This window comes from Puntigrus tetrazona, chromosome 18, assembly GCF_018831695.1.
Source record: "Puntigrus tetrazona isolate hp1 chromosome 18, ASM1883169v1, whole genome shotgun sequence".
Lineage (NCBI taxonomy): Eukaryota > Metazoa > Chordata > Actinopteri > Cypriniformes > Cyprinidae > Puntigrus > Puntigrus tetrazona.
The window spans coordinates 9,237,737-9,381,915 of NC_056716.1; the positions used below are offsets into that span (position 1 = coordinate 9,237,737).

The following is a 144,179-nucleotide window of genomic DNA, read 5'->3' on the forward strand; positions in this document are numbered from 1 at the left end:
AAAGGTGAAATATTCAAAAAGTATGAATCATGTCAGAGGAGCAACAAGGAAGAGAGACAACTACAAAACATCTACGCAAGACTTTGGTAAGAATAATTTCTCATAAAAAAGGGCATTATCAGAAGGGTTGGTAAAATAAAGCAAATCAAATCCAACAGATCAACACAGTTCAGTTAAACGCTGTCTATTTGTCGTACAGTGGGCAACGAAATCATAACAGATCGGTGGATCTTAAGACAGCGTTCATTTCATACATGAGACATAGAAAATCCTGGAATGGCTGATTATATGTGCTTTTAGTTTAAAATTACACACCAAAAAATCATCACAGGAGACAACAGTTCCATTACTTATTTTAACTGGCATATGGCCATTATCTTTACTCAATAATAGTATATTTTTCCAACAGCTATTTTACAGTAATCTTGCAAAAGTAAACAAACCTGGTTTGCAAACACGGCAATATTTCTGGGCAAAGAACGTGTGAGAATGAAATATATTACCAGTTCTAGGGCCTGATTTAAAAAGGCCAAATACAGAGGCAAAGTGTACAAGTATAAGTGACTAGGTCTTGATTTTTTTGCCCAATGACTTGACTTAACTTTACCTGTATATCATATAGACCTTAAGTAAATCAACGTAGAATTTTGAATAGCCTTCCTTCTATGAAATATGAACTATATCTACAACTCATGTTAATATTTTTCCCTCTTTATTTGAGAAAGTAATATTTAGTGTTGTGATGTTCCCCAAAACACCAAGACAAAGAAAACATACTTAAAATGTATGATTGTTATTGCACACGCACACACACACACACACACACACACACACACACACACACACACATAAACTGCTAGGGTTTCACTTATTAAACATTTTTAAAAGTTTGCTCTGCTACTTGTGTGTACTTGTCGTGAACATTTGTTTTTAGATGTCATTTGGTTTGAAACTCTCTTGAAGTGCAATAAAAAATCATACATTTCCAGCATGATTTCAAGTATCAAAACGCTTTTTGGGCAACTAATGAAGAGCTAAGTGAAATAAAACGTAATATTTATTGAGGATGTCAAAGCAAAATAACCCTATTTAGATGCAAGCAAACAATTCTGCAAGACATTGTACAGTATATCAACATGATCTAATGAACATTTTTACTTTACATAAAATGTGCATCAGCACACACAATAAAACGTACAATACTGATGTATTAATAGCATCTAAATCAAATTATTTACAAGCATGTCTATGGATTCTTAATTATGAATACTGAATTTATGTAACTGATTTTGATCAGATTTTGTTTTCAATGTCATTAAACAAAGTTGACTCAAAAAAAGACTACATTTTAAAAGCTTAAAATGATTTAATGCATTTGAACAAAATTTGTGCACCTTTACTGAATAATAATTTAACAATATACTTTCAGAGAAACACATTGACATGTGGACTGCTTTGGTGCTGATTTGTTTTTATGTTATATATAAATAAATATACAGTATTATGGCGCTTACACTTATCAGTCAGTACAGTTATACTTATGTTTAGGTTTAAGAATGGCCAAGGAATCTAAACATATAAAAAATAAAAATAAAAAAAAAATTACAATAATATGTCACATGTCTGTAGGCATAAATATGTAAATTTGTTTACAGTTTAGATGTTGTCAATATGCCCATATTGTACGTTTTAATATCTATTAAAAATTTTAACTTTTTTAAATTAAAAAGATTTTGGCCAGTTCATTGTATATTTTGTTACCTAAAAATTTTACATACTAATACTTACATTTAAACAAAACCTGGATTAATACATCAAAAGTTCAGAAAGCTTGTGAAGTGCTGTCTCAAATGTTCTTCTAAAATTAGCGTTTTTCTTAGCCTGCTATGTGTATGTATGTTCAGTTATTTCACTTCAATAGCAAAACCTATTTATTGCCAGTAATGTGAAATGACTAAATCTACACATAGGGGCCAGATACAAATCCTCCTTTTAGAAGAAACAATTGATATATGGGGTATCTATGGCTATAACATTTCAGATATCCTGAAAGAATGGTTTGCATGCATCTAAATGTAGCTGTTCTGATCATTTTGATTGTAGGGTAAATGTGAACATGGGTCAGTGTTTCCTCTGACCTGTTCATATGATAGCAAGAGAGAAAAAAAATGTCACATCAAATGATGTCTTTGAATCTCTGCTACTTATGTTGGAAGGATGCTATTTTCTGTATGTATGAGTGTTTGGATCACAGAGTATAAAAGGAGAAATTTGTTTTGCATTTCATGTCAGAACACATTAATCTTTAATACGCCATGGTCCTGCTTGTGAAAAATCAATCTTCAAAAGAACTCCCCTCTTCAAAGCTTCATAGAGGGCTGTTGCTCTCAAATACTAATGCATATTAATACATCTGAATTTGTACAGTACATTGCAATTCTGAATACCTCTCCTCTCGGTTTCCCATTCCTTTACAGGCTAGACAATGCCTGGGTCACTATAAATTCTAGAAAATATAAAAGTAAAAATAACAGACTACCTGTTGCAGCTTTTCAATCCCAAACAGAGTGCATTAAATATACTGCAAAACAGTGTGTCACAGTCTGTTCATAATCTAGATTGGGTCCCATCACACAAGCCCATTCAAGTACAGCCCTAGCAGGGATGGACATTGCAGGCCCGTATCTCCTTCTCGGTCTTTACAGCTAGTTAGTTGTGGATTCTTATATCTCTTCTTGGCAGTCATTAAACGCTCCTGGATTCCTCCACCACACAGCTTGGTGCAGTCAGTCCATGCAGACCATGGCTTCATTTTGCATCCTGTAGAAAAAAACAAACAAATCAGATACAACTGTTGAGGGTCAATGAACCATCTTTTATTAAAATACAAGAGGCCTCATTTATAAAGCTTGTGTAAGCACACAGATCTCGATCCCTAGAGTGTTTGTCACGCTTAAGTATAATCAATCATAGTAAAAGTAAGCATGAAAATCTCATTTCACAAGTTCACGCTGTTAAGTATAATCAATCATAAAAAAAGTAAGCCATGTTTGATGTGCTGATCAGAAGACGGAGGCTCAGGAGAGGGTTCAGAGCTTGGTGGACTCCCTGAGCCAAGGGTTTTTCCAATCTCTAGGAGTGGTCCGTGGTGGTGGGTGCAATTCTCCTGCTTAAGTTGACCACTGCGGAGGCAGATTTTGTATGTAATCATCTACAGCGGGAGCTGCCCATGCCGGTGGGTGCAATGTTCCTGCTTGAGTTGACCACCACGTTGACAGTTTTTGTATGATCATTTACGGTGGGGACTGACCGCAGTAAGGGAGTGGTGCCCTGCCTTGGGTGGTTTCCCTGCGAGTGGTAGGTTTTGAGATCTGATAGGACTGTTAAGTCTGGAGGACTTTTTGATAAGGGATTGGTCTGAACGAATATAGCTTTTGTATGCGTTGGAAGACCAGTGGCCAAGGGTTTGAGGAGAGACCTTTCTTTCTTTGCTGCAGTGGTGGCTGCAACTATTTTGAAGAAATGTGTAGAGAAATTTTCTGATGAGGTTGCGGAGAAGAGCAGGACTGATTTGAGTGTGGGCAGTATGGATAGAACAGTATCCTCTGTGGAGGGTGGATATGCATTTTGTTAGAATTTCTAGGTGATGGGCTGCCTTGTGTTGGAGCAGGAAGGGTGCATTCTTTGGACGCCCTTGATTAAAAGTGAAGTCTAAACGTTAGTCATTTGGGTGAGGCAATGCCATAAATGAGTTTATGGAAAAACTGAATACCGCTTAAATAGCCCTTAATGGAACCGACTTGTAGGTTTTTTTTGAGGTGTTAAGGAAGGAGATAAAGTAGTAGACACCAGGAAAAAAATAAAAAAATCAGGGAATTGTATACCCAGCATGGAAAGATTTAAAGCACTTCCAAGCAGTCGGGTAAGATTGCAGGGTTCTGGAAGAAACTGCTTGGGGGGATTGAATCGAGGACGCTTGAGGAGGAACCTTAAAGGATGGTTCACTAGAATATTAGATGTGAATAGGAGGGGTTGGATAGGGTTCTGCTTCTGGAGCCAGCGTCCTGAATTTTTGATAGGATCTGGGCTCTGGTGGATGGGAGTGGGATCCAGTAGGATAGGAGGGGTTAGCAGTGGATAGGGTGAAGGGGGCAGGTAAGGGGAAGAGGTGGGGGCAAGGTAAATCATGGGAGCTACTAGTGAGGGTGGATTGAGTTCACGCGGCTCCAGCAGAGGGATCTGGGGAAGAGAGGGGAAATATAGGGGAGGAAAAAAGGTGTGTGAAGATGGTGGGGGAGGTCTTGAACCTGGATTCAGACTGGTAGCAGGAAATAGGCGAAGGGAGGAGGGATATGCTGGCTCCTATGGCTGGCTGGGCTGTGGAGAGCGAAATGGACAAGTTAGGTCTTGGAGCAATGAGAGGAGCTTGAGGCTGATTTATAACAGATGGTGGATTAGGAGGGGCTGGTGGCCAGGCATAGGGAGAGAGACTTGGGCAGAGTACATCTGGTGTGGGTTCATCTGGTCTAACAAACTAAGCGGGTCTGGGCTAGGCTGGTGGTGGTGCTGGAGCAGTGGTGCCTGTATTTTGTGTGCTGGAGCAGTGCCTTCTGCCTGTACGGCCTGGTTTTGATTGATTCAGGTGTAGAGGCTGTCTTTTTCAGGAGAATTATCGATTCTTTTTGTTTTTCCTTACTTTTGGAGAAAAGTTTGCCTGCTTGGTAAGTTGGAAGTACAGCAAGAGGAGCTCAGCCTTATTAGCGCTGTGGGAGAATGGAATGCCAGTGTTTGCAAGTGACGCAATTGTCAGTTTTTGTGGTTGGAGAAGATGAAAAGGCTGAATTATTAGGAAGAATCTGAAGAAACTTGTGGACGCCTGAAAGGTAGAGGTAATCTTAAATGCCTTGGACAATGAATGATCGCTCGCGATTGCTTTCAGCCTCTGGAAGAAGCCGTGAGCTTGGAATTCTGGGTGGGGTGTTCGCTGGCTTACTGTGCAAAATCGTGGGAGGATTGGCGTCTTCAAGCTCATAGTCTTCAGGAAACTGGTCGCGTTCAGACATGGTGATATAAAAAAGGATCTTATGCTATGAACAAGACATCGAGGTAAGAAGCTTGTATGAATTTATAGGAGACTTCTCTTGCTCTGATTGGATAATGGCATAATCAGGAAATAAGAAGCCAGCCGTATTAATTACCAGTGCACGCTCCTCCCAAAATTTGTTTATAACTAAACATCGTATTAATAAAAAAAGTATTTGATGTGGAAACGTGCTTAGCATCACGGCATGGTCTGAGAAGGCATACACACTTTTAATTGTCGGCGTATTGCAGGTTTTTAAAAATGTAAGTTGTTCTTGCTTATGATAATTGGTGATATTTTAGATGTTAATGACATTAATTTCGATTCATAGATTTCTGATAGAGAGACATTCATGTGTTTTCTATTCGTACATTCGCACATACGCATATCTAAGAAATGATTGTAAGATTAAATTTAGAATAATTTCTGCACAATAATAAATTTTATAAATGAGGCCCACTTTCTGTGTGTTTAGGATGTTATGAATTAGTATAGTGGAGACATGTATAGTATAGTATCGTATAATATGGTATAGAAGGACCTGCTGGTTTGTCTTTTGATGACAAAAATTAAAAGTTTGGACATTAAAATTGTTGATACTCATGAATACTTCTAGTTAATTATTTGCAATAATTTGAGATCCCAATCAAAAATGTAGCATGAACAGTTTATTGTTTATATTTTTTATTACTGTATGTAATAGTTATTTGAGAAGTATGGGATGTATGTTAGTATTCTGGCATCCTAAACATAACATCAAAGCTGAGTATGTCTGTTTTCTTTGAAAAACAAAGTGTTTTTTTTGGTTTTTTTTTAATAATCACAAAATATCTCAAATACATTTTAATTGTTTCACAGCATGCTGATATATTTAAGTGATTATAATTTTTTTTCTCATGCACATGCATAATTAGACATTGATATATCAACTGTAATTTTATATTTTACCAATGTGTTTGTTTGCATGATTTTAACACAATTTTGAAGAAGTTGCATTATAGACAGACATGCATTTTGTAAAAACCAATGTTTATGTTCCACAGAAGGAAGAAATCTATGCACATCTGGGATGGCAGGAGTAAGTAAATGATGGGTGGATTTCCTTTAACAGTGAGATTTGCATGTTCACCTGCAAGCTCATCGGCACTCTCCTCCCTCCCTTGTTTGTTTCTCCTCTTCTTACGGTCTTCCTTGCGCCTCTTCCTCTCGTCACTGTTCATACCTCCTTGATTACACTTCTTGATCTTGCACGTTTTTCTGTGTGGTCTCAGGCACGGATCCCCACCAAACTGAGGCTCCAGAGTGATCATGCGCGGCATGGATCAAGTGACCCTTTCCACAGGATTTACTGCACTCTGACCACTCCGACCACTCTGTCATCACACAATCCATTGCTAGAGAAAAAAAGACATCAAAAGAGGCTATATTTAAACAATATTGCTGCTGGCAAATTTATTTTAAAGAATGTCTCTGCTTTTAAGACAATTATGGAAATGCAAGGAGAAAAAATAAATAAACCAAAAAACATTTCAGATTCGAGTTATAATGTGAGTGTCTAAAATACATAATAATTTGACAAAGTAATTTATGAAACCAAGGCTTCATTATCTGATGTGAAATGTACAGTACTAAATAGTTATTTTAATCACTATGTTTGAATAATAATATAATGTAATATGTGCTTACGTATGTTATTCACTGCATTTATTCAAAGGATCAATAATCAAGAAGCTGGTTGTGTAAATCTTCAGTCTTTTCTTGGGAGACACACACGTCCCTACTCGCATATTATATGCACTAAATAGTATCAGAGATTGGAATTAGAGTGTCCCGAATCATAGCAAGTTGAAATGAGCACCCTACAGTTACCCAGATGGTCTGATATTTCAAATGATGGGGCTGGCCAACTTGTTATCACAATTAAATACTTTTTTTTTTTTTTTACATGATGGATGGATGGCCAGACAGGTCAGACTTTCTCTACTTCTCCTGGACCCACTTTCGCAATTATGACTGACTAACACACACGCGCACACACAGACACATGTGTATCTGTTATGCACGAAAACTGTTAACTGTCACACAGACACACACGCACATACACACACACAAAAACATAACAGAGAAAGAGCATGTGTAACTCACGACACTCTGGCAGCATGCATTTCTCCATCTGTTCCAACTCCTCGTTGCATTCTCCCAACTCTGCAGGTGATTTGAGCATACGCTGACGAGTCCGTGTGCCTTTACCACACGTCACACTGCAATCGCTCCAGTCCGACCACAGGGACAGTAAACATGGGATTGTATCTATACACACAAAAAAATCATAATCATAACACTGAAACTGCAGGCATATGGGTTCTGTATGAATATGGTAATGTGGCATAGTTCGTGAGAATATGTTTTGATGGCATGCATATGAATTTGTGTGTGAACAATAAAAATGTAAGTGTATGTGAGTGTATTTTATACTAATACATATGAATGTGCATATATATATATATATATATATATATATATATATATATATATATATATATATATATATATATATATATATATATATATATGCACATTATATATGTAGGAATCTGTTAATGTGCATGTGTGTGAATATAACATATGAATGTGCATATATTAGTGTGTCATACATGCGAGTGTTTGCACTTACGGCATTCTGGCATCATACACTTCTCCACTTCCACCACCTCAGCCCCACAAATGGAGCCGTCAGACGGGGGCATTTTCACCATCCGTTCCGTCTTTTCATGCCAAGCCCACAGGTGGCACTGCATGCATCCCATTCACCCCATTCAGTAACCAAGCAACTGCTCGGAGCTACACCAGCGGAAACAAATACACATTATTGGAGCACAGAATTCTGTCAAAGATCATCTGTCGTCAAAAAAAACAGCTCAAGTTTTTTATTCAAAAATCATGAATTATTTGACTGGCTAGTTGTTTTTATTATTTTATTTTGATTTATTTCCTTCAAGTAATATAAACAATGGATATAAATTGTCATAAACCATTTGCATGAATGAAGATGTTAGCAGAAAACCCAGTGCCGTACATTATGTACAAATACAGGAAAATTCTACCTACTCAACATAATAAAAATGTGCCAGGGTCACATATTGAGCTTGTGTTTTAGCGCGATTCAGTGGACATTTCTCTTTGAAACTGGCGGAACGCGCAGTAAGGTACATAAAACAGAGTTGGAAAAATTAGACTGACATTATATATCCCTTACAGCGCAACTGGCAATTAAAAAAATATATTTATTATTAACTTAGTTATTAACTTTTGATAAATTGATAATATTATGGCTGTAAACATCTGCTATGAACTCGTTAAAGTCAACAGGTAGATAATACTCACAGCAGTCCTCGTTGACAGTGCATGGCTCTGTCTCTTCAGTGGGATGAGTGCAGGCAAATCCATCATCAGGAAACTGCTTTACATAGCGTTCCCTAGAACGCACGCCTGCACCGCATGACATACTGCACGGTGACCATGTGATCCATTCTGACATCATGCACGTGGAAGCATCTGCAAAAGTCAAAGTCACTTTGTCATTCAAGTTCTTGTTCAAAAGTCTTTCAACGTTCAACCACCAGCTCTGCTGGAAAATATAGAAAGGTACAGATAAAATCTGTATTCATAGATGTTTTGGAACAGCGGTTCCCAATTATGTTACTGAGGGGGCTCCAGGAACATAGACATATATAGACAGCCCACTGGACAGCTCCAGGCACGTAGATGCGGCCGCCATCTTGGAACGGTGAACTTGATGTCATTCATCATACTGTAGGTTCACACAGAGCCACAGAGTATTCAGTGATTACTAAGATAAATGACATCAAGTCAAGGCCGCTACAATATGACGGACGGCTTGTGCGTCATGTTCCATAGAAACAGTCGCTAATGAGGCATCTATATATGGTTGGGAATCACTGTTTTGTACCAATTGGTACGTATTTTACAAGGTGGCTAATTTGTACAATTCGTATGACCTTACTCATATGATTTTGTACTATTTTTCTAAACCTCAGTGATGATTAGGTTTAGGTTTACAAATTTCTATTAATTATCAACAAAATAAAATACCTATGATATAGCAAAAATCTTATGATTTGTATAAGCGATGCTGCATTTGTATCAATTTGGATATTTTTTAATATGAATTGCTATAAGATCAGGCTGGGTAGCTGGGTTACCAGGGCCTGGCAAAGATAAATTGGCCAAATGGCTCTACTAGAACAATTACATCATAAAAGTGGGCAAAACATTTTATTGAACATGGTAGCTGATTATTAGCTGGTCCAAGCTGGTTTAGGCCCCTCTGGAGCGTGGCATAGTTGGCTAAATGTTTTAGTCGAGAGTCCTACTACAACAATCACATCATAATATCACTGAACATGGTAGCTGGTTTATTAAGGGCTAATCGCTGTTTTGAAATACAGACACCACCTTGAAAATTTACCAGCAGTATAGTTTTCTAAACTACTTTAAATATCCTACTATGCATTCATGAAAGAAAATGCTTACTCTGCTGTAAAGCTTAATTAGGAACATTAACCTGCTCTGCATGCAATAATATACAATGCTGCTATAAATTTCTAATATTATTTAATCAGTTATAGTCGGATGGGCAAGAGGAAACTGTTATGGTGCAAAGCCTGGACTTCCCTCTTCTCTCAAATTACTGGCATTTGTTCTGCTTGATAAAATGTGGCTTATTAAATCGTTAATAAAACCTTGAGTAAATACGACATCCTGGAGGCCATCTCTACATCATCTCCATTACGTGATAATCAATTTATAAATGTAAACAACACCTCATTAAACACTAAGGAAAAAACACCTGTCCATTCACTAATGTGTGGTTTTATTCGTATCTAACTTTATTTGAATTATTAAAGATGCTAAAGCATTATTTTTATTTGCTATGTTACCCCCCACACATGCTGTACATGCTTGCTCATCCTATGCATCAACATTTTGTTCTATTAGCAATAATACGCATGCACTATGAATTTTTATCGATTTACAAACTCTATGCAGAAGATGCTTTGACCTTTTAACATCTCTCCGAGTGGAAATCAATAGAACTGCCTGTAGAGAAGTAAGATGCAACCTTACGCAAGAATGATGTAAAGATTCTGTCACCTGATAAAAAGTCTAGTTAACATTAGTTTAGGCATTTTTAAAAAGTTCCTTGGTCGAGGCAGGGTGCCCCAAGATGTCTGATCAATAAAGCTCCCGGTGTGCTAAAAAATGGTGAGTAAAGGTTAGCTCACAATAAAATTCTGTGCCCTTGCAGGATGTTAGGTTAAATTCTTAGACCTATTATAAACAAGCTGATCAAAAAAAAGAAAAGAAGGAAAGAAAGAAAGAAATGTATTAATCAGCATGCTACTGGAAAAATTAGTAAAATAAAATTAAATATAATTTAGAGTCTTGGCAATGACAAATTGTATTGCTGTAACAAACACAATATATATATATATATATATATATATACTTCAGATATATGTATCTACTATAACTGTTCTCATATATATATATATATATATATATATATATATATATATATATATATATATATATATATATATATATATATATATACACACATTTTTTTAAGCTTATAGTATGTTATTTATTTATTTATTTGCTTATATATTGCCCATAGACTCTAACCAGACCTGTGAACATAGTTTAATCATTTAAAAGCTTATAAACCTTTTTATAAACGTCATTATCTTTTCTGACCATAAGGTGGCACCGGCCCCATGTTTTAAATAAATACTTTAAATAAATAAACAAACAAACAAACAAGACAGGATGTAGAAAAGACATCTATTTGATGTGCAGAGATCAACACAAAAAAAACAGTGCAAGAACAAATTTAGTTTTTAAAATCCGAAAACAAGTCATTTTGAAGACTGAAAAAAAAAGCATAGACCCCTGCATATTTGTCAGTGCATCCTATCCTGCTGTTTTAACACTTGCTGTGTAGACTGCCTCTTAGTAGGCAGCTGTTTCGCAACATTTTAAACATAGATAATATGAATATGATTAACAAAACCTCCATGTTCCAAATAGCATCTAAAATCCTGATTTTGTGCGTGTTTGATTCTGACCCTCATCACTGCAGCCGGGTCCCATGCAGGGCTCAAAGTCTTGAGTATGTGGACAGGGCACGCTGAGATCCAGCTGTGCCTTCAGCATCCTCTGCCTCATCCTCTTCCCCTTCTCACACGTCGAGGAGCTGCACGCAGACCACGGAGACCAGTTGGAGTAGATACATGTCTCTGGAGTATCATCTGACAAAACACAAAAAAGAAGTTTGAGGATGAAAGGCCTCATAATAAGAACATTTTTGTCTGCAAGCATTATGGAAACTCATAAAGGGAGTGCCCACAAGACAGAAAAATCACTACTGGGATCTTTTTTGTTATTGTTATTGTTTCAAATAAACATCAGTAAAATTAAATAAAGGGTAAAGAGCAACTTTTGGTTTAAAAAGTGCTTAAAGATATGAACCCTTTTACATTAAAATCTAATTCAAGACCAGATCATCTGCAAAATGTAATGAGCTCTGCTTTAATATATGCAAAAAAAATGTTTTTGTTACTGTTACAACTTCCTTGAGGAATCTGAAGAGTGATGGGTGCTAATAGAATATCAGGATTCAAACAGAATATCAGAATTCCAATTCAGTACAAAATGTTCAATACAATACAATCTAAATCAGAAAATAAACAAACATATTGCAGTTATTTTGTATTCTTGTATGAAACATTTCTGGTATCTCTAAAAGAATTTTGTAAGAAACATCAGAGACCAAGATTACAGTAAAAGAGCATTTCATTAAGTCTCATGAGCTACGAAACGTTCTGTTTTTCTATCTTAAATGTTCTATCATACAAATGGGATTCTTCATCTAACAACATTTGGAAGAACATGAAGAACAAAAACTAGTGATTAAATTAAATGCACATTAAATTTAAATCCATCGTTTGAAATGGAATGGTGGACTTTCAAATTTTAGATTGAACACCAGAGACAAATCTGTTCTCGTGTTTTAGTCTCCTGAGTCTATCGTGAACCTCTCTAGAATACAATTTACTCTTGGTTGGACTGGAGGAGTTTAGGATATTGAATAGTTAAAAGTCTCATTCTCTCTCTCTCTTTCTCTGTCTCTCTCAAGGTTGACTTTGATGAAAAGATAAAGAGATGCAAACCTTCTTCTTTTTCCTCCTGGGCAATGTCAGCCACAATGTCGTCCACATTATCAGGCACAATGTTGCACTGCTCACCCTGCAGACATCAGAAAACAACTCAAACTTCCAAACAGACTTTAAATGACGTCCCTCATTTATATTTTCTCCTTCCACACAGTGATGGGATTTGATTCACTATTACCATTTGATTGAAAACGGCAAAAACCTGATACGGGTTGTACTTTTTCTCCTGTTCCTACTAATTCTTATACAGTAATCTAAGTCTCTCTCAGCCGAGGATGCATGACTCTCGATACTTTCAGGGCACTGTTGTGACATGCTGGGTTCATAAATATGTATAATCTGTTGTTGTCAAGTTATTTTAGTTTTCAGTTTGTAGACTTTTATGACATGAATAATGCAAAGCTGTTTTACACAATAATAAAAGCTGAGAACATTTTCTTTTGAAATAGATTTTTTAAAAAGACAAGCAAAGAAACAGACCTTGCGAGCAATTCTCTCTACGACAACTCTGGCCACGGGAGTGATCGCGCCACCCTCTGGGTCATAGAAAGGGCTCTGTGGATGGTCTAAACTCGTGAGGGGACGAATTTTCTCCTGAGGTGCTGTAGGCTTGTTGGGAGACTACGGCACAGCAAAATCAACCAGTTGACCAAAAGTCATTAACTGTTTCTTACACAAAACACGCGATGTTCAAGCCGCTCATGAAATGAAAGTAAAAGGAGACACGAAAAACATTCATTTTTCCGTAAGCTTTTTCACTGTAGGTGAAACAAATATGTTTAAATAGCCACGGGGCATTCGCTTATTTTATATTTGAACTAATAAATGCTACAGAAGTGCGGTTAGTCCATGTTTTTACAGCTTGAAATCACCTCACACAAAGAGATCACCTTAGCAAGCTTTAGGTTTCCGAAAAGAGAGTGTAGTTCCACAGAAGCAAGGTCGCTGAAAGAGGTTGAATGTAACTTGCACAGCCAGGGGAGCAATACAAATTATATACACAGACCCTCTCCTCAATGAAATGGAAAAATTAAAGTTAGAAATCAAAGGCTGTCTTAGGACCAGACACTGTTACAGGCAGGCACCGGGTTTATTTGCATCTTGAGCTGATCCATCAACAGCATGCGAGAACAGTCGGGATGAATGAAAAAAAGAATGAATACATATACATACATACATACATACATACACAGATACATTTTCTTAACCCAGGATATTCCTGTAACCACCCAGCCACAAGTAAAAATATTCACCTCTCAGTATGTAAATGAAAAACAAACAAACAAGCTAAATAATTAATGAAGTGAAACAAATGTTGAGACACGCCAGTAGGTGGCAGAATCAAGCTATGGTCATGACTGTATGGTCAAATTAAATCATACTTCTTTTTGTATCTCTCTCTCTTTCTTCGTGTTTTTATTTTGTTCTGTTATTAACACAGAGAATTCATTTAGCGGATTTTGCTTTGAGCAAATGCGTGACAGTCACAACCCTATATTATCCAAAGACCTCAAGTACTTCACATCACATCTTCTCAAGTTCATTCCAGCTTTCATGCAAGAAAAAATGGGACGTGGTTGAACTGCTCACTTAAACTCACCCACCAATCTTGTCATTAGAGATGACAAATTCTATATAAAAACTGCTAAAAAAAGGTGACGTTTGAGTCATGAGTGCTCACCTCATAAGTGACCCCGCTGTCTGTCCCCGCATCCCATGGAATGAGGTCCTGAACCACCTTCTGGACCCAGCCACACTCTCTGGTGCAGAGGTCCTCTGATGACAGACCCACGTTCCAGTCAGGACTGGGACCCAGCATGGTCAGAAAGGACATCAGGTGCCGCGTGCGGTCCACTGAGAACTCCGCTGAAGGAGCAGCTCGACTGCAGGTAAGAAAAAGAAATCGGGTGCATTCGTAATATAGCATGTGTCACATTCTTACAAAAAAAGCTACAAGAAAAGAAAAAATGAAACAAAAACAAAATATGTTTGTTTGAATAAGATTTATTACCTGTATGTTTTAGTATATTATTTTAAAAACAATAAAATAAAATTCATAATAAATTACATAATATTAATCAATAACTATCGATAATCATTAATTTATAACTAATAACTAATATAATAGCTAATAATTAAAACAAATATAAAGTTGGTATATATATATATATATATATATATATATATATATATATATATATATATATATATATTTTTTTTTTTTTTTTTTTTTAATAATTATAAAAAGCTTTAAATAGGATTTTTATTCCATATCAAACTGAAAATTTGAAAATACACTGAAATTTCATAATTATTGTTACCAATTTCAATATTGCAAAAGATAAGATATTTGAAGTTATTTTAAGAGTAAAATAAGCTTGCTGAAGACAAGTAAACAGTCACAATTAGGCTACAATGGAACAAAGATAATAAGAAATCGACCTACTTGAAAGCACTGAAAAATATTAGGCTATATTTTATAAAGAAAATTTAAGACACAAATAATTATATTTATGAGGATACTCACAATAAGGAGCTAAAAGTTTATTCAGTTAATGTGCATGGTCCACTCATTGTTCCAACAACTTCCACTCCATCCTCAGCTTTAGTAAAATAACTTAAAACCTGGGGATTTGACTAGCATGTTTTTTTTTCCGGTTCATTGTATTTGGCATTTTTATTTTTTGAGCCCTCTCTCTCAGAATTACTTTTTATTTATCGATTACTGTTCTTTGTGAGACCATTTCCAGATTACTCCAGAGTGAAGCTTAGAGAGGGGGTGAATGCAGGGCAGTGAAGGGCAGTGAAGACCAAGGAGAATCCAGAGGAACTGTAGAACAGAAGAAAGAAGAACCAGAGTAGAGACCAGAGCAGAGCTGATGTGGAGCCAATGAGACTGAGAACCAAGGTGAAGCCAGGGGAATGGAAAACCCAGGTGGAACTGGAGGACTGGAGACTCAAGACAAAGCTCGAAAGACTGGAGTCAAGAGACTGACATATTAAGTTGAGCAAAGGGAAAGAGGGACCCTGATGAAACCAGGGGATCAGAGAACCTTGGCTGAGGTAACAATCTCAGAGAAGTGGTTTTGGCAGACCAGAAAGCTATAATTGAGTTGGTAAAGCCAGATCCTGGATGAGAAGGCTTTCATGCTGGATAGAACCAGTGGATGGGGAAGATTAGGATTCTGGATAAAACCAGAGAGTAGAAATGTCAGATCAAAACAGAAATGGTTTGAGGGGGTTGTATTATGACGAATATTCGTTTTAGGGAGAACATATCGTGACTGATTCTTCTATGATGAACTGAACAATGTGTGCTGTGTCAGACAATGCTTCCTTCAAGGGCCATTGGTCCTTGAAGGAACGGCTGTCCAGGATGTCAAGCTGAATTGGTTTGCTGTTAGATTCATATTTTGGTCGTTTTTGTACATAGTGAGTCAAAAAGACTAAATCCAAAACAAAAGGAAGACTATGATGCACGGAAAAGCAAATACACACTTTTTTAAAATGTAATTGAATTCAAGAACTTACAAATAATAAAAAATAAATAAAAACTAAGAAAACATCAACAGTATGTGACAGTATTAATGTACTTGGAGTTGAGTCACACTGATCACTTTTTCTTCAGGAAGAACTTATAAGAACTTATATCCCTGATATAATGTTAAGTATTACATGGCTACTAGTAAATAAGCAAGTTAGTACTGTAAGTAAATGAGTAAATTAATAAATAAACAAACTAGCATGAGCTAGCTCTATTTTAATCTTTTAAAAACATTCTTTATATATACAAACAATAACAAGAAGACTACAATGATCACGCCAGTAACATGTCTGTCTGCAGGTCTCTGTAACCCCTATTTCTCTCCATTTCAGACATGCATCTTTCCTTTGTATTTGCTCAATATGGCTGTCAGAGATAAAGTCAACCCCTCTGAGAGTTTTCTGTTAAAAGAGAGATGCATAGCAAGCTCACGCAGTGGGGTGGACCACCAGGTAGGTGTTCTCAGTCGGCAGGATTATGTCGAACATTCGTTGCACATGCTGTAGAGGTTAGTGGGATTTTATTATGTATTCTGGGGATGATCTGGTCACTAGCTCCCATTTAACTGTTGCAGATGCAATGAACGTATTTATGCATCTGTGAATGTATCTTTCAAGCAATAAAAGCTTGAAATCAAATATGTTGATATGCTGACAAATTAATTATTGGGGCAAGCGAGTAGATGAGAAACGACCTTACAAAAATTTATTTTATCACTACATTATATAATCATTAATTTGCTAATTTTGTAATGTGTTTAAAATATTTTTTGCAACATTTTTTTAAAATCTGTTTATTAAGGTCTTGATGATAGCGTATGTGTTTATATGATCTGCATGTTTTCTGAATATACATATTCCTCATTCTTTTCCATGAATTAAATAATAAGTAAGATTAAGCTTGATGTGCTTTGAAATCGCAAACGGTGATCTTAAGATAGCGCTGCACATCTGAAATACATAATTTTAACTGACAAGCACACACGTATGTATGATAACAACTGCAAAAGTCAGCATGAATTTGTATCATTATTACAAAACAAGACAGCAAAATCTGTCATGAAGCAATATATCCCTTAAGGAAAATGAAATCATCCAACTCTACCCTTAAAAAGAGACAGACACACGCAAACACGTACTTTAACAAATCATTCAGCTAATTAAAGACTCTGCTTTCATTGACAACCTATTATTTTACTGTCTGCCTGTCAGCGCACTGCTAATCAACTCAAGTCGAGCTTTTCAAGGTTTCTGGAAAGTTCCAACAGCAGAGTACGCATTAGCTGCTATTCTAAATATATAGCTACCGAGCAACAGACCTGCAGAGAAGATGAGAAGACAACAAAAAGAGAGAGAGAGAGAGAGAGAGAGAGAGAGAGAAATAAGGAAAGAACATGCAACCCATTTAGGCTTTTTGGACATGAACTGCTGTTATAAAGCCAAATGATAACATCTGTTTTATTATGCAGTGTGAGGAAAGACATTTATAGCTCTGGTCTCAAGCACTTCAAGCACTTCTTGCCTCATACTGAGCATTTCATGACACTCTGAGTCAATTCAAAAGCAATTTCCTGTCTACTCTCAAGTCCTAATTCACCCAAATATACCCGATGAGGTGAATAAAGCATTATAAATTTGAAATTATTTGTGCTTGAGTGATTCTCTGGGCATTGATCAATTTGGATCACTTAAATGTTAAATAAAGAGAAAGCAGAGCACTCTAAGCACATAACTGTTTTTACATCAAACACAGTTGTTGCTGTCTTGGGAGAAAGAGGCAATACTCAGTGTTGTAAAGAGCTTAAGTACTCTCTATAGGAGGAAAAAAAAAAATCTTGTTTTTTGTTGAGATATTATTCAACAGAGAAAATTATATAAAACCTGCACACAAACTACATGACAGTTACTTACACATTGAGGGGCTGCCAGGCCGGCCATTGGGCCTTCATCTTTATGACGGTCAAGACCTCATCACCCTGTGTGATAAAACACAGAAAAGTAAATAAATTTATATATATATATATATATATATATATATATATATATATATATATATATATATATATATATACACACAGTGCATCTCAATAAATTTGAATGTTATGGAAAAGTTCATTTGTTTCAGTAACTCCAATTGTGAAACTTGTATTAAATAAATTCAATGCACACAGACTGAAGTAGCTGAAGTCTTTGATTTTTTGATTGTGATGTTTTAGGTTCACATTTAACAAAAACACAAAGAATGCTTCATAAGACCTACAGAAAATAGGTAATAAAGTAAATTGTTGGCCTTCGGTAAAAGTATGTTTATTTACTGTACGTGTATTCATTACTTGGGAGGGGCTCATTTTGCTTTAATTACTGCCTCAATTTAGTGTGGATTTTAGGTGATCAGTTTGTGGCACTGATGAGGTGGTATGAAAGTCCTGGTTTCAGGTCGTCAGATTCTGTATGGGCTTTAGGTCTGGTGAGTTTGCTGGACAGTCAAGCACATCAACACCATGGTCATTTAACCAATTTTGGTGCTTTTGGCAGTGTGGGCAGGTGCCAAATCCTGCTGTAAAATGAAATCAGCATCTTTAAAAATGTACCAACACCAGCAATGCACCCCAAAATCATCACAGACTGTGGAAACTTAACACTGGACTTCATGCAAACTGGGCTATGAGCCTCTTCACCCTTCCTCCAGACACTAGGACCTTGGTTTCCAAATGAAATACAAAACTTGACCTCATCTGAAAAGAGGACTTTAGACCACTGGGCAGCAGTCCAGTTCTTCTTCTTAGCCCAGGTAAGACGCTTCTGATGTTGTCTGTGGTTTAGGGGCTTAACAAGAGGAATATGACAATCGTAGCCAAATTCCTGGTGGCTCTTGATGCCTTTATTGAGGCAAAAGTCGCATTTGATAGTCAATAGAATTTGACCGTAAAATAAAGTGTTTTCTTCCAAAAAATGACCAAATTAACAAATTTTACATTGTAACTTTAACCAAGAAACATTCTCTGAAAACAAGTCAGCTGATCAGTTTTGCTCTTTATCTTTTTTTTTTAACAACAATATTTTTCCAGCATTTCTCTCTTTCTCTTAACGCATCCCTCCATTTGTCTTTGATAGGAAGTGATAAATGAAGCTTCCTTTCTTCCTGCTGATGGAGTGATCGCATCAGAGTCTCATAAAAGCTGTATAAATATTTCATCAATGGCTTGCGGTGCACAGGCCAGCAGTGTGTGTGTGTGTGTGTGTGTGTGTGTGTGCAAAAACTCTGTCCCACTCGAGCCATATCAGGAGTTCATGGGAAGGGCATCACTAAAGACTGTCAAGGGAATCAGGTATACTGCTAGGGTTAAAGGGCATATCATTCTTTATAATGCAGCAGCATGACACTTCGTTTCACACTTCGATCCTAACATGCAGTATTATTCCAGCTGTCTTACACACCAGTCTTATTCCCAGTTTCACAGAGAAGGCTTAAGCCTAGTCCTAGACTCAAATGTAAATCTGAGATGTTTCAACTGTAAGAAACTTGATCTGACTGATCTTAAAACATTGTTTTGTCTTAACATGCACACCGGTAATGCTGTTTTTTAAAAATTACTTAAATGTCCTAATTGAGCTATGGCCTATTCCTGAATTAGGCTAAGCCTCTAAAATTTTATCTTAACTTTAAAACGTAATCATACTGAATTTAGTTAACTTCAAAATGTAAAAATAGGCCGTAATAAGGTACTTTGAGGACTTTGGTCCTCTGTCACCATTCACACATTTTCTTATAATTCCAATCCCGCATTTCTTCTTCTCAGAACGCACAGTATGAAGATTACAAGAATATATAATAATGCAAGTTATTCTTTACATGCATCTAAGGCAGAGAGTTACCACGGGCTGCTAGCACACTGAGAAACACACTGACTCTTTTTTCACAATTTTAAACTTGGAACCTTGAGGCTTTGACTTCAATAATGTCAAAAATACTCAAATATCGTTTGACTGATTTTACAGGATGAACTATAATTTTAATAGTGCATAATGACAAAACCAAATCCTAAGGGCAAGCGTAAAGACGACTCACTGAACACTCATTTATCTCTACATTAGATGCGGTATAGAAGGCATTTATGACAAAATTAGTTAGTGGCATAGATGTAACCGATAAGTTGCGCAATGTTGTTTTTAACTACTCTTGAGATAACGCACAAAATGAAATTCTATTTATTGGCTTCATTTTATACGCACTTAAATAGACAGAATAGTGCGGAACAACTGTAGCATTAGGTAAATGCACGGGATGGTACACCACGTTACATTATGCACATTGTCAAATTAATGAGGTTGAAACCAGAAAGCAATGCATTTTTAATTAGTCTCTTCACAAGGTTTATTTGCTGTTTAGTCAAAGAGAAAATCTGATTATTAATTATGCAACAGAAAAGCAGAAGGACAGATAGGGGGAAAATAAAATAATTCTAAAATGTATATATGCATATTTGCATAAGTATGTGCATGTGCGTGTCTGTCTGTGTCTATCTGACTGTGTGTGTGTGTGTGTGTGTGTGTAATGTTATTGAAACTGCTATTGAGTTGTTAATGCTCATAAAGGCTGTACTTGATCGCAAATGCAGTAACAACAAAAGTACTGTAATTTATTGTTAACTTTTACTGTCTAATAATGTTTTTTTGCAACCCAAATCTTGGAAATGCTTAGATGTGTTTTTTTGCAGTTGTTTTTTTTTGTATAAAATGAAAACCAAAAGACTTTCAAATCACATGAGCCAATATTTTATCCGCAACAGAACACAGAGAACATAACAAATGTTTAAAATGAGAAAGGAACACGGGGACAACAAAGCGCTGAAAAAGCAAGACATTTTGAAAAGATTTAACTGGGAGAACATCTAGCAGCTATCTGTGAAAGAGAGCATGAAAGATTGTGGAATACTTAATAACTCTCTCCCTTCCTGCCAGCGTTTTAGATGATTTTTACTTAAATCTGACAGGCTTCAAATAATATCCTGCTATGCGTATATGAACATATTATATATACCTGAGCCTCTGCTTTCAAACAAACAAACAACCAAACAATCACAAAAAATATTTCATTCTATCTTTAGTTTTTAATTTTTACCTCCACTGTATCAAATTACTGCATTTTCAGGCAAAGTACATCCATATATCATATTCGTTCACCTGTAAATAACTATATGAATAATTAAAATTGGCTTAACAAACAGGCACAGTGTCACGTCTTTGGATTCTGTGTTGTTTTTATTTTCAAGTTCCATGTGTTCGGTGTGACCTATCTTTTTTTAATTCCTGTTTGTTTCAATTCAGTTTGTCCGATCACGTTGTTAATAGGATGGTCATGTTCTGTCTGTCCGCCTGCAGCAATATTGTTTATTTTGTGTGTAGAAGAATAAAAACAGTTTGTTATATTCTCATCTAGCGTTTCTCTCTACAACCGCACCGTGACACACACACGTTTACGCACACATGCACACATATACACCTTTCTTAGTGTAATACACCTAGAAGAGTGACTACCGTAAAAAATAGTCTTTTGGTCGGGGAAGCGTTGTCTCTTAATTGACGAGTTATCTTGTCAATGGTGGGAAATGAGTGAAAAGCAATGTGCAAAAAGTCAAATTGCAAAGGCTTTGCCAATCTCATCGTCTACGGTGAATAACATCATCAGAGAAACTATGCAAAATTCGATGTGTAAGGGAAAAGGCTGAAGACGAAACTGTATCAATCATCTGCATCGTTCTGTTTTTGACATTACTAAATGGATCAAGGAATGCCGTTCAAAATCCAGCATCTCTGATCGCATGAGTGCATACGTTATGGACAGCTTGCATGATTCGGAGTCTACTATGAATGCTGAACGGTATATGAAGGTTTTAGAGCAACATATGCTCCTCCATATATCTACATATTTCAGTGAAGTCCTTGAGTATGTCAGCAGGACAATGCAAAACCACATACTGCAGCAGAACTGGTCTGACTGCAGCTGGAAGCCTACATCGGGCAAGAATGGGACCAAATTCCAGCACCAAAACTCTGGAAAATTATAATCTTAGTGCCCAGAAAACTAAATGAATAGATGCTGCACCATGATAAACATACCCCTGCCCCAACTATTTTAAGAACTGTAGCAGAAAAATTTCAAATGAGCTAATTTTCTGCATAAAATTTAACAATTTCTTTGTGCTCGTCTGCCTCTGTGTGCTAAATGAAACTGAGCACCAAACTCTTGCATGTTACGATACGCCATCTGTAGGCAATCATCACACAACAGGCACTGGACATCTCCATGCTAATCACTTGCTCCAATAGAAAACGAAGAAAAGAGAAAACAAGGCTCCAATTCATAATTTCTCCAAAATTGTGTAGCTTGTATATTCTCAGAGTTCTTGACAGCCCCTCACAAGCTCCTAAACCATACTTTGCCTCTTCTGTGTTTATCGTTATCAACATATAATATTCAAGGTCTATTAGAGATTATTCTGATTATCTTTTTTAAACGTTAAAGCTATTATCCATAGCTTCTGTGCCCTATTAGCTGTCTTGCATCAGTCTGTTCTTTATATGCACATTCTAAGAAAAAAAAGAAAAAGTTGAATTGAGGGCACACCGTAGATGAGTTTTGCATGGCCTAAAAATATCACATGGGGAAGATCACTCATGATAGTAATGCAGGAACTCCTGTACAAATAAAATCTACATTACCGAATTTAACTCACACACTGTCTACTTGCAAACATACTAAATAACCAATTTGCCAATGCTCCGGAATAACTTATTTCATGAAGCTTATCTTTTAATGTTACTGAATTGCAAGTGAATTATTTGGCAATACCAAGTGGGTCATCCTCAAAACCATATCAAACACAATAAACACCCAGTTTTCAAACCGCGCATTATATACCAGCTACATCTGCTCTATTATTCAGAGAAACATGAAAACATGCAGATTTTACACACAAATTAAGCGAATGAACTAACATTAAGCATCATTGTAGTTAATCATTCGTAGAAGAAAACACAAAAAGCCATCGACTACATTTAAAGTGGAATCAAGCTCAGAAATAACTATGCTTGCTGTGGCCAGAGGTTCTTTTTTTCTCTCTAATTCTCCTTCCTTTTTTTTCCTGCCAGGACACCAAGTAGAAACTGAGAGCAGTCTTGCCTTCACCACAACTGAACACTACAATGTACTCTGAACTGCTAACCTTTTTTTTGAGAGCATCTGCAGCCCCAGCCTAAGTCATTTAAAAATCCATTTGATTTAATTTAGGGAACACATGATTCATCTCTGCACAGCAGAGAAAGAGAGTCTCATTATTATGTTCACTCATGCTGGGTTGAAAAAAAAAAAAAAAAAAATGGATTAGAAATCCTCTTTTAGGGGTTGTCAGTGGACACAACCACAAAGGGATTCCAGAATGATTGCATATAATGTGGAGCGTGAGGGGTACTGAAAATGGAAATAATATTACTTTTTCAGATCAAAATGCTAATACTAAGTATCCTGAGATATCACATGGCACGAATGGGCTACTAAATGATGGTATATAAAAAGTACAGGCATTTTGGGGGGGGCAAATAATAGAAAATAAATACAGCGTACATACGCAGCACTAGGAAAAAAAAATAGGTACATAGTTTTTTTGGCATTTTCTTCAAAAAGCAAAGAAACAAAGAAACGAACAAATGTTTTAAGACACTTTTTATTGTTTACTTTACTGTGCCAATAGAAAACTTAAATTTAATTTTTGCACAAACAAGGAGTCCAATACAACAGATGGTATGCTCCACACAGTGATATCACTATCACTTTGTCAATCTGGAATTGAAGAGACAGAAGCAATTGAAATTCCCAAATCCATAGAAGAACTGTGACAATAGAGATTCACAATTGATCATTAAAAGATCATAAACTACTCAACATTATTAATGTCCTACAGTCATTCATATTATAACAGAAAAACCGGGATGAAAATATATAGTTCGGATATAAAAATCAAAAGTCATCTTTTGAAAGTAACTGTCACTTCAAATAACATTTGTGTCGATTGCATTGTTTGCCAGCTTCTTTCAATAGAAATTATATCTAAAGCCAAATGTCACTAGATTAGCTAATTAGCTAAGAAGAGAAAGAAGAAGAAGAATAGTTTCTATTTTTTTTTCCAGAATCGTGCAGCTCTATATTACAACTTAAAAATGATTGTAACAACCTGCTGTCCAAAAAATCAAAATAAATAAATCTTTAAAAATAAATCTCCACACAATCAGAGCTTCAATCGCACAGCACAAGCAAGCATTTGTAAAATGATTATTTTGTGCGTTTCCACAATAAATTGTTGGCAGGATGGTTTACAAGGATGAATTAATTCTGCTCATGTTTCATGAATGAGACCCATTACTCCTTGCAGGATCATGGGCATGAATCCATTAAATCATGAATCATCAGTCCTCTCTTTGCCTCCACTCTTTTGAGAAACTGGAATTGTGCTGCAGGGATTTGCTTTTTATTTAGCCTCAGGAGCGTTACTGGGGGTGGCTACTGATTTTTGGCGATGTGACCAAGTAAGATTAAAATCAGTTACTCTGGAATATGGAGCTGTGGTCAGCTATTAGCAAAGGATCGAGTAAACCAAGCAGAGGGGCATTTATTTTATGCATATGAAGCCCTAGTTTCCTGGACACATCATGCATAACTCAAAGTACTTTGTCACGGTCTTCCTTTAAAAAGTGATGACATGGTATGTCCTTTCGCCCATTACAACTAAAGTAAAATCTTAACACCGCAGACACTGCGCTTTAAATTTTGAGGCATATCCTTGTATTATTATAACTATGTGGGTTCCTTGCAGGATCGGGTTGTTCAGGTAAGGACTATTCCCAATGCAACTTGAAAAAAAATGGTTTGGAAGCACTACATAGAAAACTGCAGGTTTATCACAGTGAAAACATTTGCGAAAACTGATATAATATAAAATAAGAATCGTTCAAACTGATAAAAACTGTGAAGTCAAATAAATATTCAGATGATTATATATCATTAAAGTGTGCAGACAAGCCGAAACCTCACAAATATCCTCCAAAAATCTACATTTATATAATATCTGAAAAGATGCAGAGTGAACTTTTACCTTAAGAAGCCGAGATAACCCACAGTCAACAGTCAAGCCCACATCAGCTGACCCCCATCTACCTATAGGAATATGACACCTAAGCATCCATAAATAACAGAGCTTCCCAAAGTCCAGAACCTCCGGAGAGAACTCAATCCAGAGCCGCCTAAATTTCGTACTCGTAACGCATGTTAAACCTGTAAATCATTTGTTTAAATTTGGAGATGGTCTGAAATGCAAGTAAAAGCAAGATATGTGTGTTAATTTAGAAAACGTTTTTTTTTTTTTTTTTTTTATAATGACCAAGTGGCCAGCGGCTTGACAGTGAGCTGATAATAAATTATGATTGATCAATTTAGAAAAATAAAATCTTTCGATAAAGAGAGACGTTAATAATGAATGTGCGATATAATGGTATATCTAAGTTTGTGCAGAGAATTTAAAGCACAATCTGCTCCACCGCTACCACTTGCATTTTTTTCATTATAAATATTTTCATTATGATCTTAATCCGTAAAGATGACTTCTTTCTAAAGGTACGTCTATGAGGAGATGGTGAGTCAAGAAATGTATCTTTGCTACACATACAAAATTTTGCTAACACTAATGTATTACTAAATAATTAAAATATCTACCTATTATTTCCCCAGACCCATTCATATAGTAATTAGTACTTTTCGTGGGGCTTTGCGTCAAGCCTATTGTGTGCATCTGCACACAGAACTCTTCAGCTGCTGATGGCAGCTCTCTGCGGCTGCTGAAGGACAATAAACGCAGTTGATCTGCTCTCAGTCGCGGTAGCACTGTTTCGTGTTTTTACAGAGAAACCGCTATATCCCCTTCTCCAACAGTTCCCTTTGCTGGCAGAGAATGAATTTACATCTACTAGTCTTTGGTAAACACTGGAGTGTCAACAAAAATCAACAAAACCGTGTTGAGAAGGTGCTTAGGTTTTGAGCCATGTATCATTACTACGAATTAAGCTACTACTACTAATATTACCATCTTGTGCCCTGCAATTTACTCAAACTCTCTTTTTTGAGATAAAGGCCTTGATTTCTAAAGATAGTGGCATCGGCCAGAGAAAACCCTGACATTAAAATTAATTGTTTAGCCATTTAAATGCTAAGGGCACTTCATTCATTCAAAATTCTGTTTATTTGTTATGCATGTTATTTAATATATGCTTTGTAATAACTTTGTCCACACCTTTGACAGTTATGAAAATTCAGAATTGGACCTTTGAATGTAGACTTTGAGAACCCGATGTATTAGGTCTGTCAGTACTATAAGTAGTCCTCGAGTTGCTCTATAGCCAATTACCCTTACTTCTGGTCCTCCTTGAATCAGACTAATTCATATGTGTACAACAATGTGGAATTTTAACAATATCTGCAATACAATCGTCGGTTTCCTGGGTTTTTTTTGCTGCTCTCCCTGCTCTCATCCATGCCAAGCTGCAAGGATACACAGGGAGTTCTTGCCAAGAATAGAACCATATGGCCAACACAAAATGTATGCTAATTGTCAATATTGACAATACATCTACATCAAAACATCTTTGACAATATTGATCCTGATAGAAATACATATATAACTTTCTGTCTCCTTATTGGACGCTCATAAGTCTTGCAGTTTCTGCTAATGAGCTGAAAAGTTGATCGGGTGTGTTAGATGAGGAAAATATCTAAAATGTTCTAGAATGGTGTAATTTTTAATTTGAGTGAAATATTGCTTTAATGACAGTTTCTGTATCATACCGCGTTAGCTGTACTTTTCTGTATGCATATGATGTATTCGCCACGTCCCTGTTCTCAAGTGTGAATGAATATACTATGTATCATTTGAATTGTATGAGGTGGTGAACATGTATCTCTTAGGAAACAGCTTTAACAGTCAGCTCATTTTAATCCTTAATGAAACCTTTGATGAGTAGCTCAAACTAAACCCTGCCTCTAATTGGAAGCTTCTTACGGGATGTTTTAGAATGACTGCACATACACATTTACTCACTCAATAGCACCATAAATTAAGACTTAAATTCCAGAAGATGCAGGTTACTGTGGATTTTAGGATCGATTAAAAGAATGCACATTTTTCATCAGTACTCCGTGCTATCAATATCATTACAATGTCGGGCAATGTATTTTTTGTAATAGAGGTAAAGGGTGAAACTTTCCCGACGTCAAGTGTGATCATCCAGGTTTATTGGCGAGCATTACTGAAAACATCTTAAATCATTTACAAGCCACAAGACAAGTGCATTAAATTCCCCCATCCCTTGGCAGGAGGCACTTGGAAAAGTGCCATATCAGGCCCATGCAATATGGTATTGAAAAATCAATAACAAAGTGGCATGAAGACAATCAATGTTACAGAGAGGATAAAAAGGAAAGGGCAGGGTAAGGGAAGATAACTTCTAAGTCTCCTGAATGAGAGTTAAAAAGGAAAACAACAACTACTACTACTACTACTACTATTAATACTACTAATACTACTACTAGCAGTAGTAGTATTAATACAATTGCAGCTATACAGTTGTAAAAGTTTACTGAATTTAATGTCTGTCACTGCATCAACCTAACAGATGTCTTTTTTTCAAACAATTCACTCCAGCATTCTTTGTTATTCCATAAAAGCCAATATTGAAAAGTTTGTGTTGATAAACAAATAATGTATCTCGTGCATATGTTTTGTTTTCAATATCAGGGAAAATAACATATTCAGATTGTCATGTCTTAATGGAAGCAAATGCCGTGTGTTTTATACCAGCTTGAGGATGAGCATCTGAGACGATGAGTAGGTAAGCTGAGAAAACAACCAGAAAAAAGTAACATGTAGAAAGATGTTTAAATATTAGTTAGCGGTTTATGAGTGGCAGTATGGTGTGAGAACAAGTTTTGCTTCTGTCAAAAACTCTTGCGATGGACAAACTGAATGGTGACATTTAGGTCCCAGACAAGGGACTTTGAAGGTACTTATCAACAACAATAAAGCCAGTATCCACACACCTCCTCTCTGGGGAGGACGGACCATTTAACTCAGGAAGCTGAGTGCATTCTGACAGCCAACAAAACGTTTATTGGCAAAAAAAAACAAAGAAAACAGAAGGGCATCTCAGATAGTTCCTGTCAAAGGAGGGATTCTGAAAGGGTGATGACAGTTGTTAAGCAATCACACAAAGATAATGTTAACCAAATAATGACCTTTAAAATTTTGAAAAATGTACAATAAAGCTTGTGAAAATTCATGTAAATATATTTGCAACATAACTATAACAGCCACTTAAAAGCTGATTGCAATGCGTTATTCTCCACATATAGCTCAATCTGAACCCGAAAAGACGTTTTGTCATAAAAGTCAATAACGTTTTACTGCAAAAGCTGATAAGTGGCCTTGTTTTTTTTGCACAGAAGCCGACAAGTCCATTTTAGCGAATCAGCGCACTGTATTCAGGTCAGGTGTCAAGGCTACTTTTGCTTTGAAAAGGCCCGCTAGATAAGAGGAGTTCAATCAAAACTGACTGAAAGTGACAGAGGATGGATACGTTCAACAAACTTGATGAACCTGTGATATCTTCTTCAAGGTGTAAAATGAAAATAAAAGGTGTTATCTGTTTTTGCTATTGACAAATAATTATTATGTAAAAAAAACAAACAAATGCGTAAATTTTAGCGACATCTAGTTGTTGAGATTGTGAATCGTAATCACCCCTTCCTTAGAGAAGCTACGGTGACAGTTTATGTCGTAGTCTGAGACATAAAGGTAAGATTTCTTTGCAAAGGTAAAAATGTAATTATTAAATAAATCAATATATTATTGCAGATATTAATTTTACTTCATCATTGTGTGTCAGTGTTATTTAAGTGGCTAGAACAGCATGGTGACTAAACGCGATCAGTTTGTCCTTAAAGGGATACTGTACGGACATGATGGCGACTTCTATGTAAGGTGACCCCTGGTTTATATATTTTTTTATTAACTTAGAATGAGCTATTTATATTCACATAACAGTTCATTGTGTAACGTCTTTGTACACCTCTGAAAACATTTGAAAACAACTATTATACCGATTTCTCACTCGAAATAAAATCTAATTTTAGTCATTTATAAAAAAATACATCTACAACCAAACTGACTGCCTCATATGACATTTTTTTTTTGCTCAGCTGTCATGGAATTGAATGCACAGAATAATGAGATGTCATATAGGCAGCGAAGAATACTGTACATTTATGCTGCCTTCAAAAATCAGTCAGATAAAGACATCTCAGTAGATAGGATGACGCATCCAAAATGTGCAGTGGTAGGTCTCCAGGACAGGTATAAAAAGCACTGCTCATTCCTAGGGTTTGTTAAAAAAAATAGCTTCTGCATGTTTTTATAAAAATGCCTTTGTGATCTGGAAATGTGATCAGTCACACACACACACACATACACACACACATATGTATATGTAAAATGCTGGTAATCTGTATAGTATAGAAAATGTGGTAAAAGATAATATAAAATCACATTGGATTAATTCAAATTGATGATTGAAGTTAACTGATGTACACCCATATGCTATTAATACTTGTATCGCATCCATGCACATTTTAAACAACGTTTTGCTTCTGCACATTTCTATTCTCACAAGTCATGCACGTACCAACCGTCTGTAGCAATGTGAAAGCTGATTATTGACAACATGGCTACAAACTTGAAGCAAAGACTACTTTGTTGTTTGTTGATTTTACTTTCAGAATCAATAGTTTATAGCCAGGAAAACGGGGATTCTTCAAACATATTGCAAAACAGACCAAAACTCATTTACATTCTGCCGTCATCTAAATCATACAAGCAGCCTATAAAACACTGTAATTTTGCAGAGTCCATCGAAAGTAATAGGATGTTCCGGTATGATTTGCAACATCGGGGGAAAGAAAAAGCACAGCATCCTGTTTATATCAGTGGAAGCTAGAAGCGCAGAGTTCTTGCAATACATCACAGTTTTAATATGGATGTCATGACAGAACTGTCACAGCGCCTCTGGTTTCCTGCATGCTGATCTCCGAACATGACACTGAGAATATGCTAATTCAGTTCATGTTAACACAATGTGACTCCATTGTTACTCAAGATGCGGGGTAGTCCTGACAGCCCCCGGTGCTGATTTGTGAGTGTGGTTTGCTTTTTCCTGTTTAAGCTTCCATTTTATTGTCAGAGACAAAAAAAAAAAAAAAAAAAAAATGAGGAAAGATTGTATCTCTTATTTTCAGATACAGTGTTTAGGTCCGGCATTGAGTTTATTTCTAATTTGTTATGAATTTGTAAGCAAGCAGGCTTAATATAGACAATATATTAATTTATTTATAAATCTGATGCATGAATTTGAGTTTGTTGCTGCCAGGATTACATTTAGCTTGTTTTTAGTTTATCCTTTAGAGTGTCCTAGTTAGTTTCCTTAGTTATGCACTCTCACCTATATATCGCGTTATTGCATCATTATCTCTTGTGTAATTATACACCGGTTCTGTTAGGTTCATAGATATCTACAAAGGTCACCAGCAGGTGGTGCAAAGATCTAATAATTTATACAATTTCACATCAGGTGGTCTGTCCTATCTGGTGTGATAACCTTGCTCAAAACAATAATTTTATGTTTATATTTTTTTATGTGTGTGTGTGTGTTTGAATTTTTTTATGTATAAAAGTGATCATTCAATTAATCACTGGATAATTTAATTTTGCCTGAAAAGATTGATTATGCAGAAATAAATGCAAAAGTGTGAGTTGCACCCAATGCAATTTTATTGTGTTTAATATTGGATTGGAAAAATAAGATATTGTATACTTTAAATATTCCTATATGTGCAATTTAGGCACACATTTATTTACATGACTGTTTCAACATATTCTAAAAATAAGAGTTAATTATCTGAGATGAGCAATTGATTACAATACCCAGCTATACGTTTTATACACTTAATGGGTTTTTGAAAGATTATCTGAATTTATATTTCACATAGACGATAATGCAATATTGATTACACCATGGTCACACCATGGACGCATACCGAAATTAATTGAAAAGAAACCGAGTCAACCAAAACCTAAAGCTGCATCCTGCTGCTAACCCTGTTATAAATATTATAATATTACTTCACTGAAAGGCTATCCGCAATTTTAATGTCCCATGTATGTTCTCCCTGCCAGTGAAAGTAGGATCTTTTCCCCTCTCTAGATTCAATCAGCAACCCATTTCATCACAAGAAAGCCCCCAGACAATATCTGTGCGTCAGAGCGAACCTCACCGACAGTCAGTTTCATTTAGAGTTCCTTCTATTTGGACCACTAGTATAGCCCCTGAGGGTTTCTCTCTTTGTTAGCTTTCTTCCTTTAATTGAGGTCTTAAAGATGGAAATGAAGAACTCTTCATCAAATAAGCAATGACCCCAATCAGTCCCACTGCATCAAGACATTCAGATGTTATTAGATTTAAAAGTTTTTTTTCGTTGTGGTTTTTTTTTTTTTGAAAAAGCATGCAAAATGACAAAACTTCAATAGGTTTCTTAAACATTTTATTTCTAAACATCGTCAGGGGTTTGATGAACAGATCCAAATCCTTCACAAAACTCACACTATAAAGTCACGCGTGGCTGAATCAGCCTGGGACGTGTTTTCTGACAGCATTGTCAGCCAAACGTTTTCGCGAGTTCAACGAGTTAGTGTTTCCATCGAACATTCACAAACAGAATTGCAAGGTTTGTGTTCGGGAACTACAGCTCTTGACCTGTGGTTGCAAGCGTAGTTTCTTTTTAGCACGACATAGAATTATATATATCTTGCTTTTGGGCGAGACATTTTAGTGTAATTTTTCGAAGTGCACTTCTTTTATTCTTTTCAGTCGTTTGTAAAGGGGTCAAGTTCAAGTTTCCCTCTGCAAAGACCGAAGTCTCAAAACCAAAGAGATATTTATTGTAAAAGTTATGACTTGTCAACAACCCGCTTAATAAATAAAAAAGTTGGAGCTATTATTCTCATTTTAGCGTTGCTGCCAGTGCCATGTTCTGGAGACCATTTCGTTTGTGTGTTTCCAAAAGTCAACTAAAACAACAGTAGTTAAGTTTTATTTCCAACACTGTTTCAGAAAATTCCTATAATATATCAGAAATATTAAAGTTCGGCACATTTAAGGAGGACTGCTTCCTAAACATCTACAGAGCAGCCAATGCTGGTTGTGCACAGAGGATATAAATTGAAGTCATTTCAACTCTGGCTCTTCTGACTCACAACCTCCAAGTAAGTTGCATTTTCTTATTAAAAGAATCTGCTACTTACTATTCAAACACGAGCTTTGAGCAGTGAAGTATAGTGTTTTTATGTCGTTTTCGTCTGTGTTTTCCACATCACGGATGTAGGGCATGTCTCATATTTTACAACAGGCTACTCTGAGCAGTTTGGGAAAGTAATAAATAACGTGTGTAAATGTTCAAAAGTAATCCCTTTGGGAATCGTTAACATTTTTCATAAGCAACTGCAACTTAATTACAGTTACATATATTATGTAACTGAATTAATTAACCCAACACTGATGGTAAGTGGCGTAACATTTCCATCAGACGTTTGTGGTATTCAGCCAATCACAATGCACTGGATAGCTGGCACACGTCGCTTTTTTAGAATGATGAGCTTTATACAAATCAACCAGTTTTAGGAAGGTGGGGCTTAGAGGAGAAACTATTTTGTACCGTATGTGGAGATGTGTTTTTTTGTAATGTGTTTTTTGAAACTTAAATTTCATAAACACATTGCATTACACAAAATACACAAAATAATGTTATTTTTTTTAGCAACATTTTGTGACCCCTTTAATTAAATGCGTGTGTGTGAATTATTAAAATATAATGAATTATCACTCAAATGAAAAACTAAAGCTTTTCATTAACAAAAAATGCTTGCAGAAAATTATTTTGTGAGTTTATTGTCTTAATACTTTTCCTTTCGTTATACTAAGATGATATCGGGATGTATGCTAACATTTTGGGATGTGGCGTCCCACTTAGAAAATCTGCCACCAGCCGCCACAGATCTGTTGAAACAATTATTCCCCATAACTTTGCTATTACAGCTAATGAAAAGCATCAGCAGGATTTATTGGCTTAATGGTACAATATACCACAGCTCATTAATCAGCTTATCATGCCATAAACAGATATTGCTGACATTATGCATTTAAAGCTTTTCGTTTCATAACCTAATGAAAACATTTTAGCAATGATGCTTCAAAAAACTTATATTGATTGTTGAATTTGCAGAACAACATTAAGATTACTGTAAGGGCAACATAATGTGCCGTGCGGTACTTATCACAAATATCATGAAGTGGCAGTATAGTGTACCAAAATCTTAACAAAATATAGTTTTGGACACAGTTTAATCCAGAAAAGTTTTGTCAGCCCGGTCTGAACTTTAGCACATTCTGATCAATTAAGAAGCTGTTTGCATGCTTTCATTGCACACACACACTTTAGGGTGTGTGTAAACATAATTTTTGTGTTCATAAAAAAAATTTGAGGGCGAAGCCAATTAATCTTTCTCCAAAGAATCTGGCTAATATTACAAAGTCTACAGTCAAAACCCATTTCCTTTAAGTAAAAGGTTACCTGGGGTATTCTATCTGTTTGCATTCATTTGTATTTGATGATAAATTTCAGGATATTATAAACCAGTTCTGTAATGTAGAACGTCTATCAGTATTTAGGAGTGATAAAGTGGATGCATCTATACAAGTATACAAGATCTGGCAGTGCTGCAATGATTGCCTTTTAATTAGCGAGGAGAAAAAAAAAAGAAGATAAAAAGAAAATAACCCTTAAAATTCAGTCTACCCAATCAGTGGAGAGGCTTTAAGAGTCTCTCAGTGGATTCAGTAAACATCACATGACAATAATGATCTGTGCATGCGGGAAGCATGATTGTTTTTCTGTCAGTGCACACATTAGTGATTACAAACTTAAAAGTGGGAGGTTAGGGAATAATGAGCTTACTAATCAGTGTGTGTGTGTGTGTGTGTGTGTGTGTGTCTATACATCTTGTCTATCTGCATCTTTTTACAGTATTTAAAGCAACAAACATTTTGTAGAAATCAGGTTCAACAGAATTTGGGAATTCCAGTCATCTTGAATATTTAAACGAAAGGTTATTTATGTATTTCTAAACCAGGGTGTATCATGTAGCTCAGATTTATTTTTAAAATGGGATTTTGTGTTAGTGCTTGATAAGCCATTCTGTATTCAACAATGTTTTAGCTCTTTCTGGTGACCAATTAAGTGCCATCTGGACAAAACTTGTGTCAGCATTTGGCCTCCAATCTGTCCCAGTGATGGTAGAGTCAGAGGACGGATGGTAGTTGGCCAACACAGAAACGGATCACAGCCAGCTTGCTCTTTGGGACTGCGCTAAGGATTTTTTAAATAAGATACTTATATCAAAACCTACAACACCGGGTTGGGTGATTCGAGTGATATGTTCACACAGCCTGGTGTCATTGTTTATACACAGGTAGTAATATGTAACATTTACAAGCATAAAACATAAATCTATGCACTTTTTTATTGACGCTACAACGTATCACATAGATATATTTCAACAGCTGTGAAATATTTATGTATCCTTTATATAATTAATTGAAAACAAGATCATATGACAACTAAAAACAACAACAGTAATAAAATCAATGCCGCAATTTCAATATTCAAGAGGATTATTTTCTAGGTGTCTCCAATATGTCAATTTTGTACGTTTAGATGCAAAAAACATGTCAGTATTGCTTTACGTGCACACACACACACACACACAAATGCTTGTTATATGTGGACCATACATTAGTGTCTGCATTTCCATGGTTGTGTAAAGTTTATTTTTGGATGTGGATGCAAGCGTTTGTTCTTCTTGTCTTTCTAAGGATAAATCTACAAATTAGCTGTTGAGAAAGAGTGGCATTTCCTCTTGCTGACTAATATAAAAAAATAGTATGTGTCTCAGTCTCAGTGCAAATAGCCATTAGTTTATAATCACTGAGCCCTTTTTTCTCTCTCTCTCTCTCTCTCTCTCTCTGTGCACCACCCACTGAATAAATGCATATTAATGCACTTTGCCTCTCTCAAGTTCTTTTTTAAGCTTATTTATTTACTCCTAAGTACACGCTAAGAGTCCTTGCCAAGGATAAAGTATTAGAATTCTAGCTGGAAAACAATACTCAAGGCTTTAATTACACCTAGGAAAGATATGTTTAACCCTGATTTATCTTGGCCTAATGCCGTATGGATTTCACTTTTCAACTCCACAAAGCAGTCTTAAGAAACTTGGTTCGACTCCACAGAAAGGAAACATATGATTTTTACAATGGCTTCCCCGATCCTCATTAATCAATGTCATCAGAAGCAAAATAATTGAACTGGATCGTCGGGAGCTTCATCAGTCTGGCTTTTAAATATGCTTTTCTGTAACACAACAGCTGCCACTCTTAATTATCTGCATTGTGCACCGCATAAAATGAATATACGTTAATTAATGGGAAATGTGTCATTTTCCTCATTGTGCACTTACGTTCGAATGCCTGTACGTCAATGCCTAAAACAGCAAATTACAATCAAAGCATATTAAAATTAATAAAAGAAAAGACATGACTCTAAATAAGGTCATACGATTTAATGAGACATAAAGAAAGCATGGAATATGCGAAATGTACTGTACATTTATGTATTTTTAGAAATAACTTAAATAAATAATGCTTTCCAGAAGGTTTCTCAAATGATCTGGCCATCTTCCATTGGTTTGATAAGATAAGACCCCTTTAAACATTGAAATGTTATCTATATCACTGCAGTATTCACAGGCTGGCTTTACCAGATGGCCGGAAAAGATTTCTAAAATGACTTCATCCATGTGAATGAATGTCGGGATACTGTCAGTACCAATAGTCTTCTTCAACGCAGCAGCAGCCACTCCATTTCCTATTGGACTTGGATTTGATACCAAACCTGAGTCATGATCCCTCTTTTTAAAATATAATGCTTCCCTGCCCTTCCCAGCATATCCATGTATGAGTCAGTGTCTGTGACTTTGCGTAAGGTCACTGAAGTGAAGAAGCATGCATTTACCTACAGAATCAATTCCAAGGACGCTTATGAATATTAAAACCTATATTAAGTTTTAATTAGTGGTTGCATGGAGCGCTTACTGCACATTTTAATTTGCTCTTGACCCGTTAAATGGGGACAACACTAGCTGAAACCCCAAGTCTCTCTCTGTGGGCACTCAGAGCACGGTTCTCTTGTCTAGGAAGAATTGGCCTGTTGTATTGGAAAGCTGAGCAGATCAGCCATGAAATTAGTTCAAGGCAGAGTAAAACTAAAAATGAACTGTGGTTTACTCGTCGCATGATCTTAGGTTTTGGTCTGAGAGCAATAACCAGTGTACTGTTTTTATTTATATAATTTTTTTGGTTGTTTTGTGTGTGTGTGTGTGTGTGTGTTCGCACATGGTCATACTGGTCAACATTTTTCACAGCGTATTTGCAAATTATCAGTAATTATTGATGATTCAATGTGTTCAACTAGACCTTTGATTTTCCAGTGTGCTAAATGACAAGTAAGAAATATTAGACATATTTTTTAATACCCCTCATGTGATTGGTCTAAGAGATACGCATTGGCTGGTTAGTATAGACAGTTTGCCCCTGTTAACACAGCATATGGGTAAATAAACGATACTGCTGGCAAAAAGGGACTTTCTCCACTGGCTGCAGTTCAAAATCAGCTGTGACCCTGGACCGCAAAACCAGTCTTAATTTGCATGTGTATTTGTAGCAATAGCCAAAAATACATTGTTGAATCTATTTTTCTTTTATGCCAAACATAATTAGTATATAAAGTAAAGTCTAGTTCCATAAAGATATTTTGTAAAATCCCTACCGTAAATGTAGTAACACGCATTGCTAAGAACTTAATTTAGAAGTTGTCTAAATGAAGTCTTTAATAATGCATGTACTCATCGGAATTTAATCAAAGTGATCTTCCAGACTCAAATAGTGGTATCTCAGCCAAATTTGATCCTATCCTAACAAACCATATATCAATGAAATAAAGCTTATTTATACAGCTTTCATGTGATATATAAATCTCAGTTTCACAAAACTGCCCCTTATGACTGATTTTGTGGTCCAAGGTCGCATATGCCTAAGCAATATATAAACTGAAATTGTTTTATTCAAAATTATTAATCATTTTGTACACGCATACAGTACATTGAACAACAATGTACAATAAAACTCGACTTTGCTGCCTTTGACATCACGGCTCAGGACTATAGTATTTGTTGTAGTACACACGAATTTAAGATCAACCGATTTGAAAAGACGTCAGTAAGCATGCTGCATACTTCCAAGGGACCTGCATGCCAAGCGACAACTGCCACTGAGATTGCTAATGGAGAGATTTCCATTATTTCTTAATTAGACATGCACATAATAAGCGTGTTTAATTAAGAAATGTGCATAAAGTACTACCCATGGTGTAAATGTAGCATATTACTGTTTGAGCTATTTACCGATGCATATCGCACAGGATATCATATCCTATTAAAAAAAAAGGGACAGTGTACTGCGCAGAGTATGTAATATGCTATTACTACAATCTGAACAAAATCTTTTTTGGTGGCATATTGAATCGATTCATTTGAATATGCAACTAGCATGACAGATGCAGAGGATATCACCACAGACACAGTCGTGTGTCTGGAAATGCTTTGGGCAGACAGCGTGCACGCGTGTAAGGGTTGGTGGGCGGAAGTGGATGCGTGAGAGGAGAGAGGACACGTAGTGAGAAAATGAGAAGAGGACAGCGTGTTTCGCTGATGTGTTTTGCAAAAAGAAGCGAAGAGACAGAGAGATGCAGAGAAACAAGTAAAAGTGTGCATACGTTGATGCACCATGCATACTCAACAGAGAATCTAATTACACTTATCTTCCATGACGTCATTAGAGACAGGCAGACAACTGTGTGTGTGTGTGTGTGTGTGTGTCTGCTGTAGATTGCTTTGGTTAATTAGGGGAAGACATCAGAGCTGTGAGTGATGACACATTGTACGACTGCATGCCACCCCGAAGCAGCCCAAACTCACGGCAAGAAAGTTCCTCTAACATCAGTGGTGACTCTGATGACAGTTTTTTTTTTTCTCTCTCTAGTTTTTGCCCAGTTTTTGCCGTCAGAATGGTCATATTTCCACCCACAGCTTCAAGGTATGGGATATTACATATTCTGATATAAAACAGAATAACAAGGCGGCACAGTGAGCTTCCTGCATAGGCACACACTCAACACAATGGCTGTAGCGAAAATTGTGCAACATAATGATGCTAGAACACCTTGTTTGGATGTCTAAAGTAGCTCTGCAGGGGGACAAAATGCTGGAATGCGTTGCAAATGAGCTCAGTAAAAAAATAAATGCAATATGGGGGAACTGAAAAATGAATATACTGGGGTTTTTTTCAGTATCAAAACATAGTGATCAAAACAGCCTCTTTCAAAAGGACTATTTAAAGTGTGTCTGTGTACCAGGTATTCCCTACATTATCGGTCACCATTAGGAAAACAGCTTAGAAAATGATATTTTTAGGCGCAGAATAAGACGCACTACATGCTAAAATAGCGTGCTACATGTTTACTGAAGCATACTGCATACTTACTGTACATATCGGCTTAAAAAATGACATTTGTAAAAATGACAGTATGAGAATATGCTAGTAATACGTTGAGAACACAGTTGATGATGCCTACGTGTAAAGAGTAGACAGCAAAGGCGGTTTCTCTATCAAAGCCATATTCGTAATTAAAAATAAATAATCTCGGTCTGGGACTGGATTTTAATTGTGTGTGGCGCTGAATGAGGAAATAGATAAAACACCTCCTGATCAGACTGTGCATTCAATTTAAAGCATCACAGTAGCTTTGACCTTCATTCAAGTCTCCGTCGTTAAAAAAGTGGCTCACATTTGATGTGCTGAATTAGTCCTTATTAACTATAATTTTACAGTGACTTTCTGAAAAGAGGCACTGACGGGGCTTAGGATCAAAGAGGGAAGATTACATGCAACGTCAGTTAACAAATGATCTTTTTAATTAAGCAGATTGTCAGTAACTTTAAATTATAAGAAAGTACAGTTAGGCAAAAATGTAGGTGTTAGGATCATTACAATCATTACCTGCCTCTATACAATTCCCCAGAGTAATTTATACTCCTCATATAGAAATAATTTTTATACAAGGCCATTTTAATAATTAAGGTAAGACGACCTTTCATGTAATAACATTACTCATACATAACCATAAAAAAGTTGCTTCCTGTAGATAACAGTAATAATAAATGTCACTACGTACATTTTCTCCTTTTTGGATTTTTTTATAGAGAAGATACAAAAATGATAAAACAGATAAATATAAAAATGACTCTGCTAGCTGCAGTGATTGAGATACTTTTTGAAGTCATTTTTTATTCAGCCCCTTTTGTTTAAATATTCGTTCAATTATTCAGGTGTTGTTATACAAGGACAATACAACATCGACAGCTCGTTTCATTAGTATTTGTTATAGAATATTAATTTTTTTTGCTGAGACATCAAGCGTATTAAAAACAGCGTCAGTCAGTGAGTTTATCGATGAATAACCCCCTTAGTGCGTTCTTTTTGTAGCTTGTTTGCACGAAAAAAGGCCCAATCTTAACTTCGTTACTGTTTTCTGTAGTGTCTACAAAAACATCACATACAATATTTAATTTCTTGTTCTACATGAAAAATCAGAGCCTTATCTTATTAAAGCACAGCTCCTCTGCACAACAACACGAAGAAGGGGGGAAAACTGTATTAATTAACATTTCTCCATAGTTTTAAAAGTCTTATTGGGAAGTAGCCCAATTAAGGTTCAAACCTTACCCCGAAAATCTTTTAATCTTCTTGTTGTGAATCCCAAAAAAAAAAAAAGTGAATCCGAGCAGCAGCAACCAGCCAGGCAGCATTGCTAATTCATACCTTTATCTTATTATTCATGAAATCCAACAGGGATCTCGGGTAATTTGTCGTAGGTCCAGTTTTCTCTCATGTCACCACATGGCAATCAAAACAACAGGTGTGGCATTTTCTCCCACAGGCCCTCACTGCGTCCTTCTTCATGCTTGAAGCTTTTGAGAATGATGCCAATTAAAATAAATATTGAACACCTGTCAGTATTTATATTAATCATTGTGCTTGCTCTGTAATACATATTTATTAAAGCTCACTCAAAATGTTGTCATTGTTTCTACTCACTTTCATATTCTTCCTAAGACTTTCCAAATATGACAAAGCAAAATAAAGGATCGTAAATGTTGTCTATATGACTTTTTTTTACTTATTTATTTGGGAGCATTTTATTGATAACACATCCAAAATATTTTGGGCAACAATGGTATAGAATCACAGAGAGAATTCTCTATTCACGTAAGACAATGTCCGAGAGCATTACAAAATTACAAATCTGTCCAAAAATGCAAAGAAATCATCAAGAACACTTGAAACACATTGATATATCGCACTTGATACAGATGTAGGTTTGTATCTTGGTACAAGGCTGGTTCTGTCAGGCCACTGTCCTGCAGAGTTTAGTTCCAACTCTAATTAAAAACACCTGCCTGTAGCTTTCTAGTGATCTTAAAACACATTAGTTAAGCTACTTCTGATGTGTTTGTTTGGGGTTGCAGCTAACTCTGCGGGACTGTGGCCCTCCAGGACCAAAGTTTCTCAGCTCTGATGTAGTGTGTCACGTTACATCGTGTACTTCATGGAATGATATATTACTCTGTGCGAAACAGAGGTGCATCTTAGACTTTTTGCACATCACCGTGGGTGTTCCTGCACACCGAGGAACCTTGCATCTTCCCTTTCTTCACACCCGCATGTACTGTCAATGGGAAATCCTGGTTAGGTATAGGAACCGTTCCTTACCCCTTACTGTGCAATGTTGCTCTGAATATCTAAACGTGCAAAATAAAAAAATAAAACCATAAAAGTCTTCTCTACACCTTCACACACACACACACACACACACACACATATATATGTTTTATATGGAGTTTATGTCATTTTAAATAACATTACTAAAGCAAATAATCTTTCCGTCTCATAACATGTGGTCCTGTGACCACGTGTCAGAACAGGACGTCTCGCCTTCAAATGGTGCTTAACAGTAACTCCCACACCTTATCGGACTGTTCTTTGATACTTTTCAAACATTTGGATTGGTTGCAAGCATTTAAAAAAAATGTACTGAACATCTTTTCATTGCCTGAGAGCGACAAATTTCTTTTTTTTGTCTAAAAGCAGTTCCACAAGATAATGTGTTTTATTTCCATTCCTCTCTGCTGGGATAAATATTTCTGTGCAAGGTACAATGCAGAAATGTGTTATTAATCACTGAAAATCTTATCCGGATTCACTCAATTAAGTTCTGTCTATTTCTGCCTGTCAATCCACACTCATCCCTCTTTTTTTGCATGTATTGGTATATTACGTGTGTCTTCCAAATTCCGTGCATGTCTGTAAAACATAGCTTCAGAGGTACTTTGCTGAAATTTTATAGGAACCATTTTGTCACACCCACTTCTAAAATGATCAGATGTACATTTTCACTTCTTTTGGTGCGTTTGCAAAGTTTATTGAGTCTTTGAGCATATTTAGGCACTCAAAATTTTCCTTTTGGAGAAGAAGAAAAATAAATATTGAGTAGAATGTCTAAAGTGAACTTTCAAAATAATGTGTAACCAGAAAAAGAAACTGGCCTAATAAATTTACACTGGTCAAATCATATACTGTAGCTTTGCTTGAGGGATTTATATACGGGCTATGGTAATTTTTTATACAGGCTAGAGTGCTTTTTGTAATTTTTCTTTACACTATGTCATATGTAAGTACAAAAGAAGTGTGAACATTCTTCAAAAAATATGCAGAATAAAGAAAGCCTTATGGGTTTGGAAAAACGCAACAGCGAAACAGAAGCGATGACAAAATTTCCATTTCCCCTTAAAACCAATCCTTTTAACTCAAACGTATTAAGAAATAAAAATCCTCCTTTAAGAATAGTGGAGGCAGTGGTGTCTTTTATATCTGTCAGCTTTTGTGATGAATGCAGCATAGCTTTCTGTGAAAGTGTCCAAAATTTCAGTCCTTAATGGTGAGCTGATTGATGTCTAGAGCATCAGAAGGGCAGCTGGGAGAATCTATTGACAGTGAATTTGATGAGACAGCAGCTGCTTTACGTTCCTCTGGCTGTCCTCCATCATTATAGAGAGAATTGAATATTTCACTGTTTCTCTGGAGACACCTTTCTCATCCTGTCATAAGCCAGAGAAAGCTTACAGTGGCCAGAGGGAAAAGGGAGCAAAAGTTCATGAAAATAGTACAGATGCACAGAGCCTTTCGTTGCGGTTGCTGATCGGGTCAGTGTGCCCGTGAACATCATGTCTGGAGCTTAGCGATGCTCAGGGACTCCACGCTGGCTTTACATTAGCACGAACAGGCTGTCCAAAATCTGAAGGGAAGTGTGAAACAGCTGGACGGAGCTTACGGCTGCCTCACAGGACATGATGTCTAGTGAATGGGTGCATTAAAGTGGAGGACAGAGGGATGAGTGTGGTTTGACAGGCAGATGGGCAGATGGTTATTTCTTCTGACAGAACATGAGGAGGACTAGCCATGTGCAGAATATAAACGAAAATCATGAAAGCAGTAATAATCACATTTTCTTAAAAAAATGTCTAATTAATTCAACATAGGCTCACAGGAAAATGTGGTTCTACTTAGAAAACCTACCTATACGTACCTATACATACTATTCATTGCAGTTCCCAACTAAAATTAACACTAGTGGCAGAACACCAGAGCCTGGTCTCATGAAAATATGTATAAATAGTGCGCCAAAAAAAAGACAAGATCTGGTTTAACTTTATTTTGATGATCCTTTATGAACATTCTGTTGACAATAAGTAACTTATTAGTAACGCACCTACATTTTAACTAACTGTCATTAGAGTATAAGTAGACTGGTAGGGTTAGGGTTAGAATAAGTTGACATGTTCTTGAAAACCTACCTATATTCAGTAGAATGTCTGTTGGTAGATCACCACAATAAAGGGTTAGCATATAATAATCAGACAGTCTACTTATACTCTAATGAAAGTTAGTTGACATGTAGGTGCAAAATTCCTTATTGTCAACTGAATGTTCATATGGGACCATCAAAATACCTTGTTACCCAATATCTATAAGAGTAATTCGTACAACTTGATCTGGGGGTGGAGATTGCTAGGTTTAGGGGTGGAAATGGGATAAGGGATAGGGATATGTAAAGTGGGATAAGTTGGGTCTTGAGTTGCTGCACCACCGTAATACCATGCAATACTTACATGGTAACTTCCCAGGAACTGTCCACTTAATATAAATATAACACTTTATTACCAAAAATTGCTGTTAGCCCTGTTACACATTTGTACTCTCATTACCAAAAAGTGTTGTCACCAATTTACATATTTGTACCTACACATATCACTCAGTAAGTTACAACTGTAGCTGTGAACTCCCACTAAAGTAAAAAAAAAAATAAAAATAAATAAATGGCTGGTGTTTCATTCATTAATTCATTAATTCATTTATACTCTGTAACCTACTTGTTCTCCAGTGTTATATGCTAATGCACAATCTCCTAGTGTTATATGCTAATGTTTATAAGGTTATTAATGCTTCTGACATATAATATGTGTGTATGTGTGTGTGTGTGTGTGTGTGTGTATACTGCGACTTCCTACTTGATTAACTTTATTAATCAACGTGTTAAATTAAGTAGAAATGTCAAGTCCAAAGACACTTATAATAGCTGGATCTGGCAACTTGTAGGCTGCGTCCAAACATTCACTCATTCACTTCTTTTTGCATCTCACAGCTCTCAGTTTCATACCATGGGCATTAATACTCTTGCAAACTGTCAAAACTTAATTATACATATATGAATAGTTTTAAACAGCCATTTAGGCATTTTAGCAATTTTTTGCAAAATTTACAGACAATAGACCTTGGTGATCTCATAAATGTAGCGACATGCATACACTGTGTGATTTTCATTCTATTTTGAGCAGAATTCTGACTCATGTGACTTTTTATCCATTTATTTATTTATTTATTTATTTTTCAGTTAGGCTGAATTTCATCTTTGTTATGCATCTTTTGAAAGGCAGCTCCACTGACAAACTTTTGCTTGAAATTTCCTCTCACACACACTAAAGCTTTTGGTAGATATAAGTTTGGTGATGTAGGTTTTAATAAATAATAAGTTACATATTAAGTTTTAATAAAATAGTAGAATCTCTTAAAACAGTAGAATGCTTATAAACATCTCACACTTTTGTCACACTTGATGATTCGAATCATATGATGGATTTAATTCAATCTTTAAAGATCTATGCATAACTGCATATTGTATATAAATTGCACTTGAACCTCGTGAACTGATATGAAGCCAGAATGTGTCCATGAGTGCTATTTAGAGCAGCAGATGGTTTTGGGTGTGGGCAAAGCATCCATCCTACTGGCACTCTCCAGTGAATTTGGTGCAAACAAAACATCTGTTTCTACTTTTAGATCAGTGTGTAGGAACAAGCAAGACTTGTCGATACTTCCTACAGTGATTAAGCTGTCTGTTACAAAGTGGGCTTGATCCTTTTATAACAATGGTTCTCAATTCCAGTCCTGATGTACTACTGCTCTCCACATTTTTTCTTCCTTATTTAATTCACCTAATTCAGATCACCAGCCCATTAGGAGATCCATGAACACAACCAAGGGTGTCAGATAAGAAAGAATGTGGAAAGGAGTGTTACCCAAAAACAATTGTCCTATAAGTAAAACTATACTACAATCCCAGGCCTGGAGGACCAGTGTTCTATGAAATTTAGTTCCAACCATAAACCAACACCAAGCCAGCTAAACTTCCCAGAACCCTGCTTTAATGGTGTTCTCAAGAACTTGAATATCAAATGAATTGCACACAAGTAAATGTGATAAATTTGATTTTAGAAACTTGACGGAATAAAAGCAGGGTGTGTTGATTGGGTCTGCGGGAGTTTGATACCATGGCTCCAGACAAATCTCTACTGGGTGGACTCTGGCTCCAAATAATATAGATTTACAGTAGTGACAACAAATTATATTTCATTATATGATATGATTCTTATCATGTTTTTAACAATTATGGTTTCTTCTTAAAAATTGTGAATATCCCTTAGATGGACAACCAATATAACAATGAATCTCACCACGTCACGTCAACAAATGGAAAAGTCAGCCTTCTATTAATTATCTTCTTAATTCTTGTGCCCCAACAGCACGGGTTCTTTTTACTCTATATACCATACCGTTACATATTCTTTTTATTATTTAAGAATTGTTGCTTTGATTAACTTAAAACTAAAAATCATTGAAAAGACTTTAAGATATATTCAGTAATTTCAGCGATTCTCATTTGCTATTTAAATGTACAACATTTAAAACTGCTGGATCAGCCACATTTAAACATGCATCTTGAAAAACAAAGCCATATCAGTGTACCAAAAACATACTTGGTCACGAGTTTTAGTGCCACTTATTAGATGTTTTGCTTTTAAACTGCCACAAAATGTGCAGTAAGGTACATAATGACAGTGTTGCAGACTTTTATTTAGAGGCAAGTATTTCCACTGAGTCTGGGTTGATAATAGGTCTGACAGCAAGCCCATGAACTAGAAGCAAGCATTGCTATTTCAGAATCATGAAAAAGTAAATTTAGAAGTTATAAGGTGGTGAATAAAATGCTACAACAGCAATGACTTGGCTACTACAAGTGTTTATAAATGTTCTTATAGCGCAGCAACAACATATTTCAAGAAAAACAAAAGTTAAACATTTTAGAGCAATGGACATTGCAAATCACTGCTAGGCTTTTTTTGTAGCATAAGCTTGCAAGCACGGTTTGTGCACTGAACCATTATTTAAAATGCTTAATTCAGCAGAACTAATTCCATGTTAAGGATGAAAGATAGTTTAACCCAAACATGATTATTTCTGTGAATAGCAGACGGGAAAAATAAAATAAATAAAAGTACAATGGTAATCTATTAAAATGTAACTGCAGATATATCTGAGGAGCTGAAGAGAGAATATGTTTCCCGCTTATTCTGCTAATCAGAGAGCCTGGCCAATGCCTCATTTGCTTTGCCATCTCTTACACCATTTCAAATCCAAAACAATTACTCCATCCCCTAATAACTGTCATAACATGGCAAGCCTGAGTGGGCTAACAAGCTTTTTCTGGCAGATTGCATGATCGTCTCTGAGTTGCTGAGGCACAAATAATAGCCCAAGTTATGTTTGACAAGTCAGTCATTTTGTAAGGATAAGACATAGCGGATGGTTTAATTGTCTTTTGTGTTACATAAGAATAAAACATCACCTCATTTATTAGATCAATTTTGTAGTGAAACACTTCTTAATTGCAATTATCACACTACCCCTAGCTAACCGGGTATGGAAAAGAGCTTGTAAGAGTATGACCAAAAATCTGGCTTGTAAGAACACATGGCGTCCAGCACCTCCGGACAGCCACAGGCATGCCCAGTAGGAGAGCATGAATGGTTAAGTGTGCCCAATTATTGTGGCTTGCCTTGAGGAAACAGCGCCATGCTCCCATTGACTTCGGCTGCAAGCCTGTGGCATTACCCGTGAGAGTGGTCCAAATACACTTTGGCAGGCCCTGACATGACGTTTAATAGAACTGGGTAAAACAAGGACTGGAAAAGTGTCCTTTTGATACTTTTGTGGCTTTTTGTGCTAGTGCTGAAACACCAGCTGGGTATGACTGCGTAGACATTTGCATATGAAAATGTCTCAAATTTTGCAATCATCAGGCTATGATAATGCAGTATTTATTCATTTCTCTTGTTACTCATTCCAGACAAAGTCATGATTAATAAGTTGAAAAATAGCCTTTTGTCAGTTGTCTTACCATTTATACACTTGCTAATTATTACCTTAAACATTGCACCTATAGACTTCAATATTTTAAGTAACAAATTAATTAATTTTAAAGTTTGTAGTTTTTTTTTTTTTTTAAATAAAAGATCAAAATGATTAACAATGCAGATTCATTTTCACAGCCTTCTTTGATCATATTTACCAAGGCTGCCGATTTCAGTGAGTGGCACTGTGTATATAAATAGCAAGCACTCTTGCATTTACTAAAGTGAGTAACCCCATATGCCAGTTTGCACATTTACAATATGCAATGGCTGCTAGTTTTGTAAATATATCACCAATTTGGCAAAGATAAGGCAAATGCGCCCAAGTACTCCTATGATTAATGCAATTGCGGTTCATGGTAAATGCATAGAAACATTCGAGAACATTCCATGCTGGTATCAGCAGCTGGCTCTGTAGTCTCCCCATGGCACACAATCCCAGATGAACACCCTGGAGTTAATCATTGTGCTAAAAAAGATCATTAGTGCTAATTAGCATGCAAATACCTCCCTTTATTTATTCACCCCATTAATATTAGGAAGCATGTTTTTTTCAGACCGTATGTATGCAAAGTTGATTACATTGCTTCATTTTCTGAAGTGATGCAAATTATTCTTGTAATGTAAGATTCCAGACTACAAAATGGCTATTCATTTCTTGATACCATAAATGTGCAAAAAGTTAAGGCATGGCCAAGAAAAGATAGTTGCCATATATCACCAACAGTGAGAACTAGACAGCTTGGAAAGTCCAGATAATGCTAAATAATTGTCTTGGATTTCTCTCCTTGCCTTAGGCACTAGCAGAAGATCCACTTTGCAACACTGTTGGAAATCATCTCAACACATTGGTTTTCTGATGTCATAACCATTTCCTTTATCATGTCAGACTCAGCACACAAAGGTATCATTTGTACAAAGAATACTACCACAACTTCTACTAGGATGCTGGTAACAGTGATGTTGCTTTCATGCCCAGGAAGTAATTGTCTCTTTGACATTCCTAATGTATGTCCTCCCGAATGGATAGAGTAGCATTACCGATACAGTAGGGATAATACAGTTCATAAATCTTTGGTGAAAGTTTCTATTTGGATCTTATAGGCCAGTTTGGTGATGGTCAAATCGAATGCTTCCCCACTTTAAGGTGATATGTTACAGAAGAACACCTCCATTCTCTCTGGAAGGATTTCAAATTGATTACCCAACTGTGGTCATCCACTGTGGCCGGAACAACTATGTGGAGGGCATGTGTGCTTGTAAAGCCTGATACAGTCATTTATCAGGGCGGACAAAGTGACAACAGAAAGACCAAGGAGAAGGAGTGGATGTTAAGCGACAAGAGCATTACAACAAACTCGCATTTAATCAGTTCAGATTTTCGATATGAGGAAACAGTGCTATTTATGCAAATATGTAGATTAGAGGTCAACATTATTTTTTTTTTATTTCACACAAATGGCATCCTTTCCTCAGACTGACCGTTATACAGTTATTGGTATGTATTAAGGTGCAGACAGCTCTTGCTCATTCATCTAATCGTTGTTCTGCCATATTCCAGAGAATGGCTCTGGTGAGTGCAGTTCACTGGTTTTTGGAAATGACTTCTTGCAGTGGCAGTGAAGCAGTAAAATTGTTGATGAATTGCTTCTGCTGGTTAATAAAGCTCAACCCTGATAGACACATCAGGCGAAATCTGTATATTACTTTCAGTAATACAGTTATCATGAAGAAGCTGGTTAAACGCTATGGTGCTGTAGACAAAGCTGCTCTCTGTAAGCTGAAGCAATTTAACAATGGATTTTATGGTTTAACCTATATTGCCATTTCCCCCATATCTATTTCTGTAGAAAATCAAACCGTTGAGAACTGCCTGTCTTAAAAATTACTGTAACAGGGGTCTCGAATCCAGCTCCAGGAGAGATACCGTCCTGCAGATCACCCCAATCAAACCTGATAATTACAGACAGGTGTGTTGGATGTTGTAGCAGATTTAAAGTCAGTAGCTCTCCAGGAGCAGGTTTAGAGATCCATAAACTAGAACATAACATACTACTGTTTGTGCCTTTCCGAGGTAACACAGTTAACAGTTTTTTTGTTTTGTTTTTTTTTATAAACCTGCATCAATTTCATCTTAACAAACAATTACTTTACAATAGGGAACACTCATAGGGAATGCTTCCTTCATATTAGTTATGAAATAAATTCCTAATTCGCTGCTTATTAATAGTAAGGAAGTTGTTAAAGTGTTACTCCAACATAAAAGTAAGCTTTTGTCAATAATCAATTTTGGAGAATATTCACAGCATGCAAAATGCATACGCTCGTCTGTTTCAGCCGTGACACAGGGATGCGCTGTTTGCCTTTAAATCAATGGATAATTGATGTAGAAAGCGTGTACTTGTGCTGCATTTCGTGTGCAGTGGATATTCTCCAAAATGGCTCTAGATGACATTACGGTGCCAAATTGTTGAATAAAGTTGTTATTTTTGTTTTCTTCCATACAAAAATAATTATTGTAGCTTTATTACGTTAAGGTTGTACCATTGATGGCAGATGTTTGTGACAAACTACTAAGTTTTTCATACATTTCTGGACCTTGAAAGTGTAATTTACTTGGCAGTCAAATGCTTCCTAACTACTTTAAATTGTAAGGACATTTTTTTTTAACAAAATGGGGGTAAGAGATTAATGACAAATTTGTAATTTTGTGGTGGACTAACCTTTTTAAGTTTGGGTATTGGGTAGGATTAGGGATGTTAAATATTGTCATGTAGAATAAGACATTAATATGTCATTTATTAATACTAATAAATAGCTAATATTATAGAAATATTCAATGCTAATAAGCAACTAGTTAAGACAGGTTGGTAAATTTCCAAGTTTTCTAACATTAGATTGGTGATGTTTATGTGATGTTTTGCAACAAATTGCATTACATTTGCAGAATAGCAATGAACATGACAAAAAAATTTTAAATCGCATGAACGGAGATTAATTTGTCAAAAGACAATTGTAGAGCCAATGTGTACCATTCGTTAACCAAAAATAATAATAAATAATAATACAGTTTTTATAAAATAATACTATATTATTTTAAAAAGACTAAAATAATTAAGCAACAGTGTTTGCCGCAGGCTGCTCTCGAATTCAGAAATATTGATTGGTAGCAGCTATTGCAAGAGGCACAACTAATTAAGTTTAAAGAACCTTTTTATACAGGGGGCTATGTGTGTTTTGACAACCTTAATTATTAAATGCATAAAGCCAACTAGCACAATGCGGAAAAGCATTTTTTTTTTCTTTGTGGCTTTATAGACATTACAGTTGTTTACTGTTAGAACGAGTGCAACTAATGCAAAGCTCTGAGTCCAAGCTGACTTTATGACACCTACTGTCCTCATAATCTCCTCAGGCAAATGCAATGCCAGTGGGTCACGGAAAGCCACAGCTTTCCTTTCCTCAGCAGCATGTTTCTTCTGATAAGCCCTCCATCCTCAGCTGTGCTGAGCAGTTGGTGTCAAGCAATCAGGTTTCTTTAACTAAGCAGAGTTAACACAGCTAAAATGTGCAAAATTCCTCTTCGCACATCCCGGAGTTTTGGGGTAAAACTGTCTTGAGTCTTTTTTAGGGTTTTAAACATTAAAAGCAGACAGACTTTTTTTTTTTTTTTTTAAAGTAGAATAGGTGGCAGATGTCTGGAAGTTTATTTTTTATTATTTATTTTTTTCAATAAATAAATAACACTCTATTGTTTGAGCTTAATTGACTGTCATGAATGTCTTCTCTGAGTATTCCTCTATGTTCCATTAAGCTTTCATCCTTCTCGCTGGAGCTGACTGAAGGCATTGCAATTACCATTTTTCCAAATACCTGGGGTTGAATAAACTATATAATTATTCAGCTGGTAGCAGGCATGGCAAATATTGATAAATGACATTACCGTACAAAAAAATGCATATTAAAATATGCTTGTTGCGTTTATCTATTTGAAAATATTTACAACAATAACTGATCAGTTAACCACCAACTGATAAAAGAGGACCTTAGTTTTATCTGAGAAAAATGACCCTAACACTTTCACAACTCAGAGGTCCTGTAAATGCCTTCCACCATATTAATCAGTAGACAAGTTAATATACATTTAAAGGAGATTAACTTGAAACAAATTTGTAATATTAAAATATTATTTGATATATTATATTTAAAATGGGGTGTGTATTTGACAACTTGGTGGTTGTGAACAACGACCAATTTATAACTTATCTGTATTATTTTTTGAGGCAGTGCTTATTGAAGGTTCAGCAGAATAACTAAGAATCTTAAGACGCTTTGAGAAAACTTGATTTAAGTCAACACACAAATGCAAAACTGATATAAAAAACATATTATCGATGCAATTTTACTGATATAAAAAGGCATTACAGATTGACTGTTGATGCCACTGTTCCATTTCAACTTCTTTTTTCTTTTAATGCACATGGTTATGATTGCATTCAGAATTGTTCGTAATGGCCATTCATGATCAACTACTTCAAACTACATCTTCAAATGAAAATTGTCACAAATCATAGATGTACGTGTTCGTTAATGTTCACCAAAGCTTTATAAACCACGGGTCAACTGTGCATTACTTTAAGACATCGGTTGTCAATCAGTGGATATTTTAAATTAAAGCAACAATTGAGCCTCTGCTTTGACTGGGGGCTAATTTGGCCCTTCAAAGGAAAGGCGAACTCAGCGACCATGCAAATCAGATTCATATTAGGCTGGATAAAACCTCTCAGAGTATAGAGGGCTTATTTACATACATAAAACATGCCAGGTATAGGCTATTACAGTAAACAGATTTATGAAGAGAGGCACATGAATTAAAGATGAGCCCCAACACATTATTTAAATTTATAGTGTTGACAGAGGGGTGTTAAAACAGCGATACATACATAAAGCGTGTCAGCTGAAGAAAAGATTCATGTTTGTGTGTTTGCACATGTGTATGTGTGCTTATTCCTCTAATCATAAATTTGGATGCGGTCTACTACCTCACCTTGGAACCGAATTTAAGTCATCCTTCACTAACAATCCTCGAGTAAGTGGTTAACTGCTGCAAAAGGGATTGAGTGAGTGCTTCAGATCAATCCTATTTAAATTCAATCTCAGCTATAAGGAATACTTCATCCAAAATTAAGGAAAAAAGTACCAACCCTCAGGCCAAACTGAGATACATGTAAATTTGTTTTTTCATCTAAACAGATTTGGAGAAATACAGCTGAATATCACTTGCTCACCAATGGATCATATGCAGTGAATTAGGGATGCCGGAATGCAATCCAATTGGCTGATATAAACATCACAGCGATACAGAACTTATCATCATTTTAAACCTTAAAAATGTTGTTTCTGGTCCATAATCCACAAAGCTTCCTCAAGTGAAAAAGTCCATCACATGTTGCTCTTTTACATGTATGTTAACATTTATGTACACATGTTTTTATTTATTTATTCTGACTGAAGAAAACAATATAATGGATAAAAACTCATGTTTAGACAAAAGTTATACAATAACAATTGTATCATAATGGCTTTTTAATGATGCATTTATTTAACTCTCACAGTTGTTGACTTCTCAAGATGTTAATTGAAGGAACGGGATCATGTGGAATGCTTGTTATTTTAGCCGACTGGACTCTGGACACTGGATTATTATGACGGAAACCATTCACTGTAAAGGATTCAATGATAAGCGAGTGATAATGCTGAGTTTCTCTGAATCTGTTCCAAAGGAAACACAAACTCATCTACATCTTGGGTGCCCTAAGGGGAATTACATTTAGGAAAACTATTGTTGTTGTTGCTATTATATTGTCTTTTAAAGGATTACTGTTCTTTGAATCATGAATCTTTACTTATACTAAAATATAGTAATAATAAAAAAGGTTTAACGCATGAGCAGTTCCATCAAAGGTTTGTTGGGCAATTATCTATGGCATTACTCTGAAAAACACTTTTGTAACCTATATGTATGACTGGGTATGTGTACGTGTAGCTGTGTCTCTATTTAGTTTGAAATAACCCCACCTATGTTACAACACTACGCCTGATTCTGAAACTGATGGAATGAGCAGCTCTGCGTGTGCGAACAGCCCGTGATCAAAAGTCATTTAACGCATGCAAATGCTGCCTCTCATTCAACATATCTGAATTGCATCTTTGGAAATGTGTGCATCCACAATTCTGTACAAGTGTGTGTGTGTGTGTGTGTGTGTGTTGATGGGTGGGCGTATCTGCGCCTCTGCTCAAGAGCCTTTGGGTGCTTGTCACTCTGTGCTATATCAGCCAGCTGTGATTATAAACACAACATCAAAGTGCTTTCCTCTGGTTAAGAAATTTGCTGGAAAGAACTCTTCGCTTATAGCAGGTGTGTCGCTAAATGCTTTCTCCATGCTTTGAAAGAAACATGCCTCAAAATGCTTGAAATCACAATGTCAAGTGTGGATATTTTGGGATTAATTGACACTCGTCAAATCCAAATCCAAATCTTGAACCTCGAACACACTGCAAGATTCGTGGCTGTCCCAGACAAAAGATTGGCATCATGACTCGATCGTGGCAATTTTTTGGTGTCGTCAAAATCGGTGTCACACAGTGAGATAGGTTCAAAGATGGCAATTAAAAATATTGCTGTCAGCAAACGAAGATAGCTTATGATAGCAAAAATGCTGGTATGATCTACGCTTACCTACCAACCAATAAAACTGTGACACGGAATCAACAAATCATGGCGCTCTTATGCCTTCCTCTTCACAGTACTAAAGTGTGATTTATAATGTTCTTTTTATTTACCAGGCATTTTTTTTGTGCATGCAGGTGATGTTTTGAAAATACACGACTGACTTTAGGAGCTGCATGTTTCTAGGACAATAGGTGGTTTGTGAGCATGCTAACTATTATGAGCCTTAAAAAGCTGATTAATACATTTAGTTAGTTATGGATGGTTTAAAACTGTAAGTGATATTTTTATATTCATTAGATATTTTTCACATTTATTTTTTTACCAACTTGAGCATGACTACGTACAAAATGATTACAAACAGTTCCAGGCCATGAATTTCCAGCATAGTAAGCTAAGCACTATGCTCGACTGTTCAACTGTATCGGTGAAACAAACGCCTGTAGTGACATTATTGCGGTTTTTGTACTATTTATCCAATGTCTGTCCAATAAATATTTCGGTGCTTGTCAGAACTAAAAATAAAGAAAAATAAAGATATGTATCAATCTAAAAATACATGAAAAAGGTCAGTGGTATGAGCTACAAAAGTGTGGCCAATTAAAAAAGCATTTTTTTTCTCTTCTCTCCTGGTCCAAAAAATTTGCTGAAGTTCAGTGGAATTTTACTAAATTATATTAAGTAAAGTAAGCAATTATATTAGATTGTTTTATTGGGTCATTCCAATGCGTAATGGTTTTCATGATGTACAAAGTGTTATAAATACATGTAAAATCCGTTTCACTAATATTCGATGCTGGAGGGTGCTCTTGCACAGAAACTTTGCATAAGCATCACAGAAGTAATAGAACTCATGACATTCCAGTCAATCCTTAATATGGATAAAGGTATCCGGCTATGGCTGTGACCAAATAAAAAGAAGATTTAAAGCTTTGAATAAAAAAGAATCAAAATTTGTGTGTTCTTCAAGCCTCTATAGTATGTCTTTTAGGAAAATATATGTTTTGCCTGACTCTGAGATAATTTAACTGATGTTGTGGAGTAAAAAGTTTTAGGAATTACAAGGGAAGTTTAGCTTTGGGCATTTTAATTCCAGCACAAAGCAATAGCTAAAAAAAAGTAATGTAGCCAGCTAATGGTAGGCTACCTGCTGCCGTCAGAGCAAGTTTAATTGCTGCACTGAGCATCTCAGATCGTCTCATTTCAAGCTGGAATGTGAAAACAGCATATATACTAAAGTCACTACAAAAATGTTGAATATGCAATATCACTACAAAGATCGCTCTCTCTCAAGGAGTCTATGGAGTAATTTGTCGTCTTCTCCAACGACTCCCGTTACCCGGACTCCGGCAACTACACCACAGCTGAGGGTGAACTGATTATACATCTCGGGCTGCTGGATCTGGAGATAGACCTGGCACCTCCCCTGTATCCTGAGTTCCCGTGTCCATCCAGCCCTCCAGAGTCTGCCCCTCCATTGCCCCAGCAGCCAGCACCTCCTCCAGTGACCGCGCAGCCAGTGCACCCTCCAGGGATCACGCACAAAGTTTTCCCACTTTCCCATCCACCGCAGATGTCTTCCAGCAGCCCCTGCGCTCCCCCTCAGCTCATCTGGTGCTGGGGCTCGCCATGGGTCTGCCTGTCACCATCGCAATCATGGGTGGAGGATCCCTCATCTCGTCGTCCGACCTCTGAGTCCTGTACTCCACCTCCACCCGTAGACCTTTCGGCTCCCCCTTAGCTCCTAGGTCCCTCCTCTCCACTGTGGCCCATCAGTCCACCAGCTCCTCAAGGCTCCATCGTCACTCTGGCTCTGCCTTGGTCTGTCGTCTACCATCTGTCGCCTTGGGATTCTACTCCTCCAGCTTCACCTCGTCCCTCCATCCCTCCGGCTCTGTCAGGCTCCTCCATCCCCCCAGCTCCACATCGGTCCTCTGTTGCTCCGCTTCGTCCTTCTCATCCCCCGTTTCCGCATCAGTTGCCGGTTCCAGTGGCATGGCCTAGGCCTTCCAAATCCTCTGTGTCACCCTGGCTCTCTGCCTCAGTCTCTGTCTCTTCCACCACTTGCTCCGCCACTGTCGGTCGGCCCCATGCAGTCGATGGTCATTCCTTCTTCATTGCTCCTTCCTCCACTGTGGCTCATCATTGCTGTCCTCTGGGTCCTACGGATCTCCTCCTGCTCCGGACTCTTCCTGTCTTTTCCCTGGCTGCTTCCTCCATCTGTACCTCCCTGGACTCAGTTTACCAACCCCCTCCTGAAGGCCAGTCCTTCAATGAAACCTCCTCCCAAGTTCCCGTTTTTTTTTTTTTTTTTTTTTTTAGGGGTGAGAGGACGCACCTTCCGGGAGGGGGCAATATGTAACATATTTGGATTCTTTTGTTGTTTCTCTTGTCCGATGTGCCCTACTTTCTGTTAATTGTCTTATTGTGTTCAGGTATGTCTAGTTTATTTAGTAATTTCCTGTGTGTGTGTGTGTGTATAAAATCCAGTTTGCTTCTGTTTAATCGTCCGTTCTCATCTTTACTACATGTGGTGATAATCTGCCTGCCTACTTGTAGCGTTCTTGTAAGATTAAAACTTGTAAAGTCGTTTTCTCATCGAGTGCTTCTTTCTTGAACCGCATTGTGACAGATATATTTATTGTGATATAAAAAAAAAAACTACACCCCAAAATTTTTCCATTAATTACTTAACCACATTAAAAAAAGCTCTGTTTGTTAAACCTCTCTTCAGAAAATGATTTAAGACATTTTGGATGAAAGCCGGGAGGCTTGTGACTGTCCCGTTAACTGCCAAGTAAATTACACTGTCAAGGTTCAGAAAAGTATGATGAATACTCCATCTACCATCAGTGGTTAATGGTAATGTTATGTACTGATGAGAATACTTAAATATATTTGCTCTGAAGACCTATCTTTTCAAATCATCATGAGACCACAATAATATCGAGAGAGAGAGTTTTACTATCACATCACAATAGTTATATCGTACAACACAATCTCAGGTTCAAGGCAAAAATGTATGTGCATTTATCTTTTACTTTTTGAAGAAAGCAGCTCATGCCCTATAGCTATGTTTAGCACATGTAAAATGCCTTTGGAGGCTTAGGGAAATGGATATAATATTTCACATCAGCATGACCAAACAGATGCCTGTGATGTGGCCATAGGTGTGGAGGCACAGTAGCTCAGTTTGTCAAGCAGCAGTGTTCAGTCATCAGAACCTTCCCACTTGGCCCAGGAGCACTGAACGCTGAGGTGTAATGGACTGCTAAATGAATGAAACATTAGCATATGTAGCTCAGCAGCAGGCCCTGCTTCCCAGCTCCCCTAGCCACCTGTGGATTTTGAAAACCTCTAAAGGGCTTTGATCATTTAATAGTCCACGCAGTTTTGTGAAACTGTGGTCTGGAGTTGCCTGGCCAAAAAGACAGAATCATGCTGATAAAAGTTAGTCAACTAGCTTCACAAGACAAACCATGCTACCTGAAAAACATGGACTAATCCCTGAATATTGTGATAATTTAGATAAATGAGTCCAAAATGAACATTAATCAGCAGAAACTTGGGCCAGCATGAAAATTCAGAAAAACAAGATCCAAGGTAAGGATCACATTGCATTGCTAGGTTTAGGACTAGTATTGGTGGTTTGACAACATTCTGATTTTAAATTTTGTTAACCTTTTCTTTCAAGGCCAACACAAGATATTGATCCAGGGACATGTGTTTTGCATCATATTTACCTTAGAACCTAGACTGTCGTGTTATGTAGATATTATATTCTGTAAATTAAATGTTGAATACAACAACCTCACCTTTATATGCAGCACTATTATAACCCTTTATTGTTTGCATTATACTACAGCATGTAACATTCAATCTCCTTCAGTAAACCTAGACTTGGTTGTTTTCCAAGGACAGACTTACTTTATTGTGTCTAAAAGTTTGTTTTGGAAAAGACAAATAGTCCAGCTCCAAGCTACAGCAGCCTGGCTTGAAATATTCAGCAGTGCCCTCCAAAAAATAAGCACATGACCTCAGCAGTTTTCACTCATATTAACCTTGTTATTAATACAAACAATCTATATTCTGCTTCACAAAATGCAGCAGCTCAAAGGGGTAGTTCACCTTAAAATGTAAATTATGCGTTCATTTATTTATGCAAAACTCAAATGCTGTTATTACAATGTAGGATCTTCTATATTTTTCCATATACCATAATAACTGAGGATAATTAATTCACTAGAAGAGAAGATTATTATGATTATTATTGTTGTTATTGTTGTTATTATTATGTTCAAACAAAAAAATATAAAGTTTAAAATATTATCATTAATGTAATTAGAAATTAAGTATTGTAAATAAAGGCTATTATAGGATTATCAATAAAATAAACTTACAAAAATTCACTTTCACAAAAATCTGAACACATTAATTCCTAAAGTGCATATGTATGTGCAGTATTAATTTATTTTTATTTGTTTTATTTGTTGTTGTTTATTTCATTAGAAAACGTATATATTTGTATGATGCAATTCATGTCGAAACATCCTTAACCCTAACCTTCAGTGCGGCATACAAAAAATGTATTAATAAGATGGTATGAATTCACACAAATAATCCACCAATTTGCCCAAATGTAATGGTATGTGTTGGACAGGCTGATGTCGCATTTATTTCTGTTGTGTGTTCGTCGTTATCGACATAAATTTTATCTCAGTCCCATTTCGAGACCATTTTATTGCCCGGTCATAATTTGAGGCTTTCAATATGCCAGACTGATAAACCGCAATCATCACTATAAAAAACCTTTTCACAGATTTCACATACACACATTCATTCAATCATAATTTCATACTGCGTTTTAAGACCTTCTTGCCTGTGCTTAGTATTTCAGGATGCTGAATCATAATAACAGTTTTGCCTGCCAAAAACAGATCATTTTTAGCTGTTCTATTTGAAAACGCTCTTTGTTTTCCTAAAAGGCGACAGCTCTGCCCAGCGCTATAGTTGACTTGACAAGCACCCAAAAATCTGCCAGTTGACAGAAATTAAACAATCATCAACAGCATTATGCAGGACAGCGTTTTTCAAACAATCCAACAGCCTGAGGCGACACAAGACCCTGAGTGAGGCACCAGCACTGGGATGTAATGCGTGAACGATGAGAGAGAAAGTGAAAATAAGAAAGAACCAAGTGGCGGTCATCCAAAAGTCTGATGGTTTGAGACTGTCTGTGAAAAGGCATCAGGAAACGTTTCTTGTCACCGCATTATCCTCCAGCCACCTCTTAGACTTTGGCACAGTGGCCATGGAAGAGGTTACAGATGAATGCTATTAGCAGGGGCAAATCATATTTCATTAATAATATGCCGCGTAATACTTCCACAGCTCTGTGTCTTCTGACTTCTTTGTGGTAGGATTTGAATCTGTGTCACAGTTTTTATCCCGCCTGAGCGATTGTACACTAGGGGTCACATTTATCAGAGGATGTTCAAAGACGGCGATCTCTCCACTCTGATGCTTTCAGGGTTGAAGCACGGCATTGTAGAGAGGCCACTCACACGGACACAATTGATAGATGGGACGTGGAGCGGACGTGCCCATCTAGATATCCATCTTGTTACTAACCACTTCTTGCCGAGAGAGATCCTTTCAGAATATCGAAGTCTATATTGGCAAAGCTTTGTTCTATGATGAAGAATAGTCTTTATGCTAGGCAGGACATATACCGTATGTATTCACTAAAAAGGAATTGCGTTCACAGATGGTGTTGTTTTATGTTTACACACTGCCTGAATTGTTTCAGTACCCAGTAAAGTAATACAAATAACTAACTTTGAAAATATTCCACATATTGAAGGTTGGCTTTGAGTAATAGGATGGAGCAGTCCTTTCTATATCGGTACACTATCAACAAAGAATTTCATGAATGCAACAAACAAACAAAAAAACAAAAAAAAATCAGGGTCCACATGTGATTGATGAGCTCCTGTGTTTACTATATATATATATATATATATATATATATATATATATATATATATATATATATATGCATAAAAGTGTGTATGTGTGGGTGCCAATCAATATTTATATGTGAATAAATTGAAATTTAAAACGAAATTAAATCCTTTATCATATATAATAATAATAATAACAGTAATAGTAATAATAATTTTTCATTTGAAAAAAAAAATATTGTTCATTCAGTTTGGTTCAATAACTATGTAAAAATCCATAAATTATGGAATTTTTAGAATTCATCGATAAACCAGACCTGGAGTAAACATTGATGTCATCATTCAGCTCAGTTCTCATGTAATAGTGTCACTGCAGTCAGTATTGTTGAAGATTTTTTTGCCCTTAACAAAACAAGTTCATCTGTCACAAAAATAAAAAAGTAGCTTGTCTTACCCCAAAACATAAGGGTAAGCTTTGAGATGTCAGGGCAAATTTTGTGTGAAAATCTAGCCGGCCGCTCATTTTTAGCTGGTTATACCACTAGACTGTAAATAAAGACCTGTTCTTGTGGATATATGTGCACTTTCAGGTGAACTAAGCTCTATCTTTCAAAGAGTCAATGCCATAAAACTCACAAATGCTGGCAATTTATGTTATTATAGCAGCCAGCCAATAGTATTGTAACTGTCGATTTGAGTCAGTGTCTGCCATTTATGTAATATGCATCAGAGAGTCAGTGAACTGTGGATGAGGTTCAGACTAGCACGCAAGTATGTGTTTATTCTGAGAGAGCTGTCATATGCCATAAAGTCTGGTGCAATGATGAGTGAAGGAAAGATGTGTGTTTTGAGAGGAGGAGGTAGTTCATAAAGATCTCTGTGATGGCTTGATCTAAAGAATAGAGGGGAGGGACAGAACGACTGGTCACTGTCAGCGTGTCATCCATTATAAGAGATCCGGGCAGTCGATTCTCTGGCAGACTCATCATGGGGGCTCTTTCACAAGAGTGACAAAGACATTACAAGATGAAGAGAAAAAAAAAACAAAAAAAACTCACAGCTTGTCTGCCCACCCAGGCATGGATGCTGTTTAATGGGTCCTATTTATACTCAGAATAGCTTTCTGTAATTTATTATACACAGGCAACTGCAGGAAATACAAACAAGGAGCATTCTGATGGAGTGTGCAACAGGCAGATCAATATATACAACAGATACCAGATATTTCATTTATGGACACAATACAATGGGTACACTTTTTAAAATTGGTGGAATTTATCACTATATCACAAACAAACAATAAATAAATACATATATATACTGTATATATATATATATATATATGTGTGTGTGTGTGTGTGTGTGTGTGTTTGTGTATTTATCTATCATAATTTCCAGTCCTGTCAGTTTTTATCAAAAACAAGATTAAAAATGAATCAATAAATACATACATACATACATACATACATACATACATGTATGTATGTATGTATGTATGTATGTATAATATTTTCAAATATAACCTTACATTTTGTTATTTTAACCTTGCACACAACACCTTAAGTAAAAGACATAGACTTGGTGCTGCAGTTTCGCATATGCAGCTGGAATGTCTGTGTGGGTTTCATATTTGAAAGTTCCTGTATAGTGTGAATTCTCTACCTACCTCATTTTTCATTTCAGAAGACACAAACAATCCATCTCTCAAACCGTTTTATGTTTTTGCATTTAACATAAAACGAAGATCAATATCGCTGTCATCTTAATGAATACTTTGACAGAAAAACTCTTCACAGCCTGCATAAATTAGAAGTTTAGGCTATTGTTCAAAACAGACTGTGTCAAAGCTTTAGAGTACTATTATTTGGCTATCATACCCATAAGTTGTGAGGGCAGTGGGAGGAACACAGATGGAATGTAAATCTTCTTCATCAAAACCAGGAGAAAATACCTCCAGCAAAGTGCTGACTGAATGGCATTTCAAATCATTTTTGTCACCATGTCAAACATCAAGTCAATGCTTTATGTCTGTTCGTCAAGGCTCTTTTGCCATAGAACCTTCTTTTTTTTTTTTTTTTTTCGAAGTGTTGAAACATCACAATGAACACAAACAAACATTATTTCCAGTGAAAGTGAAAATCTAAATTCTCAGACAAAGTTTTATTGTCATTTCCAAATATAGATCAGTCTAAAAGGATTGTTTACACACACTGAAAATTGGGTAAAGCTCTCCTAACGACTTTGACTAAATATTTGTTAATTAACAATATTGCCAACTCAAAAGTAAATATACATATAATGTAGTTACTAAGTAGTTGTAATGTGACAAATATGCATTTTGGCTGATAATAGCCTATGTTATATACTGCTTACTGCTCTGATGTTGCATGGCATGAAAGGATGTTTTTTACAGCATACAATAACTTCAGAGTAGTCTGGACCTAACTAAAATAAAGTCAGATGAAGATGCCAATGCTTGATGACTCAAGTCTGGATCTGGACAATCTCATAAAGGTGATCTCATAAAAGTGACATTTATATCAAGAAAAGGACCATTTACATCCAAATCTAATTCAATGTACACAGAACAAAACTGATTTCACAACCTGCTTAATTGGCCATTTTATTTCATTTTCAGATTTACTATGTTCTATGTTTGGTGTCTGCTTTTGTGCATATAACTTAAATCATGTCTAATGGTAATTCACTTCTGGATTCTAATTCTACTTTGTGATTCTATTGACAAACATGTTTGTACTGCATTCTATATGACGAGTTTATTATTATTTGCAGCAAAATAGCATTCTTTACAAGTAACTTGTGTGCAATGTATCTCTTTGCCATGGAAACCTCAAGTGCTTACTGCTGCTCTATATAATCATAAAACCACTTAAATGGTACATGAAGTGTGAATTTGTAAGTTTACTACAGAAATGCTAAAATGTATTTTCAAAGTTTGACTGACAAAACTGACAGGCTTGCTTTGAAACCCCAAGCTGTTTCTTCATAAAATCCAGCATACTGAATTCAGGATATGTAAAGCCTCTTTCTCTATCGATATCCATTAAAAGAGGCTTTGTCTCCTAGGATTTTTTGAAGACTGCAGAAAATACATTTTTAAAACTACTTCAAAATGTGTAATTTATGCTATTACCCAATAAATGTTTCTCTCTTTAAATCTGAGGTAATACATTTACAAACAAAAACCATAAAAGCACTCATCAGAGGTTGAGGAGAAAAAAGAGTGAAATAAAGAGTGTGAAAGACAGAATGTCCAGTGTTTCATCTAGACCGACTGCTGACTTGCATTGCTATCATCTTTATCTAAGGTGGCACCTTATTTCTGTCCATGTGGGGAGAGAAAAACAGTTGTTCAGTCAGGAAATGGAGAGATTCACAATTCATCTGAGATCCTCTGGTGGCCTGTGCCAGCAAAACCTGAGTCAGAGACAAGGCAGCCATTAAAAGCACCACAACAGCAGTCTTCTCATTAGCACCACACTGAGCTGAGGTAGCAGCCAGCTGCATACACAAATTATCAACTGGGTGAGAAGTGGGAAAAAAATAAATAAATATAAAAAAAGGTGTGGCAATGCAATGACATCAGCAGCTGAAGCCATATTTTTATTCAGACCTGTAGTATGGACCTCAGATGCACCAGGAAAAGGTGATATTTTAGTGACCTCAGAAATCGGTCTAGTTATTGTCCCTCTAGTCACAGGTTCAGTTGACATCCATATAGACCTGTCACAGATTGTCTAATGCATACAGAGAAAAAAAAAGGAGGGAGTGTTTTCCAAAAGCATTGTTTGTCACAAGTTAGTCACAGGTTCCATTGATAAAAATATTGTTTAGTGATTTCAACTGGCATTCACGAGCAGCATCTTTTTCACTTCTGTGATTATAACTAAAGATCTAGATTCCTGTTAGTATGACAATGGACTATTTATCATCCTTAGTGTAACTATACATGCTTCAGTAGGGAGTACAACACAGAATGTCAAGAAAGGAGTGTTTAATAAAAACTGAATAGAATGTTTAAAAAGCTTGTTCTGTTTAGTTCAGTTTGTCCGTCCTTAAAAGTATAAAATAACAAAAACAGAACATGAACTTGACATTATTTTCCCCTACTGGAAGACAGAAAGAGAAGACAGGAGATGCAGGAGAGTTGGACGGGACCAAGAGAGATGCAACAGAGTTAGAAGGTGAAGGGTAGCATCTTGGAGCAGAGGGAGAGGGGAAAGGACTGGAGTCAAGAACTCCGGGGCTAGCACCATATCCAGGACTTCTACCAAAGTAGATTCGGTGACTAGAGGAAACGCAGAAGGAGTGATCTCTGGAAGAGCGGCAACTGGAGGGTGCTTCCAAGGAGCAGGCACGGGAGTGAGTTCTGGTGAGTCAGCTACTGGTGGGCGTCCATCAGGCAGGCTTGTCATAGGAGCATCTGGTGTCTCTGATTGTGCCGTGGACGGCAGCAACATTGACTGGCTGAGAAGGATGGTGGAATTCTGGAGGATACTGGGACGTTTGGCGTTGGGAAGGTGATAGGAACTGTTGGAGTGGTATTTGGAGGTCCTTGGCGTGGAGTGAGCTGGGGAGACGCAGTGTGTTCCAGCAGGAGCTAGATGACAAGGCATGGAACTAATTCAACGTTAAAGTTGGGGAGGCCTACTACCCTCCATACACAGGACATTTTTTAAGAAGACTCACCTAGAGCCTACCACTCAAAACTGCAGTCTTGAGAGAGCAGAGATCTCAACTCTGTGTAGCCAGAGGAGACTCAACAGCACTTGCCTATGGTCGAGCTCTTGGAGAGGATGCCTCAGCATTACAACTCTCTAGATCGAAAGCAGGCTTACTACACTCCACACAATAGACATCTTATAAGGAAAAATTAACCTAGAGCCTATCGCTCACATACTATTCCAGAGGAGTTCTAGTTAGTGAAGGCCTCTGTAACGAAAGGAGGCCTGACAACACTCATCAAAACAGCCAAGCTCTTAGAGTGGAGGCCATAGCATGATGACTCTCTGGATTGAGAGGGGGTCTACTACAGTTCATACACTTGACTTCTTGCGGGGAGGTTCGCCTTCGACTTCAGTTGAGTTCTGGTGACACTCTGTGAATTATCAAGCACTAGGAGAGGAGGCCTCAGCATGATGACTGAGAGTAGGCCTACTAGACTCCACATGCTGAGATCTTGTAAGGAGGCTCACCTGGGGCCTACCAAGCTGAGGCCATAAAAAATTCTCAGCAGTAGGGGAGGTCTACAACACTTGCAGTGACCATTTCATGGGGAAGAACCCTTTATTGTTATGCTTTGCCCAAAAGCAAACCTCAAGAATCCCCTGAAATAGGGAGCGAACCTGAGTTCAATTATCAAAATCTGCTCGAGGCCCACAGTGTAGGAAAGACCCTGTTCAAAGAAGCGATGGACCCAGTGCCCAAACTGGACCCAGTGCGACCTATGGAGACACATCTGGCAGTAGTTTTCATACTACTAAGGGAATCAATCTCTAGAGAATGTCCTTGCTAAAACCTCAACCACAGTGCCTCGGCAGTGCACGCTGATTTCATACACAAACATTTTTTTCCCTTGAGGAAAAAAAAAAAAAAAAAACATTTCATAGTCGCAGCAGTGATCTCTTACTCAAAAGGGGAAGAGAAGGGCTTCTGAACCTTGAGCAATAAAGCAATACATATAGGAAGTGCAGGTGAAGAAATGGTGAGCTCGTCTCCAACCCGTCCACCAGATTCATATGCATTCTCAATCGCCGCCATCCCTCAGCAGCAGTAGGACCAAAACCACAAGCTCACAGGCACAGAAACACTACGCAAAGTGTGCATGGGGGGGTGGAGCATTTGCAGTGAGGGGGGCATGATGAGGCCCCTCGAGAGAACCACCCATAAACGCTGCGCATAATGAATTCATTCATAATATGCGTGACGACAAAATGCTTGTGCAAACAATATGATTGTGCAACTACTTTTCCAAAGCTCTTTCCAACGTCCTTCACGTCTACCACCTCAGAGGAAAACAGGTGGAGCGTTAAACCCTCTCTTCAAGGAAAAGAGACTGAGGGGTGGGCTTTGAAACTAGAGAGCGTGTGCTAGATCTGGTGGGAAAGAAGGGAGATAAGGGAGCACATTCTCCATTCCCTTCACCAAATCCATCTGTGATTCCCTCAAGTGCAGCCTCTGCCCAGCCTAGACAAAGGGCAGGGCTGGTTCTGTGGGGAACACTGGTGAAGGCTACCTCTTCAAATCAAGACCTTTGAGAGCAAAGCATACATAAATGCCCTTAAGAGCTGATTCTGTGCGCTCTGCTCTCAAGAAGACAACACACAAACTGTGTGTATCCATAATGTAGTACAGGGAGTGAAGAACACACAGCCTGAGATTTCTATGTTTGTCTTCACTTGTATCAGAAAATAAATAGTGATAATGGACAGACAACATGAAATAAGTGTTTCACCACACATGCTTTTGTGCTTCATAGTCTCTACGTCATCCTGTCCGTGACATCTCATTCATCCATTGGACTGATTACACATGTGATTTAGAACGTGGTCACACAGTAGGCATTCCTGAAATGTTGCAACTCAGCTCGAGTTCCTAAAGGGGAATCATACACTGCAAAAAAGGGTTTTCTAGCCTAGAAATTGTCTCGTTTTCAAAATATCAAAACAATTCTTAAATCAAGAAGGATTTTCTAGACAAGAAAAAAATATTGTCATGTTTTCAGCAAAAACAAGCCAAAATTAAGTGAGATTTTACTTGAAACAAGCAAAATAATCTGCCAGTGTGTTAAGAACAATAAAAATCTTGTTTTCTGTTTGAAATAAGAATATTTTTCTTACTCCACTGGCTCTCTGTAAGAGCGTGCTATTTCAGTCGAATTTCTACATTTTTCAACCAGTTCCACATGATGTATTATGCTTTGAAAACTGCTTGGTTTTCAAAAGACATTTAACTTGGGTTTATCTTAAATTGTTTTCGAGCTTGTTCTGAGCAAAAAGTTTTTTGTTTGTTTGTTTTTATTGTTTTGACTGTTTATACTGACAGTCAAGAGTTTGGCTATTGGCTCTGGATAAATTTTTAGGGGTTTCTTCACAACCTTTCATCAAAATGCCCATCTCTGAAATGACTTTCCTTTTAGACAGGCATCAACTCTCTCAGTTTTCATCTCCCTGTAATATAGAGACCATTTCTCTTCAGCGAATATTGATTGAATATTCTGTTTCCCATTACAACAATAAAATGGCAAACAAGTGTTGTTTCAAATTGACTTTAACAGTAACAAGAGATCTGTGTATCTTTTTGGCTTAAAGCACAAAATACCTATACTTCATCTTACAAAAACAGCCCTTCAAAGAAAAAGACCTTACCAGATATGCAAACATGCAGCCCTAACATATGGCCATGTGGCATTTGGGTAGGGAATTACACGGGTGAGAACACAAACAATCACGCTCTCATTGCTGTATGAAAACTGGGACTCTTTAGAAATAGTAGAAGCATAAAGGTTTTGGAGGAAACATTAGTGTTATCTCAGCTGAATGAGATGGATCCACCGAAGCATGGAGATTTTATTTTCCATTTACTCCCCCACAGAGCGTCAACAATGACCTGAAAATTTATGAAAAACATTTCAGCACACAATGACAACTAGCAACGGCCTCTAGAGGGGAAGCATATCATGATGAGCTGCGGTGCAGGAAATTGAGAAGAAAGACCGCTTATTTATCAACAGGCTATGGCTCTTTATCAACACAAAATGGAGAAATTCATACAAACCAGACAGAAGGTTGGACAGATGGGAACACAGATATAAAACTTCTGAGATGCTGTGGCAGTCTGAGGCACTCAAAAATAAAGCCATCATTTACAAGCCATCTCTACCACCACACCTGCTTGGCCGGGCACGGATATTTCCACACAAATACTTCGGGAAGGAAGACTCTAGCCTCTCATCCACACACACACACACACACACACACAAACGCTAAGCCCTGGCTGAATTTTCACTGCAAACACAAAGACTATTTCTGTTCATGTCAGCATTCCCTGGCATTTTCTTGCTTCACAGTTCAAATTCATCATAGCTGATGGTTCACCTTTGCCAGGACCAAGACAGTAAAGAAGAAACTAAAATATTTCAAAACGTACTGGAACAAAAGGGGATAAAAGAGGATTAAAAATACAAATGAGTAATATCTAAATATCTAAAATGTTTATTCTGGATGAGATCAAATGAAGGGCAACAACCCCAGTAGCCTTAAATATGTTTTCTTAAATTTTCCATAAGACATCACAACAATGTCTTGACCTGTGTGTATATTTGCCAAGAATAAAAAGACTGTAATCAGGAAATAAGTATGAATGCTTGCTTTAGACTTTCAAGCACACACATAAATGTGTTTCTTTTAATGGGCTTTGCTGTCTGATACAGACATTTGTTGAATTTAATAAATGACCCCAGACACCACACAACAAGCAAACCAGAAGTACCCCAAAACTGCAACTAACACCCAGCAAGAATCAGAAAGATAAGACTGTTCTACAAACCAAAGGATTTTAGTAACGCAATTTTAATTTCCTGAATATTCATTATTGCTATATTTAGCTAATTGTTACATTTTAGTGTCATAAGAACACCTGAAGTGTTTCCTGTGTCACCAATTTAAATTTCATATGCAAATCACCCTGCTAAAAGACAAAGGATGATAAACTTTCCCTTGGAAAATACAATTTCTCATTGTCTCACACCCCTCCTGAGGGTGTGATACCTTCATGCTTTAGAAGATCACTGTCTAAGAACACAGCAGAGATACTTCTTCAGGGAGAGATTCTTACTCTTGAAGAATTAGAAGTTAGTGAAGATGATGCTGAGCTAGTAGTCTTCAAAGGACCCCTAAGTTTTCACCAGACTGCAGCCTTGTCTTTTCACTCATCAAAGACCTTCTGCATCAAACCAGGGTTCTCTCGTCAACAAAACTTCAGCAGAGCTCAACTGCAGCCCTCAAAAAATTGCATCAGTGTTATCTGTAGCAAATTAGTTTAAAAGTAAAATGCATGTAAAAATGAAATTAATAATAATTAATTATAATTATTCACATCAGCCACAGGAAATATTAAAATCAACTAATCTATGTGAACATTTAACTCTAAAAACTTTCTCACAGCAATAATGCATTAGAGCATGTAGTAACATCAGAAATCGTATCAGTGACATTGATTTCCCCTTGTTGTTTTTGAGCAGAAGCCACGTGAATTGGTGCACTGCATTCATGTCAGGTGGCAAGATTACTTTTCACTTTGAAGAGACATGCTAGCCAAAAAGTTGACTAATAGTGATCAAGGATTGGATAGTTTCGAACTTGATGTGCCAGGAAAAATGATTGGAATTTTTTTTTATAAATTGTGCACACAATTAACTAAAACGTAGATATGATTACTATTCCGTTCCCTCGATTTGCTAAATGGTGCACACGATTTATTAATTCATTCCCTCATTTAAAAATAAAAACATTGTGTACTTGTTTAGTAAATCAAGGGAACAAATTAGAAAACTGTGTAGACAATTTGAAGGAAACCGAGCATCGAGTGATTTAGCCTACTTTATTTTATGCCTGTCATGTGCAGGGCTCTTTTCTACTGAGCATGCAAAAAAAAAAAAAAAAAATTGTGCATTTATTAACAATATTTATTAAAAACGTCCATGCAGTTACTATGTCATTCTCTCGATTTGCTAAATTGTGCACACGATTTACTAAATGGTTCCCTCGATTTATAAATGAATGAATAAGTAAATCATGTACAATATTTAGCCTACAAAATGTATTGCATGTAGTCACATCCATACATGTCTGTTTATCTAACTTTAGCTAACTTTAATTTAGCGCATTACCTGTATTTAAGTCGTTATTACTTAAACAAAACAACCCAGCTGTTGTTTGATTGATATTACTTTAAAAGCAAAATAAATTAAATAAAATATAAAATGTTGTTCTTTGATACATACTCACACATACAGTATATAAAGCAGAAAGTGAATGCAGCTATGGAAAATGAGTCGATTTATCACCTGAGCAAACCATCAACCGTCAGCTTATGTTAAACTCATTTTTTATTTAGAAGGTGTGATGTTTAAGATGAAGTTGTGAAGTTGCGTGCTGATTCTGACTCTCACGTGAAAAAGAGCAACATGGCTTGCTACAACTTTTGAGTGGTGACGTGTTTGGAGTGGATGTCCAAGAGGCAAGAGAGAGTGAAGGTTACGAAGTACTGAGGTCTTTTAACTTCTAGCAAGGTCTCACCTCCAGGGTGGCAGTGAGCCAATGGTACCTATAACTATTGCAAGGAAAGTTCACAACTTATCTTTCAGCATGGTATTTCGAGCATCTGCTTTTAAAGATTCTTAAAGTGCTTGTATGTTGCAGGTATCAACATACAACTTACAACTATCATTTAGGTCAACAAAAAATGAATTTGTAGACGTCAAAAGTTGAGGTTACGTTAAAGAGGGCACAAATCATGCTTATATTGAATCTTGCTTATATTCTCATCCTCTATTCACTTCATTTCACCAAGGATTCATTCGCAAACAAAGCACAGTTCAACACAGGTTTTTCAGAAAGATTGAAACGTCTAAAAGATGATGCTGTTCTGACTGCATTGGAACCGACATGAATGTTGCACCTCACAGTTGCGAGCAACTGTTTTTATTACGTGGTTACTATTTGTTTTGTTTTTTATTACATATTGTTTGATATGGGCTGAGTATTATGTGTTTTTTAGTTAAATCACAGCAGCATCCATTTGTCAAGGAAGTAGGCTGTCAAACACACCGGCCGTCAAACACACAGCGGTGGGTGATTACTTCTGAGTCTATAATCTGCTACACCTATTCAAGCAGAGTCTTCTGATGAATTAAAAGATGAGTTAAAACAGGACAGAACATAGCCTTTTATTTCTTCTTTTTGATGTAAACATTTTGATAATATTATGGACATCAGAGAACAGTATAAAATGAAAAAAAACCCAGTAATAATACATTCATTTTAGCAGTGAAATCCATGTTCATTCAGATATTTATTTTGTTTGTTTGGATTTTTTTTTCAATGAACTATACGATGTCATTTTCTAGGGGCAGTATGTGTTTGTTTCAAAGTGAGATTTAATGAGAGGGAGACACTCTCTGCATTTCATCAGGTCGTAAAGTCTGTCTAGTTACTGTGATAACCAGATGTCTTTTCTGTCCTTTTGGTTTATTTGCATTTGGTGGAGGTTTCCATAGACCCTCATGTTTGGCTTATTTGGTGATCAACCGATCTGTCACCAAGCCAGCAGAGGGAGCTCTTACCTCTGGGTGATCTGCGATCACTCCCTCTGCTGCTACTTCCTGTCAGAGGACTATAAATACTGCAGCAAGCCACTCAACTGCAGGTTGCATTGTTTCGCCTGTTGTATTGTAGTTATATCGTTCGTGGATTATTGTTTCTGGTTTTGACCCTGTCTGTATTCTGATTCTCTGATCGTTTGCCGCCTGACCTGACCTCCGCCTGTCTCTGGATTTTGTTATTGCCTCGCCTCCTATATATCTGTTAGCCCTGTTCGACGCCTGCCTGTTATGACCATGCCTTCGTTTAATAAAAGCCTGCACATGGATCCGCACGCCTCAGACCCTTCACACGTGACAGAATGCAACCTCACACCAGGATCCATGTGCAGGCTTTTATTAAACGAAGGCATGGTCATAACAGGCAGGCGTCGAACAGGGCTAACAGATATATAGGAGGCAAGACAATAGCAAAATCCAGAGACAGGCGGTGGTCAGGTCAGGCAGCAAACAATCACGGAATCAGAAGACAGGCAGGGTCAAAACCAGAGACAATAATCCACGGGCGATCTAACAACGAAACAGGCGAAACAATGCAACCTGCAGTTGAGTGGCTTGCTGCAGTATTTATAGTCCTCTGACAGGAAGTAGCAGCAGAGGGAGTGATCGCAGATCACCCAGAGGTAAGAGCTCCCTCTGCTGGCTTGGTGACACGATCAAAGAGAGTAAGGCTGATGGTACATAGGGCAACTTTTTTAGCCTTTTAACTTTTTTGAACAATGTTGCCTGAGCAATTTTCTATTGAGAATGGGTGACAAACTGCCAACTGACGGCAAAATTGCTCAAAAGTTACCAGTGTATTATCAGCCTAATTATAGGCTATAGTGTTAGGCTGTGAAGTATACAGCAGAGTACCAAAATCATTGGCATTGTTACAACCACTGGCAGTTAACTCATTCTTTAAATTACAGAATTTAACTCCTGATTTAATGTGGTTAAACTGGATTATGGGAGATAACTGTACTCATTTTTAATTCCAAAATGTGTGTGTATATATATATATATATATATATATATATATATATATATATATCTCACAAAATATGACTGCTCATGCTGTGATAAACCATCCACCAAAGGTGTTACCCTGCCTATTGCCCAAAATACATCCACAGTTTCGGAGAATGGATAGACAGAAAATGTCCTCTGACAATAAGTGAGACTTCATTTTAATTTGGGGTAATTCAAAATAACAAATTCTTTTAAAAGCCACTTGAAAGTTTCATGAAATACTACAGGCACTGGATGGAAATGAACATAAATTAGACATCTCAGACAGATGGTGCTTCTATTCTGCTCGAGAGAAGGAAAGATGTCACATTGTGGCGTTCCCACCCGCTGTCTCACAGTGCCAAACACCCCCCCACATTCATCTCTTCTAACTCTGGGCTCCGACCAACTGATTCATTTCGATCTAGGTGGTAATAGCACATAATGATTCCTTGATTTAAACACTGCCATTGTCAGACTGATTCCTGTAGCTCAGAGAATGGCAAGTTTACTAACTGTCAACAGTGAGAACAGATTTCATTGAGTCCGCTGCATTCAAATTGGTCTGGAGGGACAATATTAATTTATAGCAAAAGTTCATTGAACTGTGGGGATAGTAATAGTAAATGTACTATTAACTATGAACTGAATGAACAACATCAACGTTGACTTTGAAGAACAGGCAGAACCTTTGCAACAGCTTACAATTTAACATAAACCATTTGATCAAAATGACCTTTTGAGTACTTATGTGTTGCTATGTTGTATTTGCTGTTAAAATACATGCAAGTAATTAAAAAGTAATTACATTGTTGGCCTTGCCCCTACCAGTTTGCAAAATTACATCACAATAGTTCAATCGTTGGTTTCACTTTAATTATATCTACCAATACTTGAATGCTTTTTTTATGTTAATACGATAAAGCATAACTATTCAACTGACAAATTAATTTCTTTCTAAATGTCAAACCTCCATTTACAATAGCGTGGCATATATTTAGACCATTCTATTACAATAAAGCGTGACTGTCATTTTATTTGATCTGTTTAAAAGTCTAAATGCCAGATTTAACAAAATTTTAGCAGCTGACCAAACACGTTTAACCAATACTCATATCCCAACATGGATCCGTCCAGCTTTCTACCCTCCAGGAGGATTTGTTTGCTATCTGAACCATGAAAACCCAGGGAGAATAATTATCGGTTCATCCAACTGTATACAGTCCTGCTTACAACATACTCAAGTGCCAATGCAAGCGATATGGCTCAAATAATAGATCTACTGGAGTGCTGGCACAGAGATACAGTAGCTCCTTCAGGGTTTCTATCATTTGCTCAGATGAGTTGAAGTATCTTTGGTGCACTGACTTGACAACATAATTATCACAGTGACATTTCCAACCATGTCAGCCAATGTCATTTGGATGCTTGAAATTCATCAATCTAATGGGACGATGCACAGAATGTGTTTTTCACAATGCATATTTGATCAAAAAAGCTTTATAAAATAGCGCCTTCCCACTCTTAGTGAGTCAAAAGCAACAATAGATAGAAGAGAAAAAAGTGAGAACTAAGACTCAGAGGACTGACTGCAATGTTGATAAGTAATGTTTTAATTACTGCAACTCTTTTAGTGTAAATACAACAGAAGAGCCATTTGCCAAACCTAATATATGCCTATGTCAACACTGATTTCCATTAGAAAAATAAAATAATTAAAAAGAAAATTATAATATATTATCTCATTTTAAATAATTCAATTTAAAATCAACTGAGCAGAAACAAACTATAATAATCAAAGCAATTTGCTGTATTGAGTAGGGGAAATTAAACATTACAAATTATTAAACTTGTTAACTTATCAAAATTTACATCAACTGAAATTTTGTCAGCTTTCTTTATGATTATGATTGCGTTAGCAGAAAAGGCCGATCATTCAGTCACAATGACATAAATAATAAAGCGGTGAATTAAAACTTATCATTATCCATTTCAAGTATAATGTACATGATATACATGATGAAAAAATAGCCTCACCTATTACCATGTCAAACTGAAAGAGGTAGCATACTCAATATTTTTGCCAACACAATGCATTATATCTCAAATGTCTTAGAGAGGATTAAATTAATTAATTAATAAAAAATATATATGTATATATATTTAAAAAAAAAACTTGCATGCAAAAATTGTGACAGACAGATCATTTTATCACAAAAAGAACCTCCATGGTAATGTTGCAACATGTCACTCTACACTAACAGGGAAGATTAAGTCTTAACACTGATTTATACAAAGCCACTATCAAACTGTTATATTATACTCTTGTAGCTTAACTATTGTAAGAGAGATAGCAAATGGAAGTGCAAGAGGCCTGATTATTGAAACAGAACTAAGTTCAATCATCTCCCTCATCCTCTTATCTTCTATCCTTTCCGTGTCAATTCTCAGCTGATCTTGCAAATGGAAATGCATTGTGCCTACCGGGAGCCAAACATCTGAGCTTTTCACGAATCTCCAAGAGCATCTGCACGCTCTACTGAACTTAGAGAATAGGCAGAGAGCTTGTCAGTTGCAAAGGTCTTTTCTCGATGCTCCTCACAAAACGACCTCAACAGCAGGTAATTATGATGCTCCAGTGGAGAGCTAATGTAATGATCAACCCGATCCATTTCAGCTCTATTTTATCATTGCACCTCCACAGACACGGTTTCTAATTCCTATTATTATTCTTATCAAAGTTTTTCAAGGACAAAGAGGATGATGCCAGCACTGTTTACACTCAGGTGACTTATGATTAAAGCATTATGTATTTGGAACCTCAGCATTACAAATTGAGTTCGTCTTGGAATACATGGAAACATTAAAGTTGTGGAAAGATATTAATCCTAGATTTGAAAAAAAAGGGAAAAAAACTATCCAGGCAGGATTTCGAACACACTGGTGAACATTAAGATTTCATAATACTTTTCACATATACTGCACAACACAAAAACATTCCTTCACAAAGGAACTGAAATTTCATAAACATGGAAAAATTCCCAAATAAACCTAAAACAACTACATCATAATATTAGGATTCACATTATGGCTAACTATGGACAAGAATTCGATAACTACAGTTTGGGTACTTAATAACTCTGCATCCTTACCTTCTGACGAATCTCCTCCTCCATCTTGACTGGTGAGCCCAGTTCAGCAACCTGTTTGACGCCTTCACTGGCATAACCTCCATATTCCCACAAAATATAGTTCTTTGAATGGGAAGCTCCAATGAGGGCAGACCAGTGATTGGCTCTCCCTGTGAAGATACACAAGTTCCAGTTTCAAACGGGTCTCATAAGAAATTTACCTCAGTGCACTTTTTTGTGCAACAATCTTTTTACTTACCTTACTACACGTTTCGCCACAGTTGCAAAAAGAAATGTCCACTGAGTGGTGCTAAAACACAGGTTCAATACGTAAACCCTGTTATGTTTTATTATGTTGATGTAGGTACATATTGCAGTCTTTTATTACACATCAACAGAAATGTATCGCAACGTATTCAGGAAATATGCCCTACACCAAATCCCACCTAAACCTAACCAATAGTGTTAACACAAGCAAAATGAACATAAAGGGCATTTGTTGATGCAACCATGTAATTTCAACTTCCTTTTACATGGATTTGAACTGTTTTGTCAAACCATAGTTGCATGGGTTTCCATACTCTGTGAGCTACTGAACAAACCTAATTTCTATGAAAACCCATAGATATGTGTGATGCTAACATTCAAAAGTATTATTTTTTTAAATATCCCAGCATATTAATATTGTTTATTGTCATAATATGATATTCATCAAGTGATTGTTTAAAATTTTGCTTTATTAATCGAAACTCTGTAAACGTGTGGGAGAAGATATAAAAGGAGAAAACTGCACTGATATACTTATTTATACGTATTCCGTGTCTTGCTTTTTTCTGTAAACAAAACTGGGTTCTTATGAGACTTTATGAGAAGATCATGAACATAATCTTACCGGACTATGCCATGCACTGGAACACCACTCTGACATTTGTGCATGTGACAGTTTATAAAGTTGTAATTTTTCATATTCAGATTCATCACTTCATTTCAGAAGGTCTTTATTAACCTCCTGGAGCCATGGGAAGCTCTTTTTATTAGGGGCTTTACTTTGCTTTAAAAGCTGGACCACTGGAACTGCCATTAAAAAGGCTTAAAATAACTTTTTCTTTTTTAACATAACTTTAGAACTCTGTCTGTGTATGCATATCTTATTTTCCATAATAAGTATTCACTCCAAAAGTATCCTAACATGTACTTCTTTTTCACAAGGGGCTGCATTTATAAACGAAAGGGCTGTCTCAATTGCAAAATCCTTCCATTGTAGTGAAACATTCAAAAAGCCTCACAAGCACTGCAAATTGATGCTCACTAAGTTTCCTTAATTGAAAATCTGATGCAGATTTTTAATCATACAGTGGTGTGAAAAAGTGGTGTGAAAAATCATTGTCCTGCTGCAGGCTTCAGCTTGAGGTCATGAACTGGTGGCCAGACATTGTCCTTCAGGTTTTTTTTGGTAGACAGCAGAATTCATGGTTCCATTTATCACAACAAGTCTTGCAGGTCCTGAAGCAGCTAAAAGGCTCTTTCCTATGGTGGAGTCATGACCACTGACCTTAACTGAGGCAAGTGAGGCCTGCAGTTCTTTGTATTTTGTTGTGAGGTCTTTTGTGACCTCTTGAATGAGTCGTTGCTGCACTGTTCGTTTGGCTGGCCACCCTTGGTAAGGTTCACCGCTGTTCCATGTTTTTGCCATTTGTGGATAATGGCTCTCACTGTGGATCGCTGGAGTCCCAAAACAGTAGAAATGGCTTTATAACCTTTTCCAGACTGACAGATCTCAATTACTTTCCATTTGTTCCTGAATTTCTTTGGATCTCAACATGATGTCCCTATGCCAAGCATAATACAACTGACAAACTATAACGGTTTGGCTTAAAAATCTCCAAATGCGTTCTACTGAAGAAAAAAAAAAGTCACCTACATTGGGCCACTTCCATTGGGGTAAGCAGACAGACATCAACTTTTCATTTTGGGCTATCCCTTTAAAAAGGCATTAGGTATTGGGAAAAGAAAATGAGAAATAATTTGATGAATTAATTATAAAACAGGTACTGACACAAAATGATACGTGGAACAGATTGTATAGAACCTGGAACAAGCTGGAATAAAACTTGTGTTGCCTGCACAAAAAGTGCTATCAAGCAGATATTTATTTATTTCTTTATTTTTATTAAAACACTGTGCTACAATAATCATTAAAGTTGAACTACAAGCATGAAAAACAAAATCCTGCTTTTCAGCAAGAGAGGAAGCCTCCCTCCATTGTGCAGTAGCAGTGTGAAGCTTTAGTGGATCTTTGTGTCCTGTGTGCAACTATTCCATGATGCCTTCCACAAATGTCACATAAATGGTTTCCACCTCCCACAAAATGGGGTTCTACCGCAGGGGCCGGCCAAAAAACACTGAAATAGCTCTATCCAGGGCTTTTTTTGAGTGTGTGTCCTCGATTTGTCCCCTTAGCCCAGCCTTTAAATGGCAAGTTCAACCTTACCACAAACAAATTCTGCACTTCATAGGAATATTGTATTAGATTATGGAGCTACATTATTCACTAGAAATGACAGACAGTTCTTCTCAGAAGACTGAAAAGACTTTCACAAATGACACATCCTATCTATAAAAAAAGTTATGAAATTACTTCACTTCTCTTTCAACTTCATAATGTCCTGCTCTAATGATAAAGTCACCTTGTAGGAAAATCTCTACCCTGAGGTATTAAGTTCCAGAGATCCCAGTCTGGGCCTTTAAAGCCCTCAATCTAATTTCTACTCACCAATTTAAGCTATTCTACAGGCATGACAGAGTGTTCACACTGGCTCTGTGAAGAACTGCTTACCACATCCTCTCTGTGCCGCTAATCTGCTCAATCCGTCAGACCTGTATCAAATCTCACTGATGCACTCTGATGTTCCAATGCTTATTTTCACATGTCCTTGCCCTGCCATCTCTCTATTGCTCTCTCTCTCTATATATATATATGCTTCAAAAAATATGTTCATGTATTTCCCTGGAGGGAATGATCGTGAAATGAAGCTTTATGAATTTTATAAGTGTAACACACTCTCAATTGACAATTGATTTGTTTTTGGCAAAATGTATATAACATTTCTAAACATATATATTATATAATATATATATATATATATATATATATATATATATATATATATATATATATATATATATATATTCTTTCCAAGTTGGCAGTTAGATTAAGTGGTTATTTGCGTATTGTTTATTAGCTTGCATAGCACTAGCACACTCACTGTTTGCTAGCACTTAAATAAAGCACATATTTCTGTGATATTCTCATCCTGCAATCCTATCAAATGCTTAACCTAACTTAACAACTGACCATAAGAAGCAAATTAGGAGTTTATTGAGGCAAGAGTAGTTAATAGGTAATAGTAAGAATTAGTCCCCAAAGAAAAATGGGACCAATTAGTCCAAATTTACTACCAATTTGCCAAACCTTAAAATTGTTGGTGACATTTAAAATACCTGTTTCTTCTTCACTATCCACATGCATTCTAGTTACTCACTGCCATTCTTTTCAGGACAAACATGCCTTATTTCTATGCAAATTGTGCTCATGAGAAAGTTCTTTATTAACAAAGACAACATTGTACTACCACCATTACCTGAATCGCAACAATTAATTAGCGCTGCTATCAAAGCAAGGGTCATTTACGATCATCAGCACTGCTTTCCAAGGAAAAGTGTATCAAAATCCCTTACTCCATGTATTGAAAATAATTTTGCAAATAATCTATGCAAATAATTAAGCCATTAGCACTGCAGGCATGTTATTTTTATCATTAGTATTTTTTTTTTCCTCATATGAGAAACAAAGTAAAAAAATACGACTGACTGATGTGCTTCAATCATTTGAAAGTAGCATGGGAATAAATGATAATATGTGCTTTTGGCTATGATTAATTAATGTTGCTGTGTTTACGGAGTAATTTATGCAAATACATCAAACTGAGATGATAATGACTGCATATATTCCAGATGTCCACATCAGCATGCTTGCGTGTTTTCTTTTACACAACTGCTCTAGGATACATGTAATTATACTAGCACATGGATTTTTTTTGCACACTTGATAATCGTAAAAATTCCATGTGTTTATCTACTGTATGTGTGTGTGTCTGTTTACTCGTATGTCTTTCACTGTTTCCTGAGCCCATAAATTAGGGCACCACACTTTCTTTATCAGGTTCATCTAGCTCCCAGAGTACATTCTAATCAGAGTATTGATCTGAGCTGCAGAAGCTCAAGTGGAGAGTGACTCTAATCCCCAGGCTTAATTTACTCCCAATGAGACACTCTCAAGGTTATCCACACCAAACACAAAAGACAAGAAGAGAGGACAGGCACTAAAAGAAAATAATGAGGGAATTATTGCACAGATATTAAATATTTCACATCTAAAGTAATGTCTGTTGCAAGATGTACAACATTTGTGTAGTTATATAAGTAGATAGAGCCTAAAGTTTTATTTCATTTATTTATTTATTTTTTCTCTCTCTACTGCACAAATTAAAGTTGTCAGAATGTTACGTTGCTTTCAAGGGGCCAGCCATTGCTATACAGGATGTTCTCTTAGCACTTACTGGCAGTTACTAGGGTGTTCTGGGTAGTCTCTTACTGATCAGTATGCGAGTTCTCAGGTTTGAAACGTTCATATTCCATTAGAATTTAGCTAAAGCTTTAGAAAGTAAAAGCACCACTCTGCGATGTGGCTAAAAAAGATCACAGGTTTTGCACACTGGGCATGTCTAGTTCAAAGTGACAGCTGAAAAAGGTGGGTCTAACAGGCTTATTTGTGTATTTGAAAAAAAAAAAAAAAAAAAAAAAAAAACAACCACCAAAAAAACACATTTACTTCTATGTGTACATCCACAGAGAAACAATATGTTTGAATTTTTGGCCACTAAACGTTTTAGGACACTTCATCCAACAGCTTGCACTTTATGCCCCAGACCCCTTTCCAACAAACTTGGTCAATAGATAATTTATGTGTAAGTCACAAATAAAACATGGAAAAATGTAACATACTTAGTTGGGTAACCCCCATGATTTGTGGCATCATTTATGTTTTGCTCCAAACTTTAAATGGCTTACTTCTCACTGTGTCTGCACAATAAACTAGGATAGGTGAAACTATTTTAACATTGAAATGATTACACACTTCGCATGTCATTGAGGACATAGTGTCTTACTTGGGTAGTCTTTTGGGTGCAATTTCTCTGACCAGTTCCCGTAGAAGGTGACTCTGTATTTGGCAGTTCCACAAGCACAGCAGTCCAGCAGGGGTTTGTCTGTGGTTTCCCCATAAAGTGGCTCTAAAGGACAAGAGAGGGAGGCCGGATTATTACAAATATTCATATCCAAATTTATTTATCTATCTATCTATCTATCTATCTAAAATGGATTACTGTAATGATTAAGTCTGGGAAACAATCAGTGCTTAATAAGAAAAGGTATAAAAAGAGCCAAATTGGGGGGGGAAAGAGAGAAAATAACATCTCGTAGAAGTGCTGCTTGTAATGTGCCAAACCATCTAGCTGGGAGTTATAAAAGACTTACCTCTCTCACACATCCGCTTTGTAAGCGAGCCTTCATCCTGGAATGAGATGATCTTCCTCTGAACAATACTAGCTCTGCAAAGATGAAAGAGAAATGAGAGAATGAGAAAATGAAGGTAATCGAGAAGAGAAGAGAAGAGAAGAGAGAGAAGAAGAGAAGAGAAGAGAAGAGAGAAGAGAAGAGAAAGAGAAGAGAAGAGCAATCATGAACCCCCATGGAGTGATTGTAATCCCTAAAAAGGAAGCACAACCTAGATGAATGGCAGCATATCACTAAAGGGAGATGCACAAGCCAGCAGATCTGAAGCATTTATTTTTGTGTTTCTGCTGAAAAATAAAAAATAAAAAGGCAAAAGTTACATTCCTAACAATCTGTTCTGATATAGAAGTATAACATAAATGTGGGCCTGACATAAAACATGGGACGGTAACTGATGTTTAGTTTCCAGTCTCCATTTTATATTGCACATGTGCAGGTTTTCCCACTAGACATTTAATTAACCTGCAAGATTTGGTCAATTAGCTTCACTAGAAAGACCACTTTGATCAACCAGAATATTAACAGAATGGTGAACAGAATAGCTATTCTTGCCCAGAAACTAAATCATCACTAAACCATGCTGGTCAAATCAAGTCTTTTAAGCAGGGTAAACAGAGGATTTAACTTAAGGGGAAAAAAAAGAAATGCTGTAGATGAATCTGGTTGCACAGTCCAATAATAAAGAGGATGTAAACAAGAAAGAAAGACCCAGACTCTGGTTAGACAGCTGTAATTAAAATCGGATAAGTGATCATGGACATAGCTTAAGCTCTGGGATCCTAATGAGTTGGTGAAGCCTGTTTACATGGTGCCATCTCAGATACTTGTGGCAGCCATGGAGGTTTTTATACAGCCTGGAAAAATCTAAGAGTAAACAAAAAGTCCTTCCTCTTCACACACTGAAGCTCTCATCTGAGAAACAGGCCAGGCATTATTGTACTGAGAGCTGGTGCCAGTCCAGGTGGTCCTCATCCAAATGACAAGGAATATTTATGAACCGGTACTTTTCACTCACTGGACTGGTCATTATCCACTGAGAGATGAAAGTTGCTGACTGGTGGAGAAAAAAGTGTGAAAGACAAATACTGTCAAAAAAGACTATGGCTGAGATGTTAAAAATTATTTGCACTTCTGTACTCACTCCCTGTAACCATACATACATACAGGGGCCACATATCAGAGATAGCCATTCGAGTTAGTGACTACATTTTCATAATTTTTAGACTCAGTGTTCAGGTTTGACTAATCATAATGCAAAAACTAACACTTCAAATAAACATTTGTGACCAATGCTGTCAATAGGAGTCACACAGAGCTAAATATAGTTACTAGTTAATGTTTTGTTGTCAAATTATTCCTTAAAAGAGCTTCAAAATGTATTATTGGTGGAAAACTGACCAAAAAATGAGTGAACTACACTGGGAGTTAAAGTTTCCCGAGCTTTTATTTTATTTCTTTTATTGTTAGATTATGATCTATGTATGGCCTATGTATTACTGTACCGTATTAAGGCTTACTGTACTTCCGTCTTTGCTACTGTTTGGACACTCTTGCTTACCACTTGCACTTTGCTCTCTATTATGTACTTGTTCTACTTTTTCTAAGATTTTAACTTCTGTAGATCAGCACAGCATTCAAACAACACATTTTTGGCAGAAACACTATAACTAAAAACTTTTGGGACTGGAATACTACGACCAGCTTACATTCCAGAGAAGGAAAAACACAGCTGCCTAGAGAGAAAGAGAGAGACCCTGTGACGTAATGTCAACTCTTTAAAATGCAACACAAAGGGCAAACTGAAATGTTCTAAAGTGTGCTTAAATCTCTATAGTCATGGCGGACATGATGGCGGAGTCCAATCATAAAAACAGAATTTATTCTATAGCATGAAATGCCACAGAATTTGTCTTTTTTGAATGAATGAATAAAAAAAGATCTGCCGTTTGAATCAAATCATTATATGAACTACTCTATAAATATTAAAATGCAAAAGACTTTTTAAATATGAATCCTGCATGTTCCATTTATCTCTATATCTATGAATGGTTTTCTTTATTACACAAGTACTGAAGCGCACGTGAACTGTGTAATTTTTGGCCCCTGCATCTCACTACATGACAACATAAACAAAGGAACTTGTTTTGTTTTTCAGGTAGTTTTTTGAGCACATAAGTCACAACTTTAAACCACGACTGACAACTTTGTAGTGTTCCAGGCAAGGCATGGCAAATTACCCGAGCACAAGGAATTGTGGTAGCTAGATGTAAACAAACCAGCGTGGCAGACCGTATGAGGCTTATGCTTATTTACAATCATTTTTATTGCCAAAGGTGCTTTCCTTGCTTATTTGAGGGAAACGGAGGAGTAAAAATGGCACATAAGGAAAGAAGCTGTTCTTTTTTTTTTTTTTTTTTTGTGTACCACTTGCATAAACACTAAATCCGAAGGGGTTGCCATTGCTGTGTCATGGACTTTGTGATGTCAGAACTCAGAACTGGGAGTACATGTTTAGGACGAGTTCACAGGTGGTAAGTCACGGGTTTGACTGTTGTACCAGTGCACTTTAACGGGTAGAAGGTTGGAAAAACACAGATTACGGGTTGCCTGGAATGCAGCATTAATCTCCAGAGATGCTGTGAGTCACTTCATAAAAATTTTAACATTTCATTTGAGAAAACTAGCATCATATGAGCCTGCTGAGGCGATTGCTCCTGCAGAGGTGATTGCTCCTGTCTGCTGAGATGTTTGTTTGTTTGTTTGTAGCTCCATGTAGCTTCGCTCTTCAATTTATCGCCCTCTGTTCTTTAGCGATCAAATATAATTTTATTATCTACATACCGCTGATACAATCTATCAAACTAATCAAACAAATTCAACTGCTGTTCGTTCGATCGCTTTAATCTAAAACTGTGCAGTGCATCGTCACTTGCACTGCTTGCCACATGTATAGTTTATCTGTCAGCGACCAGGGATTCATATGTGATAAATGCAGGAAAATAGCAAGGCTGACAGAGAAGGTTTTAGAATTAGAAACACGCGCGTCAAACTTTAATTGAGGACAGAAAGAATTTGAGGGCTGTAGATACTGCTTTGGATGCGACTAGTACAGTGAATCATGTACATTGTTTTTTTTCCGGCTTCAGAGCCCCTGCAGCAGGGCAACTGGGTGACCGTGAGGCGCACTAGTCGCGGGACAAAACACCGCTCTTCTGTTCCAATTGGAACATCAAACAGGTTCTTCCCACTCAGTGATGCACCCACTTAAAAACCAGAAGAAAGTACACTAGTAATCTGTGATTCTATCATATGGAACATGAAAATAGAGACTCCACCATAGTCCAATGCTTATCGAGAGCCAGAGCATCTGACATTTTGTCAAATTTAAAAGTGCTGGCTAATGCTAAACGTAAATTCTGTAAGATTGCTATTCACGTCGGCGCTAATGATGTTCGCCAGTCGGAGATCACTAAGAGTAATATTAAAGAGGTGTGTGAATTTGCAAATACAATGTCGGACAATGTAATATGCTCTGGTCCCCTCCCTGCTTACCGGGGTGATGAGATTTACAGCAGACTGCTGGGTCTCAATGGCTGGATGTCTAAGTGTTGCCCGCAGAACAACATAGGTTTTATAGACAATTGGATGCGTTTCAGGGGCAGACCTGTTGAAAAGAGATGGTCTTCATCCCTCCTGGGGTGGTGCCGCTCTTCTATCTAGAAATATGGCATATAGTCTTAGAGCTCCAATTTGACCGACTAGTGCCCAGGTCTGGAAGCAGGCAGACTGGCTAAACCGACCGTCTGCTAGCTGCCTCATGTCACAGGAGGCAGTTAATTCTCAGCACATAGAGACTCTTTCACCTAGATATCACACTATAGAGACTGTATCTGTTCCCCGAATTAGAATACACAAAGAATGTCCAAATCAAATTTAAAGCAACAATTCAATTAATGTTCAACAAATAAAAACTATTTATAATGCAAAAAGCAAATGATAAAACTTGGCTTGCTGAATATTAGATCCCTTTCCACAAAAAGGGGGAGGTGTTGCTACAATTTATAACAATATTCTTAGTACTTCTCAGAGGGCAGTCTTTAAGTATAACTCATTTAAAGTTTTGGTGCTGCATATAACATTATCTATAGAATCATGTGCTAGTGAGAAATCCCATGTCATGTTTGTACTGGTTACTGTATACAGGCCACCAGGGCACAGCACAGATTTCATTAAAGAATTTGATGATTTTCTAACTGAGTTAGTACTGACTGCAGATAAAGTCTTAATTGTTGGTGATTTTAATATCCATGTTGATAATGAAAAAAGATGCATTAGGATTAGCTTTCTTAGACATTCTGAACTCTGTTGGGGTTAGACAACACGTCTCAGGACCTATTCATTGTCCAAATCATACTCTAGATCTAATACTGTCACATGGAATGGTTGTTAATATGGTTGAAATTCAGCAGCAAAGTCATGATATTTCAGATAACTATCTAGTCTTTTGTGAACTCTGTATAGCTAAACCTGTAAATTCTGCACATTATTACAAGTATGGTAGAACCATCGCTTCCACCACAAAAGAATGCTTCCAAAGTAATCTTCCTGACTTCCTGATCTCAATTCCTTAGCACATCCGATACAACACAAAAATTTGATAATATAACAGAAACTATGAACTCTCTTTTTCTAGCACTTTAGATACAGTTGCTCCTTTACACTTAAGAAAGATGAAAGAAAACAATCTGACTCCATGGTATAATGAAAACACTTGCACCCTAAAGAGAGCAGCCCGGAAAATGGAGCGCAGGTGGAGAAAAACAAAATTAGAAGTATTTCGTATTGCCTGGCGGGAGAGTATCCTGTCATATAGAAAAGCATTAAAAACTGCTAGATCTGATTATTTTTCATTTGTTTTAGAAGAAAACAAACACAACCCCTGGTATTTATTCAATACAGTGACTAAATTAACAAAAAATTTAAATGTCAACAGGTGCCAACATTCCCCAGGAGTACAGCAGTAATGACTCCATGAATTACTTTACTTCTAAGATTGATAATATCAGGAATAAAATTGTAACTATGCAGCTATCAGCTACAGTTTCACATCAAACTTGTTAAATCATCTAAGCCAGCAACATGTATGTTAGACCGTATTCCATCTAAACTATTAAAAGGTCTGCTTCCAGAAGTCATTAGGATATGTTCCCAGAACCTTCAAACTGGCTGTAGTTAAGCCTATCATTAAGAAACCACATCTTGACCCCAAAGACTTAAATTACAGACCAATCTCTAATCTCCCTTTTCTGCCAAAGATATTAGAAAAGGTAGTATCCTCACAACTATATTCATTCTTAGAGAAAAATGGTATCTGCGAGGATTTCCAATCAGGATTTAGACCGTACCATAGTACTGAGACTCTCATTAGTTACTACTGACCTGCTTCTATCATCTGATCATGGTTGTATATTGTTATTGGTGCTATTAGCACAGTTTTCACAGTATCTTAGCACAGTTTTCGATACTATTGATCACAAAATTCTCTTGAAGAGACTAGAAAACTATGTTGGCATTAGTGGAAGCGCCTTACCATGGTTCAATTCATATCTGACCATCAATTTGTAGCAGTATATGAGGAGATATCATATTGCTCACAAGTGAAATATGGAGTTCCCCAAGGCTCAGTGCTAGGACCGTTACTTTTCAACCTATACATGTTACCTCTGGGAGATATTATCAGGAGACATGATGTTAGCTTTCACTGCTATGCTGATGATATTCAGCTATACATTTCAGCACAGTGCACTGCACTGGCTCCCTATCGAACATCGGAACGATTTTACAATCTTATTAATTACCTTTAAAGCCCTGAAAGGTTTAGCTCCTTAATACTTGAACGCATCACATTATAGTCCTGCACGTCTGCTGCGTTCTCAAAACTCTGGCCATTTTATAATACCTAGAATATCAAAATCGACTGCGGGTGGCAGATCCTTTTCCTATCTAGCACCCAAACTCTGGAACAATCTCCCTAACTAGATTGAATCTGAAACTGAATCTAGATTAAAGACACATCTTTTTAACCTAGCCTACACATAACACTCTAATACACTTTTATTATTCAAATCCGTTAAAGGATTTTTAGGCTGCATTAATTAAATCAGCTGGAACTGGGAGTGCTCCTCATAAAACACCATGTTCTTGTGACATTGTAAAAAGAATGGCATCTATGCTAATATTAATATTATACAATAATAATATTATTGTTTTTTTTTTTTGTTATTCTGTTTCTCAGTTTGTACCCAGACTAGATGGTGGACCAGCACCCAGAGACCAGAACACCTAGTTGCGCACTGTGGACAGATCACCAGATCCTGATGCACACACACACTCATTTACACTATCTGACACAGCTGCATGTAAAATTGAACTAGAGGTTAAGTGCTGGGCGTCCAGCCAGAGGAGAACTGGCCCCAACTGAATCTAGTTTCTCCCAAGGATTTTTTTTCTCCATTCTGTATGGATGGGGTTTTGGTTCCTTGCCGCTGTTGCCTCTGGCTTGCTTTGCTGGGGACACTTAACTTCTAGAGATTATCGTCGAATTGATTACAGAGACCATCTCTGCATTTAATAACAAATTTTTAATAAAACAAATTTAATAACAAATCTCGTCATTATACAGTACATCCCTATCATTGTTTTCTTCTACTTTATACTGTCCAGTGCTTTGATACAACCTGTGTTGTTAAAAGCACTATATAAATAAAAATGATTGAAAATGATTGATTGAACTTCACAGAAACCTGTCAAAATTTGTAGAGTATAATGTATGCCTTTAAATATTCCATTCACTGTCAAATTGAACCACATTAACCATTTATTTGTAGAGAAAATACAATTATTATTTTTACGGAATATTTACATATTTATTTTTCTACTATTTATTAAAAGTTAACTACTGTTTGTTTTCCAAAAAAAATCCAAGGGGTTTAATTATCATTTGATAAAAAAAAAATGTTTCATGTCTCAATTTGATTATCAGAAAAATAAATAAATAAATAAAACACATACACATTTCTAGGGCCCTAATGTTAAAAATGTTGAAATTGAGAGTTTTGGATTTTTTAAATAAATGTTTTTGTTATAACACAGAGTAAAGTAGCAAAAAAGGTACCATTGAGTTCCAGTACCGTTTTTAGGTAAAATTGTGAAAGGTCACCAACCCAACACACAGCAGATCATTATCACTGACCCCATCAGCATATAGCCAGCGAGTCCTAACAGGTGTTTAAGATCGAGCAGACAGCGGCATTAAGCTCAGAGCACAGCAGAGCCTAAGACTCTGATAGTGGCTGACTCTATTATCAGAAACATCAGTAGCAGGACAACCACATGCCACTTTCCTCAAGAAACCATCTCTGATGTGAACAAGCAACTTCAGAACATTCTAATGAAGCACAAGACTGCAAATCGAATCATCATCCATGTAGGAATAAATGATATTGGGATAGAGCAGTTGGAACTCCTTGAAGGATTTCAACGAACTCTTTCGTTCAAAGTTTGTTCATCAGTAGACCACTTCCAGCAAGAGGAACTAACATATTTTCACTCTTGTTTGGGATGAACACATGGCTACAAAGAACCTGCAGCATGAAAGGGGTCAATTTCATTGACAACTTCAATCTTTTCTGAGGCCATAGAAAACTGTTTAAGCTGGATGGTCTCCACCCAAACAAACCTGGTGCAAGAGTGCTAAAGGACAATATCCACTTTTCCATCCATCATCCTTCAGCAGCATGTGCCAATTCACTCAACCTGAATGGCAAACAGACACCTGGACAGAGTATGAGTGACCACTGGACATATTAGCTCTCGAGTCATCATGTGGTTGACACATCCCACAAGGACACAGATAAGACCTAGCAGCCACAACAAGCACTGATCATGGACATCACAGCTGAGCCTTGCCCAAAGAGCTCATCACAGACAGACTGTGTGATATCACAACAGCTCCAAGACTCAGCACCCAAAGATGAAAAACAGCCAGGAAAGCCAGGAACAACATACTACAGCCACTGGAAACTCCAGACCCAGAGCCCATCTCCCCAGACACATTATCCCTCTCTTCAGCATCTCCACTTCTAAGCTTCTCACAAAAAATGGAGAAACTAGTGTATGCAGGGACCAAACACTCTTTCGCTGCAAGCCCCCCAGATACCAACTAAAAAACGGTGGGCTCCACAACCCAACTCGCCCTCCTCCTCCAGTGAGAGCTCTGATGCCACAGTGCCAGGGCCCAAACCCTCCTTTATGTGATGTGGGTGAATGAAAAACAATTGATAGCAGTTCTCAGTGATGTGTGTCAATCCCCTGCTATTATAGCAACAACATTAAAAAATGTTTACAGATAAAGCGGGAACCCAGTGTGCCTGCAGCTTTATCCATTTCTGTTTTGTGTTAGAAAGTCTCAAGTCATTTAAAGATGTCTATCAATGTAAGGAAGTGGAATTTGGTCAATACTTGTCTTTTAAATATTTAGGGATTGTGCTCAAAGGTGCGCAGAACATTTAAAATAATTATTTACAGACCTCCAAAACAAGCTCACAGAACTGCTATTAATAATTTACTCAGAGTTCGATCATTTTGATATTGCAGGGGATTGCAATATTCATACAGATCATGTAGAAATCAAAATTACTAGGAAGAAATTATAAGTGTTCTGAACACTTTTACCTGATTGAGCATGTGCATGAACCCAGATGTAGAGGTCTAAACATTGTCTGTATTGTTATTAAGGATGTCTCTGTCAGAAAAAGATACATTAACAAAAACACCAGTGTGCCATTTATGGAGGCAATATCTTTGACACCAAGCACTTGATTCCTTTAACTTAAAGGTTAAGAATGTAATTGATGAAATTGCTCCAGTGAAATTCTGAAAGAAAAATAGCAGACAGAAATCACCATGGAGAAAATCAACAGTAGTTCAGAGTATGAAAAGACAGTTGTTGGAAGACAAAGCTTGAAATAAGTCTTAAGTGGATGTGCATGACATGCAGAGTCCCACAAGGCTCAATTCTTGCACTGCTCCTATTTAACCTGTATACGATCCCAGATAATGTAAGTCAGATAATGAGAAAAAACAAAATGGCCTATCACAGCTATGCTGATGATACCCAGATTTAACTAGTCTTATCTCCAAACTATAGCCACTTTGACTCCCTCTGCCAATGCATTGATGAAATTAACTGCTGGATGTGCCAGAATTTTATTCAGGTAAACAAGGAGAAAACCGAAATCATTGCTTTTGAAAACAAAGATGAAGTTCTCAAGGTGAATGCGTACCTTGTCTCTAGGGGGTCAAACAACTGAAAATCATGTCAAGAATCTTGGTGTGATTCTGGAGACAGACGTTAGGTTCAATAGTCATGCCAAAGCAGTAAGTAAATCAGCAAGCTATTATCTCAAAACGTTGCAAGAATTAGATGTTTTGTTTCCAATCAAGACGTGAAGAAACTTGTTCATGCCTTTATTACCAGCAGGGTGGATTACTGTAACAGTCTCCTCACCAGTCTTCCTAAGAAAACCATTAGACAGCTGCAGCTCATCCAGAATGTCACTGAGGATTGATTTTTAAAGTACTTTTATTCATTTATAACTCACTCAATGGCATAGGACCTAAACACATTGCAGATATGCTCACTGAATATAACCTAACAGAGCACTCAGGTCATTAGGATCGAGTCACTTAGAAATTTGATAAAACATAAAATTTTAATCTGTTTGGCTGTGCATTTGTTAAATGATCACTGCGCTACGTCCAAACTGACTGCACTGTATTTCAAGTGTATAATTCTACATTTTATTAAATATTTTTTAAATTCCTTGTTTTTTACTGTTGTAATGTTATTTTAATGACGATTTTACTTCCTTTTATGTAAAGCACTTTGAATTACCACTAAGTATGAAATGTGCTATATAACTTGCCATGCCTGGCCTAATATAAAGTTACACTTTATTGTTATTCTCTAGCAGTTCCCCAAGCATTCACTTAAGACATAACAGAGATAGGCACTGGCATAAGTATCTTTTATCTGGGTGCTTCAGATGTTAGTCAGTGCAAAAAGCAAGCAGAGAAAAAAAACATTCTACAACGTACAAATAAAGATAATTTGGAATGTTTGATTAATAGTTAGCAAATTTTTTTGAAAATCTGAAATTCAATCAGAACTATAGCTCAAGATTTACCAACTCATCTTGCCAGCTCAAGTCACATTTTTTAGACATCATTTATTCCTTTGGATCATCTTTTTTTGTCACAGTTTTTCAGATGCAACACCTTATAAAATGTGAAAAGTAATCATCCGTTTGAAGGAGTTGGTTGAATGAATTTCTAAATGACTCACTCACCAACACTAGCTGCCACCTGCTGGTTTTAAAAATTTCAAATTTAAAAAAAAAAATAAATAAATCTTCTCATTATTTAAGTTCAGTCAAAATATTTCTTTCTAAAGCTTATTTATGTAATGTCTATTTAATGTTTTACCCATCTAACACAATAAGTTTTTTTTAAACAATCTTTTGAGAGGCATATTCTCAACTAAAATTGATGTGTGATTAATCAGAACTAGATTCAGATTACTCATGATCTAAAGTAATATTACAGATTACTTTAATTATCAACACGCCCAAAGTCAAAATTAAAGGCAGGTGTGACTAGAGTTAGTGATCAATTCTGCAGGACAGAGCCCCCCGAGACCGAAGCTGCCAGTCTACATGAGACAATGTGTTTTCGCTGCTATTGAGTGATGCAATGCAACACGACAAAACTAGATCACTTCCATTGCAGTTAACAAAGCTGAGATATAGTGTTTGCGTGCAAATGTGTATATCCACAGCATGAAATACCATTTCAAATGGAACAACAGAGGGCTCAAGCAGGAGATGTCTTGGATTCTAAAGTTTATCTAATGCAAATTATAGTGCATTCTGTACAGAATACAATGCATTCATAAAGTATTCAGATCACATAATTCATTTTTTTTTGTAGTAAACAAGTTCATTATATTTTTTATACCATATTGCCTGTTTTTTGCTCTATTTTGACAACAAAAATAATTCCAAACACAGCCACAACACTGTTTTCCATCTCTGAGGAAAAAGACAGTGTTTTGTTCCGGAATGAATCAACTATTTAAATGATTCGGTTCACTCCCAGGTTAAATGCATTCATGTTCTGCACCAAACAATGGGTCAAAATGCCACTGATTTCACTTGCTTGGAACAGCCCAATGTCTTATTATTCTAATTCAGTGAATAAATTTAAGACTTAGACTGAAAAGATGTGCACACTTTTAGAAAAAATGGCTTTATAAAAGGTACAAATGCTCTCTTAAAATGTAAGTCAATTTAAAGTAACTGAAAAAATGCATTATTCTCAATGTGAACTGAGAACCACATTGAAATATGAAAAATATCAAAAACTTTAGGAGCTGTTCTTAAGCAAGAAGTATACCAAGTATACCAAGGGGCATACTACAGAATGTTTCTTATCTTTGGATTTAACTCAAGATATGATATGTTAAGTTAGGATTTTTCAGCATTTTTACACAAACAAATCTTAACTTGATATGGGATTCTTATCCTATCTTGCAAAATCATTTCTTATTTCTAGTTTGAAGATCTTAAATTGCACCAAGTTCGACAATCCACACTCAGGTCTGTATCCAAGTGACAGCCATGGTGCCAGGATACACAAATCTTAGAAGCTACAAAGCTATGAAAAAATAAATAAATAAATAAAAATCCATGTATTCAAAGGGTTCTCAAGAGCATAGAAGCCTCTATATTTCTTAAATGGAGAAAGTTTGGAAAACCAGTACTCTTCTTTGACCTGGTAACCGCATAAAACATGGTCCCTCTAGTCGAGCTCCAGATATGGTGTTGAGATTGAAAGTACTTTCAGAAGTTCAGCTGTCACTACAACACTCAACCAGGCTTTATGGTGGCTCAAAGTATAAATAAAAAATCTGTAACATCATTTGGTTTGACAAATGACTCTAAGCACACAGCCAAGACAACAGTGATAACTGTTAAAAGGCTCATGGACTGTGAAATTCCCTGAGTGACCCAGCTAGAGAACATCTCTGGAGAGGAGAAAAGGGCTGTCCACCAATTGTCCCCATGAAACCTAACAGAGCTTGGGAGGATCTGCTAGAGAGAAAAGTAGAAAGTCTCCAACTCCAGGTGTGCAAACTTGTCTCATAATACCCAAAAAGGCTATAAATGCCAAATGTGCCGAGTATGAATAATGTTTCATTCCTTTCATATACATCATTTATGATATTATAATATTTAACATAAGTCTACAAATGTGAAACAATAAAGGAGTCTAAAAGCTTTCTGAACACACTGTACACAACCTCAAAGCTAACAGACATGAACAAGAAACTCCAAAACTCCTATTTAATTTCATGCCATTTTTAAAGAGATAATGAAAGGAAGAGGGAAAACAGAGGCATTGTTTTTTGAGTTTTTCCCGGTCGGGTGATGTTATTTCAGTTGTCTAATTGAATTGATTCATGCTACGGTTGGCCATGACCCCAGTTACTCCTCCTTCACCCACATTATCTTTGATGATGTGAGGAGCAAACTGACAGCCTTTCTATTTACTGCTTCGTTCTTTTTATCTGTTTATTTTTGATAGCTTTTGAGGCAGACAGCAGCGAGTTGAGGCACTTATCTCACTCTAGCTTCCCCTCTTCCACAGGCAGCATTCAACCCACTGATTCACACACTATTCACCATCAGGAATGTTCACTCTAAAGGATGGTGTGTGACACACACGGGTCAACGGACCATACGTGCAATGAAAGGGACACAGAAAGACTCTAAAACACTCAAATCTACCCACACCCCCTTTTATGTTAAGGTACTGATGGTACTACTCTAATTGTCCATGCTCTAATTCAATCTCACCCCAATTTCACATATCTGAAGAAGAGCGGCTTTGGCAGAAAGCCTCCTCACTTTCCAGGGCCGGCCAGGCAATCAGCCGCGGTAATGGTTATTTAACATCCAATTTAAATTCTATCAATGAGATGTTATTAAGGGCAGACTCACTTTCCTGCTTTTACACAGCTGATGCTAATCGCCTCTCTTCCAATGTGTGTGCGAGAGAGAGATCTTCTCAGGCCAGTGCTCAAGGCTACATAATGCAAATTCAAGGGCCTGCACCAACCCAGAAAACCACCGCCAGTGAGATTTGTGCCACTGAAAAACAGTATGCAGGTTACGTATATATATATATATAAACACTGGGAACCTGAAAAAAAAAACGATGGCATAGGCTATAATTATACTATAATTATTTAACCTTGTGGCCATTAAACTAGATTATTCGTCTTGGCTTTTAGCAAAATTGCTTGTAGCACAAGGTCTTTAATGAGCCTCCACCTGCCTACAAACCATCTATATTTTATTCAGTGAAATGCTTTTTTCTCCTTTCTTTCTCTTCACACATCTTTATGGGAAAAATCAGCTTTTGAGGACAGCACAAACAGAAATTGCTTTTATTTATGTTGTTTGTGCACCAGTCCAAGTAAGGGCATTAGCTGATTTTACAGACTCTCCACAGTCATCTTTTTATTGTAAGTAGTACCCATAGGAAAGAGAAATCGCAAATGAAATTTGTTTCTCAAAGCCTGCAACTGATATCAAATGGAAAGCAAATAAAGACATTTGCTGACGTGTTTTAAGATAGATGTGTTCTTTTTAAATGGATTCCAAAATCTAAAGCTTTCTTTATTTTCCTTATTTTACTTAATAACACTTTATTTTGTGCTGATGTTTGCAGTTACAAAATCAGAGACCATCCCTTTGAAATCTGATTATGGGACACACAAGATACATGCTACTTGCAAATTGAAATGGTGACCTCGAGTCGCACTATGATCATTATATCAGGCATATTTTATTTTTTTATTTTTTATTAACTGAATGAGTTCTTGCAATCTGTGCCAAGTTTGCTTAAATATGGTGGTCTGGGGTGCAGTTTATGTAATCACTGGTGTGGTTTGCAGCTAATATCATGGAAGTAAGCTTTTGAAAGTAAGTTTTTGCATTGTTCTTTATAGATCTATTTTGTGTTGTGAATGTCCCAATATGTGGAAAGACATAAATATCGTAATCATAATATCAATAAATCAATCAATATACTCCTGAATTGAACTATATCATTTCATTGTTTGGAGTATCGACAGGTATTGTATTGACGGGTATGAGAATCAATATCATATTGTATAATACCTGGTACTCTCTGTGATATGGGCACCAAATATCACCATTAAACATGAAAACCAGTATTTTTGTGTGTGTGTGTGTGTGTGAGTGCTTTTACGCTCCTAAAAAGTGAGGCTGATACGCTGTAAGCAGAGGGATAAATGTATACTTCATTTCTGCTTGCCTCCAGCAGAAATTAAGTCCTGAATGCAGTGCATTTGATAGACGCAAATGCTTATATGATGATGCTTTGAAAACAAAACCAAAGGGGAAGCAATCAAACTCTGGTTCAGACCAAGCAAAAGTGTGTGAAAGCACCCTTAATATCATAAAACAACATTTTGAGCCCATTATTCTTCTGCAGTATGCCACATTTTACTAATGTGCCATATTGCAAAAATAAATGAAAAATATGGTTTCACGTGATTTTATGAATCACTAATCACGTAAGCACCATTACTGATGAATTCAGTGCTCAAAGATCTATATATCTCAAAGATTTATGTTGATTGGTGTCATTGTTTTTGCTCATTTCATACAGCTTAGCAATCGTTAGACACGAATATTTGTCCACAGCTGTGAATCAAGCATTCCAGAGAGGCAAATGTCATAAAGAGGTGACATTTTACCCAGCGGCACTGCAAGTTCACTTGTCTCTCCTTTTGGATCACGTTTTTAATCATGAGATCTCAGCTACATGGGAAGTCTGGAGGGCATGAAGAAACAATCTGACAGACCACAGAAAGTTTCTCGCTCTTTTTAAATTTTTGCTTTTACTTGCAAGACTGTTTGGAGTAAATAGGAGAAAGAAAAAGTTTTGATTTCATAGAGCATTTCTGCTCTCAGCATCCCCTCTAGAATTCACTCACGGCAAAGCTCTGAGTTCAGCAACCTCGCCATGGATCTCTACTCATTACCCACTCTCCACCTCTTCTGCCCTGCTCCCCACCTCTCCATCTCCTGTCTGCCTCAAGCGCGCCCTCTCCATCGCTCATGCTGGTTTGATGCTTCCATGTCTTACATTTTTTGATATTGCACTTTTTCATGTCCTCTGCACTCCGCCTGTCTTTTCTCATACTGCATTTTTTATTTGCCAACCACTGAAACACACACACACACACACACACTTTTTTCTTTTCATAGTTCATGTCCAGAGGAAGAACTTTGAGCTGAAACTTAGTCTCGAGCTCCTCCATTACAAACAACAAGCTATAAATTGTTATGAGAAAACTTATTTTTAGAAAAGCATTCCATCTGAAAAACAAGTGAATCATGGAACAGTCATAATCTCTCCATGTTCTGTCAACTTCCTGCCTACATACCTGTACCCTGTCATTAACGTCCAAAGATGATCTGCACTGTCTAATTTTGTATAGACTGACTAAGAGTGTCTACGCAGTCTAAGACTGATTATAAAACCAATCCTATTGACTCAGAGTTAATAAAAAGAAGATACAAGTATGTTAAAATATTATGTTATGAAATAAAAGAAAAGGTTGAATAAAAATATCTTTTGACATATAGGTTTCCACCAAAGATAAACACTTCCTTCTCAGTATTCTATGTGTCACCATAGAGGTTCCCACTACCTGAGTATTAGTTTACATTCAGACTTCATTTCCCATTGTGTCGCACACCTGGGACTGATCAATCTCATCTGCACCCCATTACTGTGCCCATATATACACACATTTAAGGCAGTCATACACGTTCAATCTCTGCAAAGTCTTGATTTATGTTTTTTTCCCTGTGTTTATTCTTATCCTTATTCTTATTCTTATTCTTTATCCTTATTTTTCTCGCTTTGCCTCACTTTTTTCAGCAGCCAATGCAAGTTTTAACCCCAGATAATTTTATGCCTTCTAAGTTTGTGTCTCAAAACACCCTGTCATAGCAGATCCAACTCTGAGTTGGCAATCTGCATAAGGAGAGCATTCAGTTTTACACCATTCACTCATCCCATCAAGATATCATCTTCAGCCTGCCATGGCCGCAAAGTCATAATCCCCAGATCTCTTGGAGGCTTGGACAGATTTTACGATGGGACACCAGTTGTCAGAATCGCTGCCTCTCCAAAATTCCACACATTCAGCCTGAACCAGATCCATTAGCCCAAACTGGCCTGAATTAACTCATGCTTCCCCCTGAATGTTCCGACCTCCACAAGGCATTCAGTAAAAAGAGGCCTTCACAACTCCCATTACACTGCCTAACTCACTGTACCATCAACCTAATGCCAGGTACAACACCTGCTAAAGGAAGGGTATTTCCCCTTTCACAATCAATATCGGAGGCTATGAAATTGTATATTGAGGAGGAACTGGCAAAAGGGTTAATCAGGCCTTTTACATCCCCAGTATCTGCAGGCTTATTCTTCATCCAAAGGGTGTTCCTGTTAAATTCCGTTATCCATTGTCCCTAGTTCCAGCTGTCCTAGAATAACTTTGTCAAGCCAAGAACCACACCAAGTCTAGCATCTACACAATGCTTACAATCTTAATTCGCATCCTTGATGGTGATAAATGGAAAATATGAATACCTCATTATGCCATTGGCAAACCCAATTCGCCACATAATCAAATATGTGCAGAACTGTGTAACCTGCAGCACATCCAAAACTCCTAGACACTCCTAGTGCTGGCTTACATCATTTCCTACCAACTCCACACTGGCTCTGGTCCCACATAGTCCTTGATTTCATTGCTGATCTGCCTAATTCACAGGGAAACACCACCATTCTCACTATCGTTGTTTCTCTAAGACTTGCCAAACTTGATTCCAAGACTTGATTCCAAACTCCCCACGTCCTGCAAAACTTCTCTTTAACCATGTGTTTCGGTTCTACAGACTACCAAAGGACATTGTTTCCAATAGAGGGCCACATTTCACCTCCCGGATTTTGTCAGCATTCTGCCAACAGCCAAACCGAACAACTGAACCAGGAAGCTCATACTGCCATCAGAAACCCACGGAGTGGAGTCAATACCTGTTTTGGGCAGAGTATGCAAGAACTCCCTGCTGAAGTCTTCCACTGGCCTAACTCCTTTTAAATGCATCTTAGGATTCTAACCCCGACTTTTCCCTTGGTCAGGCAAACCCACTGACCTACCTTCTGTGACTGATTGGCTACAATGGAGCAAGGAGGTATTGGGCTAGACTCACACATACTTACAGTGTGACATTCGATGCCAGAAACTACAGGCCAATTAACACTGTCCAATTAACACCCCAGTCCCGATTATTCACCTGCCAGTTGCAGTGGCTGTCCTCCAGAGACATCAGACTCCCCTGTTACACATTTATAATTTTGATTAGAATTTCCGTCTAACTACCGCATATACTTTTCATTGCTTCTCATTGCTAAAACCAGCTGGTGGTCTGGGAAGAGAGCCCGAAGAGAGAGCTAGATCACTTGACCCATCATTTTCAACAGCGAGGAGGTTTACTGAGCTCAAGTTCAGGAGCTACTCAACTCTAGACGCCGAGGCAACTTACTCCAATATATGGTCGATTGGAAGGAATTTGGGCCTGAGGACCACTCCTTGGTCAGTGCTGGATATATCCTGGACCCTGGCCTCACAAAGAAATTTCATTGAACAAACCCAGATAGACCATCCCCCGACCACATGATAGACCCCAGCGTCACCTGCCTGTCATAGTAGATGCTCCTGCTACATCCTTTTTGAACTACCAGTGGGAAGCGTCACCCTAGTACTAGTTTACATTCTGACTTAATTTTGCATACCAGGGAGAGATCAATCTTACTCTAGCCCATCTCTGTTTACTCTGTTCTTGCCTCCATTGCTCTTTTTGCCCAAGTTTGACCGTGCCTGCAATGACTATTCTAAATAAAAAAACTGCAAATGGATCTCACTACATCTGGTGCCTCATCACACTATGGACAAAGCCGGTTTAAAAAATTATTGTGTCTTTATACAGCACGCATGCATTTTCACAGATTTTATTATTTTTGCATAAATATTTGAGCTCGTCATATCATATTTCTCAATCCTGATCTTGGAGGACATCCAACACTGCACATTTTGAATGCCAAATGCACATATTTAGTTTATTCTAAGCTAACGAGCTGAGTCAAGTATGTTTAATCGGGAAGACTGCCGTACTCTAAGATAAGGAAACTAGCGTACCAAATGATTGACAATTTAAACATTGTTTTAAGAAAAGCAGTTTGTTCTATTACAATAATAACCATAGATCCATGGGTTCACCCTAAATTACCACCCTAAACACAACTTCATGAGGTGAGGATAGTTATGACACTTACTTCAACAGTACACAGCCACTGCCTGATGGGGGCGCCGTCCAAAACACCTGTATCCTCGTCCTTCTGCGTGGGGTGCTCTCTGTCACTGCTGGGGGGCAGTTTGTCATAAACTGTGTGTCTTCCTCATCAATTATCTGCGGAGTGCACAAACCCATACTTGTCAATAAAAATGTGTCTAATTTAATTACAGCAGCATTCTTGTTACCTTCTTTTCACGTAAGAAAAAAAGTTGCAAAAACACTATGGAAAATCATCACCCATTTTTATCTGCCAAAATGAGTGTGCTTGTGTGTAGAGAGTTATCACCTGTAGTCTTAAGAGGTCAATGGCAATACCCACAATTCCCCTTCAGACATCCTCCACCCAATAACCCAAACAGAAATAACAAAGGTGATGGATTTGATTTGACATGACATGGACAGCTCACACACGGAGGTCAATGCACTTCATCTACAGCAAACCCCTGTAGGTGCCAGTTCTTGCAGGGCTTTTTTTATTATTACGTGGTGGATGTTGTGAATGTTTTGGACATTGTGGTGTTTCAGAGGTAATAAGGTGTAAATACTGTTTAGCTTCTTGCACAGACTGATCATTTCATGTCTTAAGTCATTGTCATGAGCCACAGGGTTTAATTTGGTTTTCTTTTTTTGTTTTTTTAACCCATTGTGTGAAAAATCTGATATTTTAGTGACATCACATTAGTCATACAGCTTTTTTTTTTTAGATTTTTTTTTTCACAATTTTCTGCAATAATGAGGAACATCAGCATGTTTTCAGTTTTAGTTTCTAGAAGTTTTTGTTTGTTTGTTTTTGACAATGTAAAACTTATTTTTGTTTTTATCATTAGATAATCGCTGCACCCAAGCCCTTTTTAAAATGGACACTAGTGTTTTGTTTATATCTGCTCTGGCAAGAGCAGTTAAGCTTGGTAAAGCCTCATTTGACAGGCAAGGTCTAAAAGATTACTGAAAGATTCAATATAAAACTAAATTATCAAATGTGACATGTTGAGGCTGTGTAATTTTACATTTGTTTATTGGGGTCATATTATGCTATTTTAAAGATCATTATTTGATGTAACAGAATATGATGACATACTTTAATGATCAAAAAACATTATTATATATAAAATAAAAAAATACTGTACATTATTAAAGTTCATCTGTGCCCCGCCTCTCTCAAATGCATAATTTTCTACAAAGACCATCTTTCCGACAAGTACAGTCTGCTCTGGTAAGTGCATTGTGATTGGCCAAACACCACAAGCACGTAATACCCCTTACCATAACACCCCTAGTAACACCCCTCACTGTAATCATGAGTTCACCTTAAAAATAAATGTAAAGAGAGTTAATAGTGTCCCTAGTTATATCATCAGTTTATGTTTGAAAGGGGAAAAGAGTCAAATGACAAGCACGTATGTATTTGTAGTATGCAAGCCAATTGACTCCACTGTGATGTGACCCTGTCTTACACTCACAGACATACAACGTGCTGTAAGGACGTGGGATGCGCTGGGCTACGAAATCCATTCATTTCAATGGTTTGCCCTACACAAGAACAAAGCTCCATACTTGTAGCAAATACTTAAACTAATAACAACACATAAGTTACAGTTGCTCATTCAGAAGCACCAGATTGTCAGAGCAAAGTCAGAATGACCCTTTTTTAGAAATATCTTTTGCACAACTCTTTGTATTCTCATAGGTTAACAAAGCACTCGTCCATAAAATGAGTTGCACAAATTTGAACATCTGGGTTGTGCTGTTCCTTTGTAAGTAATCTTAACGATTCCAAACTGGAATCTTCTTTTGGATTTGGAAAGCCAAATAAAGTGCTTTTGCTTTCTCACAGAAACACACAACACATCTCGCTACCTTCGCTGCATCAACTGTATTACTGAAACCACGCCTTCTTTCCTTGAATGATCATTTGGGCTGCATAATGTAAATATTACAACACATCGTGATGTACACACGTGGGGGTGTGTTCTCATAAGCCATTTTAGCCAGGTCTGGATCAGCCTTTTCTTTTATATTGAATAAATCTTTTTGTGGGAGACATTAAGCTTTGTAACTCTGCAGATCCTGCACATGCACAAACAGCTACATACCACACTAAAGAACAGGACAAAGAGAAACCGCAAAATGTGACCTCCATACAAGACCGACTGATCCAACTGTGCATTAAATCAAACCTCATTTGCCCCAATCAAGAGCATATTTATACCGTCTGAATCTTTTCCTATAATCCCTACGTGCCATTCACCATACAGACAATACTAACACTGTGAACAAGTGACCACTCTTAGCTGCAGTTTTAGTTTTTATTTATAGTGTGGAGCTGGCACTTTGAATCTAGAGAGCATTTGATTGGACAGAAGTTTTCATAAGAAGCTGAAGCATAAGGTGAAGTCAAACAAATGTGTGTACGTATGTGCTTTTGTCTCTATGACTCCTCACAAGCATTCTGTAAGATCTTCATCTCTGAAAAGTGGGTGGTGTGACCTTTGTCCTCAACTGCCCTGACCTCCTCCATTTGGGTGACTGATAGCGAGCAAGCTGTCACAGCTAAAATAATGAAATGCATTGTCAAAGAAGCTTGACCAGGGGGTAGGGAAATGCTTTCAGAGCAACAAAGCACGATGCCATTTATTTTACGTGGAGTAAAAAAATCTGTGCGCAACTAATGCGGCGACCACAATTACTTCAGAACTATTTATTGTGATAAAATAGAATACTGAGAAAAAAATAAGTATTAAAGATTATATCTATATGGTTTATAACACACAACTCAATCAAAATGTGTAGTCAAAGCTCAGTAGTTTGAAAAGTTCATGGTCAACATTCAGCTTGTCCATGTTTTCCCAGCAGTTTTGTTCACGTATGACTAAATCGTTACATTAAAAACCTGAGGGAAAATTACATCCTTATCAATAATGCATTAATGTAATCTCATCAAAAATTAAGTTTTTCTTTTTCTTTTTCACACAACCTTGGTAAAATTGTATGTTTGCTGTATAATACTTTTTCTTATAGATTTTGACAATCAACCACCAAATTTCTTGTTGTGCTTTCTCCTGCATGCTCCTACTTTGTGGACTTCTAGGTTAGATTGGTGGCTGAAGCACTGTATGTATCCCAGAGAATGTAAAAAAATAAATAAATAACAATAAATCACTATAAGGGAAATTTGATCTTGATAATTGTAAAGTCGGAATGGCCACTGTATGATCTGATATTTAATTAATTATATTGTTAGTTATATAAAAATGACACATTATAATTGGCGGTTTTTATTTTTTGTCTAAATAATGCCTTTGACTCTTTTTGAGTTAAAACCATAGCTACCATACTATTTTAGCAAGTACCACAGCACGATTACTCACCATAATGAGAACAAGATGCACTACCTACGATAAATGTATGTCTGCTGGAGTGTTGTTTAAAGCACATGTTGTTATCAAGTCCAAAGAAAAGCTGTCAGTCAGTAAGTACCAGTGCCAGCTCACCTCCCAGGAGAACCTAACAAAAAGTGCTTTTAGAGCAGTCTCAAAAATGGCTGAGAAGGCTCATGCTCCCAGATTTTAAATAAGCCGTACTTCAAATAACCCTAGTTGCAAAAGGTTTCTCTGGAGGCACAGCAAGAAAACAACAAAAAAGCCAGGCCTTATTGGGCCATATCAACCTTGAAGGCTGACGAGCAAGTGAGAGAGAGACAGAGTGCTGCTCTAAGTGACTGTCACTCCAGGCACTGAATCTAAGCCAGCAAGCAGGTCCAGGGAGGCTTTTCCTGAGGTGGCTGGTTTGATATGGCTGCCTCTCCTGCCAGATGAGTGAGAAAGAGACCTGAATCTCCCGAGTAAGCCTGCCTTCACCTTCATCAAGGCCCAGAAGAAGACAAAAAAAAAAAAAACAATATGAAAGGAGCAGAAAAATATTGAACACAATGAAAAGTCCCTGCTATATAGAGCTATAGAATATATATATATATACTTGGAAAGCCAGCGGTTAACTGCGACAACTAAACCTAAACATTTTTTGTTTCACTACTTTCACAGGACATGTGTTCATATTTTTTGACAGATTTTTATAACTGAATGGACTATGTTGCATTTGATAATTCATTAGTTTTGATCGACAAGCAATCTGCATTTGGTTATTTTAGCATCTTTGGCACATGTGCCAAAACATGTGCAATTTGCTAAAAATAAAAGGAAATTAAAATCTGGTGTGAACAAGAAACACATTTTTTGGAACCAAACTGAGCTAAAACTGCAATAAATGCGAGATTCCTATATGGGAAGAAAAACAAATGGCAGCTACCGAAGCAGTTTGCAGCAAGACGACTCACTAGATTTTTGGAACAGATCAAGAAACATGGTTTTATTCAAACTCTCCAAATCTACCTTTTGTGTCATTTCTCCAAGCATCACACAGTGCAAAGCAATTCATTTTTCTCGCTTTTGTCATTTAGGTATCCTCGGGATTTGAGGATTCGAAATATTATGTTTGAATTTAAATATGGTCAGAAACATATCACTGGCTGAACGGCTCTGAGTGAATGCTTCCTGTGTTTCCTCGACAGTCTCTGCTCTCTGCACATCATCCATTCAAAGAAACCCAAGGCTGGCACTAATTAACTATGGCACAAAATCAATTTCAAGAGCAAATAAAAGACCAAAAGAAAGAAAAAAGGGTGTCTGCCAGCTCCTGGGAATAATAAGAAACGAAATAATAAATGAAACTGCCCTCCAGGTTGGTTCTGGAGGTTAATGGGGAGGTCGGTACTTGTGGTCATGAATCAGCATAGGTTCTCAAGGAACTCACTTCAGTATTCCCTTACAAAATCTTTGACCATATCGCAATGGTTTTATCATAGTACACTGAAAAATGCAAATATTAGCAAAATATTAAAAAAACAGTGTAGCCTTTTGCCATTGTACCAGTGTCCCATATATACATAACATGGCAGTTTTTAGTACATTTTGTTGTCAAAAGCTGAAATACCCTTACCATTTAAGCCTCTTGTCTCAAAACAGATCCCACCTCGTGAAACTTTTCCAAAGCACTTAAGATCCCCAGCATTACCACCATTCTCTCCCAGCTAAGTGGAAAATGCAGCAGAGGGGTTAAAGGTGAGTCTTCATGTCACAGCTCTGACATGGAAGAGTCAGTATGGCAGTGCTCTCACTCATTAAGGACAGAGACGCTAAGGTGGGCTCTCTGGGGAGATGAGCGAAAAGAACAGAGACAAGGAAGGAGAGAGGAGCAGTGAGGTGTGTCTCTGCAAGGCGCGACCTTTCCTTCAGCCCTCCACGGTTCACATCCCTTTGGGAGTGTTGCCTACGTGGGCATGTTTTAGCCTGAGTAATTACACCAAAAGCCGTCATCGCTGACCCTATTTCAGTTAATTACACAGAAGATTCCAGCATAATAAATTCTGTTTATGACTACAGGACAAGGTCTCAGATTTAATGGCATTTGCTACGACCAGAATTAGTGTTTCTCATACTTAAGGCTAGGTATTTAAACACCCCCAGTCTCAGCCTCGGCACACCCACGGACCGCCAAAAACCTACTGCACTGAAAAGTCCGCACTTTGTTAAACTGGCAAGCTTCAATCTGATTGGCTATGAAAGGCACAGAGGAGAATCATATGTTTGAAGTATTTAAAAATTAGAAAATATCTGTACTTTTTTCAACCAGCAACAATTCTAATTACAAAGTATTTGCACGTTTTCTTTTTTTTTTTGATAGTGCATAACCCAGTATTTCACAGTAGTTTTCTTAAAGGATGTTAGAAATGAGTGTTGTAAAGATGTACTATATAATTTTAATTCCATCTATTTTTCTTGTCTTTTTTTTCATACAACCTGTTGACATTTTTTTGAATAGTGCCTGAGAGAAAATACATTCAAATAGAAAAAGCCCTTTTTTTTCTGCTTATTGATTACCATTTATATAACCACAGTTGTACAAATATGGTTAAAACTATGGTTGGTGTATCAAAATTATAGGTAGTTTGTGGTTAACATGAATTTACCATTTTATTGTTGTTGTTTTATCATATTTATTTATTTATTTATTCATTTAAACACAAAACCATGGTTCATTTTTGAAAAGAACACTGTATTAGTCAGTTTATATACCTTTCAGTTACAGTAATTGTGTATTCAGTCAGTTTATTTACACAAAAGAATCATATGATCATGATATAATATACACAAACGTACATACATTTTACATTTCAGAGCAAACGCTGTTTGTGCTCATTACTTTGCGGCCAATAAATCCAATCCAATCCAATAAAGACAAATCACTGTAATCTGGTAAGATACATGTTTAGATTGCTCTGCTCGTTTACGCAGGTTTGCTATAAGCAGCTCTTAAACGAACAAACAAAAAAATACAAGACACTACAAAGTACACAATGGTTTTGTTCGCAGTGGAGAAGCAGCATATTCACAAAAAACATATTTACAAGTACCTTATACCCTGTGTCTATACCACTATATTGTGTCATACAGTATGTTAAGGACTTTGGCAGATCTTGTTACAGACTTATGCTAGAACTCTGTGTTCAAAAAAAAAAAAACAAAGACTGTTCTGCCAAAAATCCAATGCTATTTGTTATTGGCCTCCTTATGTAAACCTCGATTTTAGCACATTACCAGTAAACCTAGTCTGAAGCATCTGGCTTTCTTTTCTATGCTTAGATCAAATATTCTCTCCCACTCCCGTCCACTTCTCCAAAGCCAGTGTAAAGTGATGCTAAACGCTTTAGTGAGTTCTGTCTTTCCTCACTAAGCACTACACAGGACCATGGCAGTTTAGATGAAGTGGAAATGACTTGCACATCCTAATAATCTGTAGTCAGCTGAAACGAAAAGCCCTTATATAAACCTCAATCAGACAATCTATCTGAGCTTGAGTCAAACAAAATGTTTATTTGATTATTTTATTAAACTATAGTAAAAAATAACTGCCAAAAACATTGAATGGAGTTTGCTATAGTATTAAACAAAGCAATGGTGCTCTTTTCGTGTATATATATTTTTTTATCAGATTGCAAAGTTTAGGGTATAGAAGTTTTGCATTCAGTATATGCCATCTGACAGAATAAAAGATCTGAAAGATCTGTCATCACAATATGTGCAATGAAAAACTGGCTGAAATCCTTTTTACCAACTGTACTAGGCAATCAACAATTGAACTGAATGGTAACTTCAGATATCAGAACAAACCATCAGAACTCATTACCAAAAAAGAAAATGCTTTCAAGCGGAAAATATGTATTGCTCTCTACATCATAGGTCCTCATCTGGGGGGACAACACCAAAAAATGGTAGATTTTGGTCTGATGTTTTGTCATTTGGTGGAATCTAGCTAAGCTGACAAGGCATACAAAATTAGAGAAATTACTGCTCAGAGTTTAGTTTTAGTTTCATCTGAGTCAAGCAATTTGTTTTGTGTTACTGGACTGGATCAGGAAACCATCCAAATTTTGGTGCAACACAGTTTTTGTTGATATGAATTCCAAACAATGGTTTAAAGGACATATTTGTTTACTTCTGAAAACGTAACACTTTTGTACAGTGTTGTATGGTGTTGTATTCGCAATTTGCTTAATGTAAATGTCTACTCTGGGACCTGAAACAAAACCAGTTGAGAACCACTGATCTATATCCCAATTGCAAGAAAAGAAACCTCTTCTGTGCAAGAGCAGGTCTGAGTAGAGGATTTCTGCAGGGAGCTCAGATTTATGGTTTATGTGACATTTAATGGGCCTTTTTCGTTCCGTTTCCACTCTCTGGCATAGCATGAGAGCTCGTGCGGAGAGGCAGCATATGGTGTTGATGTAAGAGCTTTGCCAGGTGTGGCTGAATCTGAGATTGGCTCCAGCACACAAAGGGAGTACAGTAGATCCCAAAATCAGGCAATCAGAATGACTGCCTTAATACGGACTAAACCATCAGCTCTATATAAGTGGAGTCTTTAATTCCGTAATTCATTTTGTCAGAAGGACACCGGGCATCTTATATCTTATCAGACCCTGTTGGTGTAGTTGGTGCTTTTTGGACACCAGGTAGTGACCCAAAATAACATACGAGAAAATCTTTTTCACATTAGTGTGTAATGTTGATGTTTGAGTGAAATAAAGATATTAAAAGCGCATCTTATAGTATAAGACAGCAAAAAAACAAAAACATATCATTAAGAGCTGTGCTCAGTATTCTTTACCAATAGCCGCTGCATGTCAGTTGGGCTCATACTGATAAACAATATTGACGATACCACTGATTACAATAAAACCAGAGCACATACCGCTGAGCTGAGTGGTACAGCATGCCATCTAGATGCATATTAATTGGTTTAGTAAATTACATCCCCTAAACCCACCCCCACAATGGCGTCAGCCAATCAGGTAACACTGTGTCAAAAAATGCCCTAATTTGGTAACGCTCATTACCTTGCCTGCAGTGATCAAATTAGGCCTGCTAACCAATCTGAGCCCATTGCCTATTTCTGAGGGAGTGGCTTCTTAAAACCAGGTGTGTTGATAGGAGAAGGGACAGAGCGTTGTAGATAAAGATAAATTATGTAAGTAATTCCTTTAAACGATTAGTTCACCTAAAAACTAAAATTCTGTCATCATTTATTGAGCATTTATTGATGTTCATCCAAACCCCTAAGACTTTCATTCATCTTTGAAGCACGTTGTTTCATTTTCTCCACTGAAAGTCCATGCAATTTTGGCATTTCAAAAAGTTCAAAAAGTAGAATCCATATAAAGTGAGCAGTTAAATCCAATAACACCTAAATTATCACCTAAAATTATTAACATGCTTTATTTGTGCTTTTGTTTCCATATAAACATTGATCAGCGCACATCATCAGCTATAAATTGAAGCCTAACCATTCTCGATCGACACTGTATTCATATAGATTATGCTTTATTAACTTTTTGAACTGTCCAGATTTGGTTGCATTGACTTTCGATGGAGATAGAAAGAGAGCTCAGGTTTCATTAAAAATGTCTTCATTTGTTTTTTTAGAAAATGAACAAAAATCTTCAGAAAGACATACACTGTGCATTTCTGACTTGCATGACTCTTTTTGAGTCGGCCAAATTTCAGCTTTGTCGTGCGTCTTTTTTGATGTGCAGTATACAGGGGGTAACAAGAGGCAAACAAATGATCAGATGAATTTCCAACATGTCAGAAATTGTTGTTTGATTAGACACAGACATATGCCAAAGCCTCCCTTTACAAATCTGATAAGCTAATTTATTTTTCTAGTCATGCAATATATTCATTATATGATAGAAAGCGGAGTTTTATTTTGGGGGTTTACCATTCTATTTGCTATTTTTTGAAATGGCGTACATCAGAGAGAGTTATGTTTCCCAAGAGTGCATTTGCGTTGCTAGAGTGCATGAATTAAGTCAGATTCTCACCTGGAAATTTCCAGCATAATCTTCCTCTTGGTCACCATTTCGCCCTTCCTTCAGAGCGATGAGAGTAAAGCCCCTGAAGTATGCAGGATTGGTCGCATACAGGGATACTGAAAATGATCACAATGAAAACGTTCAGCTGATTGTTTCCACAGGTCAGTCAAAATCAATAAAACCCATGCAAATGATATCAGGTTTCTAATACAGAAATTGGTCATATTTCATAAGTTTTGCCCATATAATCTTTAACTACAGAGGATAAACTCATTTGGCTTGTTGTCCGCAGTGGAGAGGATGAAGGAGACAGCTACAAATGCTTAGAAGACAAGAATGGATAGTATGGACGCCTACATTTTGTTTGCGGAGTTGGGGAGGTGAAGAAAACAGACTAAACAGCCGATGCCGGAGCAAGGTGAGCACTGCTTATATGCTCCAGCAGCTTACTGAAAAATGATATGGGTTCATCACTCCAAAAATTGCATTTAAGAACTTTACTTATTTTATTACTTTACTTATGTCTAAATACCTCCAGTAAAATGGTAATGTAACCTACTTAAAAATAATTTGAATGATGATGCACATAATTTGATTATCGGTTAATACACACAGTACAAATTAGTGAGTTATAAATATTGGAAACCTTTCATTTCTATGTTGAAATCAATTTGCAGTTTCATGTAGGAGAAAATAGAATTAGCTGTTAACTTGCTTTTGTTTGATTGTTTATTCATTCGTTGATCCGTGTCATATATGACAACATTATATAAAATAGCTCAAGCCATCTATGGCAAATCAGTATTAAAAAATTACTATTCGGGCACTTCAAGCAGCATTTAAACCGAGCAATTTATAAAACTGCAAAAACGGAAAAGGCAAATTGCCAGTTTGCCCTGACTTGATCATAATAAAATGCATCTAAAAATCTACTGTTTTGGTTTACCCTTTGCTTAATGTAAGGGAGGGGAATAAAATAGTTTACTCATATAAAAACAACAGTTCATTTAAACTGCCTGGAAAACGCAGATATTCGTGAACTTTTGACTCAAAACGTTATAGTCATTGAAAGACAACTTCCCCACATTACAATAAAACCCCGTTATTACTTAGGCAATATGACGCCCCAACATGCTGCCTATGTAGGCAGCTTGTTAGTTTTTTCAGACAAAGCCTCCCATCTCTAGCGCGCGCACTGTGAAGTCTCTGTCCGCGCCGGTGGTCCTGACAACAGCTGAAACAGTGACATGTACCTCGGTAAGTGCTGCCGGGTTGGTAATGCTCCGGGTCTCCTTCCACTCGCAGCCTGAACTCACTAAAGCCCTCCCTCCTGCCTCCGGCTCCGTGAGGCTGAGCCCGCGTTATCCAGCTGCAATAGCCGTCAGATGGAGCCGCTCTGTCCGCGGGCTCCTCGGGCACACTCGCGCGCGCGCAGCCGGTCAACAGCAGCAGGACAGCGGCTCCCCACATCTCCGATCGCTTCACTTTCATTTCCCAATACGCACTCGCAAAGCGTGTTTCTAGAGTGTTGAACTCTAGTGGAAACTAAACTTGTCTGCGATGACAGGCTCCCATACACGCAAGATGCCGATATCTCCGCCTTCGCCGTGTTATTTTGCCATCCTGAACTGAAGAGAGAAAGAGAGATGAGGAATCGCCCGTCTGTACCGAGTGGCACATTCAGAGTGGACTGACTCCAGTGCTGCTGCCTCACACTGACAGCTGAACGGATTCAGCCACACGAACTTAAAAACAAAGACCACATGCTCAGAGCGGAGAGAGCTCCGGTTTTCAGATAGTTTGAGAATCTTCAGAACAACGAGGTCCTTGTTGATTATAATTTGCATGAATACTCGATTCTGTTTCGCTGATTTATTTTTATTATTATGTATTCGCCTATCCATTCATGCGTTCATTCATTTAGCTATCGGGACATTCCGCTGTCTTAAATTAAATATTACCCATCTTCTCCTTTTTTTAATAAACTTTTAACTTCTGTTTCGAATTTCAAACTTAATTTTTTCTTTGTTTTTTTTTTCTTTCTCCTTTTTAATATTTATAATAACTAAATCGAATCCACTACTGTGAAGTCATCGTAATATTGTACATTTTGATTGGTCATCTTTCTTTAAAGCGTTTTGCATAAAGCCTTTTTTTCTTAAAAATGAATGTGTGCGTGTGCTCGCTATTTCCCCATACCACAGGCTACTGCAAAAAAACTGTTTCAAATAGGGTATGTGGAACCCAAACAGGCTCAATAAATGACTCATTTCACTAATTATTCACTATTTAAATCGCCTATTAATTTATTATCATGTATAACCTTCCTTTATGGAACTGTGGAGATCTGGTAGTATGGCAATGTCTCCGCCTTTTTCTTCTTCTGATACTTTTTCCATTCAGTGGTCACCAAAAAAAACGTTTCCAACATTTTTTAAAAGAGTAGAAATAATACCACAAATAATAGCTTTTTTACTTAAACGGTGGCTTACTCGTTGGTTTAATTAAGATTTACTTATGCAATTCAAAAAGAAAGTGGTCAAAGAATATTCTCATTATAATCACCGGAGCTGTCAATCACTTTAGTTCAGCAGCAAGTTCCCTGACCGAGTCTTGCTTTCTTGCCAAAATTCCAGTTACGGTTGGGAGCGGGGAACCTCATGCCTACAGACAAAACAATACGGCTGTGAGTGTGAGACTGCGTTTATTCAACACTTCAACAGCACAAGTATGTAAAACAACCGCAAAACATCTTAAAAAACCCTTTTGTGTGGGGAAATACTTTCTTCTTTCACAGACTCGAATTGACAGTTTAACAAGCCTTCACTATTAATTTGGAAACATCATTTTAGAAATGGTAACAAAGGAACTCTGGGTTGCTTCATTGAAGTTAAAAGCTTATTGTACTGTGGGGTAATATGAAAAAGATGGACTGAGTGAATGCGATTATCTGCATTCGTAACTTAAAGTTAGTTTGGATCTCTTTTAAATGTCAATCCTTCAATTGTTGGGATTTTCCATTAGAATAAATGCATCTGTGCGTGTGTTTTTAGCAAAGATGCCTGCAGATTTACCCGAAACTAATTGTATCTCGTGTTTAACAACTTGTAGAGACACCAGAGGCAGGCACTGTCTTATTAGGAGTGACCAAATATAGTAAAACGTTTAATGCTTCAGTAAATGCGTCCTGATATTTTTTAACGTTCATGAATAAATCCAACCACTCCTGTCAGATTTAAGTTTCACAAGACAGAGGAGCATCTTGACGACTTTAAAGACAAATTTAAAGGCATGGTTCTCCCAAAAAAAGTAGTTTCAAAATTTCTCGAACACAAAGGAAGTCTGCAACCAGGCTGTTTTTGGTCACCATCGACATGGGCAATGTAAGATTAAGCTGTTTCATTCCACTATCAGCGCATTCGGCTTCCCGTGTTTATGTCTAAACACCGGTCCTACGGGTTGTTTATTGCTGTAGGTATGCAAAGCAGATATGTATAGGCTATGTCATCTTTTGGAGACGGGGCAGGAATATGCAGCTTATTTGCATTTAAAGTAAAACACGCCAAAACTTGGTCTATGTAGACACGCCCCAAAATGACATTTTTCAGATGTTATAATAAATGATCCGCTTGGGGAATTTTGATGTGAAACTGCACAGATGCATTCTTGGAACACTCAAGGTCAGTATTACATCTTGTGAAAAGGTACGGTCAGAATTATGTAAACAACAAAAAAGCACGGATCCCTGCTGCCTTTAGGATGCTGGTGGTGGTGTAATGGCACGTTTGAGCACACTCGAATCCCCTTAGTATCAGTTGGGTATCATTTTGATAGCTTTGTGATGGCTACTTTCACCAGGATAATGTCATGTCACAAACCACAAATAATCTCAAACTAGCTTCTTGAACACGGCAATGAGCGACCGGATCTCAGTCCACTAGAACGTCTTTAGGTGGAAAATATTTGCATCGTGGATGTGTAGCCAGCAAATCTGCAGGAACTGACGCTATAATACCAGTATTGATCAAAATTTAAGTGAAATGTTTACAGCACCTCGTCGATCTATTCCATGAATAATATAATGCAGCAAACAACGGTAATTTGGCAGATGTTTTATCGTAAGGTTTTTGGAGTGTACCTTTTACAGTGACAGGCTCCACAAAAAACAAGCATACGCACACAGTACGTGTTTTTGAGTCAATGGGACACACCAGTCCTGTTCCTAACAAGATTTTCACGCGCCAGGTTCCTTTATTTGACAGCGCCATATATGTCTAAAACAATTTTTACTCCTTGTGGAAACATAAATGCTGAAATTAGGGAAAACAGGAGCTGTATAGGTTTTCGACACTATAGAAGAATGAACGGTAGATGAGCAGAACCAGCAGATGTCATGAGAGTGTCCCAGAGAGGCTGAAAAAAAAATACCAAAAAGGTGAAAACGGGGAGTTTTTAAATGAAGAAGCTATTTGAACCTGATGTATGGATCTAGATTTCACTCAAATGTTGACTGAGCTCGACAGAAACGCGCACAGAAATTCACTGAAGTCAACATAAAACAAATTGTGACCAGCTATGGTAATGTGAAGTGGCTAAATGAACAAGAGAGAAGCAGGAGGAGGTTTTTGGGAAAAATAAAAAGTTGAGGTTGATGCTTAACTGTAGCACTTACATACATCAGAAACTGATTTATATCACAGGAAGAGCATATGTCCTTATGATTAAAAATCAGTCATTTTGTATATTTATTTGTGTCTGCTGATTACATTTTTATTCTTTATTGTTTATATTGGGACGAGTCGGCTGCCCCTCCCCTTTATTGTCATCATCACCCCGTCCTTTATTCGCCGCCCTTCATCAGGCTCCCGGCGGGAGTGGGCGTGTCTGAGAGGAGGGGCGTGGTATTGGACAGGTCTGGCAGCGTGTGACGAGGCACGCCTGAAGTGGATCGAACCTCGTCACTGGCGAAGTCTGCACACGTGTACCGCTGACGGGCCAGGATGCCGGACTGTTTAACCCTTCTGACTGCCGCCCGGAAGAAGCGAAGGAGAAGCCGCGGGAAGAAGCCGCCGCCCCTCGCGCCCCTGACCAGAGAGGGGAGCGCGTGCGGCCCCCAGACTCCGCCCCTTACCTGGACCCTTCCCCCTGGAACACTACCCGACCTGCACTCCCCCTGCAGCACGACGAGGACACCAGTTCCCCCGTTTGTTTTGGACACTCTTTCCCCTGAACACTTTATTTTGATTTTTTTTTTGTTAATAAAAAGCCTCTCCGAGGCCTGACGCCACGCCCACTGTGTCTGTCGTTAGCTCCTCCCGCCACCATATGTACATTTTGCTTTACACTTTTGGAAATAGTGTAAATGATAATAAATAATAATGATATTTTCCAAATGAAATGTTTGTTTTGCCATTACCCTTTGGCTTTCTATAATTCTGGTGCATAGCAAACCGATTTATTGTTAGCTGTAAAGCACATGCCTGCCAAAATGTTTCTCAGTACTTAATAAAATGAGAGGAATTTACTTTTTCTAATAATACTATTACCTTATAAATGATAAATTATTTACAAATTCTCAATTACAAAGCTGAAAATGATAACATATTCTTATAATATCACGTTTCTGTGAATTGTGGGGATGTTCATGGACTTCTACTTGTATTCAGAAGCAACAATATTTTTATATATTATCTCCTAACCCTAACTGAACTGAACCTACCCTTTACAGAAAACCTCTTTGCAATCTCATACTTTCAAATAAACATAATCACACTTTTGTGTGTCCCTTTATATCAGTTTTGTCATTGTTTGGAATTTTTTTAGTTGCTTTCAAGTAACATGAAGTAGAGATGAGCAAAATGAAAGGTGCTATTATGTTTTGACATCCATCTGAAACCTCCTTTCCTGCTCAAATATTGTCTTCTCTTAATTAGGGCTGGTTTTAATTGCAGCACATTAATAGAACCCATCTGTTCATCAATACGTCCTTTGGCGCCAATGTCTTTTATGTGGGTGTGTGAATCCGTAGGTCAAATAGTCAGATGCCCACCCACACAAGCAGCAGTGCCCTCGTTCGCCCTTCAGCACGGCATGAATCTCAGGTGGACTTTGATGTGTTATACCACTAAGATTTCTCCATGCTTTGTGGAGTGAGAGTTCAAGAACGAAGTAGTAATTATCTTATCTACGTTGACAGGCTTTGTATGAAGCACAGATGCATGCTGTGAAGTCATATGTAGTGTTTACAAAGGTGAAATATGCATTTATTTATTTATGGTAATATACTTGCGATGGAAATTTCCTAGAAATACATTCCACAATAAACACACTTCATATTTAAGAACATTAAATAGATTGGAAGTGTGACTTAATTTACTTTAGCACTTTTATGATTATTTTTGACTGGATTTTGAGATTGATTTGGCAGTTTATTAAGAGGGTTATTCACAGCACTTGGTCAACGGTCTTCAATAGCGCGATCATCCAGCATGATCTTCAATAGTCATTGTCATAATTATGCAGAAACCTAATAAACTGTATAATTCAGCCCAGCAAATGTATATTTTAACGTTCCACCTGCTTTCAACTCCCTGCAGAGGACCTCCGTCATGGTCATATGTAATTTAAATTGATTTCCACCAAAACGATCTGGCTTTAATATCTGCATTCTGGGCATCCAGGGTCCATCAGAAGCCATTACAGGACATCAGTGTGGATGGCTGGCACTGGAAATCCCCAGGTGGAGGGTAAGAACTCAAGCGTAACTCATTGGGTCTTTGTCCTCTGTTTCATAGGCCTGCACAGCATCCGTAAGGCTTTGAAGAAATTACACACTCCGTCAGACTCTATTGAACCTCTTGTATCGAAGCCATTCAGGTCAGGTGGAGTTTAGTGTGAAATCAAAGTAAAGAAAACAAGTTACATGTCGACTATCAAATCACAGGGGATCACTTCTTATGTTTTCACTTTTTAAATCTCTAAATTTTATCAACTTGGGAAAACATGATGGACCTAGAAGATATCTTAATGTGATCCCCATGTCCCAAAGAATTATTCTCACAGTGTCAGCCCGTGGAACACCCACAGTTGGTTTACTGAAGCAGTTTTACACTTAATTAATGGAGTAGTTATACTCTACAAGTGATGATTGATATTTTGAATTTAATTAATTCTCTTCCAGCAAATAACATCATTATTTGTTTCCCCCCAAGGAGAGTACTGATTTCATCAAAAGTTAAATGACAATGTCAAAATGACAAATACGGACAAAGAGGCCAACGCAGTGGCACCCGTTCGAGTGGTCCACAGTTCTATTAATGAAATGCATGCATGGCTGTCTTGTGAGCATGTGTTGTGGATTTTTAAATGTAGAAGTGGATATGAGCATGGCCTGCAAATGTACATTTGTAAATTGAATGCACAAGGCCTCAGGTGTTATTCTTTTCCAGTTTTAGCTTCACAAAATAAATTGTTATGCTGCTTTATTTGCAAAATGTGTGTGTGTGTGTCATATATATTTCATATATATTTATAAATCATAATTGTAACACCAATCGTACTGTTTACTTTACCTTCTTGTTCCATAATTCTTAAACAGAAGAAGTTTAGAACAACCAGAACTCTTCTTACAGCTTGCCAAGCAGAACTTTGTGCATGGCACATAAAAGCCTGCTTGAAAGTCTGCTTTCTCTGGTCTGATGAACCTTAATTCCAAGCGTCATGCCTGGAGGAAACTGGGCACTGCTGATCACCTGTGCAATACCATTTCAGCTGTAAGGCACTGTCATGGTAGCATATGCTCTGAGAGTGTTTTGTTTTTTTCCTCAAAGAAGTTTGATTCTACTTTTGCCTGCATCACTTGTGACCTTTCCGACATGACTATATAACAGTATGTGAAGCCTTTTGAAGCAGCACTGAACCTGCTATTTGGACTTTTAACCTGTTGGTCCTCACTGAAGTTCACTATCCTGGAAAAATCCTGGAATGTTTTCCTTTAAAGACTGGGATGACATACATTATCGGAAATGATCTTTTCTTCATTCTGTAAGTGAACTAATCCTTTAAAACCACAGCTAAGACAATGCAAGCCTGGCTTATGGATGGCTCTGTGAAAATCCTTGAGTGGCCTAGCCAAAGCCTAGACTTGAATCCAATCAAACATCTCTGAAAAGGCTTGAAAATGGCGGTCCACCAACATTCCCCGCTCAACCTGACAGAGCTTGAGAGGATCTGCCGAGAAGAATTACAGGAAATCCCCAAATCCAAGAGTGCAAAGCTTGTCACATCATACCCAAAAAGACTTGAGGCTGCAACCGCTGCCAAAGGTGCTTTAACCATGTACTGAGTTAAGGGTCTGAATACTTTTTTTCTAAATTATGACAAATATTAAGTGTAGTTCAATATGAAAATTAGACATTACTGTAGGCTGCAAGAAAAAACACTATATTGCAATTATTGTGCATTTATCGTGCATCCCTTTAACAAATAAGCACTGAGATAGTTTCTTCAAAAGCAAACAGTATTATGAACCTATACGATCAGTCTATGAAATCAATCAGTAATGTTGGAAAGAAAAACATCTCCAAGTGAAGTAATTTCATCTGATGTGTGGCATTTCCTTAAACTCTCATTTAGGCTGAAAGAAAGTGTTTAGGTTTCTGGGACTGATCGATACTTTAAGATTTAGAGATGTGGCAGTGCTGCCTGAGTGTACCCCAATGCTTCATTCATTCATTCATGGCATAATACATAATAAAATCGACAAAGTGAATCACAGAAAGTATGAAGTTCACTTTCTTCTGTTCTGTAATTATCTCCTGACACCACCAATACTCAGATCAAAATCAGTTGTGTAACTTAAAGAAACACAAGTTGGTCAAAACACTTGGGTGCAAATGATGGTGTTAAATATATTAGTGATATGTATTACATACAGTACATTCCAGTTTTCCTTAATAATACTGAACTAACATTAAATGCATCATAGGGGGTTGTGTATTTAGCAATCTTGTCTACCACTCTCTTGTGTGATTACTGCTATGTTAGCACTTCTTCCCAATTCTATTATTTTTTTCATTTTTATGAAATAATATTGCTAGATTTCACTGTTTTAGTACAGCAATCCTTATTTATGCCCTGGTAACATCATGGATCAATTATTACAGTTCTCTTTTATTTGGTATTCCAAACAAAATTTAATGTAAAAAAAAAAACTATTGTATGTATTGCTTTGTATATTATTGATTTTTACTACCTATGCTGTGAGGTGTCCTGAAAGGTGCCTTTAGGTTGTATGATTTTGTACAATTAAACCTGAACCGACTGCTTGTGAGACTGAGTTCGAGGCCCTCTTGGATTTTTAATGACCTCAGAGTCCACCTCAGAGTAAAACCTCACCCAAATGGATAGTTTGTGGATGTCCACTGGAATATCCTGGAGCATAAGGTCCTGCACAGACCACGGGGTGATCACCTCTGCCTCCCTCACTAACACCACTTCCAGTGATTAGGAAGAGAGGAGAAAAAGAGGAAAAGCTTCTATGCACTACACCTTACCGATGTAGATCTATTAAATCTTACCTAGCTGTGCTAAACGTCATAGTTACTAATATATCCAAAGATCATATCTGATCAAACGCCATCTTGTTTTGTGGAAAAGTTTTTATGTGTTTATGCATATTTAATGTTAAGGAACGTGTTTGCTTGATGTTAAATGCAAAGTTAACAGATTAATTCAGATGTTTTGTCTAATAAAATTGTCAATATGCATTTTGTTATGCTGTCTATGTCGCTCCTGCTAAATATCAGCGCAGCCTTCAATGTTTGAATGTTTAAAGCACGGAATGGTGATTAAAGAACGAGCCGTGCTTCACTGATACGTTAAAAATGCAATTCAGTGTAAAGAGTTCTGCATTTGCGCGATGCATCTCAGTACATCTTCAGCATTCAAGTTCAGAAATACGTTCTGTTTCGTGGGATTTGAATGTTCAAATAAGCACACAGATATATAAAATATATAAAACACCAATCCTGCTTAGTATTTACATAAACACAGTCTGTTATGTCTAAAATTAAAGTAAACAGGAGAAAAACAGATGTAGATCAGAATTTTAAGATTTTACTTCTTAAAGTGAAAGCAGCCTAAAAGAACCTGCGGTATTACATTATTAATGTGAATCAAACAAAAGATGAAAATAATATGTCCTTTACTAAATAACTGTAGTAGCTTCAAAAGTCTCTAATTCATGGAGTAAGCTTATATATAAATATAGACATTTTTTAAATGTCTATGCTTTTGTTTTCTTTCAGTCCAGTTAATAAATGGTATGTCTTTTTTTAGGAATGCGTTTTTTTTGCACAATAGTTTGGAGATGTTATCATATCACAAATGCAAGTACTTGCAGGCCCAGTATCACAGATAGCGATTAGACTAAACCAGAATTAGGCCATTGCTCAGTTAGCAAATGTAAGTCATTTTTATTAACATGCCTTAAAAACATTACCGCATCCTGAGATAAAACAAAGACACTGATGTATGTAACATCAATCAATGCAGTTTTCATTCGTTTAAAACAGGTTAGACTTGCACTTTATTCTAGGACTTAAGTCTTAAGTCTGGTCTGAGAAACCGGGGGATAGTTTTTTATATATTTATGGTCAGAGTTTTATCTGCTGTTGTTCATGAATTTGCTGAGCTGTTTTATCTGCGTCATCACATTATAGATGAAATCTCATTTTATACACGTTTCCCTTTTTTTCAGGAAACCGAGAGTACTCATCAACGCACTGCAGTTCTTTTTGCCATTCCTGTCCAGCTTGGCCACGAATCAGAGAGGAAAGGTGTTTATGTTCATGCTTTCTCTTGATTCAGCTATTGTGTTTTCTTGTTGATACAAGTTGACATCGCAATACATGAAAAAGCAGTTGGGCAGTATGAGCAAATGTAAGTTAAAGTGTATATGACGTGCTCAGGGAATATTATTCTTCTCAGATCTTTTGTTGGTTTTGATTGCTTCTATTGTCTTCGTATGTAAGTCACTTTGAACGAAAGCATTTGCTAAATGTAAATGTTACAGTTATTTTTAAATAATTTCTTTAAAATAATCAGGATTGTTTTTCCTGATTCAAGCATTGTTACTGAACAACTGTTACAAATTACCATATTGATTTACGTTAGTTTTCTGCGTTTTTTTTAAAGGGACATATTTTTAAATGCAAAAGACTGCTATTCCAACTAAATATCAGTAATACGTTAAATATCAAAAATGGTATCTGAGAGAATAGCTTTATTGTCAATCCAGTCAGCATGTGAGAATTACAGTTTAGAAACAAAATGATTCTGTTAAAAAAAGGTTTTTATTTATTTGTTTATGATATCAAAGGTCAGGTTAAAAGTACATTCTAATTTAAGTATGAATTTTTTTATTTATAACATTTGATTCATATAGTAGCTTATGCTTTCCATGGACATCTGCCTCACATTCAATAAGGGCCCTGGCCTTCCTCAAGGACTGGCAGGGTGACGCAGATCAATAAATTACGGTCATGGACTAAAGCTTCATGAATAAAGCTTGAAAAAGGGATGGCACGATATATTATCTGGCAGGTCATTAATACTGCTAACATTTGCTGTGAGTGTGGCATCTTTCATGAGGACATCAAATCGGACATCATGGACGTCAGACTTATTGACTTGAGTTCATGAAGAAGTCTTCTTTCAAACTTTCCTGGTGTGTGTTATGAACTACTTTGTTAAATATTTTAAAGAAACATCCTATAGTCAACATGCTGTGGTAATGTATTAAACATCATACAACATCTGTTTCCTACAAGCACAAGAGCATAGTGTCTTCCAGAAGGGCAGGGGCAGGTACCAGGCAAAGCTAATGACAGTGTGGTTTTTAGGCTTCCTTTCTGTATGAAATTATGCGCAGGGATTATCCTAAAACCTACAAATGCAACACGATCAGTGTGAACCTCTGAACCAGACCTGGCCTGTCACAAGGTGACAATTTTATCGAAGAACTATAAAATTTTACATTTTAAATCTTACAAATACTGTAAGACTCGCGGCATTAAGGATAGCACGTACATAGCAAGCTAATTAAGATGTCTCTTGCGTTTTTGTACAGAATACAGCCAGATGATTTGTGCTTGTCTGCTGCCTAAGCCACAGAACAGACTCATTATAGAGGAGATGCATATCCACGATTAAGTATTTTCTCTAAATTTTAAACTTAATTACATTAACAGAATTTAAAAGGGTCATATGATGTTGCTGAAAAGAACATTATTTGTTTATGTGGTTTAAGTGAAAAAAAAACAAAACAATATTTTCCACATACTGTACATTAGCCTGGTTTCTCCCAAGATTTATTTTTCTTCTCTATTTCGTCTCGAATGGAGTTTGGTTCCTGTTCAGTGCCCTGACACAATCTGTATTGTTAAAAGCCATATATAAATAAAAGTGACTGATTGATTGATTGATTGATTATTGTTTCTCCTCTAAGCTCAGCCTACCTAAAAAGAGTCGATTTGTACAAAGGGAATGGAGACGTTATGTCATGATGACAGACTGGGGTCTTGCTTGGAGCCCTTATTGATTAAATTCCCAATGAAATTTGGCAAGTGGTTAACTAATCCTGAGCCCCTCCCTGTCACAGGGGTATAAATAGGCTACAGGTGTAACCACTCATCAGAATTTCAGAGGAGCCGAAACCAAGTCTAAGATCTCAGTGATGGTTCATGGTTGTGGCAAGGAGACATCTCCATTCCCTCCGTCAGGGAACGAAGGGGAACATACATGTGGAAAACTAGTAAGTACTGACCAGGGGGCAGTAAGCATACAACTTATCTCTAATTTACTAACTAATTAACTTACAAAGAATAAGCAATGTGAATTCTTTATAAATACTAAGATACTTTCAGTAGCTAGCATAGCAAAGAGTTGCAATGAACAAGTAAGTACTTGCCTTTCACTACACTCATGTTCGAGTATGATTGCTGATTGTTTGTCAAAACCTGACATATGCTCTACTCAACAATACAGTGGTAAGAGCACTAGAATACTAGAACTTCAACATCATAAAAACTCTTCTTGATTAAGCATAAATGATCTTAAAAAGAAGTCTTTTCCCCAAAACATGTGAAGTAACCGTATAGTTTTTAATTTTTCTTGATCCAGCCTTATAAAATGCAAGCAGAAAATCCACTGCCTTGTCTCAGTTTGTATTACAATCAGGTGCATCATATGAACGATATTGTGATTACATCAGATTGAGTTAAAAGTGTCATCTTTTGACAAAACTTTGCAATACCGTATGAAAATGCAATTGAACAAATGTATACTATCAATATAAATGATAAAGGTTTAGCACTTGTCAAGCCTTTTAAGGGGGCGTTCAAAATATCTGCTGCTAAATACCTATTTAATGAACATATGAAGATAACTTCGTTCTAAATAAACTGCATACTACCTTAATGATATTCAATTCCTAAAGGACACCACACCACTACCATTTCCATAGGCCTGGCATTATAAGACTCCTCTAAGCTTGAGTGGGTAGTTTTACAGCTGGCTAGGGAAAGTAGAGATAAGAACATGGCAAACCGCATGATACAGGCCGACAAACAGCTCTTTTAAAGGATGTGTAATGGTGAATGAACCTCTTAAGATCTCGATCTTTCTCTTATATCAAAATGTAAAGCGTTAGAATGCTGCAGGAGAGCGTTAAAGAAAATCTTTGTGTTGTCACGCATAGGACAGTTACCAGCTGGCCAGCCCTGCAGTTGTTTACAAGGACTCGCGTTAGCTTTTTCAACATACAACCAGCATATCTGACCTTTTCTTAAGAGTCAGCCTTCCACTTGGCTGGGTGACCTTTAACAGTGTAGGAGAATGTTTGGGCCACAGCATTTCTGTTCAGTCGTTAATGTCAAGCCTCAGGGCAAATATCTTCTTACTGAAATCTTTAGAGAATACCCACCTTCTGCAGTTTTTCGAAAAAGAAAGGGGTAAAGCAAATAAAGGACCCTTGTGTCATTACAAGCTTGTATTAATATCTTTCTTCTGTAGAACAGGATTCTAGAAATCAACAAATCTTAACTAAGTTGTTTGACTCTTCGCTGACTTTTGTTTTAAAGTCTGTGTAAAGTTTCAAATTTGGCTGGGTGATTAATAACACATTTTTCTGTGGTGTGACAAAACTCAGAACACAAATTTAATACTGACTTCACACTGACTTTAAGGACAAAAGGAGGTTTTTTTTTTCTTGTTCTGTAAAATAAATAAATGCATATAGGCTTGGAACAGCATGCTCCTTTGGTAAATTATTGGTTGAATTGTTCTTCTAAAACACTAGATCAGATAAGTAAAGTACTCATACTATTGTACTTTATTACTAAATAGGTATATTTGTGGGAATTTGTCCTTTATTTGAGTAAAGCTAAGTATTAAAGCTGTTTTGACATAGCCAAATAATTCTCATTTTTGGTGTACACACTTAATTGAGCTAAAAAACAAAAAATAATGATAATAATCTAAAATTGTCTGAAGATTGAGTACAGTTTTTCTGTATTTTCTATAGATTATACTACATTATAAGTCAGTTCAGAAGACCACAGATTAGTTATATCACGAAAGTCAACAGTGCAAAGGCCCTGTGCAGAGAGAGTTAACATTTTTTTGTCTCCTGCCAGCAGTATATACAGTAATATATATTTTTGAGTCGCTGATTTGCATTTTTATTACTATGAAAACACACTAGGGCGTTAAAACCACTAAAGCATGCATACATTTTGCAAGGTCATTATTTTATTTTTTTTTTTTTTTTATGTAAGCAGTCACTGAGTCTGTAGTTGAGAACAATATTATATACAATTTGCGTTATGTGCAAATAGCAAGGCATGGCATATGTAGAAAATAGTAATTGATTCTTCCATATAGTTTGCTGACATCTCTTATTGCGTTTCTCAGAGGTGGGACATGATTGTAATATACTTTATGTTGATGCTTTAACAATTAAGGCATACTGTAAGTGACATTTCTGTAACATTAAAATACACATGCTGCGTTGACATTATTGCCTTTTCAGTGGACACAGTCAAGTGAAATATGTATTATTTCACGTTTTTGTTTTAAATCTGAAAAAAATAAAATAAAAAAAAAAGGATGATTTTAAGATGCAAACCATCATTTCTTTCAGCTGACAGTACATTTGCCTTGAAATCCTCCTTGAGTCTCACTCCAAGGATTTTTAAAAATGCATTTATTTATTTTTCATTCACTTAAGAATGTTTTCTTTTTTTAAACTCAAATTTCAAAACAGATTCTTGTGTGTTCACTCTTTCAAAAAACGTATTCTGACGTGTGTAACATGAAAGCCCTGGGCATATTCCAGCAGGAGGTTTCTAGTTTGTCTGTTGCTATGAATGATATTTAAAGTCATCTGTTTTCTAACTGACTTTAGTTCTAGAAATATGTTAAGAAAGTACGGCTGTGTGGAAAAACTATGTTTCGTAAGAAAAAAATAAGACCTGGACTTTCTTTCCGTGAGATATTGATTGGAGATTGCATACCAAAATGGAGCCGGTGGTTCAAACTAAGTGTGATTTTATTTATTTATTTTTTTTTCACTTTATTTGTTGTAGCATTATACATATACAAAAAAATCTAAAGTTTTACACTATGTGGAAAGAGCTGCTCTTGATGCACATTAGATACTGAATTCTATTTATTTAATGTTGCAAGTGTTTGTAAGATCAAGTGCAAAAAATGAAAATTAAAAATGACTAAATATTGACTAAATTGCTAAGAACACTGCATAGCCAATACACCAGGCGGCCAGGACATTTTACTGCACACATAAGCGAATTAAAAATATACAACTACAAACTTTTTTCAGTATATCTGCAATATTTCCATGTTCCATTTTTAGGACCTTTCACCTAGCCACAACTTGCAGATCTCATTACACAAACGTAATATTTACGAACACAAAGCATAGTTCTGCGTGCATGTTTTGGCATGGCAGAATTTAATGACTTTTTATAACTCAATTCTTACAATCGATAATTAATAGGCAAAAGGTACATATTTAGAAGAGCATATAGAAAAATAGCCAACTTAAACTGAATATTCTAAACATCGGCGGAACCACAATGTTTAACAGGAGTGAAAGATGAGAGCAGACGCTAAAGTTTTACTCTACAACTGCTTCAATGCAAGTGACAGATGCCGGCTGACAGACTAAACCAGGCAAACCCAAATGGGCCATATTCCGCAAACCTCTGCTGTTTTTAAGATTATGTCACAAATAACAACGAGAAAGTTTAATACATATTATACAAATATTCTGCATGGCAGTGACAGGAGTTGACAACAAGCATGCGGTGTCATATATATAAAGAAGAAAATAAAACAGTCAGCATCTTAACTTTTGTGATACTCCAAACATGGCTTTTTGTGCCATATCTACACCTACGCCTAACCTTACTTATAAGGAACTCCTAAAATCAGATTTAATTGTAGATGAATGACACTTATGTGCAAGCACCAAACACTGATTGTAAGCCCACACAAACACACTAAATATAAAAAAATCTGATTGTCTAAACGCAATGTTTTTCAGGGTCGACAAAGATGTTGATCCAGAAACGCGTCGCATACAGCAAAGTCAGGTTCTGCTTAATGCGATCCTGTTTTTTTTTTTTTATGACCATCCATGTTGGAACGTAATATTTTTTTTTGTTTTTTTGAAAATCTCTCTTTTGGAACATGTTCAATTTCACATTGCGCTTTGTGTGTCTAACTGAAGCTAACCTTAAACTTGCATTGTAATCAGCAACAACAAATCTGATTGGTTAACAATACAGAGCTTGATTTGAGTTATTGAATAATTGAAGGATGATTGGGTAGGGCGAGGCTTGGATTTCTCAGAAGAAAATAAAAGAAAACAAACTGTAAGTCCAGAGAGATCACTTTATTGCCAGCCAGCAACAGACATCAGCAGTTCCAGCAGTCCACTACAGACCCATATTCTTGAAATATACATACAGTAGAATACTCCACTTCATTAACTGCTGAATAAAAAGAAAACATGGAAAAAAATATAAACTGTTTTTTATTTTTGTAACAGTCTCTAATACTGGATTTATACATAATTTTGGTTTATATGTAACATTAGGCCCCCCCCAAAATATGTAATTAATTTACATTACTGCTGCTGAGTGCACCCTGTGGAATTGTAAAACTAAAGTACAGGGGCATGTCAATAAATTACAATGTTTTGGAAAAGTTCATTTATTTCAGTAATTCAACTTCCAAAGTCCACTTTTCAGATGAGAGCTCAAATCCCAAGATGCTAGAAGTCCAGAGTTAAGTTTCCACAGTCTGTGATGATCATCTGCTGGTGTTTTTTGAAAACCACCGTCATTGCAAACATTCACCAAGAAATTTTGTTGATCAGCTTTTTGAAGATGCTGATTTAATTTTCCAGCAGGATTTGGCACCTGCCCACACTGCCAAAAGCACCAAAAGTTGGTTAAATGACCATGGTGTTGGTGTGCTTGACTGTCCATCAAACTCACCAGACCTGAACCCCATAGGTTCTCCATAGTATTATCAGAAGGGGAAAAAGAGAAACAAGAGACCAAGAAATCCAGATGAGGCCACTGCATTTCATTGAAGGCCACTGTAAAAGAAACCAGGACTTTCATACCACTTCATCAGTGCCAGAAACTGATCAGATCCATGCCACACTGAATTGAGGCAGTAATTAAAGCAAAAGGAGCCCCTCCCAAGTATTAAATACATGTACAGTAAATTAACACACTTTCCAGAAGGCCAACAGTTGAATTGGTGGGTTTTTGATAAATGTGAGCCAAAATCATTACAATCAAAAGAACCAAAGACGACGTCTAATTCAGTCTGTGTGCATTTGTTTGTTGGTGTTTTTCATGTCCCATGTGCTCCTTTCGTACTATATAAGTTCCTGTTTGTTCTGTGTTAAATCGTTCAGTCTTGTCTATGAATATGTGTTGTTAAGAGTGATATCCCCCTTAACAACACAACCACAATGTGACAGAAGATCGAACTATAAACGGTTATTAAGTGGTCTGCTTTACCCTTTTTTTTTTGTTAGCCCTAATGTATGATCCTAATTTCCTCATCCTCCTGCTGGAGCAGGGGGATTGTTCTGTCGAGGACCACATGGAAGATTTTGTGTCCCTCACCAACCGCAGCCAGTCACCATCGCTGTCATGGGTGGAGGATCCCTCACCTCATCATCCAGCCTCCGACTTGTACTCCACCTTGACCTCGCTCTTCTGTTGATCCAGCCTTCTGGATCCCCGGTTCGGCATCAGTCACCGGTGCCCGCATTGCCTTGGTTCTTCAGTTACTCTGCATCACCCTGGCTCTTCGGCTATCCATCTCTGTCCTGGGCACCTCCACCACCTGCTCAGCCACCATCAGTTGGCCCCATGGAGTCAACGGCCATTCCTCCAAAGTTCCTGTTCACTCCTCCCTTTGTTGTTTCATTTTTAGGTGCGAGGACCTTTCTGGGAGAGGGGGGATATGTCACATGCTAGAACTGTTACTACTTTCTCTCGTCTGTTGATTTGTCTTATTGTGTTCAGTTAATTAAATAATTTAGTTTTTTCCTATATAAGTCGTCCAGTCTTGTCTATGTATGAGTTGTTCCAGTCTGCCTACCTGCCTGACTGTATTATTTGCTCTTTTGTGGACTATTAAAGACTGCTAAGAGTGATGTTCTCATCGAGGTTTCCTTCCCACAACCACACCGTGACATTAATACACGAGTTTCACAATTTGAGTAGAATTACTAAAATAAATCAACTCTTCCACAACATACCAATTTACTGAGATGCACTTTTATGTATACATTCTGAGGAGAGAAAAGGATGTAAACAGTTTTTATGTGTGTGTAAATGAAATGAAAAATAGGCTAAATACATGTAACATTGATGGGTATTTAACAAATTTAAACAAAAACAAATAGCTAGGTTTAAAGAAGCCCTGAAACCCTGTATATATACTCTATATTATTTATATGACTGTTATAGAAAATAAATATAAACAATTGCAAATGCGACATAGATTTTTTTTTTTAATAACAACACAAAAAGTGTTCAGTTGTAAAACAATATTGTCAATACTGTTTGTTATATTTTACAACAAAATAATAATAGTTCCAACCCAATCTTCAACAGAACTGTGTGCATCTCCAAGCAACAGCGGCATTTTTCTGTAGCTTTGAACATTTCGGAGAGTCAGTGATTAATAATTTATAATTACAGCCTTCTTTCTGAATGAATGAATGACTTAATGAATGTTAACACTTGCACACAAGTGTGCAATGTGAAAATGACAACATATGCAAATGAGTGTTAGAGTATATAAGAATAAACAATACATATCTTTGGAAGTGAAAACAGAGTATATGTGCATGAAAATCACAATACATGCATTGCAAAGTAAAAGTGTGTGTATGTATGTGTATATCATAAAGCATAGAATCATGGTGGCCAAAATATCCATACCCTTTGAAATCCTTTGTTCCAAAGGGCTCTTTGAAGTAGCTAGTTTTGAGCACTTCGTTTTGAATCAACCCTACAATATGCCGGCCATGATTGTTTTCACTCCAAAGTGCCCTTCGAAGGGTGATATATTCCCTCTGGAAGCGGCGTTGATTAAACTCTGAGTTCTAAAAGTGAAGACTGTATAAAATTGTCCAATACTTGGATAAGTAAACTCAGACTTCTTTTAACTCCGATTTGACTGAACATCCTTATTGAAACAGGCCCACGGAATAGAACTAAGCACACAAATAAAACAGCCATCAAGACTAACTGGATACAGCTGAAAACAATCAGCTTGTAAAAGACAAGGGAAAACAGAAAAAATTAAAGTCAACATAAAAAACAGGGCACAGAGGAGATGGATGGATGGATGGATGGATGGATGCATGGATGGATGGATGGATGATTTACCAAAGAGAAAATATGTTTTAGTGCCAACAACAGAACATGAGTTCTCCATTGAGGTTATTATTTGCATTGTGTTTTTATTAATTCATCAATGGTTTGGGCAAAACTGATCACAAAAAAAAATATATATATATATATATATATGAGAATAGAGAAAAGAGAGAAGAGAATTTTGTTAGTCAGTCAGCTTTACAAATACCATTGATTAAAATACAAAAAACTGCAACTGAATCATTAAATGTCACTGAAGAAACAGGCAGGTCCCCAGCAGAAGAAAAAAAAAAGGGTTGACAACTGCTGTAAACCACTGATTCAACTTTGTGAACTCAGGAAAAAAGAGTTCAGGGCTAGGGCTAAAGTGAGTTATCGGGTGTTAAGGCATGTCTGCAGATCCTCAGCTGTCACTTTAGGGTTCTCTGTCACTTCTTCAAGGGTGTCCTTGTTTGGCAGGCTTGACTGTGTACTGATGGAGGCTTTTTTTAATAAAGCCTTATGACAGCTTAACAACCCTGCAGCTGAGATAAATTTCAACAACTCTGAAGTCTGATCCTCTGAAATGTCTTTTGATCAGATGTCATTACATCTGAACAAAACTCTTTTGTGACAACAATCACATGGCAGAGCACAACAAACCCACAAGTGATATGTTTAAGGATCTGACTTAAATCTGTCTATTTTCAAGGTCGGATCTTTGAGTTTAACATCTTTTACCATTAGTTATTGTTTTGACCTACTAGCTGTATAAAAAATTTTTTAAAAAAGCTGTCGAATGATATGACAGAACAGTTCAAGTAATAAAAAAGGATAAACATGCCAACACTACAGCTTCCTGCTTTGAAATCATTACAGGGTGATCACAATATGCCACAGGATGCTTTGCACAGAATCCCTCTGAGGTACTACTGTATGTTTTAAGTACATGCATGACATGATTCTGACAATGTTTAATTAAAAAAAAATTAAAATCTCTTGAGAGACCTGAAAATAATCCTTTCCATCCAATTTAAGAGAGCTTGAGAGGATGTGAAGAAAAATCCACAATTCAAAGAGTGCGAAGCTTTTAGCATGATACCCAAAAGAATCCCAAAGGTAATTCAGATAAACACTGAGTGCTTATGCCAGTGTGCTTTTTAACACATTTTTAACACATAATCTCAAATATCTTTTGTTAATAATAATTTAAGATTACAGCCTGCAATGTATTGTGTAATTACAGAAAACTACTTTGTAACTATATAGACACTGATTAAAAAAAACAATAGAACTCTGCCCAAAAACACAATAGAAAATCTAATGGGTTTAATGGTTATAATGGGAATTGTAATGGTTTTAATGGAAAGTACATGTTGAATTGTAATGGTGTTTATTGATATGTGATGGATTCTATTGGTGGGAAGTTAAATCCTTTTGGAAAAATGCCCAAAAGACAATACAAAAATAAATTTTGTAGTGGTTTGTAATAGTTTTACTGGAAAAATCTAATTGTTCCTAATGGTATTTTAATGGAAATAATTAGACTATCTGTGATGGTTTCTATTGGTTACCTCCACAGTACTTACTTGTAAGTATAAGGGAACAATATGCAACTTTTAAAGGAATAAGGTGTACTAACTTGCAAAATTATAAAGCATTTATAGCTACAGTCATTATTTTAACTAAAAAGCACCTATTCTGAAATTACACACTTACCGAAAACAAGCATAATGAAACATGCAATATGGTTTTCCTCCGTAAATTCTGTATAATTAAGCTTCACCGTTTTGTTCTATTTCAGTTTGGAGTATATAGTAGTCAACGGATCAAACCATTTCATCAAATCTGTCCTTAAACCAAAAACAATACACATTCCTGTCTTAAGACAACTTTGACATACTATTATGATCCACTTTAAATGCTGACTATACTCCGAACTGACAAAGAACAAAACATATATGAGATTGCTTTATACATTTATTTATACATAAGTGTATTGATGTAAAAAACTATAGAATTATAAACCAAATGTATATGTAGACAGTTGATCCTTCAACATAATGCTGCAACATCCTTGTCATTTCTTATCATAGTATTTTCTAGATATTGTAATATAGCAAAGCTACTACTGTAAGAATAATAATAAGCCAAGAATATACACGCAATTAAACATGTATAATTCAAATACATAAAGGTTCAGATAAAATAACAATGGTTGTATTTTGGACGTCACCATCTGATGGAAGTTCACACAGCTAATGTACTGTGAAAAAAAGGAGTCACATTTCGGTCTATTGCTCTTTCATTTTTTTTTTACGGACAGAATTCTATTAGTCACTGCATTGTCGACTTCTTTTCAATTTGCCAGCAAAGAACCTCAGGCACCGACTCCTGTTTGCATTTGTAAAAAACATTTGTCTGAAAAAAAGTCTCCTTCTTTTAACTTAATTTGTAACAGCCATAGGACAGGATGCCATCAATATGTTTATTTTGTCCGTTTTACCTGAGGAAGTTAGGTAAATATATCTTATAAAATTGTATTTACATGCATTTATTCTATTTATATATGTACTAATATGTAGTTTGACCTTTGTTGAGTAGTGTAACATTAGCTAAATTTCTTGTTTTGCTACATTATTTACTCCTTTTTTGCCAACATAATTGCTAAGAATGACCACTGCAGTCTTATTTCAGTGGGTTTCCTAGATGCACACATCTAGAGCACACACAGTCCCATTACATTCCATCACTTCTTTTGAATTGAATTAACCAGATTGCTTTTTTTGAGCGGTGTGTGCAAAAGAATGAAAAGTGAGATTGCACAATCAACTGCATTTCCAGTTTTCGTGTAACACATTTTGCAGTGTATAATTAAAAATGTTATTTTTGCGTACTACAGTACTGACTTTCCCAGTTAATCTTACCTAAAAATATAATAATAAAATGCTTACACAATAGCTGTGTTTGGAAGCATAAATTAAATGTTTTGGGTAAGCATACAGACATAAATTGCAAAATCGGGGAAAAAAACTTGTAGAATGTAGACTAAAAGCCACTCCATTTGTTATTTCATGGGTCTTTATCATAGATAGACATGTGACACTTTGTTGACATTTTATTTTAATCTCACTATCAAGAACTTTGTCTTGCCGGAGGTTTCAAACCACTCAGTCACGTATGTAGAAGGAATGCATGTAAACCATTTGAACTTTGATGTTACTATACGAAATGTTCTGTCTCTCCACCTATAAACAGAAAAAAAAAGCAAACAGTTAGCTTGGGTTTTCAGGACGCCGTGACACTCTGAAAAAAAAAAGCTAGGAAATGCGTTTGAGAAAGGGGTCTGTTAAAAGCCCTGTAATTGCACCTTTCTGACAGAAAGTCTCATTGATGGGAGGTTCACTGACAAGACACAAGCCCTTTCCAGGCTGCGGAAAATTCCATTAATCATTATAGAGCTGATACAGCCTCAATATTGCTGACAAACGAGGAAGAAGCAAAAGCTAGAGGAGCAAAGAGACAAAGCGAATGAAAGAAAGACTAAGTGTCAGTGGAGGAGAGAGGGAGGAACAAAGGGAGGGAGAAGAAGATTAGAGAGAGGGAAAAAGGAAAGTTTGGAAAACTTACCCAGTGAGGCCACAGGGGCAACCAAAATAGATTTAAGACTAGCTATTAATTTACATTGCTTTCCAAAAGTTTATATAGGAAAAAAATATTGCCTATATTTTAATGTAAATGTTTGCATCATGGACTGTTAAAGAAATACAATTTTACAAAAAAAATGATGCATGTACAGGCATGTAGTTCACTCCGATCTCACCACAATTCGTATATATTTTATGAAGTTGTTCAATCGTACAAATGATTGTGATTTTTGCTAAATTGTACGTATGAATTTGTCTGAATGACCTACACGTAACCCCTCCACTAAACCTACCCGTTAATTGTACAAAACCATACGAGTGACTTTCAAATCCAGGACAATTCAATTCAGCTTAATTCACAATGGAATTTGGCTCGATTCATAAATAATTCGATTTTGTGTATTTCATGGGTGTGGAGCAAATTAATTACATTTAACGACTCGTAGGGTTTTATCTGACTGATTTGGAAATCCATTTCAATACATTTCAACTCGATGCATACTGAAATTCATTTTGATTCAGTTCGCAACGTTAAATAGACACAAAAAACCTCCATAAATGTAACAAATTTGAAGCAATTTGATTCAAATTGATTTGTTTCAAAACACTAGCACCACAGCCCTACAATTTCACTAAAATAAGCATAGAATTTACAACCTAATATTACCATTTGCCATCTAGCTCATTTTCTATTGAAAAGGAAAGACAAACCAAAACAAACATACATTGTTTGAGGCCTCAACAGTAATTTTATTTAAGATTGGATGCCTTGTAATAATAAAAAAAAGGCTGTTTTTCTTCAAACATCACAGTAGTGATGATAATGGGTCCTATCACTTTCATAATAACCTCAGTACTAGCGAGGTCTGTTTCTGACGGAATGCATAATGCTGCTCTCCTCTTCAAATTTCTAGACATAAGAAATGTTCAAGTATTTCCAAGGAACATTTCTAGGTAGTACAAATGTCCTGTTTACATTAATGCAATTTTGTTAAGCTGATAATTAGCTGTCTCTATTTTAAGTACATGCTCAGTAACAGCGGAACTTTGGTGGACAAAGGAGGCGATATGTTTTTGACAAATAATCATATTGGCTGGTGCCTTGTAAATTTCCTGTTGCCCTCAAAAGTGTGCACATGAAAATAAAACAGGTGCAAATTGGAAAGTAGTCACACAATCTGCTAAGATACAGTGTTAGTGAAGGCACAACTGATGCAGACGCAGTTTTAATGTTTATATTGTTTAACACTGTTCATTGTTATAATCACTGAATTAAATATCATTTTTAATTGCGTATTGATTTTAATGCATAATTCAAATATCGTGTTTCAAGAGTGATACTGTGTGGATCAGCAGAATTTGATGCACAGAGAAAAGGAAGGGATTGTAACAACTCTGTCTCACACAGAATGTAAAACTCAATTCTAAACAGTAAACAATAAACAGATAAAAAAATAATGCATTGTGTTATAACTCTGCTTTCAGCAACACCCCTCACCACTTAGTTGCATATATTCCACAGGACTATAATAAATAATGGCCATCAAAGCTACACCAATGTGAAGATTCCTTACTGAAAAAGTGGAAAAGCTGCACTTCTTGCATCCTGCAATTAAGTATGTTGCTACTTATTGGTACCTTCTGCCTTTTTATGCGCTGTTGGAAGTCTTTAGAATTCCCAAGAGAGCAACGTTCACTTATTATAACTAATGCCACGCTGTGTTAGACTTTACATTGAAAGCAACTCTAATTATTCCAAAAAGATTGCTTCAAGAACTGTGAATCTCTTAATTAGGCCGAGCTGTATTTGAACAGGCAGGTTTGTTCTGTTTTTTTTTTTAGCATTAGTATCAACACAATTATTTACAGACTTAAATCTTTGATAGACATTTAGTATACATCACTTTACTGTGCGGTTGTCAAGCATCAGTGTAACTACTAGGTTACAACCATGTATGTTACGTTGCAAATTAATATCATCAATATACTTAATATGTCTACATTTTCACAATTGCAGTAATGTGTTTAGCATAACTATTTAACTATTTAACATGGACAAGTACAAACTAAGTTTTGCCTTTCTGGTTCTTGAATGTTTTTGCTTCTATGGTAAATGATTGCTTTGTGTGCATGTTCTGTAGGAAATCTGCTTCAGAAAAGAGTCACAACTTCACTGTCTTGCCACAACTACCCAACTTACTACAGATACAGTGCACAAAATGGTGAGTTGTTGTTATATTTGTAATTTATAATGAATCTGTTTACCAAAACACTTGGATGAAACTGTGGTCATGTCTGTTTTTTCTAGTCTTGGGTAGTTGGGTAGTTTTAATGTCTAATCTTTTTGCATAAGAATAATTTATTAATTACTGTTTCAATTTCAAAGTACTAATTCTTTATTTATTACTAATTTTCATTTTAGAATACTGTTTCAGGTTCTAACTAATTGCTGCGTATCTGATAATTCTTTATTCATTTTTAAAGGTTTCACTGTCTTTTCACATTAAAACAGGTCCAATGTTTCAGGTTCTGAACTGTTCCCTCTGTCCTTGCCTTACATAGGGGAATTGAATTATTTGTATATGATAAGGAGTCACACATACAGTACTGTATATAAAATATAAAAACTAAGGTAAGTTATAGCAAGGCACTGGTGGTATGGTTCCTATCATAAGCAGATTTCTTACAAAACACAAAACCTCTATAATATTTATTGAATTTATTAATATCGCAAAGGGTCACAATTAAGTGTAATTGTGTATGACTGTTCATTAGTAGTTGATATCCATTAGTTAGCACATATGTCTTATTAACAATTAGTTATTAACAATAGTGAGATAAGTGTTAATGAACCTTTTAGTTCTTCAATAATTCCTTATTAGTTATGCAGTAAGTAAGAAACAATATTCTAAATAGTTAAAGTGTTGTATAACCACAGTTATCAAAAATATCAGTTATCACTATATACCTATAACCTATAACGCTATTTTCATTCAATTCATGAAGTAAACACTAAGCAGCTGACACGGCACAGACATATGCTGTTTGTGTGCAGTGGATGCTTTCCAAAAAAACTAGTATGGAAAGTATCCTATTGTACAGAAAAGCATTAAAAAGAAAGCAGAAAGAAGAAAACAAACACAACCCCTGGTATTTATTCAGTACAGTGACTAAATTAACAAAAAATAACATTCCCCAAGAGTATAGCAGTAGTGACTTCATGAACTACTTTACTTCCAAGATTGATGCTATCAGAGAATACATTTTAACTATGCAGCTGTCAGCCACAGCATCCCATTAGAAAGTGCACTATAGATCCCCTGAGGAAAAAAAAATCTGCTCATTCTCTATTATAGGAGAGAAAGTATTGTACAAACTTGTTAAATCATCTAAACCAGCAACATGTATGTTAGACTCTATTTCATTTAAACTATTAAAAGTTTTGCTTCCAGAAGTTATAGATCCTATTCTGACCATAATTAATTTATCATTGTTATTAGGATATGTCCACAGAACCTTCAAACTGGCTTTAGTTAAGCCTCTCATTAAGAAACCACATCTTGACCCCAAAGACTTTGGGTCAATTACAGACCAATCTCTAATTTCCCTTTTCTGTCAAAGATATCAGAAAAGGTAGTATCCTCACAACTATATTCATTCTTGGAGAAAAATTGTATCTGCAAGGATTTATCATAGTACTGAGACAGGTCTCATTGGAGTTACGAATGACCCGCTTTTATCATCTGATCATGGTTGTATCTCGTTATTAGTGCTATTAGATCTTAGGGCAGCGTTCGACACTATTGATCACAACGTTCTCTTGAAGAGAGTAGAAAGCTATGTTGGCATTAGTGGAAGCGCTTAGCATGGTTCAAATCATATCTATGTAAACGATATAAATTTGTAGCAGTAAATGAGGAGGTCATCGTTCATAAGTGAAATATGGAGTACCACAAGGCTCAGTACTAGGACCATTACTTTTAACACTTTACATTTTATCTCTGGGAGATATTATCAAGAGACATGGTGTTAGCTTTCACTGCTATGCTGATAAACTCAGCTGTATATTTAATCACAGCCCAGTGATGCACACCAAATTGAGAAACTATATATAAATATAAAATCAATATAAAAAAATGGATGATAAGTAGCTTAAATTCTGAAAAAACAGAAGTGGTTAGATGACTTCGAGGTTAGATTATTGTAATGCTTTTTTAGGTGGTTGGTCTGCACGTTTGAAAAACAAACTTCCACTGGTCCAAAGCGCAGCAGCTAGAGTCCTTACTAGACTAGGAAGTATGATCATATTAGCCCGGTTCTGTCAACACTGCATTGGCTCCCTATCAAACTTGTTAATTACTTATAAAGTCCTGAATGGTTTAGCTCCTAAATACTCTTATCACATTATAGTCCTGCACATCCACTGCGTTCTCAAAACTCTGGCCATTTGACAATAGTTAGAATATAATTTTCCTATTACCACCTGGAACAATCTCCCTAAAACTGTTCGGGAAGCAGACACACTCTGTCAGTTTAAATCTAGATTAAAGACACATGTTTTTAACCTAGCCTACTCATAACACATTAATACTTTAGCTTTTATTATCCAAATCCGTTAAAGGGTTGCTAGGCTGCATTAGTTAGATCAGCTGGAACGAGGAAAACTCCTCATAAAACACAATGTACTCGTTTCTCGTTTACATTATGAAAAGAATGGCATCTATGCTAATATTAGTCTTGTTTCTTTCTTATTCTGTTTCACATCTTGTATCCAGATCAAATGGTGGATCAGCACCCAGAAATGGTGTTCGCCAGAGAGCAGAACACCTAGTTGATTCCCATGAACAAATCATCCGCATCCAGATGCACACACACTCACACAGCCACATACGCACACAAACAGACAAAAAATAAGTACTTCGCACAATCTGGCATAGCTTAAAATTGAACTGGAGGTTAAGTGCTGAGCGTCCGGCCAGAGGAGAACTGGCTCCAAGTGAGCCTGGTTTCTCCTAAGTTTTTTTTTTTTCTCCATTCTGTATGGATGAGGTTTTGGTTCATCGCCGCTGTCACCTCTGACTTGCGAAGTTGGGGACAATCTCCAGTGATTTCTGTCTAATTAATTACAGAGACTGTCTCTATATTTAATAACAAATTGCTCAGCCTTGTCACTATACATGCCTATCTTTGTACTCTCTTGTTTTATATTGTTCAGTGCTTTAATACAAATCTGTGTTGTTAAAAGCACTATATAATATAAAAAAGTGATTGACTGTGGACCAGGATCTGCGGGCAATGGGAACGTTATTCTGGCCGTGGTGTCTGGGAGGTCTATGGGGCAATGACATCTGGCCCCCGAGCTGAAACAGATTGATGAGGACCATCCAACACGGTCAGTCAACAGAATTCACAGGGAAAGGAGTAGAAGGGGAGGTCCATCCAGGCGAGCGCAAGGAGACGAGCGGTGAACTCCATCTGTCTTGGATTTGGATTCTGTCATGGGACATGATAAGAGTAGCATTCGACAAAGATTCCTTTAATTTCAAAATGTAGCATCAACGTGTTTCATTAAAATAACTTTGTAGTAATGTAGTAATAATCACATATTGACGAACGAAACAGGAAAAACCAAATAAGGAAAAACAGGAACATGGGAAATGAAAACAAGTCCATGATCATAACACAAAGAACTCTCACAATGCATCAAAAATATCTGCATTTTTTGTTGCAAAGATTTAAATATATCTCATGAGGCAGTAGTACAGACTTAAGAAATGGACTGCGCACATGTATTACATGCTGCTGCCTCAAGTCTAAAACCACGAATAGTTGCGTAGACCAGTTCTACATTGTAATTTTTTTTGAATGGCATGAAAAAGTGATAGGCAAAAAAGCTATGCAAAATATGATCTGACCAGTTAAACTGAAAAAGATTTCCAAAAATGTGACACAGGTTTGTTAAAATGTTATTTCATGTTATTTTTTTTTATGCACAAAAAAAACTTGATTTGCACACTCTAAAAAAAGAGTATTAAATACAACCTTTACACAATTAGGCCTTCAAATGAAACAAATAACTGGTTTATGTCTGTTCAGGCTTGAATATTTTTCTTTTTGATTGTCCCGAAGCTCATTTTCCTCAAGCGTCAAACACCATTTTCTGAATCTCATTATGACTTTCCGAAAGATTATTAGTCAATCTCTGTGAGCGGTAATACATTATAATAACAATAAAATAATGAGGGAAAAGAATGTCTGTAGCACTGACCTATCATTGCAGTTAGTCTCGCCATTGAAAATGTGTGTGGGTAAGTGGGGCTAAAATCCCTCTAAATGTTACTCTTCAATGGTTGCAGTGATTGCTAAGAGAGTTTCATTTTGCAAAGACTGTTAATATATTCATGTCTCAACTCTGACAATGAATTCTGATCATGCACTGGGTCTCCAGTGAGAATGGTTCTAGATGAGAAAATGAATATAGTATATGTACCTGCATATATTGAATGCTGATTTCAGCTGCTTAGTCAGGCATCATCGCTCAAGGTGAAGCCCGTGAGCGAGCATATAGAAAATCTTCAGCTGAGACAGCAGTTAAACAGAGGACTTACTCAGAATTTCCAAATTATCATATTTTGTAGTGTAGAACTCAAAACATACATGCAAACTCGTGTCCCAATGGAGTTCACAAAAGTCTGTTTTTGTTATTATGCAGCAGGTGTGTAGTCAGGCTTCGGAGAGATCTGTCTTAGGTAATGCAGCATCTCTGGTCTTTTCCTCTCCAAACCTCTGAGCACAACATTGCACACGCATGAAGAAGACACTGGTCCCTTTTGGGGAGGTTGTGATGAAGCACCATCAACTTTAGTTCTGTCAGGACCACAATTGCCATACAGCGTGGAATGACGATATGGTTCTGTTCTGAGCATTAACTCCCTGCCCATTCATGAAGTCTAGTATGGATAAGAGCAACAGTAATGGCCCCTTTCAAACAAAGTTTCCAAACATTTTGACACCCCATGCTGCTGGGGACAGGATGCAGATTAATGTAAACATAACACAATGTTCGCATGTAGCCTATAAGTTTGATTACCCTATTAAATTTGCTTTGAAAGAAGAATAACTATGACAGCAGCAGCATGGCGTAATATTTATTTGCTTGCTATATTTTCTTTTATTATTTCCATGGCTTTGAAATCTTGTAACTTGATTTTCTCTACATTGCTTTTTGCATAACTCTGGGTCGTTGACACAAGCTTCGTTGTAATTTCCTCGTAGGAATTAATTGCCTTTGCTGAACTTTTAAAGTCTTTCTGCGAACTATCGTAGAGGTCCAGATATATGTCTGTGCCAGCTCTGCTATATAAATAGTGACTTGGAGATGTTGCTCCCTTGCCTGACCTCGGCTGAATGAGAAAACAAACCGGACTCTCGTCAAAGAAAGTTTCAGAAGTGGAGTTTCAGAACACAACTGCTGATTGTATAACCACCTCGGACCAATTATAGCTTAAGGGTGTTTAGAAACGATCTCCCCAAAAAAGGTTGCTTTGGTGTGCCGATTCGAAATGCCAAAACAAACTTAGCTTGGGCCCTGATTTTGTTCAAAATGACATAATTTCTGTTTGTTATCCAATTTCTTTTTGAAGTATATCTGGGCCCTAACCCTGATTATTCACATTTTGGTGTCACACATCATAAACGCAAATATAAGTGTTTGTAATTTCCACATGAATAGATTACACGTTTGTTCATTTCCTGTGGGTCAGTTGAGTGAAAGGATGGGTGGATGGTGTAAGACAGAAGGAGGGTGATTGGTATTAAAAAGGTCAGTGAGTTGCCTATTGAACAGATTCACAGTGAACTGTCCTCTGTGGCTAATTGAGGTTAAATGTCCTGCCGTGACTCAGACACTTGACCGGACATATGCTTCAGATTTGCAAGTGTCACTCAAAATAATGAGCTCTGGATGGTTTCAAGTTAAGCAGAGCACACAGACTGCTTAAAAAAGAAACAGTTGTATAAAATTTGTGTATTAATAACTAACTTATATACTCATTGGGGCTATGCAGTTCTTTAGATTCTTATAACATTTCCATCTTTATAAATGTTCTGTGATTACCGTTGAGAACCACTACGCTGGATTAGAAACGAACACCAGAATGATAATGGCAAGTCTTTTTATCGTCTTTTTTATTACAAAAATTAGTGTTGTTTAGTGTGATGCCTTTTAAGATTTATGTACTATTAGACATCAAAACCTGTTAGAGCTTGTTTCTTGATGTTTCTTGTAATAGTAAAAAAGCATAATGGATTATTTGGTGAATATTGCAGCTAATGATGCAATCACATTCATAGTCATGTCAGAGGTGCTATATTGCAGCTGTAATATCTGATTTAATATCAAACTCTAAAATGACAAATTAAGTAGCCCTCTCCCCATCCCCTCTGAAGCATTTGAAGTGTCAGTAATTTGATAAGTTTAACATTGTAATTTTACGATGTCTCTCTGAGAGATAATAAAAAAAGCAATTTGTAATATGAATAATATTGCTTCTCATATAACAAGTTTATGGTCTTCGGTTTTACTACACACGTTGTTAACAGTTTGCGACGTCTAAAGAAATGTGTGGATTTCAGTAGGTCGCAAAATTGTGATCATCTTGATTTTTGGCAAATGCTATTTTTCTTATAAAAACTGTTTCTGTAGCCTAGTGAAGTTTTGGCTGTCATCTGCTGGAAGATATACAAACTGAGCTTAGTGGAGGTTACGGACGGACACTGGAGATCTATGACATTCTCTCCGGCTATGAACACAAGCAGTTATTAAAGCTCAGCAGACAGGTACTCAATCAGTCTCTGTGCTTTTGGCCAGAGGGTGTCATGGTCCCCACCTGACAATGAGAGGGAATAAGAGCTGTGTACGAGGTTATTTCTGCTGCACAAGTCATACTCCAAGATGAAAAAAATAAATAAATAAATAAAAATCAAAAGCTGATAAGGAGCGCTCATACAGTGCATTCCATTGCCCTAATACAACAGTTATTTTCCAGAAATATAAGAAATATCTACCAGTGTGTTTGATTTGTTGTTGCTTGTTTCACAGGGTTCTGCAAATCCAAAACTGAATAAACAACCTGTGTTAGACTGTTAAGCAGACAGCCTGATTTCACATAACATCAGCCTCTTCAAGTCACTTCAATCAGACTAAATCACTCATCAGTCACTCTCACACACACACAAGTGCACACGCAATTCTGTGAATTGTGGGGACTTTCCATTGACTTCAGTTACTTTTATATTGACCAAACTAAATTTTCTATCCCCTAACCCTAAACCTACAACTTACTGATACCTGTTTGCATTGTTACACTTTCAGATAAACATCAATTACTATTTTTTATAGATTTTTCCCTATGATAGTGTCACAACAACAGGGAAGTCAGCTGATTTGGCAATGGTCCAGAAGACGATAATTGACACCCTACACAAAGAGTTTAAGTCACAGGGAGGGGAATCAAGCTAGAGTCAGTGCACACCTTCAGGAAAAGGGCTACCAAGATACTTCTGAAACAGAAACTTTATGAAGATGCTTGTTTCCTTTTCCAGCAGGACTTTAGCCCCTGCCCACAATGCCAAAACCACTTCCAAGTGCTTTGCGGAATACTGTACTTGATCGGTCAGCAAACATGCCTGACCTGAACCCCCGTGTGAAATCGATGGTATATTTTAAAATATAAGCTGATCGCTTCTCACTGATGCTAGAGTTTGTGCTAAAGGAGCCCCGACCAAGTATTGAGTGCAGAAATTAACAAACTTTAAAAAACTTTTCTGCATTGCGAATAATTTTTTTTTTTAATTATTGATTTTACAAAATATTCTAACATTCTGAGATACTGGATTTAGACTTTTTGAGCTGTAAGCTCTAATTATCAAAATTAAAACAAACAAGGAAAAAAAACTTTACATGTATTGAATCTAAAATATGTGTGAAATAAGTTACAAAATAAAGTAAAAGCATTTTTTTTAATTATGAATCAAATAAATACATTTAAAATTATATATTTTTACAGCATAATAGACACACTGACACACACAGAGAGAGAGATGACATTTATTCAAATTTATTCATCATGTAATACTCCACAAGCAAATCTATAGAAATCTTTTTTGCAAGTACTAAAAGATGATATATAGTGGATTCAGTACTACATTCTGTAAGATCTAGAACAATATCACATTCCCTAAGTCTCAAACCAAGCTCAACGCTGAAACCCCCGAAAATATGATACGAGCTACTTAGTTAACTGCTTCATTTTCCAAAATGTTATAAAAAAAACAAAAACAACAACATTTAAGCTTTTATCGAACAGACAAACAAAACAGTGTTGCTTTATTTTTCATCCATGCAAAAGAAATTGGAATCTTAAATTAATAAAGACTTAGCTCTATTCTTTTTGGTGTGCTGTTTAAGCTGATTGAATGATTTTTTTTTTTTTCATAATGTCTTCTTCCAGCCTTTCAACCTCACCTCAAGACCCAAAACTGTTGGTCAAAGATGCAAGCTGACCATTTTAACCAAAACACAGAAATCGCTTAATTTATTGCAGCACGTCGAGTGTCTCACAGTAACAAATAAGATTCGAGTAATTCTTGCAAATTCTCCATAACAGTGAAAGCAATTAGTGGCTCTGGTAATTATAACCTTTAGCGTGCTGGAAACAGACTGCATTCTGTGAGATTCAGTCTCAGAACAAATTTATGTTATTCATCCTGTAGATCTGAAAAATCTTTGAACTGAAACAGCGTTTATTCTTTTTATAAGCAGCTCTATCTGAAATAATTTGGCACTGTGTAATAATTATATGCGTGCTAATACATGGTCGGATTGGCAAACTTTTCGATAGCAGCGTGAATCTCAAACATTTGCTTGTACAGCATTCGGTATTTATTCTTGGATTTCTGACAGTGGTAGGCAGGAGTGCTGAAAGACAAGCGCCTTGTCAAACAATTGAAAGATCTCGGTGTTCGTGTAATCAGTGCACACTTCAGAGAATTGATCTGGGTTAGACCTCACAACACTGCTACAAGATAAACCATACGCAAGGCCTCATTTGTCATTCTGGATAAGAAGTTGATAAAGAAGGAGGGGGTGAGAACAAGAAAGAATGTGAGCTAGATAGAAAGCAAGAAAGAGGTAGAAAGCACTGCTGCAATCATGAATACAGTCTTCGTCATTGTCATTTATCACTGTGAAAGCCTACAGCATGTTATTCTGAGCTACGAGCAGTCAGGCTGTGTCAACAAACAAATTAATTCTCTTTTATAAGACTTCTGGTCGATGATTACAAATCTCTATGTGAGGAGAGACTGAGAACTTCTTAAGGTCACGTAGAGTTTTTTAAATCCTACAGTAATTTCAAAAGCAGTAACGTTTTTTTCTGATTTGACCCAAAGTTTGCATCCAATACCAAGCATCAGTAATCTGAAATGATTAAATGACAGAATGCAAGGTGGAAGCGGACCATGGCGCGGGAGCGAGATCTCTATTTCACTCCATTAAGTGT

General features: G+C 36.8%; 1 protein-coding gene across 1 annotated transcript; it reads right to left on the reverse strand.

Moving 5' to 3' along the window:
- Positions 1–2,523: 2,523 nt before the first annotated feature.
- On the reverse strand, positions 2,524–110,822 carry spon1a (spondin 1a). Its single transcript, XM_043264165.1, is given in 19 exon segments — positions 2,524–2,691; positions 2,693–2,820; positions 6,213–6,396; positions 6,398–6,477; positions 7,229–7,393; positions 7,758–7,844; positions 7,847–7,924; positions 8,468–8,638; positions 11,236–11,418; positions 12,340–12,415; positions 12,823–12,963; positions 14,024–14,225; positions 17,797–17,861; positions 75,369–75,517; positions 80,576–80,698; positions 80,943–81,016; positions 99,546–99,679; positions 109,005–109,111; positions 110,249–110,822. Coding segments are annotated over 19 exon segments (2,421 nt in total). The 5' UTR covers positions 110,487–110,822; the 3' UTR covers positions 2,524–2,655.
- Positions 110,823–144,179: the final 33,357 nt, after the last annotated feature.